Source organism: Diorhabda carinulata, chromosome 1 (genome assembly GCF_026250575.1).
Source record: "Diorhabda carinulata isolate Delta chromosome 1, icDioCari1.1, whole genome shotgun sequence".
Classification (NCBI taxonomy): Eukaryota; Metazoa; Arthropoda; class Insecta; order Coleoptera; family Chrysomelidae; genus Diorhabda; species Diorhabda carinulata.
In genome coordinates this window covers 6,715,511-6,859,689 of record NC_079460.1, presented here as the reverse complement: position 1 = coordinate 6,859,689, position 144,179 = coordinate 6,715,511, and the positions used below count along the sequence as shown (strand labels likewise).

General features: G+C 30.6%; 5 protein-coding genes across 8 annotated transcripts; 3 read left to right on the top strand and 2 right to left on the bottom strand.

Moving 5' to 3' along the window:
• The first annotated feature begins 64,124 nt into the window (after window positions 1-64,124).
• Window positions 64,125-102,233, top strand: LOC130899734 (uncharacterized). The gene is made up of 31 exons (XM_057809902.1): window positions 64,125-64,311; window positions 64,379-64,499; window positions 64,718-64,920; window positions 66,981-67,189; window positions 67,256-67,388; window positions 67,450-67,609; window positions 68,807-68,910; window positions 69,776-69,977; window positions 70,112-70,272; window positions 72,986-73,066; window positions 74,375-74,579; window positions 74,928-75,130; window positions 77,570-77,744; window positions 78,128-78,349; window positions 79,009-79,274; window positions 79,361-79,596; window positions 82,095-82,219; window positions 82,276-82,437; window positions 83,929-84,110; window positions 84,793-84,976; window positions 86,586-86,899; window positions 88,691-88,807; window positions 88,868-89,062; window positions 89,873-90,095; window positions 91,599-91,807; window positions 93,136-93,316; window positions 95,332-95,641; window positions 96,060-96,294; window positions 98,163-98,330; window positions 99,687-99,891; window positions 101,745-102,233. Exons 1-31 carry the CDS (start codon window positions 64,243-64,245, stop codon window positions 101,963-101,965), a joined length of 5,781 nt encoding a protein of 1,926 aa, XP_057665885.1. The 5' UTR covers window positions 64,125-64,242; the 3' UTR covers window positions 101,966-102,233.
• On the bottom strand, window positions 95,789-131,484 carry LOC130899748 (nuclear receptor subfamily 2 group C member 1-like). Of its 3 annotated transcripts, XM_057809931.1 has the most exons (6): window positions 130,962-131,449; window positions 130,541-130,753; window positions 130,042-130,432; window positions 128,770-129,162; window positions 127,427-127,662; window positions 95,789-95,799 (listed from the first exon to the last, which is right to left on the bottom strand). In XM_057809931.1, exons 1-5 carry the CDS (start codon window positions 131,254-131,256, stop codon window positions 127,464-127,466), a joined length of 1,491 nt encoding a protein of 496 aa, XP_057665914.1. In that variant the 5' UTR covers window positions 131,257-131,449; the 3' UTR covers window positions 95,789-95,799; window positions 127,427-127,463. The 3 variants fall into 3 exon arrangements, with proteins under 3 accessions (XP_057665914.1, XP_057665921.1, XP_057665929.1); XM_057809938.1 differs by lacking the exon at window positions 95,789-95,799 and having other exon boundaries at window positions 122,715-127,662; window positions 130,962-131,484; XM_057809946.1 differs by lacking the exon at window positions 95,789-95,799 and having other exon boundaries at window positions 122,715-127,662; window positions 130,541-130,732; window positions 130,962-131,484.
• On the top strand, window positions 106,317-120,093 carry LOC130899737 (membrane-associated tyrosine- and threonine-specific cdc2-inhibitory kinase). Of its 2 annotated transcripts, XR_009060067.1 has the most exons (8): window positions 106,341-106,526; window positions 106,623-106,743; window positions 108,157-108,647; window positions 109,051-109,258; window positions 109,375-109,520; window positions 110,406-110,524; window positions 110,694-117,971; window positions 118,197-120,093. XR_009060067.1 is itself a non-coding variant. In XM_057809916.1 (7 exons), the coding sequence occupies exons 1-7, from the start codon at window positions 106,452-106,454 to the stop codon at window positions 111,022-111,024; spliced, it is 1,491 nt and encodes a 496-aa protein (XP_057665899.1). In that variant the 5' UTR covers window positions 106,317-106,451; the 3' UTR covers window positions 111,025-120,093. The 2 variants fall into 2 exon arrangements, 1 of the variants encoding a protein (XP_057665899.1); XM_057809916.1 differs by having other exon boundaries at window positions 106,317-106,526; window positions 110,694-120,093.
• Window positions 131,485-131,954: 470 nt separating the features above from the next.
• On the top strand, window positions 131,955-135,496 carry LOC130899727 (V-type proton ATPase 21 kDa proteolipid subunit c''-like). Its single transcript, XM_057809887.1, has 6 exons — window positions 131,955-132,825; window positions 132,900-132,948; window positions 133,419-133,502; window positions 133,575-133,722; window positions 133,982-134,233; window positions 134,973-135,496. Exons 1-6 carry the CDS (start codon window positions 132,765-132,767, stop codon window positions 134,994-134,996), a joined length of 618 nt encoding a protein of 205 aa, XP_057665870.1. The 5' UTR covers window positions 131,955-132,764; the 3' UTR covers window positions 134,997-135,496.
• Window positions 135,497-135,770: 274 nt separating this feature from the next.
• Window positions 135,771-143,307, bottom strand: LOC130899722 (host cell factor 1-like). Its single transcript, XM_057809876.1, has 7 exons — window positions 143,120-143,307; window positions 142,335-142,482; window positions 141,382-142,179; window positions 139,721-139,869; window positions 138,792-139,439; window positions 138,610-138,735; window positions 135,771-136,806 (listed from the first exon to the last, which is right to left on the bottom strand). The coding sequence occupies exons 3-7, from the start codon at window positions 141,557-141,559 to the stop codon at window positions 136,195-136,197; spliced, it is 1,713 nt and encodes a 570-aa protein (XP_057665859.1). The 5' UTR covers window positions 141,560-142,179; window positions 142,335-142,482; window positions 143,120-143,307; the 3' UTR covers window positions 135,771-136,194.
• Between the last annotated feature and the right edge of the window lie 872 nt (window positions 143,308-144,179).

The window sequence follows — 144,179 nt, the reverse complement described above, 5'->3', positions numbered from 1 at the left end:
GGCTGCGGCATTTACAAACATTTCTCGGTAAAAAATGGAATAAGCGAGAATCATATCACCAAGTATATACTGGAATAACATCGATTCTAAGTAAAGAAAAAGTATATTGAAAAATTGAATATGAATCAGAAAATACGTTTTAAATGAACATATATGAATTTCTGAATGCAAATCACGTGATCAGTATTCTTTCCGGTTTAGCATCGATTTTCTATAATAGGCTCCAGAAAAATTTATAGTTTATGCTTATAACAAACAATTTCATAATCATGACGTGACTAGTTTAATATTGGATCAAACGATTGCTAGATTTGTTATACCAAAATATATAAAAAATTATCATTCGGAAATTCCTCTAAAATACGCGTTTGTTTCTTCTAGCATCCCTTCATTCATTTTAAATCACTTTCCTGTCAGCCATTGGTCAAATTTAGGAGCAGAATATAATCGGAAGGAATTAGATCAGGTGAATATGGCGGAGGAAACAATAAATCGTAACTCAGTGAGCAATTTCTCTTCAACGATAGCGGACGAATTGGCACACTTATTGTCGTGATAGAACAATACTCTTTTCTTCAAAAGATAATTTTCTCTAAGTTCGGCATCAAATATATCAGCAATTCAACATGATATAGGCCAGTTATCGTTTTCTCTTTTCCCAAATGATTAATAATGGTTACAGCTTTGGAATACACAAACCCTGTGGCTAGAAATTATTGTATGATGTACCCAAGCTCTATCAACTTTGATGTATGTACAAAAAAGTTCACTGAATTACGTTTGAGGATTTCCGTACAGTTCGAATTTTAACTGTGAGCTATCTTTTGATGAGCATCAATCAATAGCGGCACCCAACTTCTTATGTAATATTGTTCCTATTTAAATTGTCATTAAAAATATTTTATACGCATTTGGTTGGAATATTTACATTGTTAAGTATCTCACGTACTTTTATTGGGCGACGCTAATTATAAGGACATGGATTTTATAAACCATCTCTGGTGTAGTTGATACAGTAAATAACTGTCCCGGACGTTGAAAATCATTCGTGTTCATATGACCAGTTTTAAATAAAGATAATATTTAAGTTTCTTTTTCTTGGCTCCTTAAATTATTTTTCCATGTCAAAAATAATGTTTAATCAAGAATCGACATTTTTATCTCCATATTCACTCAGTATCGGAAGCAGTTTTTTTATATGTATATAGATGACATAATAAACTAACATATAGTGTTGTTAACCCATGAAAAGTATTAATAAGATAAAAAGTCTCTATATAATTGACAGACTGTATTTTCATATTCACGAAGTGACTAATACATTGTCGTATCAAGTAATAAAGAAAAATAAGGCAAAAATAAAAATCCTTCCAAGAACGTGAAATTATGAATTATTCTGCATTCATAATTATCAGGTATATATCCCTATTATTTTGTACGTTCACTCAGCTTTTTTAATTTCCCTGGGGCTTTAAAAAGGATTGAATGAGAAAAAAACTTGTAATGGGATACAGTTCCCTTTCGTTCAAAACTTCATGATTCTTTCCCATATGTCAATCCTAAAAACATTGTCAACATACTGTGCTGTTATCATGTCTTCTTACGTATACCCAAGAATTTAATTTAATTTTATAAAAATCGGGTTGAGAATTATGTGATAAAGAGAAATATCTTAATCAAAAATAGTTTCTCTTGATGTATTTCCCATTCTTTAGAATATACGAGTATTTTATGGAAAATCAGTAACATCTTGCATATAATGAATCTTTGAAAGAAAAATTATATTATTTTGTCAATTCATTCATGGAAATTTATTTTTCAAAATTCACGACATATGTAGTACCTGGTAAAACGGAGAAATGAATATTGCTGTTATTGTAGGGAAACTTTCTTAAAAGATTATAAAATAGACTATTAGCTCCGATGTCAAGTTTGTTATTCTTTGGTATTCCTGGTAATCATATTATTTTTAATATTAACAAGCTATTTTAGCATCCGTTAAGATTTTGATTTATTCCTTTATTCAGAAATTGGTCAAAAGTTTTTAGCATTTTTAATGCTTGCTTCTTGCCGTTATTAGCATCTATTCAATGATTTGAATCATTTCTTTTGAAAATGTGAAATATAAAAGATTCGACGTATAATTTTTCAGATAAATAAAATATCAACGGCATGAAGCAATTATTGCATCAAGTACGATTTCAGCTTTGTATATTCGTGGAAAGCATCATTTGAAATAAGTTCCCCTCAGTTTCTCTCGTTTTTTACCGCATTATTCCGTTTTATAAGAGAATGAGGATCTTTTATTATTCTCCTCAACATATACATCAGAGAAAGGGGTTACGTATATAACCCATATACCCAGTGACATAGAATGCCATTGCATTAAGCGGTGTGGTGTGCATAGGTAACCATGACGACGCAATTAAATGCGTATGCATCCCTACAGCTTAGCACTCTCAACCGTAGCATATTAATGTACAGTCTGTAATAATGTCTGATTTATGGTCATAGATGAGTATGAACACAACAACCAAATGCTTTTCAATAAGTTAATCTACGTTATGTGGAATCAAATGTAAAATGAAATATCTTTCAAAGACCGAGCTTGCAAACATTAAGGAAATCACAAAAAATGACTATACAAACGTTCATCATATTTGTAAAACTTTGGAATTGGTGTTACGTGCTCAATGAAACAATTTTAACATCTGCTATGTTAATTCACCCGTCGATTACACACTAAAATTTGTAACTTTTTTTATTTATACAGTTTCTCATTTCACATAAGTAACAGAAAAAGTCGTCGCTCTCTCGGTCCTACAGACTATAGCGCATTTTTTACCGTTGTTCAATCATTAAATATTAACAGAAATGTTAATTCGTAAAACGAAATTTTCGAATGAAAAATAAATAAAAATATCAAAAATTTCATCATTTATAAATTTTGTCCTCATTCATAAATAAAAGTTTGTAAGCAGTTAATTTTGCAAAGACATCATTAATTGTTACATTTGATTTTATTGTGGCTTCTCTTGAAGATACTGAATTGATGTTATATGTCGCTTTCAAAAAATTTTCAAATTTGGTAGTTATTGGAAATCAATATTGATCAAAATCTCCACAAAATATGTATGACATCATCGTTTTGATCTATAGCAAGTTCAAATGAATCCATATTTGTTGGTGGATGTTTGTGAATATTTAATATATTCACATTCTTATTCTTACAAAAAGTTATTCTATTTGGTGACTACCAAACATCAAGGTCGATGAGTACTAGTATTGAATATGAAGATTATCTTCATTTTTAGCATAGATTATTGTTCCTTGTATTTTTGGTCAATCAGAATAGAGGTTTTGTATGTGAAAAATCACATTTCACATTTCTCTCGTTTCGGCACATCTGAAGCTATACAGGAGCTCTTTACATAAAGAGAGATCGTTGCTACAGACGGATGGACGAACAAAATGCTAGTATGGTGAGATTTCATTTTTCACAATTTTTCCAATGATTCCTCTGGATTTGAAAAGATGGTATGCTGATGCCGCTAATGGGTTGAAGAAAAAAACTATTTTATTGTTAAAAAAAATAACTCTAACGTTTATTTAACTGTAATAATATTGCTACTGTGCATATAAATATTATACAAAAATAAAGTGATTTACATCCAACTTGACCTCAACAATATTAATCCAGTAGGAAAGCCACAAATGAAATACAAACGTTTAGTGAATTTTGAAATATATTAGTGATATATGTAAAAAAATGAAGATCTGGTTCTAACCATAAAGTCTAATTTTTCATTTATTATCGAACATAGAGAATATATTTAGTAATCAATGCTCTACTTTTTTAGATCAACTGAGATTTTTGATTCTGATGTGACATCTTAAATCAGTATTTATTCACTTTCTAATGAAATAAGGTATATGGCCGTAGGTTTGATAAATTACACAGTAATTAAAAAAAAACTGAAGAATATAAATTGGAAATATTTTATGATAAAATGTTTTGGTTTATTCAAACGAAAGGCTTATAAACTATTGAGTTGTAAAAATATGTCATCTAATAAAATTCTTTTTCATCTATATTAGGATAGTTTTTCAGTCATTAAATCATCGAGAATTATATTTATTAACGATAATTTTTATCCGTTGATACGGCCATGCATCATTATTTTTTTGTAGATATTTAGAGATGGGTCTATGTGGGAAATAAGAGGCTGAATAGCCATTGAAAAATGTTTATCACATGAAAAGTTAATTAGGCAGAAATTTTGAGCCCCTTATAATCCCTACACGTTTGATATGTCACACAATACAGTTGAAATATTGATCAACTTCCTTGTCCACTCAAATACTTATAATGTATTTCATCAAACCATTATAAAATAGACATAATATAATTCATTTGTTATGTAATTTTATATTTTGATATGCAGTTGTAAAGTTTCACTGGTTAGCAGATTAACTTCATTGAATAAATATTTGGTATTGACCCTTTTTGACTCAAGGGTCATTGTCGATTTTTCATCTTTTGTATAAATACCGGTTGTATGCGAAAATCTTATTATAAAGCTACTGTAAGACTGCCTAACACTTAATATAAGTAATGGACATCATTTTTATTCCTACTTGTCAACATGTTGCAAAGCCGAGTCCAAGGCCCGTGACGATCATGACAATGCGGGTAAAATTGATTAATGCTCTCACACTATTACAGTTGATGTGTTATTTAATTTCAAAAGACCAGTGTCCAGGTATAACTAGTTTTTATTACAATTTGATACCATCACAACAATCATAAATTCTGAATAACAATAACCACAGTCCTTACGCCTATAAAATTGATTAATTTTTGTCCATGTGTATTTTCTAATTGTAGTTGATCCAGCCGTCAAAATAAGTACCTATTTTAACAACTTTCTTTCAAGCGTTATTATTTTTTATGTTTGTTTTACGTAATTTGTTTTACGTATGTATACAAATGCATATAAATGTTCTTGATTTTAGGTCTCTTCTGTTTCAAAATTAATTTTTTTTTGATAGTTTTCAAAAGAAAGATAAATTTTGACATTTCGACTTTTCTTTAAATCTTTATATGATATTGACACTGACAATTTGCTTATTTATATTGATCTATAGATCACCTTTATCATGAATATCAAAATAAGGATAGAATCAACTTAGAACTCAAATATATAGCAGTAATCAATTAAATCGTATTGATGACCTCTTAGTGTATTTTCTAAATACTGAGATGTTTGCCCTATGTAGACAGTGTCACAATTATTACAAGGTACTTGATATATAATATTATTTTTTTTGTTTTTGGGTGTTTTAGATTTTAGTTTAGTGAAATATTCAGATAATGTATTATGTCCTTTATGACTTATACCATTATATTTAACCGAAATCATAACGAGCTCTCTTTCTATCGTACAACCATGGCTTCTTCTTACCTTTTCAAAATCAGATTCTTGAAATTGTCAACGAGTAGTGCGAGCAAAAATTTTTCCAATGTACTTATGATCATGACTGTCTGTGATGATGCATTTGGGCCTTGCTCTAAGCCTATATTGATGTGGTCTGGTATCATTTTTATGTTCTTCTTTACTCTCTATAATTCACCTAAAGTTTTTTCACACTTCGTACCTTAGCTAGGTCAGTAAATAAGATTTAGTTGTGTCCTTAGATGTTACATAGTAGATATCAATACAATCGAAACAATTTTCCATGATTCTAGTGAATATATCATTTGTTATCATCCGTATTATTATCTTTTTATGTATATTATGTTCTAATTATAAGAAATATAATTTAATATAATATTGGTAATTAAAAAGTTAATTTAGCATTGATGAATTCGAAAATGGTTGAAATAACATGATGATATAATATATAGGTACCTTAATTTGTATTACTAGCGTAATAACACCAATTTGAATATAGCGTTGATTACTTCTGTCAGGCCTGACCGAATACGAGTGAGACCCACCTTAGAAATATGATAATCGATCTCATAGGTTCGTGAGAGAAAAGTTTCAAAATATTTTCAATTAATGGTGTGCGTGTGTATACGTAGGGAAAAATTACTCGAAATAACCACATCAGTAAAAACTTTCCATCAGGGAAATAATCACGAAATATCTTAATAAACAATGTATTATAATAACGCTAACTATTTAACTTATGTTTAGATATTTGAATCTATTTTTTCAAATACACGACAATAAAACTATATATAAAGTTAGTTTCCAGATATTTCGTCTTAATCTAGACGGGGGCATATACCTATAAAAATCCCCGAATAGCAAGTTGTAATGCCTAATAACTGATAGAGGTAAAAAATATTTTACTAAAACTTGTTTTTAACCGAAACAAAAGGAAGTAATATGAATACAAGTAAATTTGTAGAAGAAATTATCAAAGATTATTAGAAAAGAAAAATATACATGGTAAAACCAGAACGATAGTAATAAAAAACATAAATTATCAGCAAAATAATACCCAATGTGGTCTTACAAGTACAGTGTAATGTGTTCAGAATGAACGAAACAGTTCAGCCATGACCATATTATGTATATAATAGGACAAATTTAAAGAGCAAATTTCACATTAACTAGCTCTTATACGTTCTCAGATTTTTTTAAAAACGCGTTGAGGTTTTCGTAGCACATGCTATAGTTCATTGAAGAATTTATTAAGAGGACTAATTCAGAAGGGTTAGAAATACTGTCTAATGATAATCGTCAGGAAAAAGTTTCTGATTGTTGTAAACCAATATAATATAAAGGGTTTTCGGAAACAGTGAAATCCATTATGATCTGAGTGTTCGTAAAGTAACCAAGGTAGTCGAAATGAAAATACCTTATTGATAAAAAACATTGAATGTTCGTGAGTCAACTTTTAATAGCATATCATGCTGAATACTTTGAAATTTGGAATTAAAATATTCGCTTCCAAATAAACTGAAAAACAGTTGTTATAATCATGGACAAAGCATGTTTTCATAATCAACGAGAAAGATTAAAGCAAATAATAGACAGTAGGTATATTGAAGAATATTAGAAAAATTTCTTGTGACGAAAATTACACCAAGCCATACAGAACAGAGAGTGACATATACATTACATATATACTTAGCCCAAATGAACCCATATGGCGTTCGTAGTTAATATCGAGAATGAGATCTGAAAATATGTGTAGAGTGGGTTAGAAATACTACAGTTGAAATATTTTAACTGAGAGCCGAAAAAGTCAATTAAGGCATTATTTGAAACTCAAGTTTTATACCTAGAAGTATATGCAAATTGCTGTCAACCCCTTGGTTGTCAAGAGTACCACTGATATAATTATAAAATTGACGTCGATAAATATTTTTGAAAATAATACAATTAATTATATTATAATTTTTTTGTTATGTCTGATTTTAAAATTGTATATGTGAGTTTTCAAAATCTTGACTGTTTGATGTAATAAACGAGGATGGTCCCAGAAATACTTGAGCTGACCTAGAGATGGTGGTAGTATTAGAAAATACACAATCTATGAAGAATGAATTTGTAAACACGGTGAAAGTTAGTCATCGTTATGTGATACAATACTTTTATTTGAAAGGTCTTAGCCCAACCAATATAAAATCTAAGCTAGATTTTACTCTGGGTGAGACTGCTCCTTCGTTATCAACAGTAAAATATTAGGTAGCAGAATTTGAGCGAGGCCGCACGACCTGCGAAGACCAGCATCGCAATGGTCGACCAAGAAATGTTGACATGATCGTCGACTGAAAGTTGAGTATTATGCGAACTTATTGCAACGTTTGAGCGATGAAATCAAGCAAAAACGTCCGCATTTGGTTAATAAGAAAGTGTTTCATCAAGACAATGAAGTAGTTCACACATCCGTTGTTGCAATGGCCAAAATGAATGAATTAAAGTTTGAATTGCTACTTCATGCACTCTATTCGCCAGATTTAGCCCCCTCGGATTATTTTATCTCCACTCGCCTGAAAAAATGGCTCGGTGATTTTCCAATAATGAAGAGGTGATGTCGGCAGTTAATAGCTATTTTGAGGAGCTTAACGATTCTTATTATAAAAAGGATTTCGAACTTATTGAGCATCGCTGAAATAAGTGTGTGGAGCTACAAGGAGATTACGTTGAAAAATAAATATATTTTTCTCCAAAATTTTTGTGTTTTCTTTGTTGGGCTAGGTACTTCTGGGATTATCCTCGTATCTATAGGAGTTAGCCATGGGGAACTTCTACATCTACAATATGTAGAGTCCCTCAGGAAGGATATCACATATCATTAATTTACAGGGTGATTTGTAAAATTGACAATAAATTTCAATTAGCTATAGTGCTTAAACAGTTCAATTGATTTTTTAAATTTTCGACTGATATTGGCTCAACTTAGAAATTCCAGACGAACAGCTTTGGAAAAATCAATTTAGGGATTCGTATTGAATATTGCACCCTATGTAATATTTTTGTATTTGAGTATTTCGACTAAAATAATAAACTGTATCGAATTACAATAACAACAAACACCAAACAACTAAAAATAGTAACTAACAATGAAACCTAGCAACCTCTACACATTTTTGTTGCCGGTTTGTTAATTGTATTGAATTATGAATACTCTGGAGAACGTTTTTAATAATATTTCATCCTCTGTGTAAACTAGTCGCTTCAATCGTCCCTAAATTTAGTAATCAACAAACTTGAAATCAGGGTATCATGAAGGCCATGAAAAAGAGACATTCATGTCCGATCTACCTATTGTCGTAAACATTAGTTCGATTTTGTCTCACTGCCAGTGATGGGATGAACCATTTGATTATGATATGGATATAGATTATTTTATTATAAGACTCCACATACTTTTGAATGAGTAACTTCTTCCTGTGCTCCATTTACATGTCGTTCTGTTCTCCCACTAGGAAAAGTGCCATTTTCTCGCAAATAATTAAAAACTGAGATAAATATTGGATTACTGGGAGTTCGACGATCAGGAAATCTCCTGTGATATTCTCTAGCATCAATCATTACCATTACAGAACGCATTAACAAAAACTATATCATTATATCAAATTTTGAACTGAAGTAATAAAAGTTTTATTAACGCTAACACAATAGTAAGTAACATAGATACACACAGAAGAAATATGTATCCTTATACACATAAATAACGGATGATAATGACACTAATGACAATGGGTATAAAACATCAAGAAACGTCAAGTGGTCAACCCCAATCTTGATTTCAAATCTTTCTAGATCTGCTTGTTATTTTTATTTGGTAGGTACAGTTGATACCATGTATTTCAATTTATACATACATAATAGATTATGTAGGTACTGATTTCAGTTAAAATACTCGAAATTTATGAAATTTGTTCAAGTAAATTTGAGGATATATTGAAAAATTCTTAGCTTACTATAGAACCAAACAAAATTTCAATATCAAAATAATTTATTACTCAACATATTCTCCCCTTAATAGGATTCATTTATTACAGCGAACCTGCAACGTCTCTAAACCTTTCAAAAAAAATGTTTCTTCTTGCTCTGCAAACCAGACCTCCACAGTTTTTATTACCTCCTCGTTGGAAGAAAATTTACAACCTTTTAAACTTTTTTTCCGTAGACTGGTCAGTAATGTAGAATAGTAATCTGCAGTTATTGTTCTACCCTTATCCAAAAAATCAATCATGATTACTCCATGACAATCCCAAAAAACCGAAGCAAGTTTTCCAGCAGATTTTTGAACACGATACTTCTCATGTCCTGGAGAACCAGAGTATTGCCATTCCATCGATTGTTGCTTTGTTTCTGGATCGTAGAAAGGTACCCAAGTCTCATCAATAGTAACAATTCGGTTTAAGAAGTCTACATCGTTTTCAAATCGAGCACAGATCGAACGTGACGCTTCTACCCTTGCACGCTTTTGATCAACATTGAAACATTTGGAGATCCATTTTGCAGCAATTTTTCTCATGTCCAAATTGACTTGAACTATATGATGAACGCGTTCGTATGAAATATTCAATGCTTCAGATATCCGTTTTAGCCCAATTCGACGGTCTGAAAAAATCATGTCATGAACTGCATCGATATTTTCGGGGACTGACACAGAAACTGGCCTTCCCGATCGGTCATCATCTTCAATGGAAAATTTACCTCTTTTGAAGCTTGCAGTCCAATTTTTCACGTCGCATACAAAGGACATTGATCACCAAGGGTATTAAGTATATTTTCGTAAATCTGTTTATCTTTTAACCCTTTTAAATACAGGTACTTGATGATGGCTCGACAGTCCAATTTTTCGATTTTCAAAATTTCAGTGGACATCTTTTTTATTTTAATTTATTGCGTAACTCTGGTTTACTTTTTTGACGTCAAACTTTACACTGACACTTATACGGCATTATACGGCATTATGGTTGTTCTATGTTCGATAAATTTGATCATTTACTAAAAATTCAATAAAAATTTGCGATTTACATCTATCAGAGATTAATATGCAGGTAGTACCTAGATCAAGACGAAATATGTAGTAACAAACTATATCTATCATCGTGCCATTATATCCATTATGTACGTATATATACATTTATAAATGTGTCATTCAATTTGAAAGAATTCTTTCTCCTAGCTGATTTGAAGCTACACTGTATATTTATATACACTCTTCTTTCAGATATCGTGAAATAAATGAATATTGCCAATAATTGTATAGTTTATAGTGAGCTTTGTACCGACAGACAAAGAAAATTCGAATTTCAATTGTTATAGTATTTTTATTCATGAGTTTAGAATATTGAAATAAAAATATAATAAAAGTTTTTGTTTCCAATGAAAAATGGAGGGTGATGACCGTGTGAATGACCGGAATGGATATTTAATTTTAGGCCAATGGGATACACTTGATCGGTCCTAAATCTCTTTTATGGTATAGTAAGCAAGTCGTTCAAAAATGAAATGTTGAATTACAGAGCTTGACAAAACACGATCATAAAACTATACTTACTGTTTCGGATATCGTCGTTTTGTATGTATCATATAAACCACTGAACTAATAAAATTCAACATTTATCTTCCCAAATGACGCAGACGACTTTTTATATTTCAGTATATTCACTAATACCTACTGCTCTATTTCGTAGTCTGAATTTTATTACACCCCTCAATGCACATTTTTATGAAATCTATTTTCAAAAAGATTTGTTCGATGTTCAAAATTAACAATTGCTATGAATTAGCTGATAGTGTTGTTGATCATTCCTTGATACTCACAATTTCTTCGCACATATTTTAAACCAAATACGTTTGCTTTTTGTTTAAAGTTTAAAGTTTGGTTTGCTAAATATACATGTTCTATGGGAATTCTAAGGAGCCTTTTATCATCAACAATAAGAGACATTGTGTGCATTGGATTACAATATTTTGACAAGTACCACATATTATGTGAATTGAAATGTTCGGAATGCTTCCGGATAAGTGAAGGAGTTTGAAGTGGAACAAAAAAAGTAAAACCTGATTGAACAATCAAATTTTCAGTTATAACTTTCAAATAACAGCCTTTTACTTAATACAATTAGATTCTGTTGTTTGGAGATTGCGGTGGGAAATTATCATTTAACTAAACACTAACAGTTCTAAGTTATTGTTTTATGTGTTAACGCAAATCCTAGCAATGTTTCACATTTATTTTAGTTTGGCAATTCTGTGTGAGGTGCGATTGGAAATACTGCATAATATTTTATTAACAACAAAGTAAAAAAGTTGAACATAAAATTTGAACGAACCTCCTTCAAAGTACTGCCTTTAGAAAATGATACGGTTATCTTTGAACGTTAAATTGATGACTAGAAGCATTTATCGAAGGCTTCCGTAAATGCTTCCGTCAAAACTTATTTTTTCTACTTGTTTGGAAGAGCCGGAAGTGATAAATAATTCCATATTATGGCGAATGTGGATAGACATTGTGTCTTTTAGAGGACAAAACCATTGTTTTGTGAATCTTTTCCTTCGCATATCGTTTCGCAAACGATATCCAATTTACAGTGGAACGATTTCTAATTACACCATGCTTTTCAATCGAATAAAACAATGACGATGATGTTGATATTTTTTGAAGAAGTGAATCACCGATTTCTCATCGAGGATTAAAAATTTTCCAATTTGATGCAATTTTTCTGTTTATTAGCTTTGCAGAAGACCATACAAAATTTAAAATTATCTACCAAGTTCTCGAATAAGCCAATTTCTCCTCCCTATATTACTTTTAAATCTCTCATACCACTTGTAATAACTACTCGTGTCTCACTAAAACTGTTACAATAACAGAGTGATACGGCGGAAGAGTTTCAAACTTGTCACAGCTTTTCTTAACACATGAGGGTATGAAATATACTCCTTTAAAATGGTCATGCAATAACTGGTACAAACAAATCAGAGCCTGGAGCATGAATACTACCACTCCAGATCTACCAACTAAATATCTATTCAAATTTCCTCATTGATAGCCACCTGGAACCCCTAGTGAAGTATTACTTTATGTGGCATCTGTTTCTTGCCTCGTTTTTAATTTTTCTCTTTCTCTGGTTTTTTATTGAGTTTTGTTTCGTCACATTTTCTTGGAACATCTCTAATCTTCTTCCAATTCCCTACTGATTTTCTTGTTTTTAAGTACGTTCAACTCGATACCCCCACATGTGTGAGATTTCCTCGAGACTACGTCACCAAAATAAACTTAGCAATTGTCACTATACAAATTCCTTAATCATATTTTTCATGACACCGTACTTAAAAATATTCATTCTTCATTCAATATCAAATACTAATTAACGGTGATTTTAAACCTAGATTATATGAACTACTGTTTACGTATAATTCAATACAGATAATTTATTATTAGTAACTAAATTAGAACGATTTTATTATCCTAGATAAATGTGCATGTATGCGGGAAGGTAAGAGCCGGAAACATGTGTGATTAATGATCATCTGTGGCCACTGTTAACACAATTCATATAAATTAATGTTTTACCAAGGATCACTCTGTGTAAATGCATTTATCATTTTCAATACCATTTGTACATTGTATATTGTATGAAGGCTTTAACAGAAAAGTTGATATGATACACCCCGGTCAAAATTGTCATTCTCTGAATTCGCTTTAGACTGATAAATCATTGATGGAATAATTGTTTTTGGGTTTTATGTACAATTAATCACATCGTTTGAGGTATTCATCATAAATTGGGAAAATCTATGAAATACGAAATAAAATTGGTATAATAAGTGAATGCTATTAAATTTTATGTAGGTACTTGGGTAAGAGTATAGGCTCTACAAATGTAATCATACCACTGTTGCAGATAATCAAACATATAGTCAAAATCTGCTAGATAAGAAAATGTAGGGGAAAACACACACACACACACACACACATATATATATATATATATATATATATATATATATATATATATATATATATATATATATATATATATATATATATATATATAATATGTAAATGCATCTAAATGTTCTTGATTTTAGGTCTCTTCTGTTTTAAAATTAATTTTTTTTGATAGTTTTTAAAAGATAGATGAATTTGGACGTTTCGACTTTTCTTTAGTCTTTATCAAAATATGATATTGACAGTGACAATTTGCTTATTTATATTGGTCTATAGATCACCTTCATCATGAATATCAAAATAAGGATAAAATCAACTTAGAACTTTGTTCCAATAAGAAAAATTAATTTTTTCTTGGTTTCCACATCTCAAATATATTAAATTTATTGGAATTTACAAAACAGAGCTATAAATTTTATTTTTTTATTACTTAGATCTTTTTTATCATTTATAGTTTTTTCGTTATTATGAATGTGAACCATTTCTAAAAATTCTCTTTTTCATGTATTAGATTCCGTTTCAAGAATTTTTGAATTTTTAATATTGAATTTATGTTTTTTTATGGTTATGGTTCGTTCATATTTTCTTTCATATTGATGATTTTTGTCCTTCATGACTTATACTTATATCACATTTATTGAAATAATTCGATAGCTGTTGAAAAAAGAGGAAGTTTGTGTATTGTACATTTTGTCTACGAAAAATTTTTCCAGGATGTGTTCCGTTATAGAAATTGATATTTTCCACGATAGTATCTCGAACCCTTATATCAATAAATTATCTGTGCGTCAGTATAACCATTGGTGCAATATTTTCTATATTTAACTGCCATGTCATGATGATAAAAGAACGAACTTCATTTTACCTTTTGTGATTTTATTGCGCAGATATTAGTATGAATATTTTCGTCGTATTTCCGTATTGCCCTAATTCAAAGTGCTTTTGTTTCTGGACGATAGCATATGGAATAATATATCAAGATATATATCAGTCAGGACGAAATTTCATACACACTAGGGAAGATTTTATCTATATGTCAATCAAATTATTTCAGTTGCTACGAAATTAACCGTTTTATTTCTATCCCAAATAAATTGTTAATATAAAAATTGATTAGCTGCTCGCTCTCTAAGCTTGTGCAGGAAATATGATGTAACGATGTCCGAAAGAAACTTAAGTAAACTTAAATTTTTCATATATAAATATGTTTCTAAACAAAACAATATATCATAACCAATAAAAATAACATAATAGAATAAGCACAAGTTAAAGGTTATTTTTCACATCCATAGAATATCGAACGCTTAAAATGATAAGTGCATGTAAATCTATGGAAAAAAGACTTGTTAATTTCTTCTCTGAGCATTCTAAGTGAGTTTTTCCGACACGCTTTCCAATACTATGTGAAGAGGTGAAAGAATAAGAATATGTTATTGTACATATTGTACATATGCAAGTTAGTCTTTTTCCCTTCGAGATATTATTTATCGTGGTGTTTAGACTATTTCTACCCAAAACCACTGCTCTATACCTTATGATTGTTATCTGTACATCCACATTAGGATCTGGGCTAAAGCCCCAATTCCTCCCTGCAAAATTTCAATTGAACGATAGACGAAAACAAATTTGTTGTGATAATCAGATCACTAGAAGTTAAATCGACTGTGTAGCTATGTAAGATGATCATTTTCTTGAATAAAGTCAACTTTTTGCATTTCTATATACTAATCCTGGAACGTGACGATATATTATATTTCAGGGAAGTAACATAAAATTGTTGAATTACTAGTGAAAACGTTCAATACTATTTTGAAAACACACTATTACTGTTACTATTAATATCATTTGAAAATCAAATGAAATAATTTTCATATGTGGTTAATCAACAGTTATGGCTGTTTTCTTGTTTACCGAAATGGAGAAATGTATAGATACAGAGAGAATGCAATAATTACCCTCACCCAAATGCATTTATAAGCTTTATAGTAATATTCACGTAAAGCACCCTGTGGTGTAGTACAATAATGTCTCTATTATTACACTGTCAGTTGATTGTAGAATAGAGGAAGTGCTGAAAATCATTATAAAACATCGGATTGTGATAGTCTATTGCTGATAGATTGTAAAGCTTTCTGTCAATTTATTATTATGGTTACGTTAATTCATATATCTATTAACTTCAGGCTGTTTATTGTAAGGAGATATTTGATAATTTCCAAATGTACGATAATTGCGTTTTTAAATGATTTTCTCTCTTCACGGTAATTATAGATAACATTGGAAGAAGTAGACAACTAGAGCCACTTGATTAAATTTAAAATCTATGCTTAGAAGAGAAATTACTATAAATTAATAAAACGAATTATTTTTTTAACACGATCTATGAATAATTGAAAATTTATCAATCAATGCACACTTTTACAAACAAATTGATCTGTAACAGTGTTTTCTACTTATTAACGTATAATTATAAAAGAAAGTGTTCTACAACAATGTAATGCAAAACACTGATTGGCAATAGACTTTTTTAATAATTCCAGTCCACTAGATCTACGTAAAGAATGAAAAATTATTGGTACATGTTCGTGTAGAACAAGTAGCTCTTTAGAAGATATTTAATGACTTAACCTAACTATTCTCCAGCAACAATGGTCCTCTTGATGCTGTCGTGGTAAAACATCCTTTAATTTGGAGATATCTACTAATTCCGCAATCTCGAAGGTGATTTCACCAGTGAATTGAAAAAAAAAGATAAACAACTCTTAGTTAGGTATCTTTAAATAGAGGGAGAGTTTACAAAATCTTCATGTTATCAAGAGAGATTACTGTAGATCAACTACGAAGCTATCCACCAACTATTATTAAAATTTGGAAGCTATAAAGTTTGTTAGTCGATATCCTAAAGAATACAGACTCGATAATTGAGTCGCCTGCATAATTACACATTGTCACTGCTGGTCTCGAGCTCTATTTGATAATTTTCCTCGATAAATATGGTGCGTTCCTGTCTGTAGCCAAGGCATTTGGTGAAGGCTAGTATCACTGGCTCGAACATAAGCTTCCAACTTCCACCTGAACAATACAGCTTATTGCTCACATCCTACATTGGTGAAAGAATGTTTCTTATTGGTTGTGAAGATGTAGAAATAAAAATAATATAGGCTGATGTGCGACAAGGAGGTGTTTTGGGTCTACTGCAGTATCTCCTATACACCTTTGATCAGTAACAAAACAAATTACAGTAGCCCTATTTGCAGGTGACATATGTGTACTGGTAGTTAGTAAAACTGCTCATGAAGTGGTGGATTATATCAATGCTTGGACGAAAAGCTGGCGCATGAAAATGAATCAGTTCATTCAAATTTTACACATAAACTTAAGGTTCAGATGCCTATATTCATTTATAGCCATATTATTCCGTATGCAAATACCTCTATGTAGATATGAGCTTGAATACGAAGATGGATGGAAAGAACATGTCAACAAGAGAAGGGAAATACTAAAGCTCAAATACAGAAAACTAAACAGGCTATTAGGGAGAAACTCTTAACTATCACTTTTAAATAAGTTGATATACAAAAAATATATTAAAATCTGTGTAGACAAACAGCATACAACTTTGGAACTGTATCAGTTCAAGCGATCATATAATCATATTCCAAAGCAATGTAGGGTATGTTAGGGCTATTGTTGGTATGTAAGTAAAGGTGACCTCCACAGGAACCTAGGAGTGGAAATACTAGCAAACAAGGCATGATATTTTACAAGGAAGCATGAAAAATTGTTTCACAATAACAACAAAGTCGAAGTGGAAATGAAGAAGAATACATAGATTATTCAAATATACAAACTCTATTGATATAATGTTCAAAGTATTGCTAACAAAATTTCATTGTTTCAGCTTTTTATAAACTATCTTCTACTAGCAAGTGAAATACTTTTGAGTGTAGTGTACCACCCACGTCCAAGAAAGATTACTCCACACATGAATATTACAGAATAGTTTTTACTAAGATGTATACATATAATCCAAAATGGAAGATTACAATTTACTTGACACTCAGTGAATTGTGATAATATTAAATCTAACCCATTAACTAAACTAAAGATATGAAAGCAAAATAAAAGAATGAATCCGTCAGATTTTCACCCAAAAATAATTTACTAGGTTGATAGTACTATATGAGTTCACTCTATAGTTCGTCAAACAATTCCTTCCTTACTTATATTGGAATTAATTGTTTCACATATTTTCGTAAAATATATCAAACGGATAAAGTGATGAGGGAAAATAGGATTATTTGAATGATTACTGTGACTCTGATAGACATGGAACAAACAGTATTCCGTCGTTTACCGATTACTGTACATTATGCTAAACAGCGCGTTGCATCTCAGCTTATGTGACGTTTGCTAATCAATGGCATTGGTGTAAATCACGTTTCCCATCGGACTAGACACGTCTAAAGCTTCGACAATACATGCATCAAACTGCTAGTAATTGCCTTTAGGTTGACCGGATATACATCATATTTTAGTAATACCTATGCCACCGTCTCTGATTAAGATAAACTCGGTCAGAGGTAGCAATCAAAGCTAGTGACAAACGCTTATGGGAAATTTGAATTGGGAGTCAACGGTTTGCTTGGGGAAATGACAGATCACGAGTTTATTACTGTCTATAGGCTTTCTATACATTTCAACAGTGACAGTGACATTCCTTATCTAATGAGTTTAATTTAAATATCATTACAAATTTATTTATCTGTTGATTATTCTCTCGATACAAGTTATACGTCAAAAGCTTTTTTTTCTTGTAGTCATAGTTGATTTGGCCAATATTTAAAACAAAACAAAATTACTTTCACTAGGCTATGTCGGTAATGAGCATGGCGCCAAGATATAATTCTCTTATTAATTCTTTTTTTTTCTGTAAAAGTGGTTATGAGTAATCGTTTACCTTATAGCTTGACTTATGGAGGATATAAGGTGAAATTTTTGACTTTTGGACTTTCTAGCGAAACTCACTACTGAAGTTTTAATGAAGAAAGCAATTAGCAAATACCATATTCGACAGATCTTGAGCATCACTTATGTAACGATCCTTTGTGATAAAAAAAATAGAATATAATGTGCTAACCAATAAAATCAGAAACTTTTACTTAGTTAAAATTAACGAGGAAAGTGAATTTTCTTCTTACAAACAAATTTTTGTATTTTTTATTGGCAATATTTATGATATCAAACACTGCCACTGCTCTAGTCAAACTTTTCTTCGAGCTCGATCGTAATCATAAATCAAAGTGGACTCCCGTCAAAGCTAAAGGGGTAAATGATTACTCACAATAACCGAGAAAAGAGAACAAGCACTAGCTTTCCACTGTTGGATATTTTACGGTTGCTGGACCCCGACACCACTTCCGCAGTATTTGCATTTTGAATGATGGTCCTAATTATCCCTTAGAAATGAGAAAAATATCCCTCATACATTTTAGTCTTTTACGGTCGCATTCAATAACAATATATTTTAATGTACGCATTCTCCACAAAAAATTCAATGTGAAATATAATACGCGAAAGCGAAATGTTCAATGGTGAGAAGCTTTTTTGAAATATAATAGCCATCTAATGGACCTACAGGTCAGTATGGACATACTACATTGTGTCGAAGTACCTACATTATTTTATATTAATTATGTATTATATACATGAACCATGGAATAATTTCAGTATTGATTCCACATACATTATTCTAACTTTCAATAATACCTTTTAAATTTTAGAATCTGGTATTTATTACTCCAAAGTGAAAATCAAGCCTGGGTAAACGCGAATCAGCTGAAGAAGATTATTAACTTATAATGAGGGAGAGAGAGAGAGAGAGAGAGAAACTGGAGGCCTATTTTCTGTAGTAGATAAAGTAGAGGAAGGAAGAGGGAATAAACACTTGAATAGAAATTGTTCAAAAATATTAAAAAAAATTGCTGGTTAACGACTTTCTCCATGACCTTGGCAATCGCTAAAAAAATCGGACGGTAGCTGTTGGGTTGGTGAGGGTTGTACCTGAGGAAGTTTCCAGTCTGCAGAGAAGAGCCATGTTTTATGTGATGGATAAAAGAGTTTGTATAGTGGATTTGTTAGTTCAGCTGTGGTGGTATTCCATCGAGTCCAGTGGCTTTATTGATGTCAAAGCTTTTGAGAAGTTTTGCCACTTCTCGGTGTCGAAAGTCAAGAGTTGAATTTGAAACAAGTCCACCTTCTCTTTTTCGGTCACTGTGATTGACCCATCTTCTCCAGTCAACAGTAGATCAGAAAAACCTTGATCCATTTGGGCAATTCAGAAGTATTTCATTTTCTCATTATATCGTTCCTTGCAAGCATCAATGGTCAACTTGCAGGTATTTTTCAAGGCAACAAAGTTCATACGATTTTCGGCAATAGGATTTGAGCGCCATTTGCGGAAAGCAGCATTTTTCTTGTTGAATGCTCTAGTGCAAATGCCACAGTTTAACAACAAAAATCACGAAACAGACAATAAACAATTCTTGCTATGAAAGCAATAAATAAATATCGTCAAATTCATTAGGCGATTGGTAAGGTGAGATGCCCCTAAGATTATTTTATATCTACTTTTAATTTTAATTCAAATAATGACATTCTGTGGAAGTCATCTTCATTTAACTTTATCTTAACTTATCTCAACTTTGTTACTCAGTATACATAAAACGAATAACATATGGTATAAAGTATGAAGGAACTTCACAATTATTAATAACTTTGTGGTAAATCGTAGTATCTTATTACAATGCACATCCGCTATTTTTCCTATTTATTAGATTAGGCCAATTAATTAGTGGGAGAAACATACATAAAAGTTTAAAATAAAACTAAGTGGAAGAGAATAAATAAACAGTTATGCGCACAAAGGAAATGTTGATAATAACGATTAAAATTTCATAATTAGATATAATGCTGCAATACATATCCGAAGAGTTCAGCTTATGACAGTGACATTGGTTCATTTTCTATATAAAGGTGAAAACTTGAGTACGTTAATTCTAGCAATGACAATAATGACAAAAAGAATGAGACCGGCTGGCATCTCGAGAAGTATGTATTCTTAAAAGACAATTCTGAATAGTCAAGGAATAATCAAGAAAAACTAATTCGATAGTCAAAAGATAGCTGAAATGTTGAAGATATAGAACTACCAGAAAAAATAGTTTAGTATATATCAGAAGTTCCTATGAATTTTAATGAACTAATATTGAAATAACCTATAGTTGGGTAAGAATGTTTTATCTTCCTGACTACGTGAACCTCAATATGATTGAGCTGGTGATGACGGTAAGATTATAAAAATAAAATATCACGTCAAATCATCGCACAATAATTCATCGTACGACAGGTTATCATGGTATAAATAAGAGCTAATATTATTGATATTATTTTCAATTTACTATCTTTTTATGCTGTCTGTATATACCTATTGTATACAGTAATTGGCACATCCCTAATTTTGTATATTTTGGTGAAACTGTTTCAAATTAAACGTTTCTAGCAATTTGTTACGTATTTCCATCATAAATCGATTTGTCTAAAACAGAATTCGATAATCAAGTTTGTGATTTACTTGATTTATTGTGAAAATCTGAGAAAATCAACAATAAAGGAAAGGAATTACACTGTCATTAGAAAACAAATTTCGGGTTGTCTGACTGAATTAACTGAACAAAATTAAGAAAGTATTATTATACAATAAAAATTTAATTATGAACTGTATTAACAGTTTTCCACAACATTATCGCACTGTGGATAAAAAAACAACTACCCCTACACAAAATCCTAGGCATTATCAATTCTCAATTAAATTGAGAATGTGAATAACCATAACTTCTTTTCTCTGAAGCAGATTTAAAAAGATATTACCGTAACATCGAATTGTATTGTCTCTATTATGGCTTTCTTCACTCCAACAACGATAAAGCATATAAGCAAGATACCTATAATATAAAATCACCATACCAAGTCGTAAATCACTTTTTCGGATTTCCGTTGCCCACAGCATCAAGTTTACGAAAACAAGGGGTGTGCTCAATATTCTGGATGGAACTACATCTAGGCCAGGACGTGAAGATATTCAACGACTGAATTATTTTAGAGTATCAAGAATATTCAGGAAATAAATAACGAGTAAATCTGAATCTAGTAAATCTGTCTCTAATCATTCAACATTTGAGATCAAATTTGGGAATTTTAAAAATTTTATACAATATAATTAATTAAAACATAAGTATCAAAGACGCCTGCATGCCCTATCATTGGATTGAGAAGGGCATGTTGCCAGTTCCAAGCCCGGATAAGAGAAGGCTCTTGGGTTAGGTAGCTCCCTGCCTAAGGTAAAAACAGACATTGCTCAAAGCACTGATACTTTGCCTCGGATCAGGACGAATTCAAGACAACGACCCAAGCTATGGAGAGGATAAGAACTTGGAACAACAAATATTTGATGCGCCTTGCTACCTGAAACATACATTCGTTTAACAACAAGGACCAAGAAACATTAAAAGAATTAAAGGACAACAATATAGGCATATGTGCTCTACAAGTAACAAAGAAGAAGGGAAAAGGGCAGAAACAATTTAGCGATTACCTGGTAATATACAGCTGAGTAAATAAACATGAAAGAGCAAAGGGGGGCGCGGCTATAGCAACAAAAGAAAGATACTTAAAAAATATAGAGGAATGCCAATACATATCCTCACGGATACTGATAGTAAAATTAAGTACAGGAAAGCAGAAAGTGAACATACCATCCATATATGCACCGGAAGCCAAAACAAGACCGAGGGGACTTCGACTTTTACGACCAAATCTAGGACACCATTGAATCACTGGAGCACAATAAACCAACAATAATCCTAAGTGACTTTAATGCCCGCATTGGCAATGAAATAATCCCAGGTGTACAAATTTATTAAGGCTGCGACCATACAGAACTTCACAAAACCACATTTCAAAATACCAGGGTCTTTAAATCAACAATCGACTATTTTGTAACAACTAGAATTACACCCGACGCAAAAACATAAGAACTTTGGATTCGGCCAAGGTGAGCAGTAAACATAGTCTGCTACTGGGAAAAATAAGAATGAAAATAAACAAACTTAAAGAAGGGAAAGTAGAACAAAAAGTAGAAAAAACCAATATTGAACTGATATGGGAACCTTCCACCAGGATACTCTACCAAGAAAGATTAACAGATAAAAACATTAACCCAATCAAGACAGAAGAAAGCGTGAACACCAGTTGAAAAAAGGTAGAAACAAACATCAAACAAGCGGCATCGGAGGCACTTGGATCCAGGACAGTAAACTAGACATATAAAAAATGAACTAAAACACCAGGGTTCTGTAAGGAAGTGAGAGCTAAATGTCAAGAGAAGAAAGAAATACAGAACGTCAAAAACCCTGAATTCGTACGAATATTAAATACATAAATACAAAAGAGTACGTAATGAATCAACAACATTAGTAAGAGAAATCAAGCAGATGGAGAATGATTTTTATGGCCTCCAGAAACAGATATGGCGAATGATAAAGGGGAAAGAAAAGAAGTCAATGAGCTCTTCGAGATAAATCAAATAAAACAGGAAACATGGGTCCAGTACCTCCAAGAACTGTACGTGAATGACACAGCTCAAAAGCAGAAAAAGCCCAGGTCAAGATGGCATAACTGAAGAACTACTCAAATAAGGGGGAGAAAGCCTTGCCAAGCAACTTAACAAGATCGTCACATCAAAAAATCCCAGACGATTGGAAAACGAGTACTACGATTCTCATGTTCTAAAAAGGAGATAACAAAATACCATCTAATTATAGAGGAATTAATTTGCTGGGTAGCACTCTGAAACTTACAACAAAAGTCAACAGGGATTTAGATCGGGAAGGTCGTGCACAGATGCGATCTTCGTCATCAAACAGATCACAGAAAAATCGATTGACAAAAAGAGACCAGCATTTATGTGCTTTATAGATCTACAAAAAGCTTTGATCGAGTACAACTAAAAGAGTGAACGGAGTGCTAACGGAACAAATAGGAGTACACATAGGGATTCGCCAGGGAGACTCCTTAAGCCCCTTGCTTTTCAATATCATTATGGACGAAATAATCAAGAAAGTAAGAAAGCTAAGGGGCTACCAGATGGGAGACCGAAATATTACAATATTATGTTACGCTGATGATGCTGTTCTAGTTGCAAAAAATAAGGATGATCTTTAACGGATTTCACATGTGTTTAACTGCACAGCTAAATCTTTTAATATGATAATATCTGCGTCCAAAACAAAGTTTATGACCACATCCAAAACTCCGATAAGATGTAAGCTAGTCGTAGACGACCAGATACTTTACCAAGTAATGAAATTCAAATACATAGGAATATAGATTTCAGGATTTGGAGACGTAGAGAGCAAACAACTGAAGCCTTAAAAATAGCAGCATGTTTGAACGAAGCCATATGGCGAAATAAACATATCGGAATAGACGCCAAATCGAGAATATACAAGGCCACGGTAAGACCCATAATGACTTACACCGCAGAGATACGGCCAGACACGGCGAAAACCAAAGGAATGATGGAAACAGCAGAGATGAAAGTGCTACGCAGGATAGTCGGAAGGATAGCCAGAAGATTGTGCAAAATAGATGATAGATGGGTTCAAGAAAGAAATAATGGAATGAGTACATAAGCCGTATGGATAACAAGAGACTGGTCAAGATAACGCGCGATAAATCCCCATTGGGCCGTCCCAGAAAAAGTTGGAGCGAAAACCTTTAAGCAGGATAGGAGGCAAGGATGTCGAAGATAAAACAGGGAATAAGTCTAATACACGAAAGAAGAAGATAATTATAAATAATTATAGTAATCGTATAATATCTCTTTGATAATCAACACAAAAATATTTATTAGTTTAACAAATATTGGGAAATATTACAAGAGGATGGTATTTATTTATCATTATTAATAATCCCTTTTCCATCTCAAAATTCATATGTCATATTATATACTTTCCTTGACTTTTCCTGCAATAAAAAAAGAAACAGCTTCAGCAGCTTCTCTAATTTCTGGTGGTGTTGAAGAAAAGTCACTTCCATTCTCTATCCTCATTTTTAGTTGGTTTTTAACATAACTAATATACTTCTCACGCGCGTCAAAGCCCCAAAACCCGCCAATAGGTCCCCTATAATTACAAGGTCCAGGCGACTAGTTCCCCAGTTAGCTCAAGGCCAGCAGAGAGTGTGTTGGTATCAACCTTATTCTTGATGGTGAGCATATTATTCTTATTTTATATTTTAATCATTTCATATTTTTGTTTCAGCTTTTCATTTCCTCTGTGAAATTGTGAAATTATAAGAAGTAGGCAGATTGAAGCCTAGGAATAAACCAACAGAAAAGGTATATATATATATATATATATATATATATATATATATATATATATATATATATGTATATATATATATATATATATATATATATATATATATATATATATATATATATATATATATGGTGTGGAAACCAAGGAAAAATTAATTTTATCTTTTTTTATCCTTATTTTGATATTCATGATGAAGGTGATCTATAGAGCTTGAGCCAACCAGCAGTTATAAATCATTTTTTAATGCCTAGATAACATGAACTGGCCTAGATCTCAGCTGAAGTTCAAATATCGTCCAGTATATTTTGGGAAGTGATCAAGTGTCCGAATATCCAGAATCCCCCAGGACTCAGAACCGGTGGCTGTTAATAAAAACATCATTTTATTGATCATAAAATTTATTATCTGCTTATACGCTTTCGGGACACCAAGCTTTTTTAAGATCGAATTGCTCTTACTCATACGTAAATTATTCAATTTTTTTGATTCTTCATAATATTATTTTACGACATCATTACCATATTTAGTTGATATTAATAGCATAAGAGAATGGAAAAATTCAAATGATAACGGGAAATAGATGTCACGGAGATTGAACATAAAAATTGATCAATTTACTAAACTTAATCACCTGGATTACACACTTTATATACTATAATCAAAATTGAAGTAAGATATTGAAATATATTTTATTACTCGTATTCAAAACCTCAGCTGAAGTTTTATATTTTTATCAATATTCTACTTCCAAACCAACTTTTGTCGATGTCTGTAAAGTCAGTGTTTCGAGTTCACAGAAAAATAATTCCCATCACTATGCTGTAGTGTTTTAACTTTAGAAAGAAGTGCTCTGTACTAGACAAAATGGGAAATAGAAAATCACATTTTATGGTGAGGATGCGAAGATGATAGTTTTAATGACTGTGACGGATAGAATTCAATCTAAAATGGAGTGCTCTCATGATTTAGAATATAGTTCTATTTTTTAGGAAGATTGGGGTTACAGAGGTAGAAGGACAAAGATCGAGGACCTAGGTATCGACGACTGCGTTATCAATTCTGGTATATCTTAGAGTGTTGCCAAAATGCAATTTAATGAACGACAATCGACTCTCAGACCTCGTGAACTCAACATTCAAGTATATTCCTCGACTTAGGGCTGGGTTAGGTTAGCTAAAGTCATATTAGGTTAGGTTAGGTTGGGCGATGACTTTTTCGCGTGGATCTGGTGGCATTCTAGAGCACCCTGGCAGCACTCGAAATCATACAAGACTGATCTTTCGGCACGTCAATGCTTAGGTCCTCAGCATTTGCTTTCTGCCTCTGTAACCCTAATTCTCTCATATATAAATAGTACTCTATTCTATTTTAAGGTCAAAACATTACAGAACAGTGATGAAATTTTTTTCTGTAATTCCGGGGGCTATTAATAAAAATTGTTTATATTCATCAACATTTGAGTAATAATGTACCATCTACTTTTAGCCTTGATAAAGATCAAATAAAATATCGAAACGTTGGCATTTTATTTGACGTTTTTGAACGTTTTATTTTGGCCCGCAATACCATTTGAAATTACTCAGAAGGACAATAATATTAAGAAACTAAGATTAAAACTTAATCGATTGTAGTGCGGGGCAGATGTGATGTATATTAACTAAAAATTACGTATATTGAACTGAGTTCTATTCTATATACGTATACATATTATGTGTATGTATTTATAATAAAAGAGTAAATAATAGTAGATATTTGTGAACGGCTATGTAAGTTGCCTTGCCTCATCGTAGCCGACGGTGCTATCAGCACTGAGAATGTCCGTTATTGTATAGTTATTGACAAGCATACCGAGATGTGCATAGAGATATATTTACCTAAGCGCTTCGTGAGAAACTCAATAGTGTGAATATGTATGTATATATTGTGATGATAGACAGGTATTTGTTAATAAAATGATGAATCATTACAAATTTCGATAATTTCATTGGGAAATAATAATAGAATATTAAACTAAATATTCACCTGTTTCACATATAATATTTGAGAATTTCCAAGCCCATTGGATATTCGTCAATTCTTATCTGCGACATTGAGCGATATGAAATATCTGAAACAATTAGAAGCAATATCGCCGAAATAATTGTCGCAATTTATTGAAATTGCTCCATATTGCTCCACTAAGTGCTCCAGATCGGTCCATTCGTGTCGCGGAGCAATTATTGCCCTTAAGACAAGCAATGTCAAGTTTAAAGCTGTTCCAGTTTGTCAGTCTGCTACTATAGTTATTCTAGTTGCATTTAACGTGAACCATTGGTTGTGAAACATAGATTTGAAACAGTGCTTTGAGTTTGTTCGTAAATTGAAATAAAAACGCCAAACAAGCTAAATAAATGTTAAAATATGTCTATGGTGATCATAGGTATATTTATTTTAAATATTTACAAATGGTATAACTGATTGATAATTAAAAAATTATTCAGTTTAGGACGATCAGTAATCCGGAAGTTTTTTCGACCCCCAAACAGATGAAAATTGCAGAAAATTGACAAATTTGTTCGTTCCAAAAGGCAATTATTAGAACTACTAGAGCCTGGTAGGAATCCATCTACAATGCAACTTCTAGGTTATGTATTATATCAGCATACTCATTGAAACTGAATATAAACAAATTTTTTTTAATAGTCCGTACGTTTTTTATAATTATGTGTTAACTGTTCTGTAGCTGAATAATTTGGAAATTTAACTGGCGACGACATAATCCCTACAAATAAATCTACAAGTTATGCATATTACATAGGAAGTGAAAGGGGTAAAACTATATCATCTTACGACGAAAAGTTAGGTAAAGTTTGAATCAGGGTGTGTATCGAAGCAGAATGCGTCTTGTTTCACTACAAGTATCATCCAAATAGCCAGAGGGTTAAACTTATTTTGATTTAACTGATACGGAAACGTCTACACTATAAGTAATTTATGTTTTGTCTTTTAAATGGTAACTGTTAACTATCTCAATAGCGTCTTTTGTAAATACGCTTTTATGAATAATTTCAATTGATTTACTTCAATCTATCATAATCAAGTATTGAAACTGCAGCCTATTCAAAGACATTCTCATCATTAATTAAGTTTACTAATTTTGATCTATGACTAACTCTAATTGTAAATGCCAACCTAAAGGTTTGAATTACTAGTTGTGATAAAAAATACTGAGAATGTTTATGTACCTATTTCAACTTTTATGTTTCATTTCCTAACATGTTGAAACTAGTAGGGAAGAGTTTGAAACCATTCCTACTTATCTGCCCACTATCTGTGCTATTATAACCACTTTTGTGATATCGTGTTTGCTGTGTATATCGTGAAACATGGATCTTTAGCACCGTTGTCATATAAAATTAAAAGAAGCTAACAAAATGTTGGAATCTCTCCATCTTCACAACTCTTCATGACCTAGTAAATTCTACACCATTTACAAGTAGCATGAGCGACGTAAAAGTGGATATGATTGAATGAAGGAACTGTTGAGCGGCCACTGACCATAATTACAGATGAAATTGTGCAAAAATTTAAGAAACCTTTTTTTTTGAATAGGTGATCAACAATTTAAAAGCTTAGTGACAAAGTTTCGAGACTTGACAAATAAAGAAAAAGAAAATCATGTTACAATTTGTGAAAGATCGTCTTAATGCAGATTCCGATTTCATTAGCAAAATTGTTGAGTTTATGGCTAAGACCCAAAAAAACTCCGATTGTTCAATGGAAAACTAATGAGTGACATCGCCTTAAAAGAGCAATCAAAGAGGAACATTGTAGTAATGTCATTGCTTTCTGTATTTATTACGGCATAGGGTAAACGGAGCTCGTTCGAAGTGGAAAAACTTTAATCTCCAAATTTTACAAGGGGGCCTAAACCTTCTGTGAAGAGATTGTGCGAGGAAGAAAGTCGAAAAAGTTGACGTATTTTTTATATTGGTTTATGTTATATCATTGACGATAATTGACAACAATGAAAAAAAATTTTTTATAATCATTGATGAATGTTGATTAAAAAATTTTTCTACAGAATTTTCTCTATAATTATTAATAATTTTACCAGCTAATTGATAGTTCACAAATTTCTAAAGTACTTTAGTCGAATATTTGAATTATAAAAAATTATATTCATAGTACAATCAGAAGTTAATTTGTCAACAAATATAGTGAATGATGCAGTTGCTCCAAACTAAATTTTTGTAGATATTATTTACCCTAAGTTTAAATAATATATTCGTTCGTTCTGTTAGCTAATTACGATATAATGATTAATTTATATACTTCGTTATAGGCTATTGTTATTTTAATTTACCACTAAAACGTAATGTTAGTTGAAGAGGTGTGTAATACAACACATATACGTCTCTATCAAAGTAAATTTACATACCCATTACCCACCTATAGAACGCATGGTTGATGGGGTGGCTGTAAATATTAAAGCTGAATTAAGGAGAGTGACATACTGTTAATTTAGCTATTGTTCACAAGATTGAAGGAGACACATTTCCGTAAATTGGTAAAAACAATTTCATTCTTATGTAAATTATTTATAAGCAACTGCGTTGGTAATCATACGATTTACATATTTGCGGTTTCCAGAGTGACGAATATAAATTAACATTTATTTGAGATATTCAAAATTTCGAATAGACCGAGATAGAAATTTGATCTTACATAACTCCAAGCAATGCCATATATTTTTAGTTTGATCATCCGGCGAGACAATAAATTGAGACGATTATTTGTCGACTCTTCAGCACGTACGCACGAAAAACACGGTAATTCAATATACTAACAATGTGTTAGTAATAAAAAATAAATTTTGGAGTGAATCTTAGTACAATTGGTCTTTAAGGATGATTCATATTTTCATTCATTCATTGATTCACACAGTCCAAGTATCAATAAATACATGGAAAAACATACACAAGAATTAAACTTCGATAGTTGATCCAAATAAACAGTAATACATTCAGTTGACGATTATTCCATAATATCTCTGCCGAATAAGAATAATGAGAAAATTACAAAACGGCCAAATTCTTGTTTTTCATATTAGATGGAGTGCTGAAAAAGATATTGAAAGTGTTATAGACATTGATTTAATCTAAATAAAGTGAACATATGAGTACAATAGTTCTAGCAACTGAAAAATAAAATAGAAAGTGAGAACGAGTGTAATTCTGACTAAAATGTATTCTTAGGAGATCCTAGGCATTCAATTTGATTATCAAAGAACACATACGTCTAGTCGTTAGATCATTGCGGTTATAGCTGCGTGTTTTGAGATGTTTCTCGAGGTGGATAATTATTGTCAGATTTGAACCACTTGTATTTAACATTTTTGTGAATATTATTTATTTTACTGATACGAGTTTGGTAGCTAGAGAGTCCCATATAAGAGAGGCATAGTCTAGTTTTAGAAGAATGAATGCATTAAGATCATAATCATCATCAACACTCTAAGGCATGAGAAATCGAATTCCACAACTTTTTTTAGTAGGACCGAACTTTGAAATACCCCTTAAAGGTCATTGAACCCGAATTAGAAAAACTGCTTTTTTGTTAAAATAAATAGCTGTTTATATTTAAGTTTTTAACTTAAAACTCTGATTTTTAGTACACTTGCACTTACAATAAGAGAGCATCTAATGGCAATTCAGAAGTTCAGTAAAAAACTGTTAGTTTTTGCCGAAAAAAATTAGGAATATAGAATTATCAGTATCGTGCGTCCAAAACTTCACCGTGTGAAGAGCTATGTAAAATATTGAAAATTTTGATGCATATATATAGAATAGAATGTGGTCCATACATTCAAAAAGTTGTCCAAAAAAAATCAAGTCTTCAACATCATGATGAGAACAACAGCGTATGCACAAGCACTGCGTAGAAGATTTCTTATCGGAAAGGTGTTTTACTCTTGACGTTTTGTGCGTTTGTCAACAGTGGTGTTCAACTGAATGTAATTTGTGTCTTTGACAATTTTGCAAATTTGAGGGATTTATTGTCTTATGATAACTTCGGTTCCGTTGTGCCTTTCACAATGAGAAAGTGTTTTCCACTTTTAATGAACTTGCGAGTATTTTTCAAAAGCAAATTCTTTCACAATGTCGAAACTACGGAGCACTGAGGATGTCTGTGGTAGATATGATGAAACGGTGAAATCTTTGGAACAATGCTGGAGATTATCAGAATATAGACGATCTGTATTGAAATTTGTAAGCCGCTATCTTCTCGAGCATTCAGCTGATGAATTATGAATAGGAGAAACTCTAATTATCGCTAGGAGGTTTTGAAAATCTGAAGTTATTTTTTTCTGTTAACAGGAATAGTGTAAATGAATTGAAAGACTTAAAATCAAATCATGATGAGATAATTTATGTTTTATATGAGTATCAGGTACATCACCAAAACAAAGTTTTAGTGAAATCTGTGGATACAGATGAACTCATATTACTTATTCACTATTATTCTGATGCGATACAATAAAGGTAATCTTTAAGATTGGCAAAAAACAACATATTACGTACTTTTTAAAAACCTTGATACTTCCAAGAATTACCCAGCTATGATAAAAAATGTAATTCAAATAATTGTGAACTAAGCTATCGAATTTAAGAGGACAGTAGAGGCGGCAAAAGATGAATAGCCCACAGACGCCCAATCTGTAAATCCGCCTCTGAGTCGTTGTTAACTTACAAAAATATAGTCGAAATGGATCTAAGCCTTTATAATTTCTGATTTTGGAAGTAAACATTTCCGCTCTATAAATTCGCTGTAATGAACCATGCTTTTATAATTATTAGGTAAAAATATTTGCTACTAAGGCTAAATATGTTAATGACTTTCTATATTTTATACATGTAATATTCTGCTTTATAGATCTTCCTATTTCTCCAGTGTTTCTCATAAACATATTCACTAAATATTCCCGGAAATTATTTTTACATCCATTTTATAGTCATCGCTTTCGACTTTATAGGTTGAAGATGGTACAAGTAGTATAATGGGCGTATCTACTATTCACGTCATGGTCAATTTGTTTCCAAATGTATTGCTATACATCAAGCTTTGGTTGTCGTTAAGTCTCTCGGACGGTATTAGCTGGAAACTGTCACGTCTACCAATCTGTTTGTACCATTAGGATATTTCGCCGAAATTACATTTGTCAGGTGGAATTTAATACCTATATCCTCATCTAACGGAATTTCTACCCATACCGTAATATCCCCTATCCAGAGTCAAGTGCGTAAGCTTCATTTATTTTGACAATCATTAGTCGCTAATTCTGATTAGATTCACCATATACACAATACAGTAGGACCGTTATTTGATTAGATCTTGTGGGTCACATTGTTTACTTCGATACGTTTCCAGCATACTCTTATTAAAAGAGAATCCATGAATTTTATTCTATCAAGATTCGTGTGTATAAAACTACCCAAATATTAATAAAAATAATAAGAAATGTTATATGATTCGTCTGATGAAATGATGATGAATCAATTCGAACGCAGAATATAAAATTGCTAAAACCTCCTGAATATAATGAAAATTATTCTATTAGTTTTCAATAGTTTCAACAAATGAAAGAAAGTCATCTCTAGTAACTATAATTCCATTAGATTTTTCTATCCTTCCCTCTCTAGTTAGCAGCTACGACACCTATATTCCTATGTAGAATCATCAGATATTTATTCATCATATTTTTTATTCAATACGAGCACTGATTCACCTCATAGCTTCACTATTTCAAATCTATCTAATCTATATTTTGATAAAAAAACGAATAGGTCGAAACGTCAAATTTTTCTTCATTTTTTAATATACTTATAAACCTGGTTTTAAAATTTTCTACTTGGTTTTATTCAAATTTGGTGAACTTCATTGATCGGGAACTAAAGCCAAATGTTTAGGTTAGAAATATCTAAAAGGCGCCTATTCTAATATTTTTTGTGACAGCTACTTTTTATTTTCGAATACCCCGTCTTTTTAGGAACAAACCAATATAGCTGCATTCTTCTACCCTATCCATATTTACACGAATCCAGGCGAGAAGTTTGGAATCGAAGAGAAATTCATTTTGTCAATGTTACTTTTCTTTTCCAGAGTTTCGACTCGCACGGCGTGGTTTAATCTTTCGTTGTAAATATTTTTGTGTATACTGTTTTGTTATTATATGTATAAAAAGTTTAAGTTATCAGCTTTGTTTATTGTGCTACCGCTACACTATTCTCGTCACCAAGACTAGCGCCCATAAATTAAATAACCTCAAATAAATTTTAGTTAATTTATGGTAATGATATTCTATATACTCGCTGATAAGTTTCTCCAATGTCTTCTTAACTTTCCTTTTATATATAGTGCTTACGAAATTTAATATTATTCAGAACTGATAGAACAGAACCGATTTCCTATCTTGTTTTATTTGAAATGTATAAATTTAGTTTCTGCATGTTGGAGCATAAGCTTCTTCTCATCTAGACCTATTGTACCTACTTGTTTCCTTTTTAGCATTTCCCCACCGTATTCCCATTTCCTTGGTCATTTTATTTTATTCTTCATTTCTCGTCATTACGTAGTCAAGGCAAATTTTGATGCTTTCCAAATAAATATATTAGAGCTGAAATTATTCCATAGTCCCATGTTATATATACTTTAACTGAGGCCTAATACCACTCCCTAAGAAAGGGTCTCCAACCGGAGACTATAAGGTTACGGACAGTTAAATTTCAAGATGCATGCAAAATAATTATATAGCAACTAATGTGTTGTACTGTACGTTATTCAAGATTTTGTTCAAGCTGTTAATTTAATCAGGAATTATGACTGAGATATTTTCGATGCTGTCTATACACCACCAGAAATTACATTGCAAACAGCAATGGATTCTTTTACAAAAGCGCAATCAAAAGTGCGCTAGGAATAAGTATATGATATATGATATTTATGGAAAAATATACCTTAATAATAAGCAAATAAAAATCAGTATTTATAAATTTTGGTGTGAAAAACAATTTTCCATACACTCAACACTTTTGACTCTAATTACATAAGATTTTGTGATAATTCATTTATTAATATCTATACATTGATAGAATTTATTGTTGCGAGGGAAAGAATAGAATAGAAAGAATACAGTTTCTTACATTTTCATTAATTTTATTATATATACATAACAACTTTTGATATGTTTATGTTTCTAAATGTTCTAGATTTTAGGGATCTTCTGTTTCAAAATTTTTTTTGATAGTTTTTGACGTTTCGACTTTTTTTAAGACTTTATCAAAATATTATATTGACACTGACAATTTGCGTAGGGCAGACATCTCAGTATTTAGAAAATAGATTAAGAGGTCATCAATACGATAAAAAAATAGAACTTCATTAACGAATCATGAAATATCAAAAAAACATAAATTCAATTATAAAGATTCAAAAATTCTTGAAACGGAATCTAATACACGAAAAAGATAATTTTTAGAAATGGTTCACATTCATACGAACGAAAAAGCTATAAATGATAAAAAAGACCTAAAATCAAGAACATTTCGAAACAAATATAACAATAGTTATACATTATAATCTTACGTAGGGAGTTTTGTGCAACAAGAGTATTCTTAAGTTGTACGTAGACTTCGTATCAATTGAAAAGTTTTGTACTGTGCCACTGTAGTATTTACATTGATCTGTGGTGTGGTTGAATTTTAAACAATTGCTACACAATTTTTCAATTTCCACCCGTTTTAATCTTTCTGTTACCCCTAATTGCACAAATTCATTAGACTGATAACTGCTGTGTGATTTTTTACAAAACATGCAATTATCTTTTGTGAATAAATTTGTGGAAAATCTATTATGATTATTGCTGTTGTTGTTAAAGTTATTAGTTATTTTGAGTTGATTGGAAATTTTATTTGAAACTTTGAAATTAGCGGGTTTTGAATTATGAGGAATATTTTTGATCGATGTAATTGACGCTAATATTTGATAACACTTTCTAAAAAATCATTGAACGAATTAAATGAAGGTAACTCCTTTTGCAGAGTAGCAAAATAGTCATTCCTTTTTTGTAGCACAGTCGAGTTTTTCGGTAATAATAGGTATTAATAATGCATCCCATGAATCTACCAAGTTAGAAGAGAGTAACCCTACATAACTATTCCACACAACCTTCGATGACTTAATAGGCATCGATAATCTCAAACTCCTTAAAGCCAAACTCAATTTCTTCGATGCTGAATCCATCACAGAAAATTCCATCCTACGTATTCAATATTACGAATTCAATACAATTTTACTCTATCCAACGATAACCACGAACTATTACCAGTGCGAGTACCCGTTGTAAAAACCCAAGGAACCATCATACTTCACAAACAACAGATACAAGGAGTCATTCTTAGAGAAAGCTTAACTACAGCGACTAATGGTTTAGCATGGACAGAACTTTGTCAATTATACAACTGAGCCGATACCAATAGCACTAACAAATCCAGTTAAAAGCTCATAATTCCATTTACCCGACTACCCGACTACCCGACTACCCGACTACTTAAGGCCGAAATTATTCCTCAAGAATACCAGGAGACAGATATCGAACACCTCCTCAGAGTCGATCACCTTAACCCAGAAAAAGAAGTGCACATAAAACAACTGTGTAGCAGGTTTTCAGATGTCTTCCACTATCCAGAGTAAGCCTAGACTTCTACCAACCAAAACAAACAACAGGTGAAGTTCCGACTGACATCAAATCATACCGGTTTCCACACATTCACAAAGAAGAGGTTCAGAAAAATAGCATCTATATTAGAGCAAGCAATTATTAAACTTAGTCAATCGCCACGGAATAGCTGCTTCAAGAAAACTTTGACTGTATGAACGAAAGACTCATGCTTACCAACGAAGAAGCCCCTTTGCAAACATCTACCCATCTCAATGAAATCCACATTCATATAAGCTACGAAAATTTCCACACAATGCGCTCCAAAAATTATGGTGCTTCAAGGAACATACCTCATTGAAATTCCACCAAGATGTAGTAGATACGAGAAAGGTTTAACCCTACCTAGGATCAAAACCATCTCACACATACTAAGATCAAACCTCTAACGAGATTCGTTTGGATTAATTCCACCTCCTCACTACCGAGGAAGAACGACTTCAATCAATACCCATCAGTTTACAAAAGGCAGATCCTTCACACTTATGGATGAGCCCAATTTATATAACTATAATCATCTTTACAATAATAGGAATGTTCAAACCCAGAAGACTTCTACAAAAGACTCCGAAAGAGCCAGAAATCCAACATTACAACTAGTTTTGTTCGTCCCGTACAAAACTTATCCGAGGCATGTTACAGTTCACTGACCCATGGTTCATAAATGGTATTGAACTTTGAGCCGTCATAACAAACATAGTTCCTGATCCACAATTTAACGAATATTTTATTGAGCTGATGAATTACATATTTTTAGTTTATAGTTGCACTTATTTTTTGGTATATAATACCAATCTTTTTAAAAAGTGACCTTTAATTAGCATCATCCGTGTTCATATGGGCACTTTTAAAAGCATAGAACGACCTACAAATAATCACACGAAACGTGGCATTTCAGGAATAATATTTACATAACATTTATTCGGTTTCTTTTGTTTTGTAAGTGAAAAGAAATGTTTTTATTTACCAAATATTTTTTTTACATTTGCTTAACAAGAATAAAATTATCTTCGCGCTAAAACTGATCTATCTGTGACAATTATGTGAAATTGTGACAGAGGACATCAAAAAAACGACGGAAACTAACAATGTAACAGCCATAGATAAACTGTTGTCAACCAACCAAGTGTGGCAATCGTAAAATTAGTAATTTTTTGATAAAATATGTCTATTTTTTGTTTAGAAATATAAACATTCTGTTCCATTAGGAATATTATTCTACTCTGTTATTTCTCTTTCATATTTATCAGTCATTGATAGCATTATAGAACATTTATAAGAGTATAGTGAAAATAAGTCGGAATCATTACGGTGATGGAGTAGTTTTCCCCTTATATCGTCACGTGTATAAGAGGTTCGCCATCTGTGTGGCAAACCGAAGATGTTGATGTGTCAATCGTTTGGACCTTTCAGACTAAAAGGCCACGTGTATTAAACTAAATCAAACAAACGACCCATTGTTTTACTACCGTATGTCTGGGGGGAGGGAAATTGATCAATTATTCAGCGGTTAGGATGATTGTTGATTTAAATGAACTTGCCTGTCAATTTGTGGAAGTACTTGAAAGATATTAGGGAAATCCAATTATAGCTTTTAATATAACTGTATTATTTACCTGTACTTTACCAACTCAATTGTTATAGGTACACATTATTAAAATGGGGTAACCAAATAACACACATGTTTCAACATATTTTGAATTATCTTATTAAATCTATTGTATTTAAATTGTTGCGGTACAACTTACGAACAATATTCGAATTGAATACTTCCAATTAAAACTACTTCTTTCTGGTAAGTATACTTCATTTCGGAGAAATTTCATTCAAAAAAATACGCTGATCTACGACTTTTAATGTTGAACCTAAGCACAAATTCAATTTTCTCAACAAAACCTTAAGAAAATGAAGTGAAAGCTTCACAATACCTCTAAAAATCATAAAGAACAAAATGAATTCCTATACAGGTAAAAATGAATAGAGTATTCCAATAACATACAAATAAAAATAATTAGATATGACACTTTAACCCATTTAATTCCCAAATTTATAAGTTATATGAAATCTTGAGAAAAACTGCAAAACCACGTCACACAAGAAAAATCTGAGGGTATTAATAAGAAACAAAAGAAATTTGATTGTGAATTTAAAGAAAAAAAAATATAATAAAAAAAATCAAAATTTAAAGTCACATAGTAAGAACATCTGTTTTTATCAATTTGTTCAATCAATTGGTTTTTATGATACAAGTGTTTGTTAGTATCAGTCTTATACTTAGCATCATACCAATTTTATGATGATGGCTCCTTCAAACGAAAAAGAAATGATATAAGAATATATGATAGGTTACGGAGATTCACATTGAAGTCATGATGAATCATCTGATTTATTTAACGAAGTACATATTGGAAGATCTCCAATTGCTGGAAGCACAGTAAGCAGAACTGTTGCAAAAATTAATGAAACGAAAAGCATGATCGACGCTTCGGAATCTGGAAGACCAACAAAACTAGAAATTGTCTTGCAACAAAATGTTATTCACTCGTTCGTATTGAAACTTTTGAAGAAAGAAAAACCACACCCATATAAAGTTCTACTTGTTCACTAACTCTTAGGAGATGATCCGAACAGACGTTTGGATTTACGCAACATCTTCATGAGCCATCCAAAATTTCTTAATAGTGTAGTGTTTTCACCAGTTGAGCGACATATGGAATAGCTTCGTATGGCAGTGCTTTCCGTCCTAATTTCCGTATCCAAATAAAAAGAAAAATCTGGTTACCGTATTCGATTCCAAAAGATAGTGCACCACTACATTATGGTCCTAATGTTTGCAGAAAGGTGGATTGAAAGATGTTTATCAATGGGGTGGCCACCTTGGTCATCAGATCTTATCCCCCTTTATTTTTTTGCAGGGACATTTGAAAAGTCTACGTCAACTGACCAGACAATTAAGAAGACTTAATTTAACGAATTAGATAAGAAATGACTCACAGTTTGCGCAATTTCTATAAAAAACAGCTTTGCTTCAATAGTTCAGTTAATTCGCTGAAACTAAATTTATTTCAATTTTTATTGATTTTCTCGTTTTTTTTATAAGACCCCCACTTAAAATATAATCTTCTATAATGCATAAAAACAGGCTTCAACAAATAATGTAAAAATTTGACGTTTTATTTTTTTTTACTCATGATGTGAAGTAAAAAAAAAGTTTAACGGGTTTTTACATTTTGTGCATTATTTATACTAATTAACATAATCAATACAACAAACCAAAACCGCTCAAAAATAGTTTCACGGTATAATTATACATTGCTCATTATCCCTGTATATTGTATAATGATGGTATATGTTATAAAATACTCCAAAGTAATCGAATATATTGCAGAATATGACGATATATCGGCATAGATATCGGAACTATCCACATATGTACCACACATTTAGCGCATTATGGAATATTATCAAATCTAGTGCTCTAATGAGATTACATGGAATTAATGCTTGTCCTGAAACCATCTAAGGTAAACTGTTTAAGACAAAGGGTATAGGATTACTTAATATGCTGGTAAATTTAAGACAATGTTGTACTAATTGTAACTAAAATAAGATTGTTTTCAGATCTAATTATGATTAACACTTTTAATGATGAATACTTTCAAAATTATGATCGCAGCATAATTAATGCAGATCTTTTTAGCATGGTATATCATTCTAAAAATAGAGAGGATATAAATTATATTTCTCCTCAAGCCTTCACTGATAGATATAGATTAAAAACGATTAATTACTAATTTCACATAGTTAGTTCATATTTATGTGAGTATACCCGTAACGATGTTGTGTAATCGTTATGGATTCAAATGTGAATATTTCCATGGTAAGATTTCTTTGGTAAAAAAAGTAATAGTCAAGAAATGGAAAATTAACACCAGAAATATCTTAAAAACACTGAAGTATATTTGGAAACAATTTAAGTAATTTATGAACATCGAAATTAGAAACTTTGTGCTGAAATTTCGAAAGAAAAACTTGCAAAGATTGAACGTTCAGTATGTAGACAGGTTAGAATAGAATAGAATATAAAGAAAATACAGTGAAAGACATTTGAGATATTTCTGCTAAATTGTAGTGAATGAGTTTTATGAAAATTACAACGAAATTCATTTAGAGATGGAGCTTTTGAAAAGGCACAAGAAAAGCCTGAGCAGCTGATACACTGGTCTGCCAAAAAATATTTACCTGTGTATTTACCTATTTTGTGTGGGGAGATGGGCATAGTGTACAAATTACATGCTCTTTTGCTTGGCTGACTTTTTTAAAAGGAGAGGAAGATACGGTCAAAATATGGTGCTCGCAATAGAAACACTAGGAGGTAAAAACACACTACATAGTCTAAATTGGTGGCACTCAGTAAGAATTTTTACTTTTCTTGTAAAAAATATTGAGCAAAAGATCTCCAGTATTGCCGTTTCGTTTCAACGCTTTAATTGATCGATAGAACAGGCAAATAATACAAAAATTGGCCTATAGATAGGTGTAAATCAATAAAGTGAATGAAGCTGTAAGTATTTTAATACAGAAAGGCAAGAAATTAATAAATCAAAACGCATCTCAACGTCTGCGTGGACTCTCATCCTCCGTATATCGACATTTTTTTTTCAATTCACTCATCATTCAACATTAACGTAGATAATGGTGCATTCATTTTGATAACTTTACAAAGGGCAATTTATCAATGAGTAATTGTTTTTGTTACATGCTTGTTGTCTCTCAATTTTTCTTCTATTTCACTTATAGTACTTTGGGTTATTAAATGACAAATCAGCTCTTTTTCTATATACTTTTATCTTTGTTTTACTATAAATATATATTTCAAAAAAATACTATTTTATCTATTGAATGTATTCCAAGATGTAGACTCAAGATGTAAATAATCAAGAATGTCTTGTGTTTTCATTCTTATAAAATAACTTCAAATCACACAATTATGATATGAGTCATCATTGGAATTGGTGTAGCTTCTCGAGCTCGTATATATAATCGTAGCTTCCATTATGTCGGCCATTACTATATTTTATAGATTTGTCAGAATCATTAATATGCTACGAGCTTTTTATAACAATAAGAGAAATCTGCTATTCGACTATTCTGGTTTATCGTATATTGGAGATTCGGGGGGGTTCACATAGAGTAAAAGTTTATCTAGAAAAAACACTTGGAATTATGGAGATACATCAATTGTGATTGTTGGGGTGACTGAAATTTTGATTTTACCTAATGCTTTCTGTGTAGATTCTTACGTATTACCGTTCGCCGATTCAATATTCATTTAATTTATACAATTTGGTGACACACACCGTAAAGCAAAAAAACAATACAACTTATATAGTTTAAGCATTATATTGAGTTAGTCTTTCCATTAATAGAACTACTGGAAGGAAGTCTTTTGAATGGCCATTAGGTTCGTATTAAGAAAGAGGCCGAAATGATACCTAAAATAATAATAAACATTATACCTAATGTTAGGGGACCAATAATAGAAAATATAAAAAAGGAAGTCTAAAGAGAGATAATGTGGTAAACACAATCAAAAAAGCAAGAATAATATGGTTGGGACATATATGGAGAGATGGACCGGAAGCTGGGATAAAAATGATGGTTGATTGGACACAAAGTCATGAAGAAAGGAGAATATCGAGGTGAGAAACTGGAAACAAATAGCGATACATAGGCAGAAATGGAGAGGGCTGATAAAGATACTAAAGGAGTAAGAAGGCAGGGACTAAACTTCAGCATTAATCGAAAGAGATGCCAACTTCCACATAAGGGACATCGCATATTATAATCATATAAATATTATTCACTAGAGTAGTGAAATATTATCATATAAAATAACATAAAAAAGAGAAGATCGTATCATCCTAATCATTAACATTCATAAAGCTCTTTATACATAAAATAGTTTTAGTTAATAGCCCTTTCAATGAATTTGGCTCATAGGTATGACATCAAACGTAGCGGAAGTTATGGTCCCTTAAAGCATATTTACACTACCGGGTATATTAATATTAAGTAATCCAAAGAATAAGGCATCGCTATGTCACCCAGCAAAGCCCTTTACAAAAATAGAAGGGTCGGATATTCTAAACAGTAGCGCAGTAGTGAGGAAAAAATTGTAATTATATCACTGTAATTTGGCAACCTCGATTTTCATATTTCTAGTTGAAAACATTAATATCTAATTTATTTAATGTTTCAAGTTTTTAAGCAAGAGCGATCCCAATCATACTACACATACGATACAATTTGTTCGTAAAAGGTTACATTTATTCGACCGTTAACACATACGAAATTCTATTTGTAAAAATAATTTCAATAGATAATTTTTTCGGTCCTTTTTGAAAAATTATATATAAACTGACAAAAACAATTTCCTAATTGATCATTTGTTGTCACTTAATTCTATTATTACAACTGAGCTATAATCTATGTTTATGATATTCATTATTTGGTTTATTTTGTCTTCAACAATCAGAGTAATTCTGCGCAATAAAAAGCCGCCAAAATTTTAAATAATAAGAGGAAACCATTATTTGCCTATGAATTTGAACCGTATGTAGCTTTTCGAACGATATTCGCTACTTTCTTTTTACCGTTTAACTAATTTTGAGAAAGCGTTGAATTCAAAAAATATTAAATTGAGCGACACCATTTAAAAAATTGGAAATAGTTATAAAAATACATAATTGAACCCAATACTCCCTTTCGAGCTACATCCCTGATTATAAAGGGAGGAAGAAAGACAGCTCGCGGTAAATGATAACAATTAGAGCCCTTAGCTTGAGGCTGTTCACAGAGCGTATCTTGGATTAAGATGGCTTTGTCATCAAGGTAATGGAAGCTGAGGGCATCTCACGATTGTCTCATTAATGTATTCTCAAATCAAAGATGGAATAGATAATTTGAACGATTGTTTGCCATTTGCTTTTCGACGTCGCCGACGTCTCACATCTCCACTCTGTTACGAATTTTCGTGAAACATTAAAAGCCCTTCTTTAGAGCCTCTGGCTGTGTCTAACATCATTAGCAGACATTGCTTAAATAATAAGGTATAGCTTGCGGCTGACTTTTTATCAAAATGATATACATAAATTGTTATTTCATTGTTATATTAGATACATCATTATATAACTATAAAACAAGTTTTAAACAGAAATATTTCTATAATGATTATTATAATCGACATAGAAGTTTTAATAACAATGACAATGTTAAAAAAATGATGACACGCGTAGATTTTTGTTCTAAGAGGAAAATATTTTTACAAAACAGATATCTGTCATTTGTAAACCCCACACTTCCCTAGTCCTTTGTTTAATAATACTCTATATGTGGCACATAATTAGAAAAAACATTAAGGATGGAGTATTCCGACAGAATGACATCTTCTCATCAGCTGTAATACGTACAAGTGAAGCGGATTAAAATAATTGACACAGTAGATGTTTTCCTTGCATACATCCCGTTTTCAAGAAGTATCGAAAATAATCTTAACTCGTTCGCCAATAGAATATACAATTTTGGAAGTATTCAAAAAATAATAATTCAAAACAAACTGAACACACTGTTTACAGTACCATTATATCAACACTCACAATTACACTGTCTGTCGTGCGTTTCGATACTAAATTATCATCTTCAGACAGTGATGATAAACTATTTACCTCCATGCACCAGCGGTATTCCAGATCGTCCGTGATACCTATAGCGTGAAGATGACGTCTTAATTGACCGTGTCTGGACTCACTGGTGGTTTTGCTGATCCTTGATTAAATGCCTATATATGATAAGTCTGAAAGCAATTCGATTCCTACGTGTACTTGTGACCGGTTCAAAATGCGCTTACTATTAACAAATTTTACTGTCTTTTCTACTTAAAAAACAAAGCAATAGCAATATACCTAACTCGTTTTTATTCATCATGTCAATATAAACAAAACTTCACTCAACATTCATAATCTCCACTAAGTTATGACATCATGCATATTTATGAAAATAACAAATATCGATCAAATAGTTTCTCCTTTTTTGACTATATCTCAGAAATTATATTGAATGAAATAAATGGAAAATGTCAGGATTAAAGTTTAAAATGTATATTATTTTGGAACATCTTCTATTACTACCATTAAAATGAACAATTTTAGTTCTATTGGATCATCTGAGTAGAAGCCAACCCTAGATTGGAAATTGGAATATGCTAAAACCTTTTAACAAGAAAATCTCATCAACTGAACACCCAATATATTAGGTACACAGCACACATACGCGATGATCATATAGCAAGGGTAGTAATAATTTATGAGCACGGCTAGCCGCGACCTTCTCTGTTTAATACTCTAACTTAATTATGCCAAAATCTAGCATTTAATAGCACATTTAGCGTGGACCGACCAATGCATTATTACAATACTCGTGATGTATTGCCGTTTTACATATTAACTATGGTATTATACTAATTGTTTTACGGTGAAATAGCTGTTCAAACAGAAATTCACATCGATAGTGAATTTGAATTTGATAAACGTGATGATTTCGAATTTTCAGTATCTGTATGTTCTAAATTTCACATAACACTGTTGATGAGTATTTAAGTACACCAATTAATTAATTATTTCGGAAATCAATCTTACATTACAAGGAGAAAACATTAAACTTGAATGACCAAAAAAAAACATATAAGGCTTATGAATTATTTTATATTATTTTCACTATTGTTCCTTATTAGTTATGGTCCCTAACATTTTTGTTCACTTCCTTTCCATTCTTTATTCTTTGATGATATTCTATGCATGTGTATATCCAATATGTTATGAATGTACCATCTTAATGTTCAAGCTCATGGAGATAACCAGCTTTATACCAGATGAAAAGAAAAATAACTGTTACTTGCCGCAATGACATTCCATTGTTCTTTGATCTGGAATTATATCTTATTATATAAATTATATTAGATATTGTTATTTACTTTAATCTGGTATAGAAACAGTTTTGAAGGGGTGCTAAAATTGTGATACTTTACCTTTTACTAGGATATTAACCCAATTACTTTTCTAATAATGTGCTCGAAAGATTTGCTCACTTAAAGATATTGGTGTTACATAAATTAAACTTTGCTCAACAAAATATTATTATCTTTGGTTAGGTCTGTATAATCCCTGGATTTGTTCTGAGAAACTGTATGCAGCTTACCGAATTTGAAGCGCATCTTTTTTTCTATGCATTCGTTCTCCTTAAACTAGGATATCTCTTACATAGAACCCCATCTTCAAACTCATACAAACAGAATATAAACATTTATCCACCCCATGGAACACCTCAATACATGTTGCTGTAACGTTTTAATCTTTACTACTAACCCGATTTAGTCACTAGATGTATGTTCTCTTTCTTAATATTTTTTCACAAAATTTTAACGAATAAGTGCTAAATCTACTAAGAATATACACTCCTCGTGCTGCGATCTGGATCCTTACTAGAACTAATGTATTTGAGTTTTCACCCTTACATAGAATGAACCTATATCACTACCAGGTGCTATAATATTCTGTTTGTATTGTTTGCAGCACCTACTTTTAGTATTTTGTAATTCTCATTTTACGAACTAGAATAGAGTTTTATTTGAATTACTTATTTCAATTACTTTCCAACTTTTGTGTTATTTTTCTACTTACCCCTTATTCATGGTATATGGGAGAAAAGTTTAAAAAGTGTGGCATGACTGTAGCAATTCTAGATGAATTAGAGTTAAAAAATTTAATATCATTTTTTATCTGATCAAACAGTTCATTTTGGAAATTTCAACGACTTGTAGAAAATATAATCTAAAGGAAATTTACTCTAATGCTAATGTGGCACCACCTTTATTCAGTATATTCAGATGGACACTGTCTTATATGTCCATATCTCTATCATCGATTGGTGTGAAGTAGTATAAATGAATTTTCTTTATTTGTTATCACTTCTTCTTTATATTCCTGTGCTGCTTGTATCCAAATTTAAAGATTTTTTTGGTATATTCTATCATTCAACATCTTTGCTTGGAACTAGTCATAATTTTTTTACTAACTACACTGACAACACCATTTACTTGGTATTATTCCGGATAATAAAGATATTTTGCTTGGCAATCTCTTTTTCCGGTAGCTTACTATTTACTACCTTCTTCAGCACTAAAGAGTGATTAGAGAAGACTATAGATAAAAAATCTATCTACTTCTGTACCAAAAATTTATCTTATACGTTTATTTCTGAAATTATTATTTGGGGTGTCAGTAATTTTTTGTCAAAATGACAATATTTTTTTGGAATTAGCACATTGTGTATTCAAGTTTTATCAATTTTGTGTTAGTTTGTAAATAAACTTGAATATTTATGTACTTTTTTCCCTATATTAAACTTTCCTTTATTCAATATATCTTTGTTATTTAAAATACTTGAAAATTCAATCCAATGATAAAACCAATACAATCCATATTCAAACTATTGAGCTTCTCTTCACCAATAAACAAAATATTGTGATAACCTAAAATATGAAAACAATTTCTAAATGGCTCTACTCACTTGCGTATTGAGATTCAAATACACAAAACAGCGAGACATATTGACCGAGGTATTCATTTATACGTGACAATATAAGAAATATGCTTCCAGACATAAAGAAATGGATATATGAAAAGTGCTGACTTGATATATATATAACAGCCCCAAAAACTTTTGGCATCAATATAATACTAACACAGGCAATATTTTCGCACCACGATGGCACAGAAATAAAACGACACACTTAGTCAAAATAAAACGGTACGAGTAAGGAAGCTTCCATAAATATCTGAATGGAAATATTCGCAGAATAAATGAAAAGCATGCCGCATTAGGGAACGTTCACTGTATTCTATAAATATATTAGAATATGAACCTGAATGTTTTTATTATATTTTCACTTTACAGCATAATATCCAGCTTTAATCTCTATAGGAAAATAACGTACGTCTAAATAGATAATCATATCTCATGGTAAAATACAGTTTCAATTAAATGCTTTTCAGTCGATGTTGTATTATTATTTTATTTTTATAACCAATGAAATTCGGAATAGTAGCACCAAGGGAAATGATGAAAAACATAACCAAAAAAAAGGAAAAAATAAAATGAAAAAACTAAAATATATAAATAATAAGCAATCACCCATATAAGCAGAAGTGTTTGTACAAAAAATTCAATAAAGACGAAATTAACAAGTAGGGGTAAAATAATAATTTTTTTTTAAAACGCATTCATTAATATTACAATCTGATCACATAATCCGATAAATTTTTGAGTAATCTAAATTAATATAAATGAGATTTGAATTACCAAACTTTACTCACTAGTATTCACAGTACCGATCACTGTAGACAGCTTTATTCTTTCACTTACACTAACTCAAGGAGATTCTTTCTTTTGAGTCTTCTTAATAAATCGTTATTGTCTAGAAACTGGATGGTATCAGCATTCACTTGTTGATGAAGTCTTTGTACACGACTTTTTGCCAATAGTCTGCTCAACAGTGTACAGTTCTAAGTCCCAATGGATGTCACTATTTCTGCACTACTTAGGAACATTATCTTGATGCCTTCGTATTATAAGTAAGTTACTTTGACTGGCACATCTCCAAAGATAAATACCATATATCCACGTCCACATCGATCTTAACATTTGCTACATAACAGTATTTCGTTCTATATTGACAAGGTAGAATTTCTCCTAAACAGCCAATACATTTTTCTAAACTTGATATCCAAATATTTTGCAGAGTTTGTACACGAAATCATAGTATTATTAGTACTAACTGATTGCTTTTGTTAGTATAATCAAAGTACCCATCTATTTCCATTTAATTCGCTAACGATTCAGTTCCAAATCTTTATTCGGTTTAATAATGATTGCAGTTTTTTTGCAGCCTCTTCATGGGTTTTTCCTATAGCCATGTAGCCATGATAGCAGTGTTGTTTGTGAAAGTGGCAATTGTATCTTGCTCTAACTAGGAATATCACTAGTATATAATAGATATAGGACAAGCCCTAATACATTTCCTTGAGGTGCACCTGTCTCAATTTCTTCAATTTTTGTTTAATTCTAAAACATCTCATTGAAAATAATATAATAAAAAAAATAAGCGATAATATAAACAATGACCATAATTATAAATGGTTTGAATATGGAAAAACCCTAGGTTCATGTGGATTAAAATTATTTTAGTAAGGAAAATATACAGTTGATATGATTCACTCACTACTTTCTGTAAAAAATAACATAAAACTGGAAATATTATTGTTGACTTTGAAAAGGCTTTCGAAGTTAGCGACAACTATACACCACACACCACCATTAAGTATAGCAGTGAAAATATGTCACTATAAGAATTACAAGAAGGAACTATAAGACAAAAAGGAATAGAAAAAGGAATTGTTCTATGTTCATTATCAAATCGTAAGATTATTTGGACTAGTTAGATCTGAGTAGATTTTGTAGACCCTCCGGTATCACTAAGAAATAGCATTGATAATCAGAGCCCAAAAATTGATACTAGAGTGAGAAGTGAGGCACTTGAATTTCTCAAAATAATTCTTAAGTACCGTAAATAGTAATGAAACTCGAGACCTCTTGATTGAAAATCCAGTTCTTCATTTATTGAGTCATCCAACTCCCAATTACAGAATTTAATGAAATTAATAGCCTTGCAAAAAATAATGCTACCAGTTAACAAAATTACCGATAAAGTCATATATCTAATTTGAATCACACCCTATACATTATTATCATTGTATATCAAAATCGACATTAAAAATACTAATTGACGATTCCAAGCATTCAAAGAACTTCTAAATTACAGACTCTCTCTATATTAACAATGACTGTTTAGCAGCTTAAGAACAATTACGACATTGATGAAGCAGCAGAGGAACATGATACATTATAGGTCAAAGAAGATGAGGAAGCTGTGGTAATTCACTGAATTTCAATCTATATTAAACTTGCTCAATCAAATACATTGGAGCAAAATATATTTTAATACCATTTCCTTCAAGAATATTCAATCTAATTTCCAAACCTTGTCTCCTGAGACAATTTACGAAACATCAAAAAATTTAAAGTGATAAAGTCGAACTATATATCAAATTTTGGGGGTGATTTCTCAACAAGAATATGTGCTTTGTTATTGTAATTCCCCTTTTCGACGGAGCTAAGCAAGCCAAAGCATTTCCCATTTCTCGCAACCCTAACTTTGTCACTACAAAATTGAAATATATGAATAGAAATTGAAAAATAACCCGAATATATTGCACGTTATCTGGAGCGAGCCATCGGTTTTACATAAAAAAGCAGGAGACTCTATACAGGATGTACAAATTACGCAAATAATTTTTGCCACACATTGAATTGCGATCAGATAACATATTGTGTAGTACAGTTTATATGTGACAAAGTGACACAGATCCCATTTGTTTTTATCGCACTGCAAACGTCTGTAAGTATTTGTTTCCGAGATTCGGTATCTATTAACTAAAGCCAAAATGTTTGTTTTGTTTAGAATTTTTTTTCTCTGTTATTGTGAGTTTACAGAATACTAAATTAATGAGAAGAGCTCATTTTCCTACACTTCGTAGTGTTGTACCGCGTTTTTAACGTGAATATAAAATCAGTCATGCATTATGCGCATTATGAGCCGTTGTCAACTATTCGAATGCATACTTAACTGTAAGTAAGTCCAGCAATTTATAAAAACGTTGAAGAAAAGTGCTCTACAAAATTGAGCGCTTACACAGATCAATGAATATAAGCGTATTTTATATATTATTATTTTGAAATTACCCACATGTGTGAAGGTGAATTAATTGCAAACTCTAGTAGAACAAAAAATTGGCTTGTAACTATTTGAATGAAATATAGATTGGATATTGGAAATTGGTAATTTAAGATTGAGTGAATGTCTATAATATACTCTACATTGAAAAATATTTAACCGATTTCAATAAACACTGTCTATAATATTGAAACTACCTGTAATTCAATATGTTTGGCAGTTCAAAGACAGTAGAACATAACAAACTTAATACCATATTTAGGTGTTAATGTTAATTAAATTTCCAATTAAAGATATTATTTTGTAAACAGAATATACATGTTCTGCTAGCTCAACATTAACAATGGTCAACATTATATGAATAATTGCATGTAATTGCATCCGTTGGAATTGCTCAATTGGGTTATTACTATTTAACATTTCTCAAAAAGATACTGATATGCCACTGCTATGCAATTGATGAAACTTGACGTTAATAAAAATTCAAATTTATCTTTAGCCAACTGCATCTCGTAACTGACGAATGCTAATCTTTTTGTAATAATTTTTTAGCAATGTCAATGAGCTTCTTTAATTTCTTATTTCGTAGACCTTACAGTTATAATGTTTATTTCCTTTCCATTATCTAGGTCTTATACCAGTTGGTATCAAATTATTTCTAGTTTTTCTTTTTTAAATCTTTATGCATTGATTGACGTAAGTAGCTCAGAACGTTTTTATTTTCATTAATTAGTAATTTCTTAAGCTTGATTTCCAGTTTTACAGGACCTTTCTATTTCCTAGCTATTTTCCTTTGATGGAAATATTCTCCTTCAATTACATTCTTACTATTCTCACTCTATGTTTTTCATTATTTCTACTAAGATGTTTTCTCAAAAAAATTAGAATATCAGCTTTTATTTTAAGGTGTGGTGTAAATTTATGTATATGTTAACCTATTCAAAATTTGACTTTCCATATTCTTTCAGTTCTTTTAATGAGGTCTCTATATTTCAGAGTTTCCTCGGTTTCTTTACATCAGAATCATCCATTGGTAGACATCTATCAAAATATATTTTCGGTTTGTCGTCTAATATTGTGTTCTGTATGGCTACGTCGACGAGAAGGACTTTTTTTATTACAAGTTTTTATTAACAATCAGAAGAATATTTTTTACATTCTATAGGTTAATTTGCTCGCGAGTGTTAGATAATCTAGCATCTATAATGTCTTGGTGAGGCTTACATCCAGTGATGCAGCCTCTTATACCTCATATTAGGTCTATTGGCCAACTTTTTTTTAGTCTTTTCGCGTTTCGTGGCGTTAATAACTCCTCTAGTAGTGGATTTGGGTGGGTTTCTATAGTTTGGTGATATTTGATGATCCTCTCTTGGATAACTTCTTGTACAGTGGTCACTCCCAGGTTCACGTGAATAGTGTGATTTGTTACATACCATGGAGCATCTACTAGTTGGCGGAGTATTTTAGATTGGGATCTCTGAATAATATTTGTATTAGATTTGGAAACGCAATCCCACAGCTCTATTCCATAAGTCCATATAGGTTTGATGACAGATTTGTAGATAAGGACTTCAAGTGAGACTTTGGATTCTGTCCCTATCAACCAATGTAATTCTCTTGCTTCTATATCAAATTGTTTTCTGTTTTTTGTGATGCGTTGTTTCCAGTTAAGTTTTTTTGTCTAGGTGGATTCGTAAGTGTTTGGCACTATCTGCTTGAGGTATTTCTGTATTGTTCAACTTCATTGGCGGACCCTTACGTAGCGTGAAAGTTACATTTATTGATTTGGTGTCATTAACTTTAATCTTCCATTTTTGTAGCCACTTCTGCAATTGGTCAAAATGAGCCTGGACATTTTTTGATGCTGTTTGTGGTTCTTGATCAGTATAGAGGATAACTGTGTCGTCAGCAAAAGTTCATGTTGTTGTATACTGGGTCTCTGGTATATCTGATGTATACAGTATGTAAAATAATGGGCCTAGTACGCTACCCTGTGGTACCTCTGCTGCTATAGTAAAATTTTCGAATTTTTCCTCATTTACTTTTGTTTTGAAGATTCTGTTGGTTGAGTAAGATTTCAGAAGTGGGTAGTAGTTTGGGGGAAGGGTTCTTTTAATTTTGTATAGCAGCCCTTGATGCCACGCTTTGTCAAAAGCCTGTCCGATATCAAGGAAAACACCAGTGCAATATTCTTTGTTTTCTAGGGCTTTATTTATTTTCTGCGTGAATCGGTGGACTTGTTGCACTGTCGAATGTGTTTGTCGGAATTCAAATTGATGACAGGGGATCCAATTCTGTGGAGGTAAGTCTTCAGTTATTTTACGTAGCAGTAATTTTTCGAGAAGTTTGGACATTGTAGGTAGAAGGCTTATTGGCTGGTATGATGATACGTTGGTTGGGTCTTTGCCTGGTTTACCAATCAATATATGATTATATGATTATATGATTTTGGCCAGTATCCGAGTCTTAAAATTGCATTGTAGATATATGTTAGCATGACTACCCCTTTTTATGGCAATTATTTCATAATTTTGGCAGTTATTAGGTCAGAGCCCAGTACTTTTTTTGGGTTTAGTAATTTTTTTCATTGTGTACAGGTGGGGCTGTTACCTTGGGTTTTTTTAAATTTTTTATTGGCTTCCAAATGGAATGATCTGGTCTTTTATTCCTTTGAGCTTTTTCTTCAATTTATGATTAAGTCGATTGACGTTATTTTTGTCTGCAGGAATGTGACTCCTTTGTCATCTTGCCCGAGCCTGTCTCTTTTCTGCTATTAGTCTCTTTATTTCGAGTAGGACATCTTAGTTTCCTTTTTTCTGTTTCGTGTTTGGCGTAGCAGTTTGGGCTGCTAGCTGAAGTTGTGAGTTAAATAGATCTGTTGCTATTTCGAACAGTTTGACTTCTTCTTTATGCTGTTCTAAGCCATTGGCATTCCGTTGTGCTATTCTAAGAAACATTGTGAAATAAATTTATTGAGTATTGTTGTAAGCATGTTTAAAACCATGCTATTTGCTTGATTGGTTGGTTGAGCATGGCTTTGAATTCGTTGAGAAACTATGTCAATGTATTATTCTTCAAGACGAGAAGGACTGAATGAACTCTTCTAACAACTATCACGACGTTAGCTCTGTTATTCGTAACCTGTCTAGAACGATATATAAGTATTGAGATCAAACTTATTGGTCAGCTTCTGGTGGATGATTTTGCACACTTGATCATGCCGGTGCAGATAGTCAGTCTTACCTAACACACTACAAGCAGATGTTATATGTTGAATGGTCTTTTATGTTTATCGAATTGAATGTTCGGACCCTCAATAACATTTGTTTAGCTGCTAGCGTTGATAACTTGATCCTGAATAGCCACATGAAGCCTTCAGTCTCTGAAAAGAGAGTTCTCCTAGTAATCCGTTTATTTGAGGCTATTTTATCAATACGGGACTGGTTAAAATCGTGATGAAATCTACCTTGTAATGCCTTTTGCAAACTTTGTTCCAGATACTCGGTTTAAGTATAAGTTGACAAGGCCAATCAAGCCTCTTTCCCTCTCTTTTCAGAGAAATGTTGTTCTAATAATGGATGACTTCGGATGGTGGTTGTTGTTCTTCATCATCATTGTTCGTGTCAACCTCTGAATATCCTCTAGCTCTGTTTTTGTCCATTTCAAGATTGAATTTTTTATTTATGTTTTCAATTTGATTCTATGGTACGGCAGTAATGCAATTATCTAAATATCGGAGAAAGAATGGAATATTTATATCAAGTTTGCTAAGGACTGTTTCCTAAAGATCTTTCATTGCCAATTATGCAATAACAATTGAAATGGAAGCCCCCATAGCACTTTCATAAGAACGAAAAAGCCATAAATGATAAAAAAACCTAAATAATTTGAGTAAAATTTATAGCTCTATTTTGTAAATTCTTATAAAACTACGAATAATTTAATTGATTACTGCTATATATTTGAGATATAGGGAGCAAGGAAGAATTAATTTTTCTTATTAGAACAAAGTTCTAGTTTGATTTTATTCTTATTTTATATTCATGATAAAGGTGATCTATTGATCAATATAAATACGCAAATTATCATATTTTGAAAAAGAGTGTAAGAAAAGTCAAAACGTCAATTTTTATCTTTGTTTTAAAAAATTATCAGAAGAAACTAATTTTTAAACAGAAAAAACCTAAAATCAAGAATATTTAGAAACATAAACTTTTTTATTAATGATTTTATGAAAAAAAGTTATTATTGATAAAAAGTTCTGTATGGTCCAAAAGCTAAAATGCAATCATCAAATATCAATTTTTTAAAGCAGTATACGAGGTTTGTCAAAAAATTTGGATTCTATGCAAGAGTAAAGTATCTTTATTTTTCACAATTCAGAAAATGTTATAAAGTGAAGTTGTTTATGCAATGACAGCCATTTATTATAAAAATTCAGATTTTGTGATTATTTACTAATCATTACGTATTAATTATTCTGGCTGGATACAATTTATCTCTCTTACCTGTTAAAAATATGATAACCTTTCCATTTATTACTGTTTTTGAGCAACCTTGCAATTTACATACGTAATGAATGCATTATAATTATTTATTGTAGAAATTGAATTATCCACACAAATAATATTTATTAAACCGAAGCAAACATAATTAAATTTTAAATGCCCTAAAGCTTCGACATATCCACCTTCTCTTTGTAAACATTTAATTGTTCTTTTGTCAAACTCTTGTGTTACTTTTCGTACCATATTTGGAGTAATTTTCTGGCATTCTTCAGATGTAATAATCCTCTCCAAATGATCTACATCTTCAAATGGTCCTCGCTGATAAACCTGCTGTTTTAAGTAACCCTATAAAAAAAGTCAAGGGGAGTCAAATCAACACACCTAGGAGGCCAAAAAATATCTGACAACCTGTGAATCACCTTCCCAATCCTAACGTTTTATGTGCTATGGATGGAAGCCCCGTCTTGTTAGAATCAAATTGTCATACGTTCTTGTAATGGAAAGTCGTGCAAAAAATCAGTTCTTGTAAAAATATATGTAAAGAAGTCTTTGCCAGCTATATTATGAGCGGTTTTTTATTGGGAAGGTGGCAAGGATACACCAAAGTGGACTAACTTTTCCGAGCTTTCGAATACTTATGTATTCATCATCTGGGACTGAAATTATGGTCAAATACAATATAAGTAATATGTATAAATTTATAACAATAATATAATTTTACTTACAATAATTAATTAAGATTGCCGGTAATTTTTGATATTATTAAAGCTTGTAAAAATTTTTAAACTCATAGAATTCATAATTTAATATTCAAATTGACGTTGATAGAAATATTGATTAATTGAAATATTGATTATGGTTACTATTGGAATTTTCATTAATTTTTAATTGGTTAGATTTTGAATGACATTGAATTTTTATAGGTCTATCAGTAGGAGAGCTCATAATAGTATCTATGCAATCATTTTAGTTTGGAGCTATGTAATAATATCTATATTGTCTCATTCTTTTGATCACATTGAACCAAAATTCGACCAATACTCATGTGCCATCTGAAAAATATTGAATAATTGTCATTTTCAAGTGCATGCAACTCAAATTTTTTCTTATGAAAAACAAAAAGTTTATTTAGGTATTTTCGAAATTTCTGACACGCAGTGCTTGAAGTACTTCTCCAATCTTCTCGCCACTATTTTTCAATAAATATGAATATGATAAAAATATACATATCAAGCGCAAAATATTTTGGAAAACTGTGCAAATCAATCAATAAATCTGGTAATAAAAATAGACTTTTTGGTAGCAATACATATTCCATTTTCAAATTTCAATTAAACAACTGTATCTATGAAAAAACGAGGTAAAATGTAATAGGAAGCTAAATACCGTACATACACAGCAAAGCTTGATAAATGGCTGCCCATTGAATGTTGCGGGTCATTTAATAGATATTAATGAATACGTATTTTGCTACATATTAGGATGATTGCTAGTCATTTATACCGGCATTTTCCACGCGAAAGAATAGCATGAAATATATCGGAACAATTTGAGTGACAGCCTAATCTTTCAGTGACAGAAACCGACTTCGTATATAAATGACCAACGATCACCACATGCAAATATATGTAAATGTACTCTAATGTGAAAAGAGTCTGCCCAGTTGACAATTGGAGGGTAATTCCGAATCCAAAGCGTCGCACTGGACTTAGCATCGAAAATGGCGTTCTTGAAAGCTCTCACTTTATACATTTACATATTCATATCAAAAATGAACAAACGTAAAATATAAAGTGTCAAGTATATTAATTGCTATTGGAAATTTGATTTTACAATAGATCCAAGACTACGCGTGAAAAATTCGATAAGCTCCATTGTAACGAATAAATACGATAAAAAATAGTCAACGCGCAAGTTGATAAGCACTGTATTTCAATATCAGCCAGATTGATTTGAATTTCTACAATAGACTATTATCGAACAGGGCATTAAGCCTTAAGCATAAATGCCCTTGGTACTCAAGTTTTGGAGGTTAGCTGACACTTCCAAAATAAACAAGCACATGTCTTTGAAACCTGAACAGTATGAAAATAAAAAAGTTACCTGATTTAAAATTCAATTTGGATGCTTCCATTGAAAAAGTTTATAAAAAATGATTCAATTATGTTAGATCAGTTTATTATATCATAACATCTCTATTTTGTATTCCTACATATGCTCGTTAGATGTATTTCATAACTTAAATCATTGGTAATAAAGAATTTCCAAATCAAATACATAGTTATAAAAAATTATGGCAATAAATCATCCTCAATATTCGTAAATTAAACATATACACCAGTAGGTTATTACATGTCATATAAGCACAATCAGATTCCTTGTATGTGTTGTTCATTCCCATGTCGTTTGAAATAGTTTGTAATTATTACATTGCAACAAAGTAACATTTTATAGATTTAACCAATAACTGTTAATATTGATTTATTAAGCACTATTATTTCTTTCTTTTAAACAACAATAAATCATTTCAAGTGTTAAGGTAATAAAAGGAAAATCACCACTAAGAAATTTTTAAATAACTTTGAATAACAACCATTTCGACATAGTTTTATATATTTTTAAAGATCTATAAAAGCAGATATATTATTTTGTAAGAATATAATCCAATTGGAGACCGTTCATTTCACTGGAAAATGTTACGAAATAATGTAACAAAATAAATGATTTACGAGTCGATATACCAATATAATCAGAGAATATTTTTATAGTAAGATAACGCAGATAGCAGAAAGATTATAAAATTATAGATATTCTTATTTATATCCCATATCAATTTAGATAAATGGAAAATAAATGAAAAAAATAATAATTATGAGGAACACATTCCTATCAAGCTTTCACATAATTTATTTCTATATATTTCCAGAGTCATTTGATTATTTTTATTTTTCCAGCTCTCGTACTTGTTCATTCTGTGTCATATCCAGTATTACTTTTCTTCTTTTACTATATCTATTTTTTTAATCTACCTGCTCACATTCTCAACAGGTATTTGAACCATTTTTCAAATCTTCTTTACATTTTCGTTTTATTCTTGTTGCACATAATATTTCATATAACCTATACTCATTTATGATCGGTATCTTGTATTTTCACCACACTTTATTACCGTAAGATATTTAACTCACTCTCCTGGTTTGTTTTTTTCACTTGTCTATTTAAATGAAACTTTTAAACAACCAATCGATTTGAAATTTATACGGTCATTGGCCAAATGAGATTTCAAATGTAAAATATCTGCTATAGCTCAATAATTCGTGAACATAACCCTAAATAGGAAAGTCAAGTTTTCTGAAAACAAACTTTTACTCTGAAACTATTTCTATTCAAGGAGAATTTTTTCAAACCACCCTTACAATGCACTAAAAAATTAAAGATTCATTTTTCATACAATCGCTAAGGCTCCAAATAATAATGGATGCTAATTATGACAAAGTTGGTCATATAGGATCAATTACATTCTAATAATCAACTGGAAAATCCACTATTGAATAAAGTTAAAATTTATTGTCTTGAAATATTTGTACAGTTTTCACTTGAAGTTTTTGTATTTTTATCTTCATTCTCAGTTCTATAGTTTATTTGAAAATGCATGATGACAGGTTCCATAGCAAAGCCCTATGGGAGCTCAGAAGACAATATGCTATAAATGCCTGACGAGCTTTTGTGATCAGATAATTTTGACAAAATTTGTCCTTCTTCTTTTGATTTTCCAGCCTCCCTTAAATATTGCCTTCTTCCATAAATCATTTTATTATAATTTTTCTTCCAAACTAAACCTAATTCATATGAAATGATTTACAATTTATTGTTATGAAATTTTGTTAAGCTGTTTTGTAGTAACGGTAGTCCCTGTATACTTCTACTCACTCTTGAATATAGCTTGAATTATTTGAAAATTCAGCATTTTCTTCTGATTCTAACAGATATTGAAATATTAGCAAGTTTGGTTATATATATATATATATATATATATATATATATATATATATATATATACTCTGTGGTTTTCCTATAATCTGGTGAACCTGTTCACCAGCCAAATAGCCGACGACAGGAAACAATACAGCATCAGTTTTACCCGTACTTACTACAAAAATATTCTATGCAATCTAGGCTGCCAAAAGCACAACGAAACGATACCACACCATAAGAAACCCTTCCCAAAATTCCAGAAATTATGTAACTCTCCTACTTTTCAAATAAAAACAGCACAACGAGACTCTTCGCTTCCTTTACAGCCCATCAAAAAGTTTTTTGAGGAATAAATACGTAATCTATTAGTGGTGACTCTTGAGACAAATAATTCATGATTAATCAGAATTAGTAGCAATATATGATTAGATTTAAGATGTACGAGAAATATTATTTATTTTTAATTAGTTCAGTGAACTTTTTTGCTAATAACTTTATTAATTCCTGTGATTAAGTCGAATTGTTCGGTTAAAACGAGTTATTTGATGTGCAGAAAATTTACCAATTTTTAAATAAAGTTTGATTGCCACGATTCTATGGAGGATATTAAAACGTGAAATGATCAGAATTGCTATAAAGATACATTATATGACGTGGACTTTTACAATAGCGAATATATACCAATTTTGAGATAAAATTAGTCATATTGGAAATATAAAATAGCCAATGGGGTTGTAGCATACTGAAATAGGTATACAAATTTTACTGCAAAAATAGTAACAAAGTAGCAAATGTTTTATGTTTTCTAGTAATAACCAATTTGTAGAAACTAATAAAAGTGGAAATTTCGTTTTTAATTGCTGCGACACACAGCAATCTGTCGAAACAGCTTTTGTATAATGAGGTTGTGAATATATAGATTTAAGTACGAAAATATAACAGTTCATGTTTATCACGATTCATAAGTCTTCTGCAATTATTTTTCATACTGCTACTTAGTATATGATTATACATTATTAAGTCGATTAAATGTATATAAAATATCACAACGCCATTATGAACAAGCAAATGACAAATATTTTCACATTCTTTAGTAATAATGTTGATAGACGTAACTAGGAATAAGTTATACAATATTGAGGAAGCGTAGTAGAATTAAATTAAAATGAATTTGATGAATCCACAATTGGGGCATCGTTTGTTGCAAAAAAAGATGCAATAATAATAATAATAACTAAATTGAATTTAGTTATCTACGAGTCAAAGTTAGAATTCGATTCAGTCTAAAAAATTTAATCAACCTTTGTATCTAGCCCTGATAGTTTACTTTATTTATTATTTCAATATTACTGATTGCCACTTACTTAAATTTGATTTAGTAGAAAAGATTTGCAGCATTCAAATTATCATTTGACAGTGAAAGTAAATTCGAATTTTACAAAAATACTGATAATATCTTTGGTGAGGCCTTTTAAAATGTCAAATTGAGTCTGAGAGATTCTATGCAATTTACTGTACAAAACCTCATCTTCATTTTTCATTGCATTCGTTCTTCCAATACTCTAGTAATTATCTCTAAGCTATCAAACGCAAATCAACAAAGTTAAAGAATTTATGTGAGCAAAATCTGATAATAATTCTTGACATCAAGGGATTCACATCAAAACACGATGTTAAAACGCTTTAAAATCAGTGGATCCTAATATTTTTTCTCATAGTCCATTATTTCACTGGTTTCGATGGGCCCCCACTTCTACATGTCCACTTTCTTCCTCAATTTCGTAAAAAATGTGAAGATTATATCTAACGATGGAAATTAATGTAAACCTGTTGAGTACCTCGTGGATCCCTGGTAGTCTATATAAGACATGTATCCCTAAAGTCCACGTCTGGTAGTGGTTTTCGCATTAAAAAATACAACGAATAATAGCAGTTATAAAAAAAAATTATAAGAAAACATCAAGTTGCTCGCAGCTCTCAGCTGTGGCCTAGGGTTCATCCAGCAGTAATGCTCGAGCTGTTCGAAAGAACAAATATATAGAACAAATCTGGTCGAAAGCAGCTTATGCTTTGATACATACAAAAACTGAATTTATATTTTTGAAACAATAATCAGTTGACATTGGATTTTATCAATCATTACTCCAAAATTTCATTAAAATATAATCAACTGTCCTAAATTTAAAAACCCCCAAACAAAGACCTTTGTAATAACGGCAAAACTACGTAACGCGGAATAGACAACCGTGCCACAAATGCTTAATTTCCAGAATTAAAAGTCCAATTAAATTGTTCCTATAATGGGAACGAATACACGTGTGATGGACCATGCCTGAAAGTTAAAACATCCAAAATCGTAAAGTTCTAAGCATGATGTCCTTATTTTTTACCCTCCGGGCTTTTTAGGAAATTCGGATGTAATAGAAGTGATTTTGTGTCCTCGGTAATAAAAGTTATCTTCACATTACATTTCAGTTAAAATAAATTGGAAATCCTACATTAAACTTGAGTAAAAAGTAGTAAAGTATGGATAAGAGTGGCAATAAAAAAATAGCACTTCTGTTTTAGGCTCTAGTAAATTGTAAATTTAACTTAGTCGATTTATAGTCAAATAAAAACTAAGTAGAAAGTTTATTCCTATCATTTAATAAATTGGAACCTTCCACATTGATCTAGAAATAAACCATAAATAATAAGAACTGCCCCGACTTTGACGATGCGATGGTCCTAATAGTCTAATAATATTTACGAGGGGTGGCTTAAATACGAGGCTACAAAATATTTTATTCTGAAATCATATATTTGTACTAATTATTGCCATCAATTTATGTCCCTACTCTATTAAAAAATGTTGTTAGCTTCTTAAGAATAGAAAAAACTTTATCGTGAAACTATCGATAACCAACAAAAAAAACAATCTAATAATACCCTCGGGAATTTTACACTTTTGCGATAGTTCTATTTATATTGAATTGGTCTGTGTCTCTTGATTCGATTGTCACCCTTGGCCTCCTCAACTTTTCGAGAAATTTTTGCTAGAATTTGTTTTTATTATATAAACCATTTCTTTCAGCATGAAAAAATTGGATTTGGAAGTATTGTAAAGAACTAGTAAGTCGTCACGAACTCCTTGGTTTTCGCCATTACCGATTGAACATATAAGCTTGTCAACGGCATGTCTGTATTTTTCAGTTTGTAGGTTTTTGTTACTGTGAAAAATTATGGAAAAATTGAATCAAGAAATTTGCTATACCTTTGGAAAAACTAGTTAGATTATTATTGGTGATGAATCAGATACGATCGAGAAGCAAAGAGATGGTCTTCATAGTGGAAGCATTCTCAATCGCCAAGACCAAAAAAGCACGTCGTAGGAAAGACAATATTGACTGTTTTTCTTTATTATGAAGATGTTGTACTCGTATATGACGTATATGTCCCGAGAAGTTACACAAACAATAAATAATACTACTGGAACTATTGAAAAAATTACATGAGTCCGATGGAGAAGGCCACAGCGTTGAATAATATTATAACTGTAATAAATATGTTTCCGAGTAGTTGACAATATTGAAATTTTCTCATAATTGTCAGTAAATCACGACCCTGTTGAAGATATGTAAACAAAGTAAACTTTTATAAAATTGTTGATTTACACTCCTCACTCTCTCATTTCTCTAATATAATACAAATGCCGATATAAAGATCGTCAAACTTACGAATTAATTCATTTTACTTATTTCTTATTTGTTCCGATGGGGAATAAAGATCTCCCTTTTTAATCAAAGAAGCAACCCAACCTAATAAACATCGATTTAAAGACGCGACTCTTTGAAATTTTACCAATTCCTTTTCACTAATCGACAATAAACTTTCCCGAAAATTGGAACTGAAAATTTAGATCTTTTCTTTGTAGTGTCTCGACATCGTCTCGCGGTTCAGTTATAATGACTTTTATCTAATAAATATACTGGAATATCTTGCCAAATGAGCTTTCAATTTTAACAGATAGTAAAGTTCTACAACGTTATCGAATAAATCAGTGGTGCTCAGACAGATTCAAATTATATTGGACAATAGTCACATTGATATCGACATAACTGATGTGTATTGAAAATTTTATGATTATTCTGAATAAATGAGCAGTATATATAAGTATAAGGGAATATGGAAAGGTAAAACAAATATTACCAAGTCCAAGATGTAATCCATTACCTAATCTGCTAATATAGGGAATATTGAAGATTCCATTGGTGTTCCAAAAATTTTTTGCCAATTTTTATTATTATTCATCGTCTGAGAAATATTTAATTAAGATTTGCGATGGCTTTAAATTGTATTAATTCTTGTAAAAACTTGACCCTCATGGAATTCAAAATTGGTAAATTGAGATCACGCTATTATATCACTTCATTTTGAGGAAATATCTCTGGAGTAAATGTGTCATCCTCATGTCCACTTTCACTGGTTATCTGTACTGATTTATGTGAATTTGGGGGAGGGGATTTTCATCATGTAAAACAGGCTGTAAGTGTGGATATATCCACGCCTGATTTCGATTAAAACTTCAACATCTACTACGCAAAACTCATATCATCAACATGTATATTAGGCTCCATCCAAATCACAGAAATAGAAAATTCTAATCTAGGACATTCTCTTTTTTTTAAAACAGTGAAGCCTCAACACAGAACTTGAAAACTGTACGAGGAACCTATAATTTATCTAGTTTGTTCAGTATACAAATCGAAGACTCTTTCTCATAAGTATAATTGTCACAATGAGGTTTTGTATTTCTATAAACCAGAGATCATTAACTGGATTATTTTCATATAGAAAAGAATTTAATTCGTCCAAGGTGTAATATAGCTTCAAGTCATTATAATAGTAAACTATTAAATTTAATAAACATTTATAAATAAGCAAATGACTAAAATCTTTTATTCTAGCTCCCTCAATATAATTGAAAGAGAAACAATCACTATTATGAAGATAAAGATGTAACGACGGAAACGCTGGTAAATGTATTCGAATTACGAAAATGGGGTTCAGGTAGGGTACGTTAAACGAACTCGGTGTCCAGTCAATAGATTAGAAAACGTCATGAACCTGGCAATTCGTATAAATTGTACTCTAATCATAAAGTGAAATGCTCGAATAGAATGAGCGTTGTTATCTTGGTGCACATAACAATTTGAAAGTTTAATTGCTCAGTTAACCACGGGTATCTCCGTTACTGTCATTTAATGATGAGATGTACGTTGGATAGATGTCCGTTTGCCAAGCATAAAAAATAATGGTTTACTGACAACCGGCTTCAATAAACAGGTAGTCTCGCCAATTGTCTCTTATCTCCCAGGTCAATACCTAAATGTTTATTACTTCGGCTATAACTGTTTCCGAACCAGCAGGATTAGAAACACGTATCGCTGCTGCTGTAGATTATTAGTGGTTTTGATTTATCAGTCAAACAGTATACAAATTGAAAATTGAAGATTTATAAGATTTTCTTGATATTAAAACTGAAGACATTCGGAAAAAACTAATATCTGTGGTTACTTATAATGTGTGTGAGATGCATCTGTTTAGGCGTAAGAGAAAAATCGGATCTTTTCTATCCCTTTTGGAAAGAGAGAATCTAAAAATTTTAAATTGGGGCAAACAGTATTAATCTCTTAAAACTCAATTCATTTTAATTTATTTGAGATTCAGTTTTGTCTTTACACCATTTTATGTGAACAGTTGAGCATAAAAAAACTTCTTCTAAATGAATGCCTATTTGCTCGTAATGAAACAGAAACAACGAGTTGATGATTCAAGGACATTTTTGGAGTTTTTTCTCCATATTTAAATCCATGACAATTGGCTGTATAAAAAAATTTTAAGCAACATAAAAACCATTACTACAGCAGAAGAATTATTCTATAAAAATGGGATAGTAACGTTGGAACGCATCGCAATGATTAAACGAAACTATCTTGATGAATAGAACGAATACGCTCTAAATAATGTCATAAATTGATAGTGAGACAAACTGTATAGTAGTGATTAGAGGTATAACTAAAACGAATGCTGGTCGCCATCTATTACATGCCAAAGAAAACTCGAGTAGTATCGATTTATACGCACGGCTATAGAAACCATTATAAAACTAAAACATTCCGTCTTTTTTTTGGATTAAGTTTTTTGAAAAAAAAAGCATTGTAAACTACTATGTATTACAGTGCAGTTAAAGTATTAATTGTCACTAAAATGGTCATATATTTCTTATACTTCCTTTTTGTAAGTTTACGTAAAAATTATGTTCAGATATATTTTCAATATATATTTTCTTCTGCCTTAATTTTAGATTGCATCCATTTGTAGTGTTGATCAAATATTATGTGTAAATTTAAACGAATATCTTGATCAACAGTCGAAATTTTTGGAAGAGCAACTTTTGCAAACAAGACGGACTTTCAATAAAAGAGGTAATTTTATAAGATAAACTTCCAACTCTTTTAAATAACTAATTATTACTTTTTGGATTTTAAGAGTAAGTCTGAGCGAGCTGAAAATTTTGTTCTCCACATATAACCATCATAGTCAATATTTTATTAAAAAAAAAACTCGTTAAACATATTAAATTTTCTATTATATTGTATAATAAATGGTATTTGCAAAATTTTATTTTTGCTTCGTGTTTTAGATTCTAGTAATATAGCTATAGAAAACTTTGAGGAAAATATTACTGGAATACATGACTATATAAGAATGTTTTCATACTTGAATTCAACCTATGTGCTTACCAAGCAAGATTTATATGAAATATCTAGTAAAAAATTGTTATTGGTACCACAGAATCAAACTTTCGATAAAATCCGGGACAGTGAAAAAATAACATTCATGAAAGTAAGATATTTTAGTTTACTAACGTATAAAACTGTTGATATTAGATAACACTGACTTAATTTTTGAGACACGCATTGATAACTATAACAACCAAAATCTTATAATAATAACGTCTGGAATTCATCATTTAGAAACCCAGTAAATGATCAGTAAAAGAAAACGTTCCAAAGTGTATCTTGATTCTCCTCCTTAGCTGTTTACATTTTGGAGTTGCCGTAATAGTTTGACGAGAAGTCAACAAAATTGATACCTTTATAGAAAACTGAAAATATCCAGTTAAATTGATTAATGGGAAATTATATACGAAAAAGCAGCATAATACGAAGCTCAGTTTCATCACATCAAAAACCAAAGCTCAATTTTTCTCTAAATCTAAATAAAATGAAATTTCTAACTGACAATGAACAGAAAAACCTCATAAATAGCATTTAATGAAATGTCCCCTCAGTTCAATTGACGTCAAAAAGTGGAGAGCTAATGTGTGTTTACTAAAAATATTAAGCTGAAATATGGTTGTTAGCATTTGACCACATGACGATATATATAATTTTCTGCAAAGATATTTCAAATCAACTCAAAATTTCTGAAAACAAAGCTCCTACAAGTTTTTAGATGCACTTCATTGGATCCAAAGCCTTCACTATGAAAAGCTAAGTTCTTATACTTCACTCGTAGCCAATTTCAGTAACTCCGTCAACCAAAATTCATTCTGGAGCCTTTCAAAATAATATTTAGAATAGTGAAAGCTACGTCCATTTCCAAACAACCCTAACAGTTGTAGTAATGCATAATTTTTTCCAAAAATGAACTCCAATAATTAATATCATCAATCTAATTAAATCCAGCCATTGACATCTAATGAAAGCGTTATTACAACAAGGTGACTAATGTAACAGAGGAGAGTGTGGCAGATATATACTCTGAATAGCAGTCCTCAATCCCAGTAAATATTTCTACGAATATTTTGTTTAATTTGTTTTTACATTTCATTATAGATAGATTTACAATAGAGCACGTTTACAAATCGTTTTTTTTTATAAAATATGTATATAAAATTTAAATATGAAATAATTCTGTTTGTTAAGCTTATTCTTCGTTCATTTTATGGCGTACATAATCGTATTTCAAAGTAGCGGATTCTAATAATGAATCGTTTTGTGAATCCCATAAAACGCCGAATAGTCTGCACTGAAGAAGCTGTAGTCGCTGTACAGAAAACCATTGAAGAACATTCAAATAAATCAATTCATGGTCATCAGCAACTGAGGTTGTATTCTTCAGCATTATAGAAGATTTTATTGAAGGATCTTGGCTTAAAAGTTTTCGAGATTCAACATAAAGCCAACCGACAATCGTATATGCCACCAATTCGGATAATTGGCTAAAAAGCAAATTGATAATGAATTTCCATTCTACAATGGAGCCCATTTTTAATGGACTGATACGTAAATGAATAGAATTGTAGCATTTTGTCGAAACACAGTAAATTACCATTTGGTGCGTTTTATAGGTTGCCGAAGTCATTGGTCCATATGTCTTCCAAAACAATTATAGTCAGGATGTTTCTGTCAATAGTCAATGAAATGATTAGCTAGTATTAATCTTGCTGAATTGTGGTGCCAACAGGCCACATGCCATACAGCACGCGCTTGATTTACTTTTGAAAGGAGAATAATTAAACGTAATAGTCCAATTAATTGACCACCAAGATCATGTGATTTAACCCTATTAGATTATTTTCTTTCACTTATCTACGTCGACAAATCAGTAAAAATTGATCACCTGGAAGTGAAAATTCGAAGATTCATAGGAGAAATACGACTGCATGTGCTGCGAAAAGTTTGTGAAGATTGGTGTTGCAGATTACGCAGTTGCGGCAAAACGTCCGATATCATATTCAATCATTAATGTCTTAAAATTATTGCAATACTAATACCAAGCCTGCTTCATTGATATTTTATTATTAGTTAAGCTTGTGTATATGTTGAAAAACACCCCTTACTTTGTATAATTTCAAATTAAAACAAAACTACGGTGTTTACAAAGTTCTTATTTTTTAGGATATAATGTTTGATAACTTCAGTTTTATAATAATTAAATCTGAAATAATGGGAGAAGCGTATGTGTATATATCTAACAAAACTACTAAATTCAGTCTGATACAAAATCTCTTCATTCCTGATGCCACTGATGCACATTTTTTCATTAATAATCGAAATTTGTTCTTAATTGTGGCTAATAACAAAGGAGATAACCTGGCAGTCACATCGTGAGAATATTTTTGCATATCTGAATTGTAAACTGTGATATACTAAATGTTTTTATTATTTTTCAGGATATATAAGTGGCTGGGGTTTCATTTTGATGAAATCCAAACAGTTTTTACGACTGGAGCGATAAAACTTGGATCTTTTACTACTCGTACTGCTGAAATTATTATAATTCTACAAGATTTATCTGACAGAACAGTAAGTAATCGCATTAATATTTCATGTGTTGAATATCAAATTTACCGTCCGGAAATTTTAGGTGCCTTCATTCGTATACCAATTTATTAATGAGAAAATTACCAAATTACAACATCTAAGAACCATCAATCCAATACAGTTGGATATTTATGGTAATACAAATGAAAGTTACGTCATCATTTATAGCAAATCTAAAATCAATACAGTTTATCGCTGGAATGGTAAATATACATTTTTATAATTAATTCAGTAATTAAATTGAATTCATTGTACTAATAAGTATATGCCTGGCACAAGTGATGAAGTATATCATATATGTTGCACTAAAAACACTGGCTTGAGAATATAATCGAACCATTCTTGGACTTCTTCTTTCTATTTTTTTTTTTTTTTTTGTTTTCATTATTTTCTAAAAATGATAGTTGATGTATTAAGTATAAACTATCAACAAGCATCATACCTCTATATATTCCAAATGTCTTAAGAAATTACTGAAAGAATGAAAAATTATTATGACATAGGGCACGATAATATTATTACATTTGAAATGTCGTCATTTCCATCTTTTTTGGTTGAACAATATTTCCTTAAATGCACAATATACAATATCATACAAAACGTACTATAAACTTGTTTCACATCACACAAACAAATGTTATTTAATATAAGTGTGATAAACAAATGTGATGGATTATTTTCAAACAAAGTAAAAAAGAAATAATCCCCTTCATAGTACTACCCAATACATTTGTACCACCTTTGAATCCATGATTTCTGGATAACCACCAACTGCTTTGTCAAAACCTTGTCACTTCCCAGAATGGTCTTTTAGGCACACTTTCTATTTTCGGGATGAGTCAAGAAAAGCTTGGTAGTATATCTAATAAGACGAACGTAGACAGACAGAAATACTAATAGCATTTGGAAATATGCCAATAAAAGTGACTTCTGAAACAGCGAATTATTATGCTGATAACAGAAACAAACAAGTTTATCTATTTATATACAGTTTCTTCTGTCTGTGAGGTCGAGGGAAGTCTTGATTGTACTTCGCTCTCAACTAGTTCTTTCCCATTTCTAAATCTCTCATACCAGTTATCAACAGTCTCCAGTCACGAAAAATCACTACATCATCATCCCTAGACCTATATCAACATATCGTAAGCTTTTTATCGACTTGAATATCAATGCGTTGCCCAAGATCCATGTTTCATTATGATGATCTCACAGGCTAAAGTGTGAAAGGATTCAAACTTGCCACCGTTTGTCTCAACACATGAGGGCATGAACATATTAGTAGTAACAGATGCAGTGTCAGTAATAGATACTATAAAACTTGAATCATTGAATTTTTTCATCACATCTCAACTAATTTTTTCAATTTTTAGCGTAATATTTATAAACTTTATTTGTTTCAGATTTGGAGTACACGCCAGTTTCTAGATTTAAAACAGAAAATGACGTTCAAATGTCCAAAGTAGTCAAAGTTAACAAAACTTATTTAATAATAATACCGACTAAAGTGAGTTTCATTATTTGTTTTATGTCTCTAAAACGTTAAAGGACAATTTTAGTATTGTGTTAATTTTAAGGTTTAAACAGAAAAGAGAATAATTTACAACTTTTTTCTATTGTGATGTTTTTCTCATTTATTTAAACTATTTCAACGGTTTAATTTATACACAATGTCTCTTTCTTACTTGATTTATTTATTCACCGGTTAATATTTACTATTTCGTTTACTATGATAATCAATTGTATACTGACTCCTCGCTGCTAAATAGTCACGTATTTATACCCAAAAGAAGTTCTCGAGTAGTTCTAGATAGTAAGTGAACAAACAATCTAAACAAATCGCCGCTGTATATGTACGTCTTCATGGTCCATGTCGTGGTAGAGCTCATAACACTATGTTTCGAAGATAGAGACCGAAATATAAAAATTATTGAAAAATATATTTGACGAAAAAAGTACGGATTTAATAATTCTATAAACTACTAAAGTAGCTATTTCAGAAGATTGTGGGAAACAATCAATTCCCAGTAAAGATTTTTTCCACATTTTAACAAATATATATAGTACATTCATAACGACCTAACCTATTGAAATTTAATGTTATCCATAAATTTACCAATCAATCAATCAATATTAAACATCATTCACTAAAACTTATCTTTTTCTAACCTAAAAAAATTGAACGTCATTCAAAATCAAACCAATCAAAAATTAGTGAAAATTCCTATTATTTCGAATACATAAGTATTCAAAAGCTCGGAAAATATATTGAAGTTAGTTCATATATATATATATATATATATATATATATATATATATATATATATATATATATATATATATCAATGTTCTTACAGTATATTTATTTATAGGAAAATATACAAATATACAGTTTGAATTTCGGTGAAATTAAACTGGAAGTCCAACGTCCATATCCTTCGAACTTCTCCGAAATTCTGGACATTCACAAAGGAATGTCAAAAAGTATTTACGTAGTAGGACTAAATAACGATTTAGAAATTAAAATAGATAGTTTTTATATATTTCCAATAAACTCCGAATCTCAAAAAACTGGTGAGTATACTGTATTAAGTCCAAATAGTGAGATTTCAACACCACTCCAAGGAATATTTGATCTCATATCTATTATCCAACTGTTCAACCGTTTAATGCTGCTATGCTTCCTAAAACTTACTCTTCATTTGTAGATATTTCCAAATCAGAAGAACATATAAGAGAGTGCTTTAAAAATTTTGAACTTATGGTAGTTACTAAAAACGATAATTTGAAAGAGAATTCAGAACACGTTTTACTAGAAAACTTGTATAAAAACGGTACTATTCAAGCTGAAAGTTTAAGCAAGAATGAGGTAAATAAAATTTATATAGGGTGTCCCAATACTCCTCGATCAAACTCAAACTATGTATACCAGATGTGATTTTATATTTATGTATCCTAATTTACTTTCTTCAAGAAGTTCCTCTTTAGAGAGAAAGTACACTTCGAAGATGATTCATTTAAGTCAGTTTTTGAGCATATCTCAGAGAAAAAAACTTTATTCACTGTGTAAGTCTGCAGAAACAATTTGTTTACTATATATTGTTCTCAATTAACGGGTTTTGTGAGAATTGAACACCTTGGATATACCTAAACACATATTTCTTTTCGACTGAAATGTTTCATAGTAAAAAGATTAACATGTTTAGCGAAGATAATGTTTTTGTATTGTAAATAAACATTAGAGTAAGAAATTTGAGGCTGCTTTGCTTTTGAATTTGATATTTCGATAATCATTATGTCAGTTTCCAATGTTCACTTTGTTTATGAAATAAGTAATCATACAACAAAAAAAACTTAATATTCTAAATAAAGTCCATCGTATTCTGTGGTTTTAACCATACGTTCAGCAAGCTCTCTTTGACCTTGGAAAAACCTTTGGATTCGAAATTTTTCACACGTAATAATTTCACCATAGATCGGAATAATAAGTAATCCGACGGTGCAAGATCCGAACTAAATGCTGGATATGGTAGGAGCTTAATACCATCAAGTTCTCCGCGTAACTTTCGCAGTATATGGTTTAACATTGTCTTATTGTAAGAGAGCCCGCTTTCAGTTAAATAAACCTGCATATTCCTCTGATAAAACCTAATACAATCGCATCAGCTGTCCACTATATACCGCAGAATTGATAGTTCAATCAATTAGAATTATTTTGAAGTGTATTGAACCATCATAATTCCACCAGACAGATAACAAGACTTTCCGCTCGACACGAGCTCTCTTTGCGACGGTATCCGGTAATTCTTACCACTGATTTTCTATGTTCGAGTTGTTTAGATAAATTGATTTTCAATCATCTTTCGGCAAGGCAAGAAGCTATTTACACACCTCTACTCAATGTTTCGCTTGAATCTCGCTTAATTCGTGTAGCACTATTCGACAACTTTTATAGATTTCTACTAATGATTTTGAGTAGTGATGTATAATATCCACTTCACCTCTATAATCAACTGTGAAAGCAAAACACCATACAAAAAATTAACAGAAATGGTATACGTATGGATATAAAACAGCAGATGGTACTGGAATAGGAGTATAAGTGTCCAGAACCAAACACTCTGGAAGTCTGGGCAGCGCACCAAGCATTTTTCAAGCAGAAATGTATGCAATTGAAAAATGTGTTCGGTTCAATCTAGAAAGAAAATATCACAAACGGGAGATCATAATTCTGTCCGATAGTCAAGCTCCAATATCATAAAATCCAATTTCGTTAGGGATTGCCTCGAAAAATTTAACGAGCTAGGCAAGAAAAATAAAATTACCCTACAATGGATTCTGGGACACACCGGATTTAAGGGAAATGAAATAGCTGATAAGCTCACTAAAGCGGGGGCAGACCAGTCCCATGGAGGAACCCGAACCCTTCTGTGGTATCAGCTACAGAAGAATGGAAAAAGCACTGGAATAGAAGGTAGAAAGGAGCAAAACCAATTATTGGGCAACCAAGGGCTGAGATAAGTAAAGACTCTTCTGAGAAACTATAACCAGAGTAGATCAGCTGAATATATCAACCTAAGTAAGAACAATCTACTAATCAGAAGTTCTATCGGGGCGCTGTCGTCTCAACAAACACCTGAGGACGCTAGATCTAGCAAATAATGCGGCGAGTTTTTGTTGCATAGAGGACGAAACCTCTATCCACATTCTCTTGAAGTGTGAAAAACTAAAGAGCTCCGGAGCAATATACCTGGGAGCGTATCGAAGACCTCTTGCAATCCTTTGGGTCGCAGTGTATACGAGATCCCAAATCCATCCATACATACATCTTTAAATAATCGGCGAGTGCTGATAAACTAAGTAGTTTTTCTATTTTTTCCCTTGCAACCTCAATATCCCAGGCAGGTGAACGAACTGAGTGCGAACTATCTTCAAGAATCAGATCTCAACTATTAAAAGTATTAAACCAACGCTTTACCGTTTGCTCATCGACTGTGTCTTTCCTTTCAATTTCACATATTTTCCTTGTTGCCATGGCTGCTTTCAACTTCTGCCTCCAATAATATCTTAACAATGCACGAATTTCATATTTATGGCACTCCATACTGTTTATCATGAAAACGTCGTCAATAAATAAACAAGTTGCGACATGTTTGAATTGAGGCGTAAGAATTTTTCATATAAACACATAAAAACCGGCATTTTCCATTAAACACTATTTAGACTAATTCCATTTTGTCTTTGATGTTTTTGTGAGGATTTTAATACAAGATACTACAAATTTTTAATATTGTTTCTTTTGTAGTTGTTCTAAAACCGAAACTTTCTTTTTCTCATTGCTAACTACTTGTTGTGGATAACGTTTTTTATCAATTCATTGTTTCTGAAAATTTTATCAATAATTCAGTTATTACTGGATGAGCATCATTGAGCCGTCTAACTGTGACTTTTTGTAGATTTATATCCTAGTATCTAATATAAACCCACAACGAGATCTCTTTTTAAATCATTTTCACGGTAAATTTATTCCCATATTGAAAATATACTTTGTTGTTGCCTTTTACTACGATTTTCCGTTTCAGGTGCAGAACTTAGATACTGCTATAAAACAACTTAAAGTAAAATTAAGTCATCTCAAACTGCTGGCAGACCCTGAGAATCTGGTGAGTATGAAGAAATTGTGAAGAATAGATTGAATATGGACCTACTTTAAGATAATAATGGTATAGATATAATGGTGAAATCTGTGAGAATAGGCGCAATTAGAGGATGTATTTTACACATTACGAGTTTTCTAAACAAAAACTGGTTTATAATATGTATATACATATTAAGGATAAGCAAATTCATCTGCAATTATTCACTCAACTTTCGATGATGAAAAATTCTCAAGTAAATTTTATTATTGAGATAAGGATTATCAGATTATAGAAATTCATTAAAAAAAAATCTAGTTTGAAATTTTGCAAACTCATTAGATCAACGTATTCTGTAGAGCTGGTAGTATGTAAATTAATGAGCTTTAATTAAAAACGTTTAGAAGAATGCAATTTTCAAGATTTTCGTTAGAAAAACTTTAATAACCAAAATAGGTAATATTAGGCCAGTACATGATTATCCGTCATTTGATTATGGAAAAACTTGCAAATTTAATGTGAATATAGTTTATCTCCTATTCTGGAGAAAATCAATCATCAATTTCAATCAATGAAAACAAGTGATCCAAACCATCATTGTATCAACTCGCTTCAGATTTTATAACGAGACATTGATTAGGTAGCAATGAGAACCTTCACCATCAAATATGGTGAGTACAAGAGCAAATTCATTCCCTTTTTGTTGATAGATACGACACGATTGTAAACATGCATTATTGTGGTAGAAGATGCTCCTTGTCTCATTACTCTATGTATATGCTCGAATTGAGCCAAACAGACGTCGTTGTTTAGTCAATAGTGGTCTTCTACAATTAGAAACTGTTTTTTCAAATGATTTGTTAGTGATTTACCCTATCTTTGCCCCATCAAATACTCCTCCCTTTTTTTTGTTCTTCGGATGATGCCCTTTTTTTGAAGAATAACTATATCATATCATAGGGTATGATAAGACTCCTCAGGAAATTAATTGTTGCTCATTTCCATACAAATTAGTCAAGAAATTTAAACACGCCAGACGTTTTGTTGATAAAGAGCTTATAAAGAAACTATATAGCCAAATATACCATTCTGAACTTGAATCTCGACTTTTAAATATTTGAAGAAACAATTGTGTTGAATAGGATAAATTGGTTATGGAAAAATTTTCGTGAATGTTCTTTCCATAGAGTACACCAATGTATTATCTGCATCTAACAGAACCACTGAAATTCCACTTTTCTCCATAGTAAACAAACAAATTGAAGCGGTGGACAAACCCAGTCGTCGACATCAGCGTTGTGTAGATGGCTACTTCATATTTAATTTGAATTATAGGTAATTGATGAAGACACTACAATCAAAGGTCAAGTATATGCTAAAAATCTAAAGGCAAGAAATATCATCTTGAATTTGGTAAATAAAGAAAAATGGGCTCCTGGTCAATGGCTTAAATACGATGAACCACAGGTTATAACTGGAAAAGCTAAATTCAAAACACTCATTACAGATCACTTAGATACCAATGATGAGACATTTAAAGGTATATACAATTGAGTATTTAATAGTTTGTTATGAATTCATGACAATATGAGGTAACTCTAAGATTTCTTAATTTCATATAATCATTAACAGAACTGTCCATCAAACGACAATTACTAAAAATATCAATAACACCCTATAATTTCAGACTGAATGATTCATAAGTTGAACTACTATAATCATATTTTTCCAGTGCATAAAAATGCAGTGTAATATTTTCAAACCATCTATTTTCTAATGAAGCTCCATCTAGTCAAAAAGTAAAAATTAAGTTCAAATTATATTCATATCTATTCATTCTTGTTTATTCTGTCAAATGATTTTATAAGTTACTGATATTTTATTTTAGATTTATTACTTAAAAATGGGAGTCAAGTATTCACTGAAGCGCTAAAAATAAAAAATCTTACAGCCTACGCAATGTTTGCTGCTAATATCAATAATGTTACAATGGAAGATGTATACTTGAAAAGCAGCCCTGTTAAAATTAGGGGTGTCAAACTATTTAAGACATTAAATGTTGAGGAGGCAAGAGTGGCTTCCCTAAACGAGGTGAGCTATTGTAGTTGTTATAGCAGTTAAAAGAGACACTTTCTCTAATATTATATATTATAGAATATGTTATCTTGTATCTCTAAACATTTCTGTCGAATTATAATTTAGGTGGTGACATTTCATAACTACCGATTATAAACAACACACTAATCTTTAGTAGATTAAGTTAACAAAAAGAGTGTCAAAGAATTTTTCGCAACAATCTAAGACTTTCAAGTCAATTCTATAACTCCTTAAATGGTGTAATTTAAAATTATAGTGCAGAAAAAATGTATATCGAATTATATTTTCGATGGCCGAAAATATGGTTTTAAAAATTTATTTAACTCAAAATTACAATTAACTTCACAAGCGAATTAACTGTAATTTATTGAATGAACTATATATTCAAGAGCGATACATATATATATATATATATATATATATATATATATATATATACATATATATATATATATATATATATATATATATATGTATCATCATATATATATCATATATCGGCCGACATCATTTTCCTTGTTCAAGCTCTGATTATTTTTTCCACTAATTTGGTAGTGCTGATCACGAAATTATACCTCATTTTATCGTATCACATCAGGTCTTAAAAAAAGTTAAGACATTGGCTATTTTAATTTTCTTGATTAAAATAAATTAAATTTTAGATTTTGGCGCTCTTTTCTCGAATCGTGCGACCTCTCGTGAGAAAATATATTAGTTGCAACAACGACACACCCATTCGAAACAGGTTACATGCAAATAAACCTCTACAGTTACTTTGTTTATAAACTTTTTATTGAAATTAGTGTGTTTATTTAAAAAAATTTCTTACGTTTTACTTTTAGTGTTCAATAAATTTTATGTATGATCTGTTGTTGAAAAACTGTTAAAACAACAGAATGTCTTCAAGAAAGTGTCATAATAATGCGGATACATTTTGTTATATTTGTGGAAACTTTATGACTTTAAAGCAAAAACAAAATCTCAAAGTAGGAACAAAAAACGTTATACGAAAAAATTTAATTAGTCCTGAAAAAATTTTACAACCTCCGCTTTATATCAAACTCGGTATGATGAAACAGTTCGTTAAAGCATTGGATAAAAACAATGCTAGTTTTGAATACCTGTGTAAAAAATGTCGAAGAATATCTGAAGCAAAAATTTAAGGAGTGTTCGATGGACCGCAAATCAGATATTTGATGGCTGATGAAAAATTTGATACCACAATGAATAACACTGAATCAGATGCTTGGCTGGCGTTCAAAGATGTTGTCAACAATTTTCTAGGAAATAATAAACATCCCGACTATAAAAATAAGGTTGCAAACTTATTGGATAAATATCAAAAATTGGGGTGTAATATAAGCATAAAACTCCACTTTCTAGATTCACATGTGGACTTTTTTCCTGATAATCTTGGTGATTACAGTGAAGAGCAGGGAGAAAGGTTTCATCAGGACATAAAAACTATGGAGACAAGGTACCAAGGTCGATGGAATGTGAATATGATGGCTGATTACTGCTCGTCACTGACACGTGATATTACTGAAGTTACTCACAAAAAAACTACACCCAGACGTAATTTTGTCTCGAAACGTAAAAGATGTCACTCTAAATAGTCCTGTAGCATTGTTTAGACTCAATGTTTTCTTTGTAAATGTTCATATATATGTTTTTGTAATATGATTATTAATTTTTTCTCTAAATTTTGAAAAAAATTCTTTTTCCTTCTTTTAAAAAAATCTGATGTGATAGGGCAAATATGTAGGTGTTTAAAATAGTATAAATTGGTGATATTTGTGGCTCAAATACAAACAACTTTCAAAAAATCTTCATTTGTCGGCCGGTATTCAATAAAAAGTTGTTTACAATAATTCGTATTTATGATAAATTAATTGCTGACAAAGTGTTTATGATATTTAATCCTATTGCGTTTTATTTAAATAATCTTCTGGAATTTTCTCCATGTAACTATCGTGATAAACTTAATATCAACCCAAGCTCAATTTTCGAGTTTTCCCGTTAATTGTTCATTTCCAACGAGTTAAAACCCCAGAAAAGATATAACAATTATAGCCATAAACAATACAAAGCTAGATATCATACAAAAGTATCGTCAAAACAGCATCGATCATCAATCCCTTATATTTCCAAATAGGGGTAACTGAAGTCACCTCCACGTGATCAATATTATTATTAGGTCAAAATGGCTGCCCTCGAGTACTTTTAACATGACGAAGATTATACAGTGTCTGATAACAACGGAGAAACGTGCAAGCTAAATAATGAACTAACGATTTCTCTCAAAAAAACAAATTTTGAACGATACGAAACAAAATAAAATATTTAGAATTGAGCTCTAACATATTTTTCATTTATTAGAGCTCAGCTGATGCACAAGACATTAAAAAATATTTTGTTTCAATTTTTTCACAGGAAGCCCCTGATGTGATATTATCCACTATAGTAAAGTCAACTGAGACTTCTTCAATGGATTTCAATGCAAATAACATTGAAATAAATCACTTAATCGTTGATACCATTAACAATGTATCTTGGAATGAATTCAAAAATTCCGTATTCAGAATTAATCAGACAACTGAAATTACAGGTAAGGTGCTGATAATTTTGTAGAAATTTATCACGTTTATATTGATCATTCGACAGAATATCTATGAAAATATCTATAATTCAAAAAACTTTTTAAACGTGGCATTGCATTAAATCTGTTTTAATTTACAAATATATGATCATGACATTTATTAAAAATACATTTCATGCATATACTTTTGAATTGCCCCTACAATGGAATAAGTGTTACGCTTTTCGTATTATACAGAAAAGCGTTGTTTGAACTTTCCAACCAACTTTCGGATCGCCCATTGTCGACACAATTAAAGAATAAGTCTGGTATATTCTGAATACATGACGTTCATCGTTCACAATGATTTTTTTTTTTTAACTTCTGGTAAAGGAATTCTGTTATGATTTTAGGCTATTTAAACTTCACCACTTTGAGAACAGCGAAGCTCAGGACCAATAAATTGAAAAATATTGATGTTAATAAAATTTTCACGACATCTACAGATCAAAATATCACAGCACATGTGGAGATACACAAGATATTAGTGGAAAATATCACAGCTGATCGTATAAATAATATAAAGTTTGATGAAAACAATTTATTACTAATAAACAAGTCAGATCTTAACACAGGTATTAATTTCAAATTGATGCATTGAAAAAAGGCAAAACTTAAATTATTAAATCATAATATTATCCCTTGTATACTAAAACAACTATAATTACCTACTATAGTATCACTAAATTCAAAAAAGATACGATAGAAATTGTTATCTTGCTTCTTTCCAGTAAACTACTGAACGTACCTTATATTGGTTATTCCCTTTGTTAATTACTCGCCATTCTACTCCCTCATTCATGAAATCATCCAGTTACCCTCTTTTTCTCGATCGACCTATTGCTTTCTGTTTGATGATCGCATTGGTTTGTATATGCAATTTTAGCCTACTTATTATGACTAAAAACGACCTTAAAAGTGGATTAACTTGCTAAAGCTGTTTTTACTCGAGATCTTACTCATCTATTTTGCTTCTTGTTTTTCTTGATGTCTTCACTGATAGTTTTGAGTCTAGTATACTCTTCTCTGATTTATTTCGTCACCTCTTTTATCTAATTGTTGGAGTGGCTCCTCAGCTTTGTGAATTTTCTGCATTGATATTCATCTTCCCCATTGTTCACTAATTGTCCAACATTTTTTAATCGTGCTATAGATGAACATATAACTGAAGGAAGACAAAGTTTATACAATGTATCTCCTATATATTATTTTATAAACAATATTTTTGTTTAAGGATCAGTAACATTTAATAGAGTGGTCGTTAGACATGACTTGAATGTCACAGGTCAGTTAAATAATTCTTTGTTCATGAAAAATGGCGATCATGTATTTGGTACAAAAGAATCTGATTTATCACAAACATATATCGGCAAAGTAGTAATTAACAATGATTTATATTTAGAAGAGTTGAATGTTTTGCATACAACGAAACTTATTGTATCTGACACCGAAGTTAACCCCAATTTAACAAAGGTGTACTGGAGTAAAAGTAGAGAACAGGTATTATAATTTATTCGTCTGAAGTGTTTAACATAATAACTTATTGTAACCGCAAATTTGATTAATTTCTAATTTAATGTTTCAAGGAGATTCCAGTCCCAGTGAATTTCGTGAATGGACTTTCCATACCTCATTTAACAGTAGAAACTTTAAATGATATCAGAATCGATAACTTCCTTTTAAACGATAACAAAACTAAAAAGAAAACTGACTTTGCTTTTGAAAGCGTTACAGTTTTAGGTAACGTTACACTACAAAATGATACGCAACATACGGCTAATTTGAAGAAAATTTCAGAAGAATATTTTAAAAAGATAGGAAGGTAAACGTAGTTTGTTAATAAATAGATAAATTCCTTACTAAACAATAATCTCTATGGGAATCATCATATTAGAAATACTTTACTTATAATATATAACTGAATGATTTTTGAAAAATTATCATTATTCTTTTGGTCGCTAAGTTAACAAAGCAGCTCTTCAGTTTAACAGTCATCCGTCACTCGAACCACTATTTTTTACCCATTAAATCATATTTTCAAATTTTGAAAATGTTTAAATAGGTATTTTCTTTAATAAATTAATATTTTTCGCGATATCTTCTTCAAATTTTGAAAAGTTTTCAAATAATAATTATTGACTTCGAATACAAGACATTTTTTTTTCATAATTAATTTTAATTTCGAACATAGTCATCTTCTTTGTCTAAAAACTTCATGCTCTGGCTTTTTTAACTACTCCAAATAGTTGTTGCCGTTTTGCGTAAGCAATAACGTCATAGTCTACTAAAAATGTCTCTCTTACTTCAAGGTTAGGAAACAGGAAAATATCACTGAGAGTCAGATCTGGTAAATACGGTGGAAGGTTAACTAATTCGAAGTTCCATCAATGAATTTCACTCACGACGATAAACCAAGTGTGAGTAAGTGCATGGAAAAGTACTTCCTTTTTCTTCACACAAAGTCGCTTTTTAGAATTTCTCCCTTTATCTTTTGAAGTTATGATGCATATCATTTGACCTTTTTGAAGATATTTGATAAACAAAATCTCATGTCTACCTCAAAAAATAGTCGCCATCACTTTTCCGGCCGATGAAACCGTCTTTGCTTTTTTGAAACAGGTTGGCCCTATGTGACCCATTTTCTTGACTATTTTTTCATTTCAGGAGTGAAGCAATGAATACAGATCATCTATCCTCACGAATCAAAGTAAAAATTCAGACTCGTGTTGGTTAAGCCGCATCAATAGGGCTTTTCATTCGAATTCACTTTTGATCCAATGTGAGCAAACGTAACACCCAACGTGCAGATAGCTTAAACTTGCATAATCTTTCAGTCAATGTATGGCAAATGCATTCTTTTCATGTGACTATAGTCTCTTCTATTTCTCTAACCTTAATCCGTCGTCTCGTACCAATTAGTAAACTCTTTCGATGATTTCGCTGGTTGCCGCAGTTTGTGGCGGTCCCAAACGCTCGTCGTAAATCAAAGCGATACAGTCACATTTGAATTCTGGTGACAAAAATTTTACGATCATAAAATTTCTCAACGAGAATATATTTCCCAACTTACATTGATACATGCTGACATCTTTAGGTTGAGGTCTAAAACTTTTCAGGCAACGCTTATACTCCTTAAAACGCCGTTTCGCTGTTTCATTTCGTACAAGTGGTTAAATAATTTAAATAAATTGAAATAATATATTTCTCTCACTTTTTTGAATAGATGTAGTTTATTGAACATCCGTTCAATTTAATTATTATTTCACAGATCTTTTAATATGTTTGTTCATATGGCTGATAGTAACGTTTGAGAAAAAAATGTCTTATGAGAAGACCTATAGCCTTAAACCATACAGTTACTACTCTTATTCTCACCAGTAAAAGGAGAGTGACAAAACGAATTAAACAACAGATGCTTACAACAAGGCAAACAACAGAAAAAAGATGAAGATAGGAAAAGAAAAGAAAGGTCTTTTTAAATGTTTATCGGTCACAGTAGCAGTCCGTGTAACTGTATGGTCTAAGTGTATAGCTCATAAAGAATTGGATTCATGGATACCTCCATCAACATAAATTATCTGTTTTCTAAAACTACCTTACAAGTGTAACAAGTAAATAATGAAGTATAACTTTTTTCATTAAAATGAATACGCTGAATTTGCTAATGAATTTATGCTAGGGTGTATTTTATTCAGGCAAATCAATATTATCTGCATCAGTATCCGTTGCTTTTGTAAACACCCGTGTAAGCAACATCCCTGGTCAAAACCGTGTAAAATAAACTTCCACTAGACATCCTTCCTTCAATTACCTTACTCCGACTTGAAGAATATTTGATGAAGAATATATGATTATTAGATTCTTTGATTAATTTGATTAATAACTGTAACTACATATTTAATAATTTGTTATAAACAACTTACTATATAACTATAAATAAGTCATGTTTCCAAATATAAATACTGGACGGATGTCAATAGGTATGACAATAAATAGTTAAATTGTATTTAAGTTATAGTTTAAAAAGGACCACATCGTCACGTTAGCATGTAAACATTATATCGAGAAGTTGTTAAGATTTAGTAATGTAATCTAAAAGAGAATGAATTTTATTAAGTAGATATACTCGTATAATCTGGTATCTAGATATTAGAGTGACCAGTAGGTAATCAACGTTGTCTTAATATCAAAAACAAATATATCACGTGGTAATCTTTCGTATATCACGTGAGGTTTTGTTAACTATAAGATTGTTCTTTGTTCCAGAGATATAGTATTAACGAGCTTTTTTCTCACTATTCACACAAATATTATTTTCAGCTTAAGAATTCAAGGAAAAAAAGTGTTCGTCGGTACACTTAAGATTGATAATCTAGAAGTATCGCAGCTAGAAGGGATAAATGTATCCCAAACTTTAAACAGTAAACAGCCAAAAAATATTACTGGTAAATTTTTTGAAGTATTATTCAATATTCAATATAATATTTGACAATTTTTTAAGCAACAAAAATATTTGAGCATTTGATTGTGGAGAACAGTGCTAAATCAGATTTCGAAAATGTCAACACTATAAACGCAGTCCCTTTACAGACAATTGGTGAAAAATTTATTTTTATTGACGAGCCAAATAATATTAACATGTTGAACTTCGAGCATATCAAAGGTACGACTATCTCAATTTCTCAATAAATATTTGAAAGATGAGCAAATATTTTTATTAAAAGTATTTTCCACTAACTGAATATATAAGATTTTTCCTAATATCACATAAGAAAAGAATTTCACAGGATTTTCATCCTCAAAAAACACATACTTCTTATGCACGTATAGGAAAAAACGTAAGCCAAGAAAAATGATAGATATTCAAAATTTTTTGAATATTTCTAGATATCTCTTTATACCAATGCCTAAAAGATATTCTAAATCCATTTAGATTGATAGTGGCTAAGAAGCCAATGGCTGTCAGCCCTGTTGACGTCATAGAAAATATAGATTTAAATATTTTTGAATCAATTTTACAACCAAATTTTGATTTTGATGATTCTTTTTTGTTTGGTAGATCATTCATCAAAAGTAGTTGCATACAAGCTTTATCAAAATTGACTTACGCTTTTTGAGAAAATAAATAACCAGCAACATGTATGCTTAGATAAGTGCATATATTGTTTGACACTAACCAGGTTAGAGATCGATACAAGCTATTCATATCTACAACGAACTCTTAGAAGCGTTGCAAGCTCTCAAAACTTTCTACAATAAATAACTAGTCCTCCTTTGTTTGATACAAGTGGCAATTATTATATGACTTCACCATATCAACGTCTTCTGTAATCAAAGTAACTTGTCACTTCCATCAATCTTGATAAAAACGGTTTTGTAACTTCTTCATTACAATAAACAGCATGGTATAGAAACAGTTCTTTCGTCAACTTGAGGTACAGTCGCGAATGTCAATTTGGCCCACAAAGGCTGGAGGGAAATTTTTCGTTCTTTCATAATCCTTTCACAGCGAGAATATGTTTTGATATTATTCAGAGAAACCAAATCTTCGGATAATAATGCAGTGTATATTGCAGTATGTAAATCACAAAGTTGGGGTTGAAATAACCCTTCATTATAAACGGCAAAGAGAACGTTTGCAAAAATAGCTTGTTCATTAACAGAAGATATATCCATGTTGTTTCGACTAGCTTGTGGCATAGCATCTGAACTAAATTCTGTATATTCATTCGATTTGCTTTCGTGTTACAAGCCAAGACCATGGGAATCTTGCTTCTCGATCTCATTTGATAAAAGTTATTGAATTAAACCAAGTCAGTGAAAGCGTTGCACTTCTATTTCAATCAATAAACATTCGTGAATCAAACTGAGTTGTTTGTGAATATCCTCATCTGATAAAGTCTTCAGGTATCCAGTTCAAGCTGAATCTATTGAACTGGTTGTTAATTTCAATAAGTAGGGATCTGAAGAAAAGTCGTTTCGCTTTATTCCGGGTAAATTAAAAGACTAGTATGTACAAAAATAACTGCAATTTATTAGTTTTCGTAGGAAAAATAACGTTTACAACTATATAAAAAATAACTTTCGTACAATCGGATAGTAGCCATTCACAACACTACCACTCATTTGTCATTTTAATATCAAACTATTTTAGTTAACAATTTATACGTGATAAATATTAATGGTCGACCACTACAAGACTATTACTCTCTTAACAAAGCTATAGATAATACCTCTGTACTACAAAACTTAACAATAGAAGGTAATATTAGTATTGGACATCTTCTAAATATGTCTTCACTGCAAAATATTCCGTGTGATGAATTATCTAAAAATGTAAGTATAATTTTCGATTTTCGTCTTATGCCCAACTATTTAAACATAACTGGTAATAGTCTAAGATCCCACCGCTTGATCTTGGAGGTATCTGTTTTTTTGATGAATAAAATTTTAAGAATCTTGAGGATATATGGAATGGTTAAGGATAGGTTGCCTAGTAGAAATTACGCAGATACCTGTAATGGGTGCACCTTCTCTCTTGCGCTTCCACTTACCTGGAGCGAGATTCGTTCACAAAAATCATGGCAACCTCTGTTTGCGGCCATTGTACAAGTGGCAACCATGGATTTTCATGTAAAATGTATATAAAACTTCAATTTTGCATAAAAATTTTAAAAAAACGGTGTATGGAGTTAATTAACAATAATATACCTGTTTACACCTGGCAACCCTAACGCTACGGCCGACTGATAACTGGCAACCATTTTTATTTTTATTTGTGACATAATTTTCTTTCAAATGCTGTAAGATTGACTGAAAAAACATATAGCTGCAAGTCATATTATTATATAAATGACATTAAAATTAATTACAGATAATTGCGGCTAATTTTTGAAAGGCAACCTATCCTTAATCCATTCCATACATCCTCAAGATTAATTTCATCAAAAAAAAACAGATACCTGCAAGTTCAAGCGGTGGGATTTTAGACTATAAGTGTTATCTTATTATTTTTAAGGCATTGCATAAGGGAGAGTACGGGATCAAAGGCGACGTAAAATTTACACGCAACATTATGGTTAACAATTTGGTTACTTCTTTTGTCAACGATATTAACCTGAAAACTCTTATTACAAGAATCTTAATAAGAAATACTAATCAAAATATTACCGCAACTTATAATTTTACAAACATTAAAACAGGCAAGTTCAACCAACTTTTACAGGAATGTTATTATTAGAAATAATTATCACACTAAAAAAATAACGAATAAATACACACGAAGTAAGTAGATAATTATGTATGATTCAGAACATACAGAAGTTATTATTTCCATTCCGATATTTCTTATAATTCGCTCATTACTCATTAATAATGCTTCTCGGCCATGTGAACTTAGTGGCCTTCTCTTTATCCTAACGGGTGCATTAAAGTCATCTTACTTTCCTTGCGTAACGTTTATCCTAATTTATGGAAGTTTAAGTGCTGATTAAAACTACGGTGCAAAAGTGCAAAGAAAATAATAAGCTGGGATTACAGGAAATTATTACGGACTCTCACTACATCTTGTTCGAAAAAAATTCAAATTTCTTACTATACTGAAGGTCTTTCTTGCCATTTGATTTATGTAAGGTTGAATTTCAGACCTAATATGTAATTTCCAATAGCACTGGATAGGCTGATTCGTGATATCATCTGTCAAAATTTTATATAAATACAGATTGATTAGTTTTAATACAGAAAAAGAAACAGAAAACTGTTGGGTAAATAAGGAGGAAAAATAATTTCGAGTATTAATTGAACGATGAAATTATATTATACGAAGAAGCCAGTATCGGAAAAATGAATGTTTCTTCAAAGCCATAAAGAAAAATACTTAAAATTTCCAAATGATAATAAAAACCTATCCCCGATACTATTCATAGGTTAAGGAAAAATTCATTTCATTATAGTTATTCTTATGAATATGAACAGTATTAGTTCTTTCAGAGTAAATGAAACGTGGGGGGTACTATTATACCCCAGGAACAAAAATACATTCGAAAGGATGGACTTTATTTGACGAACTTGGCCCAAGAAATCTAAAATCATTTTGTTGAACAATAATGTCACGACCATAGTATATTTAAGAAAAAACGAATAAATTTGTTGAAGAAAAAATATGCTTGTCATTTGTCTGCTATTGTTACAAAGAAAATAGCCAAAGTGCAATAAACTACCTCATCAGCCATATCCATTTGATATGACTTTCTGTTTCCAAATTTGAAGCTTGGCGGAAAGCGATTCCAGAGGTGATGACAGAGACCAATACTTATTCTGTGTGTGGTTAAAATTAGAGTACCTATATGAAATATAAAATATTTTTTAATAGTAAAAAGAGTGAAGTAGCTTTTTAATTAAAAAAGCTCTCGTTAAATATGATGGCATTAAAGTATTCAATACCTTTGGTGTTTGTTCTTGCATTTATGAATTTTTCAAATAATTTTAAACTCATATGGTTTATTGACAAGTTTAAAAGCCCCATCTTAGAAATGCATTGAAAGAAGTGTCGAATATGTTGAAATTTGATAGCTTCATTGAAATAACAATAGAGTCCGTGGTTATGTGTTATGCGTTAATATTGGTGACGAAGCTGAAGATAACACAGACGACTGTTTTCAATTGTTCATATTTGATAGAAATACATATTTTTTTGATAACCAATCAATTTTAAAATGCTGAAGATAATTTTTAATGACTATGATTTAGTCGTAGTATACCACGTGAAATTAATTTCAATGCATTATCAATATATACATATATACCTTTCAGAAAATTTGGTGACACCAAAAATAAACAACGCTGATGTTGAAAACTTGATAGACATTTATACTACCTCTCCACAGAAGATTATACTGCCGAATGGTTCGTTATTTTCAGATGTAGTATTTAAATCTATTAAAGCGTCAAAAATCTCACCTTGCAGTATAGAAGCAATAAAAAATGAATTGACTGATCCACAGACTAAAGAATGGGCTGAAATTGAAATTAAAGGAGATGTTACTTTACTCGATGGAGAGAGTTTATTGTATAAAATATTTGAAAAGTCAGTCAGAATAAGTACTCGAAACGTTATACATGCTCCGGTTAGTATACATATTATATCAAATAAATTTTTTCTATAGTTTATTTCAGAAATGTATAGAGTATTAAAATCTTATTAGGTATGCAAAGGGACCACAGAGTGACCCAACAGAGTAAATTTCTATCTTGTTATCAAGTGCAGGTAGTACCACCTGGGTTGGGGTCAATTTATGAGTGTAGCCTATTGTTATCCATTCACTAAAACTGAAAATAGTTATTTTAACAGAATAAAAATTAGGCATTATGTACATAGTATTAGGTACACTCATTATCTATTGAACATTATACATAAATACATTATACAGGAATTAAATTATAAAAAATCAATATTCTTCATCATCTGAGGAATTGTCATTTCCTCTTGACGTTATAATTAACGGATCGACGGTCAGATCGATCAAGTAGTCAAGTTCCCACATTTTCTCCTTTTCTTTAATGACATGCTGGACTGCTTTTCGCCAGTTCTCTGGTGTCACCTCGTTAATGGCTTGATGAAACAGTAACTTAACGTCTTTCATTTTGAATGTCGTGTTGTGTCTTGCTACAAATCCTTTCACTTGCGCCCATATAAGTTCTATAGGATTTAGATCGCAATGATATGGCGGTGTGCGCAGCACAGTTACACTATGTTTTTCTGCTATATCTTCCACGGCGTATTTCATAAAACGATGCTAGTTATAGTTCTTTTTTTATCAAATTATCATCAAATTCAATACTTTTGGTGTTTAACCATTCAATAGTTTCTTGTTTTCTCCAAGATGAAGTTGGAGTCTTCTCTATGCGTCGAGAATGATAACTTGGGTTATCCATAACTACTACTGAATCAGCCGGAAGATATTTTATCATTCCATCAAAAAAGTCTTCAAAAACATCCGAATCCATGTGTCCTCGTGGTAATCTCCCGTATGGCACGACTGAAAGGTTAGCAAACCTTCTTTTAAAAATCCTTCTTCGCTTTCAATATGGACGATTATTATTCTTTTCCCTTTACCTGAAGGCACCTTAATACCCGTTGACAGGCCTTTTATGAAAACTTGGCGAGCACTGGTTATATTTTTGTCTTGTCACATTTTCGGTACTGTATAACCTTCATTAATCCACGTCTCATCAAGGTAAAAGATTTTCTCCTGCTCGGTTCTGTATTGCTTAATACTTCTTAAGTATTTTCGTCGCCAGCAAACAAATTCATCGCTTTCCAGTAAAAGTGCTTTAAAGGACTATGTCAAAATGATGCAGCTCGTTTCCAATGCTTTTATGATTCGAAAACAATTGTCAAACTGAAGTAGGCTTTACCGATTGGTAAAGCCGCTCAGCTTTGGATGGTTTCAACCGAATGCCACAATACTTCAATACTGAAATGACGAACAGTACCATCAAAATTAATGTCAGCTGCTACTGGTTAGACTGTAATCGCTAATGAAAGAGGAAAAATAAGAGATTTTGGGTTTGAATAAGTCGATCCCGTTGTAGTGAAACAGACTTATTAACGATCTGATCCTTGACGATAGAGCTAATTTGAATTTAAGATACCTGTGCAACGATGGTTTCCACTACTTTTTTAGAATGTCAAGCAGTGTCAGTCGGACGCATCTTGAGAAGTAATAATCGTAGGAATTATCGATATGGCAGTATCTATATAGCGTTTTAATTTGGCGGGGATTGAACAGATAAATGGACATTCGTCAATATAATTTATTGTAGTATTACATTAACTTAAAAATTATAATGAGTAATTTTTCAAATGTTTATTCGTAAAAACATACATTTATAACTTCAGAAGATAATTGTTTCAGGTAAACTTTACTTCTAATGTAATGGTGAAGAATCTTAACTCAGTTAAGCTTATAAACGGTATTAATATAGCGGAATTATTAGAAGATGCTGTTCTCTCAGAATCGGACAAACCGCAGGTAATACTAAAAATTAAATTCTGATTGCAAAATTCAATTTGTGTAATATTTCTCTTGCAGATAATCAATGGCATAAAATGGTTTCTGACTTTACATACAAAAAACGCTTTCATTTTAGACAATTTAGAAACCACTTACTTGAATGATGAAAAAATTGCTGAGATCAATGAAATTATTGTCGATAAAGATAGCAAAAACAAAACTATTCGAGGATTGAAAACATTTTTTGGTGGTGTACAAACTAATAAATTTAATGTAAGTTTTTTGAAATGGAATAGGTAGTTGATCTAACTTCCAAATCTAACCAATCACCAGAAGGCATCACCTGCGACTAAGGTCTTGGCTGTCAAAATTTATTATCGCGCGTGGAGAAACTGAATTTTAATATACATATTGCATTTCTAGTAACGTTACATTACAATTGAAACTTTCGAGACGAATGCTACAGTATTGTGCTGTACCATTCCAAAAAGAAGTTTCGAAAGATAAAACATTCTATGATTCGGAGAGACAACTATAACTTTTCAAAATACTCGCGTGTTTTTAAAAAACATTTCAACCTTGATGCTATACGATAAAGCAAGCAAACATTGACAATTAATATGCCAGATTGAAAACTTCACTATACAACAGCACCTCTAGTAACAAAGGATTATTATAAATCTTCACCAACTTTGTTTTTTCAGTTCTTACTGATATTTCTGTTCTCATGTAGTGGTTCTATTCAATAATCTCTTGGGAGGCGCACTATAAGTTATCTCCCTTCTTTAATTTCTTAGATCTTACGTATATCTTCATGGAAATTCTTCTTGTATCTCAATTCTTTGTGATTTGCGGTTATCAGCGTTATATTCTTTAGTTGATTGTATTTTGTATGTTATGGTCTTTAAGCTCCTTGTATTAGTATACAAGAAGAGTATTTTGATCGTTTTTATTCGTAAGTTTAACATATTTCGTCTTGTTTTTTCCATTCTTTATCAATATTTTTCTTCATATAAATATATCTATAAATTGCTTTTAGTAATATTTTTTTAACTTTTTATATCAATCTCAAAAATGTTTCAGAGTGATCATATATCCAAAATTAGTACTGAAAGTTTAGTGAATTTAGACAACCTGAAACCAATACCTGAAGCCATATGTGAAAGACTTGAAGTTAATAATAATTTGAATATCACTTTTTATGGCAATATAAATTTCACTGACGTTATGATTAATAGACTAAGGACCGATGGTGAAGAACAAATAGCCAATGGAATTTACTATTTTCAGAATTTAGAAGTACAAAGTAAGTGAAAACTGTTCATAATTCATCTACAAAATCAATATTCTGTGGTATTTGGGTAAAAGTTTAAAATAAAAATAAAAAGCCATGTGGTTTGCGTTTGAATAATAATAATAATAATAAAATTTATTCATTTGAAAATATACGTATAATAGACAATTTACGGAATATTTGCAAAATTTTCAATTTAATTTGAATAGAAATAAAACTAATATGATATGATGAAGAATGACCACAAAGGTAATCCTGTATATGCAAATTCAACTTATTGTTCCTCTACATGCCTTTACGTTTCATTTTTGTTTTATCCTAAAATCAAGAACAAAATGAATTATTCATTCTTTTGAATAACTATCTATCTATTTTGTAAAAAATTGAAATATATACTACATATTGTGTTCGTTCTATTAGATAAATACCTTAAAAACATATTTCACTTTTCTAAACTCAAATATGCATTTGTAGTAATTGACATGAAATATAATTTTTGACTTTGTATCTGTAATGGAAACTCTTTGTGAGTCGTAGAAAATCTGGTGATATAGCATGCAAGATAATATGCATTCTTCGTATGCGTTTTACGTTTTCATAGTGTCAATTTCGATCTATGATTCATTTATGCAACACTTTTCAAAAAAATTTCTATTGAATCTTATTCTTCGAATCTCAAAATAAAATAAAAAAATAAAATAAATAAATAAATACTAAAATACAATAAGATTGATAGTTGTGACCACTAAACGGGGAAAGGTAATACTTCCATGGTTGAGAGAAATATTCAGTTTTACTACTGCTGTATGTCAAATCGTCATCATTCTTGAATGTTACATGATGTACCTTTCATTCGAACGGATCTTTGTGTACATACCCGCTACAACTCTATAAAAAGACTGAGATTGTCTGTAACCTTTCGGAAATGTTTTATAATGTTTTACAATGATATGGAATAATCCAAAACATTCCAAAGAGTAAATTTTACAACTCTTTTACTTTCAAAACTACAACCTTTGCGTAAAAACGAGAACCGACTTCATAGACAGAATGTGGGGCAATACTCTAGACTCTAAAATTTAAAAAGCAAAACTTTTTTTACTTATATCTCCAAAAATACACCCTTTAGATAAAAACCCCTTTTTTCCTGGTTGATTCCAAGGCCTCAATCTGCCTACTCCTTGGAATTTTACCGAAAAAACGAAAAGTATCAAGAACACTGATGACACTAACACATTCACTGCTGTCACTTTCAATATTGAATTTTTAATCCTATGAATTTCACAAAAATTAATACAATTCAACACCACCGAAAATCTTAATTAATTATTGTAAGTAAAATTTTATTATTGGTATACATTTATACATATTTTTTATATTGTATTTGACCATAATTTCAGTCCCAGATGATGAATACATAAGTATTCGAAAGCTCTGAAAATATATTAAAGTTAGTCAACTTTGGTGTTTCATTGCCACATTTCCAATATAAAACCGCTCTTCGTTTTGTTACAGATCTGTCAACACCCTCTATCAACGACATAAACATTGGTGAAGTTGTTTTTGATGAGGGCACTCAAGATATTTTTGGAACTAAACATTTCTTTCAACCTGTTGAAATTATGGGAAATGCTTCTATCGATTTAATTAATGGGGTAAATCTAACAGACCGTTTTGATAAAACAATATCAAATGAGGTACCAGTTAACATCACTGGTAGTGTTGTAAGTAGTACATAGCATTATTATTTTGTTATCTTTAACATTCATTCCATAACTCAAAGTTAAACTAATTATCCAAAATGGTGAATTCTTAGACATGTCATTAATCATTTATAAAATAGTTCTGATATTAATAGAGAATTATTTGCAATATAATAATAAAACCATAATTATTATAAATAATTTCTTCAAAAAACAAAAACAAAATTGTCTACATATTTTAGTTGTGAATATGTATAGTGTGAATAATCGCAGACTTTATGAAATTTGTTACCTCTTATATTATTAAGACGATAAGATGATTATACTGGAAACAAAAGTAACATTGTCAAACTGGGCAAAATATTCGTAAGTCGTACCGTTAAAAAGGGTATCAAATATTAACGAGGACTAAGACAAATTAAATAAAAAAAACTACATATAGATATAAGGATGGAATTACAGTTAATAAACAATAGATAAAATATGTAAAAAAAATTAAGAAAATCCAAAAAGGTCAAGCAAATGTTAATAAAACAGTAAAATATGGAGGATATGCAGAAAAAAGTGGAAAAATAAGGGAAGGGGATCCTCAAAGTGCATGTAGAATAATCTAAAAGGAACGAAACAGAATAAGATACATATATGAAAATAGTTACAACAAACTACAACATTTTCCAAAAAAACTAGGTGTAAGATCATAGGACATTAAACCGTATACTTCCACTCAAAGTATTCCTGACGGATCTGTTCAAACAACAATAATGTAGAAGTTGAAAAACATATCAGAAAAAAATATATACATTCATGATGATCTCACTAATAGAAAACCGGAACAACGGAAAATTATCAAAATAAGAATTATCAAAGATAGAAAAAATGAGAGACGAGAAATGCAGATGGAACAACAGTTACTGCTGACTTGAGGTAACAAAATACTAGATAAGAAAAATATTCATAAATTTCCAGACGACTCCAGAGAACGACAATGAAAACACAAGGAAAGAAGGTAAAAAAATGGCACCATTGCATATAAAACAAATAGAGAAATGACCTGGTCATCTATAGAAGGAGTTTCACTTTAAAGTTTGTTGATAACAGCAAGTCTTTCAATTTGTTATTCACAGTAGAAATTTTATATGCATTTTTGTCAATACCACAGCTGACATTTAATGTTTTTTTAGAAATCTATATACGTACATAACCATGTGTAAATTATTAACTAATTAAAGCTATTAAGTAAATCTGTAACAACCAACAATAGAAACACGTAAAGTTCATTATTATTTATTATAAAATTTGTAGATTTACATTTTCATATAATACGTTATGTTTGTTGTATTTTTATGTAGACTATTCTTAAGCCGACAAGAGGATATGGTACAATCAAGACAGAATCAATCAATGGTCACTCTGTATCTGAAATTAAAAATGTATTAGCTTCAAATGATAAGCACATTGAAACTGACGAAATTTTCAAGATTAAAACAGTCTTAATCGAAAAAATTAAAAACTCACTTCGTATGGTAGAAAGTAAGTAAACATCAAGAAGAATACAGAGTTAATCACTGTCTCTTGCATCTTTTCTTATCATTGGAACGATTATATATAAACTTATGAAATTTGTAAACAAAATATTTTTCATCTTAATATACTGTAACAGTGTAGACATGTAGTGGGATTGGAATGACAGGTACGAAAAAGGTGTTTCAATAGGAAATTTAACTCAGAAATTGAATGCAGCAAATTTGATCTGTAGATCTTTTTTTTAATTCGTAAGTTAGGTTTCACTGATCTACTCCATTAGTGTGAAAGGAATGTTGACAATAAATTTCAATGAAATTACTTCCAATTCCTCCGTTATTGTGATTAAAAATTATATGGTTTATTTGTATCGACGCTACATGTAGACTTTTATGTTGAACCATGAAGTAGTCGCTATAGTTGTATTGCTGCATACTGTTTCAGATCGGAATCTGTATTGTTAACATATATTCTACTTTAACGTATTTAAAGATTAACCACAATTCCTCGCCAAGTGCCAAGAATCTTCTAGAAAATTGAAATGGTTTTTAGCTGAATAGCCCGAGTTTGCTTCTCAATCGCTTACTAATTTCAATCAATTGAAAGTCATTTTCATACCAAATAAACTAAGTCAAAGGTTCTCAACCTTTTCAAAGCTGCGATCCCCCTTTTTAGGTTGAGCGTTTTGGCGACTCCCTACTATTAACATCATAAAGTAGGCTTTCTTATACAAAAAGAAAGCAATAATTAATTGTTATAAATTATGTTAAAATAGTAAACAAACCAGTATTAAAAACAAGACGTTGGTCAGCACTAATTTACTAATTAATTAATAAACGAAATTCAAAATGAAAATGTTCAACTCGCCCAATAATTCAAAGAGTACATCTCAAGCATTAGTGACACATCCATTGACACTTCATTTCTCTTATTACACAAATCATCACATCCTAAAGCCTTGATAAAGCAATTGAATGTTGATATTCCTGTTAAAGATACTAGTGGATCCATATGGATAAGAAAACCTTTTTCTGAAAATCTTTTCAAAAAGCTAAACTAAATGCTAACCTCCAATATCAACTGATAGGTAGATATATCAAGATTAGTTAATGGAACTTACTTTTGATTATGTTTATCCCGACAAGTTTTGGATAAGTATGAAGAAACACTCAAAATTGAACAAAGTAGTATTGAAGCCTTTGTCGCCTTTCTTTATTTCTTACAATTGGAAAAAAGGATTTTTCACATTAGTGTATTTTATTATTTAAGAATAACATTATTTTGTGTTTGACAAACATCTACCTAAGCATTCAACAATTAGTTGGTGCCAAGCCAGCTTAAGTTCCTCATTAAATCATTCTGCGGACTTTGTATAGTATGTAAACTTTTGTCTTAATTGAAAGTGAGGCGCCTCCAATGCGTGGAGACGTAATAAAATCATATATTTGAAATCACTGGTATATTGTCTATGTCTATACATATTACTCAGTCTTATATATACAAAAAATGATGTACCTTGACATTACCTAATAGAATGTTATATTTACAAGGTTTGTTATGAATTAACGTCACGTTTCTAACGGGACGTGTCTTTTAATCGACTCAAATTACACGTTTTTGATTAATGGTGTCTTACAATTAACTATATTAATTTTTAATAACCTTCTGGTTCAACGACCGTCACACTTTTGTCTTACAACAATAAGGTCTACGTTACTTATTCCTTTCTATTAATCTTAGTTGAGTTTTAAAGTATTGCATTGGTTACAATTGATACTAAACTATCGACCTCAACTCAGGATTTAAATAAATACCTAGTCGCTTCATTCATTATCCGCTCGTGTGGTGTCTGTAGCCTAAATGCTCTTTATTTTTATTTGTTACCTTCCCTTGCGACCTCGCGACCCACCGATTGAGAACCTCAAGACATTCGCGGTATTCCTTAATGGCGATTGCAATTGTGAATTATTACTTCTACTTTCAGGTTAATTTCTAAATCCAAAATGTATTAACGTCTATTTTAGGACTACCTGAGGAATTAATGTATTTAGAAATATCCAAGATTTTACAAATAACAGTACCAAATGTAGTCGGAGCATCCTCTGTAACCACTAACGAAAATGTATTAATTCATGTGAATGGATATGAGACTGGGATATATTGTGGATTGCCCAACACTTGTACATGTCCTTCACAGTATTCCATTGAAATATCGTCACAGTTCTCAGTCAACATATTTCCAAATAAAGGTTTCCAAAGAATTTTCACATATGATGATGAAAAAAGCGTAGTTAATATTTTGACTAACAGTATCAGTACAAGCTCCATTTGTAGGTAAGTAATAAATTTCACGATGTTTATTATGTATTAAAATTTATGAAAATATATTTTGAATTGTTTCAATATCGTTAAAGCAACAGATCTTCAACAGAATATTCTATGCCCAAAGGTCCGTAAACTTGGTTGACTAATAACCAGGCAGTGGTTATCCAAAAGTAAATTACATAAATTCAGCCACCCAGACTTAAAAGTCTTATTCCAAGAATACGAAGATGTTTTTATTAGGTTGTCGGTGTTTGCTTCACTTGTGCCCAGATTTCCCAGGCAGATACATATTAAATAATTTTCTCTCAAAATAGTCGCTTACGAAACGTCAAGTTTACAACTCATATTGATTCTAATTCACTGCCGAAGTTTCTCATGTTGTTAATCACCAAAACGTTGTTCTATTAAAATTTTTCTATTATTTCAGAAGTAATAAGTCAAAATTAATGAACGAGGTGTCAATGGTAACATGGACTAAAAAAACCGAAAGAAACATTCCAGGAGTTTTCTATCAATATGATAAATTTTTAAGTGGATACATAAGCAAGGTGAACTTTTTCAGTTTAAACGGAAAAAGTTACGCCGTCATTGGACGATATTACGATCCAGTTGTTGATAGTTATAATCTAGATTGCACTGTTATGAGATTTGATGAAAATAGAGTACGTATCACACATTTTTTAGTACTTAAGAATATAATTGAAATAGATTGATTCCAACTGAGTTAAAAACTGTTAAGCAACAATTATGACATGTGTGCGCAGTGCTTGAAATGAATCATCGGAAAATCCTAATGGTATTTCATATCTTTTGAGACCATTTACAAACAGTTCCAACGCATACATTTGAATGCATGGTTTAGAACAGAAACTGTATGTGTGATAAGCGGGTATCATAAATTTTCACCTAAAATAATTTTTTTTTTGTGGTATTTAATTAAAAATACTAGATATACCTATTATTATACGGTTTGGAATAAATTCGTTAATAAATAAATGAGGTCATATTGGAAAAACCCCCTATTTACCTATTGATTTGTTTTGGATTCTTCAGAAAATCTATACAATGTCTTATGCCTATCTTTAACTAAAAATTAACATTGATAAAGGAAAATTTTCTTTCACAAATTCGGTTTTTTACAGTCAATACTTATTTCCCATTTAGCCCTTGATATTGAGAAAGTAAGCAAAAACCAGTAGTGATCACTGTACGTAATAATATCAGAAAAATGGGTCATTTAACATTCTACACATTGGTTATGGAGATAATACATAGATCTAAATAGAGCAGTTTCGCGAGCTTGATCTTATAAGACAGATAAAAAAATAGTTGCCAATGCAGTAACTGATGATTCGAAATTGGATATAATGTTTGAATTTGAAGAAAACCCACATAATTCGAGAAACTGTTCAATGTTAGCAACTCATCAATATTTCTGATATTGAAGGAAAATAATATGCGTCCCTATAAAATGATACCAACTCATGAAACCATGGAAGACGATGGAAGAACGTATTTTTGTGAACAAATAATGACAATGTTAAAAAACAATTGGATGATATTTCGTTTTTTGATGAGAGCACCTTTACATCTCACGCTCATGTTATTCGTCAAAAGAGCCAATTTTGGCCTAATGAGAACACTCACTGGATGATAGAAGAAATACGCAATATCCTAAAAATGTTATTGTTTGGGCAAGAATGTAGATAAATATATAGAACTGTGCCAACTTTGACAAACTTATATCCTTATCCAGCGAACCCACAATATAATATGGTTTCAGCCAAATGGAGCCCCCTCCCATTACCAAATCAATGTTCAGCAGTACCTGACCCCAATTTTTTCAATGGTGGATACTATAGACTTATTTTTGTGTGTATAAGGTAAAAGTATTGTATACAAAATGACTTAGAAAGACGAATCACGCTTGTGACTAGATCAGTCACGCCTGGGATTTGAGTAACGTTCCAAGACTATACTAGATTAGCATGTAGCCAAGACGTTCGCAGAAAGCATTTAGCATCTACATTGACCTTAATGCTCTTTCGTTTTTTTACATTATTAAGAAATAATCAGTATTATTAATAGGTTTTCAGTGTAATGCAGCGAATTTGTGAATTAAAATAATTCTGTTTTAATGGAAATTTTTGTATTATGTCTAGAATTTTCTGAAGAATTCAAATAAATAAATAATATACAGGGGTCCACTGTCACTCTGTATAATATTTTTTTAAATGTAAATATAAAAATACAAATCAACGTGTCAACATTTATTTATTAACGAGTTTATTTCATTTGGCTGTTCCACACCATATTGAAAATTCCATGAAAAAATCATGGACATTCAAATTAAGTATAAATCCTTCAGTATACAAAACGTCATTATCAATTTAAAATTGCTTTCTAATCCGAGTTTGTATATCTGCAACAGCGCTCAACCTTTGGTCAAATTAAATTAAATACTAACTCACATTCAGTTTGAATCAAAAAACCATTCAATAATGTAATAAAAATATTCTATAAACTTTAGCTAACAGCCACAGATATACAAAGGATACCAACGAAAGGGGTTCAAGAATTATATGTATTTCATACAGCACAAGGGGTGCTACTTGTAATTGGAAATCGAATACCAACTGATATATATCACGAGTATGATGACACTAAAATTTATAGGTTCAATACAGGCACAGAGCAGGTATGTTTAAAAGAAGTTTAAAAGATAAATCGGCTTGATTTTTGTTATAATTTTAATGTATTTTTTCAAAAGAATTACTTTGTAATTGTAAATTGTCCACGTCTTTATTTTTTCTATGTATGGGAACCATTTCTAACAATGCTTTTTTATTTGACTTTGAATTTAAGCAAATGTTTTTTAGAGCTAATTATGAAACAATCAATGTATGTCTATATACAACTGATTGAAAATTAACTTGTCTGTTATATTTATTGACAATCGTCTTTCTGTTATAGTTTGATGTAATACATCTGATTTTCACGATTCCTATCAATCTTAATAATTGTTTTATAAAACAAAATCTCAATAAGCAATGATAATTTTGATTGTCATTACCTAAGTTTGCTGGCACTTAACCAAACTCCCATAGCTTTGTTTTTCCACTTAATCTGATGATATACTCGAACACTCAGTGAAGACTATTTCAAAAATTCATCAGGTACATGTTCATTATATAAGAATTTGAGCGCTATTAGATGAGCGATTAGATAAGATGAACATTTTAATTCAATTATTTTTTGTTATAAGTCCAGACGAAGCCTAAAACAAGTGACCTTACAACAAAGAATCAAGATCGTCGCCTCAAGGTATAAACTTTAAGACATAGTTTATCATCGACAAGGGCAATAGCTAATCAGTGGTATACAGAATATAGAAAGGTACTTGGAATATAAATTGTATATAGAACCATAGTAAGGTTTGGACTTTTTTTATACCGACCTCAGTTGGTCGATTTCAGTTCTGCTAAGATCAAGTATTGCTAATAGCTCAAGGTTACCTTCAATATTTATCAGGAACAATATGAATGCACATAGAGACATTAAAGACTCAGGACAGTTCTTCTAGATCCAACTTTCCAGAAAAATCTCGCTTTCTCAAATATCCATACAAACCTTGAACTACTTCTACCAGGTTCAAATTCATCTCTTATCTTGCCCCTTTCCCAAGGTCTCCGGATTTGTTGCTATCTGAACATGTGTAGGACATAATCGGTAGAAGTTTAGGAGACGTCTTCCTCAAACTGTTATAGATCTTCGACATGAATTAGAGGTGGCATGTAGGAAATTCTTATGAAATTTCGTGATGGTTGGTGATAATTTAAAGATATCGCCAAACTGTAATGATAGATACCTAATAATGTGGTTCATTTTAAATGGCACTGAGCTTCAATTACAAATAAACTGGTAAAGAAATTTCTATTCGTTGTAACCAACCTTGATTTAATGTTTTGAGTCTGTCCCTGAACTAGGTTTGCTTTTAAACAATAATATTTGAAATATTAATATCGAGTAATTGGTTATTAAACGTTCTTTCTAGTTTACAGAATTACGAACGATACCTTCATTTGGATGTTCGATGGTAACAGGAATAGTTGCAGGCGCCGACAGCTTGATAGCTCTAGCTCATAATGAAGCTCCAGTACAAGTTTTGAAGTACTATCCTGAGTTCGATAATTATTATTTTTATCAAAGCTTCCCGCTGGAGGATCAAGTCATAGCAGTATCCTCATTTTATACCGGAGGTAATGATATTATAAGCATTCAATTATCAGCATTAAACTCAGAGACTGGAAGAATATGCTATGTGGTGCAAAATGCTCCACTTTAATATATTGGGTCTATTCCTTAAAAACGTCAATATTTGAAATTAAACTTTCCAATCATATATTTTCAAAAAAAGAAGATGTTGCAGGATTTGAATTACTGAGCCAACTTTTCGTTGTTCCATCTGTGAAACAAAATTATTACTGTTTTGTTTTTATTTATTTTATAAATTCTTCTTAGACCCAAATGTTTATATTAGATTTTTCAAAATATTCTTCAGCAATTTCTCAAGATTTGTTGGCTTTTATTATTTTACGGAATGGCAATGGGAAAATGATTCAATAAAACTATTTAACTATTGTAAAATATTATTTACAACCATATATGCAATGCTGTCATTACTAACGTCATTGATGGTTAGAAAGTGTCTCTACTTACCGCCCTCATTTCCCACCCTCTATAATATATATCGTTAAAATTTTTCTCATCTATTCTAGACGAATAGTTTTTATATTTAACAATATAACACAATTTAATTGTTAAATTTGAATTATTATAAGCGCTGGCGTCTCCAACAGTTATGTCTTTGGTCGACAAATTACTTTGCTGTTGAATTACTAAAGTTTGTGAACTACTTGCATCAGTTTCAGAAGACATGGTACAATGGTACAGTATATTGGCAGTTTTGATTTTATTCTCCATTGATCTATCCACATAACCTTATTTCACAGTATTAGATTTCCATCCTTCCAGCCTTTTTAAATAGAGTTGGCAAGTAACGTAGCGGCGGTTTTTCTAAGAGCGTGACCTGTAAAGCCTTTCGAATCCTCTTAAATAGAAAAAGTAGCAATTTTTTGTGAAAAATTAGCTATTTTAATGTGCCCAATTGGTTGATTTCTTACTATTCCTCCTCTAAGCTGAACAAAGAATCTATCGATTTCTATTTTTGTTCTCAAAATCATGTAGTCTCGAATGATATTCACCCATACTTTTCATTTTCACTAATTCGGCCGTCCAACAAGCTACAGATACGCCTAAGAAAAATTTAATATCATAATAACTGTGCACTTGTATAAGCTCAAACACGATTTTTTTAAAGACTTTGTTTAAAAAATCTTGGAAAATAAATTCGATTTCTTGTGCCTGAAGCTCACATTTTGTCGTTTTAGGAAGGCCAACAGTTCGAATTATATTGTACATTGCCTACAAAGTGGACGGCTTCTTTTGTTTGCTCTGTTCTCCAAAATATGCTAAAAGTACACTGGTATTCGTCACCTTTTTTCTTCGTGCCACTTCCTATATAATTGGATAGCTTTTAGATAGCGATGCCTACTTTTTTCTGGCACCAACCCATGTGCTGGTGCGTCAGCCGCCTGTCGTATTTCTGGAGCGGTATAATCCATCAATTCTTCATCAATATCCATCCGACTTTATCTAACATTTATATATATTGGTGACAGTTGTTAACCACATAGCAACAGTAACAAAATAGGTACCTGCTTGATTATTCCGAGAAAGATGCCTCGTATTTTTTTGATAAAAGTAATATATTAGGTATGTTCAGAACGAAACAAAGATTTATTAATTTTGTTCGAAATACGACGGTTGTACATAAAATAATATACACACCTCGTTTAGAAGTTTCATTCCTGTCTCGAGATCATAGCTACGCGTCTTGGTTAACTATATCTAATGCCTAGACAGTAATGAAATTCTTCCCTTTATTGCTTTTCTTCATGCTTCATGCTGACTTCATAGTAAGATCCAAACGTGTTGAGATTTGGAATCTCTCAAAAAATCTATCGCTATTTGAAACCTTTTTATATTTTAGGTTTTGGTATCAGCGACGCCTATCTATGCATAGTCACTTCGAATGAGCAGTACTACATCTATTCTTACCAATTTATAGAAGGCTTCAAATTGAAATTGAATGGACAACTAGAAGGTTTGAAAAACCTTATTCCTATTCAAATCAAAACACAAATGTACCTGTTTGCACCTTCAGCTAAAAATAGTTCTTTACTTACTGTTGTCAAAAATGGATCAAACTAGTGTTAATTAAGTTATGTGTATAAATATTTTAAATGATTTATTGTGTTCGTGAAATTTAGAAAGGACATGCATATACATAATCAATAGCAAAAGAAAAAATTTTAGAAATTGATCTACATAAAAGCATGAATAAAATAAATATATGTTACTTTTCAAAGCTTCTATTAATAGGAGTATACGTAAATATTATCTAAATATAACCTTTAAAATGTTAATATTCCAAAGAAAATGATATTAAAATTTTCGTTGAGACTGTTTTTACAAGATCATTTCACCTGTTCGCGTCCATCGCCCATTTCGCGTCCATTTTACAGATCTCTCTCTGAAAACTCTTGAAATTGTGTAGACTAACATACCAATAAGTCGAAAAGTCATTACCACCATGTACCTCAATGTAAAGAGGCACGCATAGACACATAGACAAAAGTTCCATCCACGCGCATAACCAATTTTGTGTAGAAAAAATAGTAAGTGATGGCGGTTCAACAAAAGAGCGCAGACGCGCGGGATTATGAGGCAAAAATAGTGGGCAGTGGTGGGTTTGAACTTAAGTCAGCAATGGACGCAAAGTATATCTACAGTAAATAATAAAAAAGTGACTCGCGTCCATTTCTTTTGAATACAAAATGTACATTTTTCATAATGACTACAAGTTGAATACCTCTTCTCCTTTGAATAAAATGAGTAATTTCCTTAATTCCTATTTTTTAACATTTAAGATGAGTTCTTCGGAGATAAAAAAGAAGAAGTAAAAGAGAAAATACACAGAAGATCGATGAAATTCGAGATAAGAAGAAATTGGTAACAAAAATATGGAAAGATTATACTACTCCCAAGACCACAATATTGGTCAAAATCAGTGGGCGCAGACCAGATGGAGTAAAGAAACCGGGCCCAAAACCTGCGCTAGGAGTAGATGTTAAAAAAAATGTAGTTGAATATGGCTTCTTCACATTTCCAAATGTGGATTTCTAGTGAAAAAACAGGAGTTGTTGGATACTGTTCAAAATGTAATGCAGGGGGTTTAAAAATAAATTTAAAGATGATCTCCCAGGGCAAAAGTGCTTTGAAAAAATTTTAATCAGAAATAAAGAAATCTCACTATAAAGTGCGGAGAGCATTAATAAAGCTTGAGCCCAAATCACAGAAGAGTCAATCAAAATGTGGTTTAACGAATTAGATGAGTAGGATTTGCCGAGATTTCCATCGAAACTGAATCTGAGGATTCGCATGATATGAATTTTTATAATAGAAAAAAATAGTACTATTATTAGTCGTATTGATTGTGAATTGGATGTAACTGAAGAAATCTCCAACTCTCCATTAAACGAATTAACCGGCAAAGGAAATGATCAAGCTAACTCAGATCCTACTGTACAGTTCCAAACAGTATTAGCTCTATACATTCACCACGAAAACCATTAGCCAAGATTTACACATCAAAAATAACTACCAGCAATAGAATCTAGCATCTGCTCAACTTGATGTTCAGAAAATTCAACTCTCGATACTAACAAAAACAATTCGTTTTCTGACTTGTACCTTTCGTTACATCTTTCTGGCAGTTATCTAGACGTCGGCTCTGTCGTCTCCTTAGACGACGTTCTAATCCTACCCTTTGAAGATATTGCATCATCGTCCACTATGTCTAGAAGAAACTCTTACTACGGAACAAACGCCAGAACCGCCTTTGATTTCTTCTGCTGTATGGAGAAAGTATTATGAACATAAAGAGCAGATCAAGAATGTAAAGCATGAAGCAATACGAAAACATTCTCAAACGCTTCATAAAGCTGCTTCGAATCGAAGAAAGAAAATGCATCCTCTTCAACAAGTCGCAAAGAAAACGGTAGATGTAGAAATTGAGAGAGACAATTTGCCAGTCGTAGAACGTGTGAAATGTCCTGAATGTGACGATACACTAATTTCAGATATAGAAGACGACGATAAGAAAAACATTGGTTGTAACAAGTGTATCAGATGGTATCATCTGAAATGCACGCGATCAGTAGGATTAAGTTATTCAGGGCCCAAAGATAAGTCTTTCGAATGTGACTTGTGTCATTAATTAGAATTCCAAGGCTATCATAATCATAGGACTTGTTTCATAATTATTAAGGTCTAAAATTTCTTTTAGTAGTAGAATTAGAATAAATTATTATATTGTTTTGATGCTGCAATATAGCCAAAATTTATTATTCATCAAGGCTGATCTTTAGCTTACTACATTCGTTCTGAATTTAGGGTAAAATTGACAGATTATTTTTTGAATTTGGAAAGTAGAATTATTACTCACTTACTACATAGGTAAGTACCTAATTTGTTTTTAAATTTAAAGTTCTCTTAATGTTCAGAAGAATAATGTTAATGTGTTGATTTTCTAATAACTATTATTGTATAATAAATAAATTATTAAAATACAATCTCACTTTACATTATCATAAAAATAGCATCCCTTAATTTTCTTTTTCTAACCAAGTGGTCCAGCGGGTGGACGCGAAATGGGTAAATCGCCTAATTCTAAAGTTTGTGCTGGAATATTTCTATTTTCTTCTTGTCAACTGCACTAAATGGACGCAAAGAGACGAAATTACCCTACATTAACAAAAAAGTACCTTTATAATTTATGTAAGACATAAAACTCCAAAAAGTTTATCGTTATCTTTAACCATACACTAGAGTTCAAAATTTATTGAACATTCTTGTATTAAAAATTTTTAATAAACGCCTTCCAAATAGATTATTTTAACATGAATTCCATTCCATTTTGGAATGGATAGAGTCGTTTTCCAGTGTTGAAAGATTCAATACTAATTTAACCATAATATTCGAGATTTCAAGTAATCAGAGAAGTCTTGGAATTGAGGGAATTGAAAAGAAAACTTGCTTATCACTTTTTCGACATAATCACAAAGCCTATTTAGACATTTATCATAACCAACCTCGAAAACAAAAAATAGTCGTAGGTGCCGTCATAACATTCCTGGGATCTGGCATTAACATGCAAGAGGATGTCACCTTTACTTATTGTACTCGGCCTTTTACGTCGGATGCTTGCGCGTAACGTTATCAAAGTTGCAAAATAACGATCTAAGTTTATGCTCTGATCACATTCCAGATAATGAATCAGAATAGTACAACAAGAATCCTAGAATAAGGTAGCCATAACAGCAGGTGCTACTTTAAATTTCTGAATCGTTTTAAATCTAGGGTGTTTCCACTCCATAGCTGCTAGTTTGCTTGAATATACAAAATTAAAAAAACAAGTTTCATTCTCTGTAACGATATAATAGATAAAGAATTGACCAACAAAATGATAACACTGAAAAACTAAACATTCGTATCATTCGTGTAACTTAATGTTCATAGAATAACGTGTAATAAGTTTTGCATAACTCGGAACATAATTTGGAATTTATTGCATTAATTTGTTAATATTTATAAAATATTGATAGGTTAGCGTTGAACAAATTGGCCGTTGAAACTAAACTAGACTATTATCAGGAACTTCGGCATCATTTTTTATCTATAATTGATTAATGGCATTGGAACTATTTATAACAAATTGTTTTACGAAAGTTTTTTCAAAGCGTTAGATAGGTATATAGATAGGTGAAATATCAAGAAGTGTGGGTGAGAAAATGAAATAATAGAATAAGGGACTTCTACTAAGTAAAATTATTAGATGCACATAACTGTCCAAATATAGAATACTACATGTTTATAAGACATACGTTAAAGTTTGTGGCGAGTTAAGCGAAAGGCTGGTTGCATAGATATTATAATATAGCAAAAAAGTAACTAAATCAAGGAATATGATCCATAGTACGCATTGTTGACAGACTTCATATAGTCTAGAACAATTCTGATTAACCAATAGTTATATTTCAATGTAAAAGAATATATGCTAGTTATCTCAAACACATCTAAAGCCATAAAATATGGAAACACTTTTTTTGGCATCCGTTATTACAGAACCAGAATATTTACTACAAATTAACAGTTATTAATTGCACAAGTAACGGTACATGACGGTAATTATTCTTAACTCTATGTATATCCCTTTGTTTATATTCCAAAATTAATCCTGAGAAGTACTTGTAACTACAGTTTTTTTAAAATCTTTTTCTATTGGGGATGTTGATTCATTTTTTCATAAGAACTTAATGTAATAATATGTACACCGTAATATCTACAGAATCTTACTTATTTAATAAATATGGAAACGAAATACTCGTTTGTAGTTATGAATGTATATATAAGGGAGAAACACATTATTCGAATATGCAATTATTTATTTTTACCCCTTTATAACTAATCATTTTCAACTTCTACCGAAATGACATAAACCATTACTCCTTTGTTGAGTTGACAACACCGCAGAAAACAAAAATGGTGGTTTATGCAAGCGTCATGTAAAAAAGAGTAAATTTCTATTTGGTTTGTTTTGTTGTGATTTACTTATAGGACACTTTATGTTACAAAGATGGCAAATCGTAAGCGAGGAACATTTGCATTACCAGATGAATTGAAAACCGACGAGAAATTGTCAACTAAAAAGGTAATTTCACATGTTCCGACTTGTAGCCTCTGTTTTAAATTACTCAGCAATTTTCTTTTGGAATAACAGTACACTGTAATAACTTTATTTTATTAGGAGTTAGCTCAACGTAAAATACCTCCATGCCCACCGGTGCCTAATAAAATCTTTAGAAAAAGTATTCTTGCTTCCAATGGAGCTTTTGATAAACCTAAGGCTATATACTTTAACAACACAGGTAATGTTTTATTAATCATAGTTTAGAGTTTAATATAATTTTAGTAATATTTTGTACCATCAGACAAATCTAACAGTTGAATGTAAATTATTTTGTTTAAATGGTTCATTCTTTTTCAGAAAGGTAGTTCTTATTAATTTACATTAGTTCAAATACTTCAAACTGGAACTATATGCTACTTTTATGACGTATTTAATGAGAATAGATATGATGAATGTTTTTTGTTTGAAAATACTAGACAAATAAACATTACAACATATAAATACTGAATATTGAAAGAAAATTTGTTCTCTAAAGTGAACCATGTAAAGTAATTCTTAATTCAGTTTTTCAGTAACTACAATATTTTATTTTCTCGGGTATTTCAAAGCATGGTGTCAAACTAATAAAATATATATTATACCATGCCTAAGTTGATTTGTAATTTGATTCAGCAGAGAGGTTTATATTAATCAATTAAATAAAAAAACAGTATCAGTAATGATATCTAAATCAAATACAAGTGACAAAAATGAACTATTATTTTATTCCACATGATACCTAAAGCTAAATTAAACAAATTAAAGGTTATCTTTGGTATTTATTTTTATTTTCTTTGTTGGTCTAATAAAAACTAAGTGGATTTGTATAAATTATTAATTAACAAAATACTTGCTTGAAACTCCCATAGATATTCGTCAATGTAAATTAAAATATTTAAGTGTTGAAATAAGTAAATAGGTGAATATAAGTGAATATTTGATCTCACTTGACTTTTAACTAAGATACTTTAAAGATTATCAATAAGTGTGACTGTTCATTGTATTAGAAGAGTTCACTGAAAAATGTTAAATGTATTGGGATCATTTAAATTATATATATGTTTCACCAAAGCACTATCTAACTGTAAAGATAAAAACAACAGCCAATAGGTTGTGTATAGTGTCTTGGATTTATAATTTAGAAAAGCTATGGTGTTTAAGCAATAAATTTAGTTTCTAATTAGAGCCACCCCAAAGTTAGTTCATATGCTGTGTAAAATTCAACATAAATTAAGAAACTAGATACTAAATATGAAACAAATCTGTATTATTAAAAGCAAATTTGTATGCTTTGATGCAATGTGATTATGGTTACTTGAATACATGGTAAAATTGTGAATTTATATCAGAATCAATAATAATGTTTTTTATGTAAATACAAATGTTATTATATCATCAATTAGTTAATAGTTTTGTTATTTCTCTTGATCGCTTCTGCATATCATTGTTTCGGTAGTTCTCTTGTAATTTGCACGAACAGAATATTATATACTTCATCATACCTAATTTATATTGAACAAAAATAAAAAATTGGACTTTCTAGTTCAATTGAATTAAAAATACCAAAAAAATTATTGTAATCAATTCCATTAAAAACTGTTGATTTTTTTAGTTGAATTAAGTCCAAACTACAATCCAAACCTAGATGCGACATACTTTGAACAAATATACCCTTGTCACTCTCTAATTGGAGAAGGCAGTTTTGGTAAAGTTTATAGAGCAGAAGGGGCCTATGATAAACAACAATATGCTATAAAAAGACTGAAACCCATGATTAGTTTTCATGACAGATATGCTGAAATTAAAAATAACGAAAAAGTTGGTGTTCACCCAAACTGTGTTCAATTTTATATGGCATGGGAGGAAGGTTGTGAAGTGTTTATGTTGTTAGAAGCTTGTCAACTTAGTCTATCTGACTATGCAGCAAGGAATAGTGATATTCAGGAAGATTTATTATGGGACGTGCTTTATGATATGTGCCAAGCATTAAAATATTTACATGGAAAAGATTTGTTGCACTTAGATGTTAAACCAGGGAATATTATGATGAAAAATGGGCATTACAAACTTGCCGATTTTGGAATACTGGTTGATTTGAATTTGGTAAGTAGATAATTTGTTATAAACTCTTTCCTATGTATTTAGTACTGAATAGATACAATATATATTCTTTTTGAGCATGAAATACTAACATTGGAGCTCAAAGAGATAATTTTAAACAATTGTGAGGGTACCTATACTCGACTGATGTCATCAACATCTGATTAAAATATTTTAAACCATTAAAAAAATCATAACAGAAACCAAAGGCTTTCAATTCTTCTTTTGGTGAAATGTGGCAATCTATAGGTGCAAATATCTGAAGTGATTACATATTTTTTATCTAATATTTAGAAAAAGCCCACATTAAAAACTATACAGTATAGTATGTAAGGTAATTTGTGGAAATAGTACATGAAACTGTTAATTTAGGGAATGCATGTATATTTATTTAAGATTATTGCAGGCACCTAAAGGCATTAAATCTACATTGTCAGATGGTGATTCGAAATATTTAGCATTAGAAGTTCTTGAAGGTATATACACGCCTGCCTGTGATATTTTTGGACTAGGATTAAGTCTTATGGAATTATCAGCTGACTTAGAACTACCCAGTTATGGTCCTTTGTGGCAACAGCTTCGCCATGAAATCTTACCTCAGTCATTTTATGACAGTAAGTTGTTGATAAAATTAAAAATTATAGGATGTTTCAAATGTTACCATCAACTATTTCTTTTAGTTTACAAACAACTCTTGTAAATCATACCAACTGAAAAGCTTTATTTTTAGGGGTCTCTCTTGGATTTAAAGTGATTATTGAGCGCATGTTGAAACCTGAATATGAGAAAAGGCCATCAGCTGAAAAAATACTGAAATTCAATACCATGAAGACAATTCAGAAACGGGACAAAAAGAAACCTCGTAATAATTATGTGGTAAGTAAAAGAGAAAAATTCGATGAATCTCTTATCTCCAAACTTATTTAGTAGATTTGCATCACAAATAAATAGTCATTGTAATGTATTGTCAGCATAATTCAAAAAGGAATGCATTTATTCATTTAGTTTAGTCATCTGTTGCATCTATATTTGATAGATCCCAAAAATGTTTATCAAGACCTGTATTGAATTGATATAAAAATGGAATTTAAGTGAAGTAGTTGCTGGTTTAGTTTTATTAAGTATTTAGTTCATCCTTTGTTTTTGGAGGAAAATAAAAAAAGTAGTTCTTATCATTCCATATTTTGTTACATTTCATAGATCCAGTTGAAAATTATATGTATAGTAGCTAAAATTTGATACAAAAATAGCATGGGCAAATAAGCATAAAGATTGAGTCCAGTGAAAATTTTTTTATTTAGAGAAATAAAGAAGTTTCAGATTTTAAATTAAATAGATAACTTAAAAACTTCCTGCACACCCTTTATGGGATCCAACATATTATCTAATAAAAAAATAAAACCTCAGATATTTCTAGCACATGTAATATTTTATTCCAGCTTCTAACCAGCTTGTCCCTAAACTGCAAATCTAATCTTTATAAATATTATTTTAGTCTAAAAATAAAACTACTATTTTCTAGTGTGTTGTTAAATTGATTCTTATATTTATTATATATACTCATAAACATGAACTTCACAATTATTTAGTACATTGGAAGAAAGGCTTTATTTACCTTTTATTTGATTTATAACAAATCAGTGGGGTGCGTTTTATATTGAATTGTAAACATTAAATGATCAATAATCAGATTCAGAGTGATTTTGGTGGTTTCCTAATTTGAATAAAATGTTTCGACTTATTAAATTTGTTGTCTTTTAGACTGACTTTGTGAATCAAGATGGTGAAGCTGACTTACTTGGAACAGATAATGAGAATAATAATTTGGAAACACCTCGATGTCAGTATCATGTAATGAATTATGAACCCTATGGACTTAGGTAAGTTATTCAAATGGTTTTCAAAGTCATTTGCATGGAACTCAAATTCTTAATGCAATATTATTTCAAACACAATGTAAAGTGTTATGAATTCCAAATATATAATGAAAATTATGAATTCCAAAATTATATTCATGAAATTGAATTTGTATTATTGGATATTTTATAGATTATCATCTGAAGGTCCCCCCCGTTTCAACCTTAGTCCTAAGATTTTATTCTCTGATGAAAATCTTTGTGGAAAAACCAATTCTCCACTTTCCGCAGAAGAATTTTTCTCTTCTGCAAGAGAATCCAGCTTAAATTCTTCTGAAAACAGCATGTTAGCTGTTACACTAAACCAAACAGATGCTGTTCCTATGGAAACAGATGGTGATGCTGAAGCTGAAAAGAATTTGGTTGATTCAGAACTAATGTTTTCAGGTGACGAAGAGGAAATAATAACTTCGACTCCTATAACCCGTAGTAGACTCAGCCGAAAGATACTAACTTTTGATTAATATTTTTTTTAACTAGTATTTTCTTGTGCCTAAGCTTGACACTGATATAGGTGGAAACCGTCAATATTAAAAATGACATTAAATAGGAACCAACTAATTTTAAAAGTGGTAATATTTACTTTTATACATAACTTCAACTTTTAAATTAATAATTACAGATATGGAGAATAATATGTGCTCAATGGTTTCTGATATTTAATGAATTAAATAATTCTCAGATCCTTTCACACAATTTTCTTGGTAATAAATACCAAAACTAAAAGTATAACAATATAAAAAAAGTAAAGTAATAAAATCAAAGGAGATCTTAATTAGAAATAAATCATGAAGTTATACTATACTTATATAAACTTTTCTTCAAAAGAAACACAAATTTTTCAGTTAAATTATTAATTTAACTAGACTTACTGGGTACACGCATTTTTTAAAAATTATTAATTTTTTGTTTATTTTATAAGCTCTTGATATGAAATAATGTCAGAAAGTAAAATTTTTAATAAAAAGTGAAAAATTAATATCTAAGTATTTAATTGAAAATTGCAAAAATTTCAAATTTTTAACTACGTAAGAAAACGATTCTCATTGGTTTTCAATTGTGGCGTCATATCTTCAATAAAAACATTGAGCAGTTGTCTGCTTGATAATCACGAGGTTATCGTTACCGGCAACGTAGCGTGTGCTGTTATAAAACAGTTTCTATTTACAGTTACGTATAAATAAAACATTTTTTTATGTATAAGAATAAAGTGAATAAATCTTTTATAGGTTGAATTCTTACATTATTACATAATGACGTTAAAAATTAAAAGCATAATAAACTTTATTACTATATAAGATTAAAATAAGTTAAATTTGAATGTTACTCAAATTAAAATGATCTTGTCAGAAAAATAGTTACATCTCGCATGATCGTCAAAACGACCAACATTTTGAAACCATTTTTGTTGTAGTATATTTGAATTTCTTGGCATCACAAAAAAACTTTATCAGGTGTTTTGTCGTGATATTTTTACATCCTAGCACAAAAGTCGAATTATATACAATTTTTCAGATTAATTAAGTTAACGCTTATTTTAGAATGAGCAAGAGAATTTACTTTATATCATATGTTCAATGTTTATTTTATACCTATGACGTCACGCAAAATGGCAACCTTACTGAAATATTTAAACTACCTTTAAAATTTTTGAATTTTCAATAATTTTTCACTCTATAAATATTGATAAAAGAATAAAAAAAATAATAAATGTTGTATATAAACTATCGAAAATTATTTTTTTCTCAAACCATGCAAGTACCCTGTTTATTTTACACATAGTACAGCTACTAAAAATTTTCTTCTAGAAAGATATCAATAGAAATTGTACCAAACAGCAGTTAAAATCAGACACCTTTTGTTTTCCAATTCATATAAAAATTAATATTTGTTATCAAATTAGTTGGTCTACCAATGTTTAGAATAAATATAGCTAGTCGTGGAGATATAGTCATTTTTTTTAAATATTTTGATATTAACTTTTTAAAAGTACAAATAGAACATTTTAAAAGTTGATATCCTAACAAACCACCTATCAAATGTTAATAAGCACAAGTTTATTCAGTCTTTTTTTTTGATCTCGGACTTCACTGTACAATTGTTTTGTATCAGTTGGTCACTTATATTTGCAGGAAAGACTGTTTTTGTTTTGTTTTTCTATTAATTTATTTTCTTGAGATCTAATATTTGTTGAGAGATATAATCAATATTAGAAATTTGTTGACGTTTGAGACAAGTTATTTTTTTTTTCTGTATTTTTAATAGTTAGTAGGATCGGTTATGTTCCATTGGCTAACAGTTGAATATTTGTGTTGAAAACAAAATAAGTATTAATACTAAACAAGGTATTAATTTAAATTTTCCGCATTAAAACGAAAGTAACACATTTAAAATTTTAAACCTATAAGACAGCTCTTTGCAGAATGGGAATATATTAATGATACAATTACTTTGTATAAAAAATTCAAAATTATAGTAAATGCAAATTCAACAGTATTATTTGTAAATTCCTAAATATTTCAATTGTTGTTTTTTTTTTTCAAATGAACATATAATTGAAATCACTAGATTTTGCTACATCCAGTCTTAAGCTGAAAATTTTCCATTTATGTATGCAGTTGTAAATTTTTGATACTACTATTATATCACATTTTGTTCACCACTATTATTGTCATTTTACTATTTTTCTTAATAGATCCCTTAAGTAAACATAATATGTCCCTTTTTTCTCCGTTACGAAGAAATTAAGGTATTTTGCAATCAAATTATGATAATCCTACATTTCCACAGTTCATCTTCCGAATGTCCCACTGTTTTCATGCTAGAATTAATTCTTCATGTTAGTATAGTCCTTATCAATTCTCGTTTATTTCCTAATATTGTTTATTAGATAGACTAATGCATTTATGGATAATTGAGACCATAATTTTACCACTTCCAAGTTTATGCTCCTATATTTCGATCTCTCAAAAATCAAAAAAAATTAATTTTTGAAGACAATATGATAATAGAAATAAGTTTTACCATGGTTTCTTGATATACGCCAATGGAACGTGAGTTTACTTGCGGAAAATTTTACTATTTGGTTTGTGATTGGAAATTCACAGTTACCAAAGAACTATTGTCACTAAGAAAGTTTTGTTAACTTAGTAAAATTCACTTTGTTTGCAAGTTGCTTCCAATATGTCTTCCAAAGTAAAATAAATTCCTTGAGAATATCGAAATAACAATGTTTGTCACACCTTTAATATTGTTTCATAATCTATTATATTGAATAAGCTTAAGACAATGTATTTTTGTTAAGATTGTTAATTTGAATATATGTGCGTTTGTTTGAAATAAATAGAAAATGTTATGTTGTTTAGCTTTAGTATTACACATCTGTTCACGGGAATTATCGTCAGTTATTTTGCAGAATTTACATACATTTTTTCTGTATATTTAAAAAAGTTCATTGTTTATTATTTTTTGGAGGTAATTTATTCATCTACCTGCACGCGATTTTTTTGCTTAACAGTTTTAAATATAAGTTTCCAAATAGATGTATGTACAATCTAAAATCAAGAAGCACATAGGAATGTCAAGAATCTTCCACTCTTTCATTTGAAAAACTAGAATATGTCTGCAGTAATAGAAGAAAAGTAAAATATCAAAGTTGCCTCCTCAAATAAGAAGAGGACATTCCAATGTTAAGGTGTTAGATTCCTGACCGGATATTACCTCATTAGGTAAGAGGTTTATCAAAAGACAACTTTCATTTCTGAGATTGTGGCTGAAGTAGTCCAAGATTACCATTCAAAAGAAGTTCTTTGATACTAGCATATTTTCTAAAAATACATAAGGATATTTTACCTGGCCCAGAAAACTAAGTACTGAACACATTACTACGTTTGAAAAACCAAATTATCATCTTCAATTTACCTTCGATGTTTGAAGAAAATAGTTTGGTTATCTAAACATGTGTCAATCAGATATTGAATATCACGTAAGTTTGAAGAAATTCTCAGTTATCAACAAGTAAAGATTTAAGACCACCAGATTAACGCCTCTTCAACGATGCTTCTGAAGTATAATAGGCCACTACTTTGTTAAGCATTTGATTGTGACCAAAAATCGATCAAAACACATTTCTTTTTTGGGTGTATATTATCCAATAAACACTCAGTTTTTTTTTCTAAAAACAAGTAATATTTTTCTCCAAATCTTGATAAACACTTTTAAGTGTCTTTTGATTACATTTCAAAACTAGCACAAATGTATGTATATATCTGCAAGACGTGTTTGGTTTTCGACGGTTTTTCAACCTGTTTTATGCACAAATTCATTTTTGTTAGAAAATTTATTGAATGTTTTTTTGAAAAAAAAACTGTATTATACTTATGATTGAAAGTTTGTTAATTATATGATTCATGTCACTATGAACACAGCTAGATCAACAAAGTGCTTCCATTTATTTTAGTCCTTAGTAATATAGTTGAAATCAATTGTTCGTAAATTATGCAAAATAGTTCCAAGATATTTTAAATTGTGATACTTACATTTCTAATGTCAGCTCGTTGAAATCATCATTCACCTTTCCATTAGGGTTTTTAGATAGGTATGTACCATTTAAAAATACTCAAGTTTAGCTGTAAGAAATTAGCAAAACATAATGAAGTTAATTTTCTACTGTAAGTTGCTTCTCTCCTACATAAAAAATTTTTTCCAAGCTTCATGAAATTATATGTGCAATAATAACGGATTTCAAATTATACAGCCTAAAAATGAATTGTAAATTTATTATTTATCCTGTGTTCATAGTAAAGTGAAAGCCAATGTGTGCATAGATTATTATTCATACGTATCACACTATTGAGAAAAAGATAGTTTTTAATAATTTAATGATCACTCATAAGTTGTCTTCATGAAATTGATATAGCAAGACAATAAATATCGCTCATACAAATGTTAAGTAAGATAGTTTTAACTAAGCAAAATTTTATTAAAACATAGCCATATGGTTACAACCATTTTCATACATTGTACATTTTTAAAAACAAGCGGATTTCTCATTTACCCTCATTGCAATCTCAAAAAATTTATGTTGAAACTTTGAAACAATTTTGTACAAGCGTATCCACTGAACTAAAATTCTATATATCAATGTTCAAATGAATTTCATTTGAACATTATAGTTGGTTCCACATATTGTTCTCATATCTACTAAGTTTCTTCATACACATTGGCCTAACCAGTCGATTGGTTTTATTTCATTCAACCAATAAATGAGAATTTGCTATCCAATTCATAAAGTCAAACTATGACATGTATCAATTTATGATTGAATCATAAAATGCTATTATTATCTGGAAATAATCAATTTGGTAAACAGTTAAATTGAAAAGCTTTATTGTTGTTTCCATTTTGTTTCACACTAACGTTAGGAAAAAATTTCAATATCCCAAGTATAAACAAAAATACAAATCATTTAGTTATTCTATTCTTTTAGATAGTAATTATAGTTATTTTAATTAACCCTTCCTCAGTTACTTGAAAGCCCCAATTATTAGTTTATTTTTTGGAATACGTCAGGGCAAAACTCTTCTATCACCTATTGGAAAATTTGTGGAGAGCTTGTGTCCGTTTTCAGAAATTTAGTTTTGTCGAAATAAACAAAATTCTAGATTGTGCATTACTGATCAAATTTAAAATATAATTTTTCGAATCACCTGAAAATATTTACAGTCTCATTTAAGGTGAGATAATTTGAAATATTCTCTTCTTCTGTCTGTTATTTATTGTTGGATTCTAGTTTTATTTTGTTTCTGTGTAAATATGGAACCAGTAGTAGTTTGTTTACTATTTGGTATTGTAAAAACTCCACTTTATATATTGCTGCTTAAAATATACTAAACATAATGATAAAATAAATGGTCCAAGTTCGTTGATATTTGATTATTTCCATTGTATGTATCACATGAAATGCCAGCTTACATTAAATTTATGAATGAATGTACAGTTTTGATGCTTCAATCAAATTGGTACACCCTTTATATTTTTTATAATATTCCCAACGCATTCTTTGTTAATTATTGAGTAGAAAATTTTGTTGGCAATTTTAATCATGTTTATTTGTTGATTTCAGAAATTTGCTTTTGCGGGTAATTTTTAGTGAGATTTATTTCTTATTCAAAATAAAAAAATAATTTTGAAATAGTTATAAGGAGAAATCTTATTGGTTATTAATTCTAGTGTTATCATTATGTGTTAAATATTAAAAATATTTTGTTAAATTGATAAAACTGAAATCTCAATTATTGACACTGTAAAATAATATATTGATAGATTTCTCTATTTAAAAATCTAATAAAATCTAATCACCTTTTATAGAGTGGCAAGTCATTCTTTTGGAATAATAGTAAGCTTTCAAAATATAGTTCAGTACTTATGCCTGGGTAAAATATTTTTTGAAACATAGAAATATTGATGTAAAAATTCAATCTATCAGTGTAAATTTCAGTTATTATTCCATAAAGTTGCCCAGCTCACCAGATTTATCCTCTAACGATTCTTTCATAAATAACAAAATATCATTAAAATTTCTTTAAGAGAATCACAAATGTTGATGAAAGCTTAGCTCAATTATAATTGAGGAATTATTAAATTTCATGTTTATATTTTTAGAATTAATTTATTTCAAAACATCATGGCACACAACTATAATTCAAATTACTTGTGACATATTTTATCAAAAATAAACTTTAATAAATTATCGTTTTAAAATATCTTTTCTGTGGATTCAATCTACACCTCAGCTCTAGTTTTAATATAACTAAATATATATATATAAATATATAATATTCAATGCTAACAAAATCACAGCAAAGTAGGGTACTCAGAGTGGAGTGAAAATCTAGTAAAACAGTCGAGTTTATGGTATTATTAAAATTTAGATTGGTAGATTTGATTGTACAAAAATAACCTAGTGCCCCCTCTGTTTTTTAATAAATTTAAAAAAATAGAACACTCAAAATTTCATATTATTGTATAATGTCAATAATTGAAAATAAAACTATTAATCGTTAATGTATTGATTTAGTGTATTTAATATTTTAGCAAGTTACATATACTCAAATATAATACCAAGTTGCACGGTCCAATTACAGCAATGATAACCAAAATGGAACTATTGTTAGTAACTGAAAATGAAGAATTCTTTTTATCCAATAAAAAAGATATGTAAATAGATTATCAAAAATAAGACCAAGTTGAAAAATATTTGCAGCAGTTGGTTTCTTGTAGTCAAGCTCATTTATATATGCTATTCGATAATTTTCTATTTTTATGGAAAAAGGTTGTTTGACTTTGGTCACCTCTACCCAGATGGATGTTAATCACCAGATCCGAAGTTTCATCATTTTCATTCCAAAAGGTATATATAATTTCTTACTGGTTTTCTATCAACGTTATGTATAAAATTGTTCCCAATTATATCATAACAAAGAAATTTGTTTAATTAATAAATTATCTTGATAAAAAATTACCAAACATATGCATATAGACTTAAAGTTTAGTCTACTGGAGAAAATTTTTTGGCTAAGAAAAATAAAATAACAACTTCGTTTCAATTTATCTTTAATTGAGTATACCATTCCAGATAACGTTGAGAACATTAAAATAGAACAGTAGCAGTAGCAATTAATTGCTAGAAATGTCAACATATGGCATATGATGAATCTTCCACATTATTGGAACATTATGCAATTATCTTACCATTGCATCTTGACTGCCACTAACTAACCAAAACTAACCATTGTATCATCCATGAGGTTGATAACGCTCCAAAATTAACGTGACAAATATCTAAACAAATAAATAAGAAAATTCTACAACACTCCACCTTTGTAAGATAAAGACATGTACATACAGGATGTTCAGAAACTCCTTTGTCGTAAGCAAATGACAAATGTTATTTTATGTCCATCTAACCGAATTTACCTTTATCCATTTAAAGACGAAGCTAGCAATTCAGTTTTTTTCATAAATCCCAAAAAAGCAGCTACCTACAAATTTCAAGCTTGGTGTATAGTAAACAAATTTTCACTGCAGGCTTATACAATTTACCAACTTTGTAGGTAGATATACGTGAAAAACTGACTTGACAGCGTAATTTTCGACGGGCGCTAGCTCACTTCGGACGAACTTAGAAAAATGTAAATTAGGTTAGATGGACATAAAATCATATAGTTTACATTCAGCAGGAAATAATTGGGAATATTATCAAGAGAAGATATAACTAATCATATTAAAGTTGCATTGCTTAATAATAAAATTATTATACTGTCGTCAAAACTTCTGCATGTTAATATTGATGATCTATGGATTCAAAATATACTATAAAAGTTGTGGGAGCAGCATTACTTTTTTATAATCTAAAAAATTTACGAAAACAGACCCAAGTATCATGAGAACCCATGTCTGCATTGGGGTCTGTGGATTTTGTCTGTAGCAACTGCAATATCCGGTGCTTGTATGTTCCTTTACATTGTGATATGTATTCTATATGAATGTTACATAGTAACGTTTTGAATGGGTGATCTGGGCTTAGTCTTACTTAATGTGTAATGCAGTATAGGGTGATCCTGTAATGCAATCCCAATATATTATTTTCATCTACCAAATCATATTACAACTTGTTAGTATATCAATATTTTTTTAATATTTTAAATAACTTTACCATAACTGAATAACTATTTTTAGGTTCTTCCATTAATATTTAGTACTGATAACATAATTTAATAGAAAAAATATTGGGTTACAAATTCATTGCTAAACATCCAATAAATTTAGGATTTTGTTACAGAATATGGCCAATTACTGTATTAGCTACTAATGATTTGTGCACATTTTGAATTTTATGACAAAGTTAAAATACAATTCACGCAAAGAAGAATTTTTATGTTTAATTATATAAATGAATCATATTTAATACTTTCATATATCTCGAATTATTTTCTTGTTTTAGATGTGAAAAAGTGTCAGATAAATTCAAAATATGTTCTTATTTTAGCTGCTGATATAATTCACCCTTTTGTAATATTTTAATTCAATAACCACCAAAATACATACAGTGATCCAGAATTATGTATCCTAATCACTCCTAAAATATGGAAGCTATTTTATCAAATATTTTAAATTCATGTCATAAAGAAGTATTCTCAATTTAGAAATTATTGTACATAATTCTGGACCAACTTATAGATATTATACACTGCCAATATAACAATTTCTGCAGCTGTACACTAACGATATAACTATGTTTTCATGAAATGTCTATTACCAGTATTCATTATTAGAAAGCAGCATAATTTACCTCTTTTGTCAAATGAATAAGACAGTATTGGCACTCATTTAAGAAATACCTGTTTATTTTCTTAGATCACGGTGGTTCATGTGATTTTAGTCTAATAGTAGTTTTAGTTTTAACGCCTATTTATGAAAGAATATTTTATACTTTTATTTTAATCATTTTTGTTAATAAATTGTTTCTTTACTTTAACCCTTGTTTTATTTATCAAAGTACTCTGACCTTGTATTATGTCGTAATTATTTTTGGATTTGACCAACAACAATCACCAAGACACATTTTGTACTTTCAATAATTTTGGAACAAAATATTTGTGCAAAAAGCTTTTATTCGAATAGTATCTAACTTATAATTAATGATAATAATATTTCAAGTACCAGAATACAGAAATGTAATTATCAGGAACAAAAACATGAGAGCTGACGTACATGCACCAATAAATTGTAAATTTATATCCTTCTTGGACTTTTTCCAGATTTTTATATCATGACGGTTATTTTAATAGAATTTATTCAAACTATTGAAAATGAGTGTAAATTTGTATGAATAAGACTAAGTAAAAAATTATGGAAAATGTAGTAAAATTTATATGGTAAATTTTGAAGCTTTGAGAATTATTTAAATAAAAGGTGCTGATGATGACAAATTATATTGTGAACATATATGTACAGAAACATAAAAATAGTTTGTCAAACAGGAACTATTACTTCCTGATAATTAACTGAAAAATATGCTATTGAGTAAAGTTGAAATTATCATAGATAATGTACTCTTGCCTAAAATTATTTGAATATAGTTAAGGAGTAAATGAATATAGTAATATCACAAAGTGTGTGCACTTGATGTATACAGTGAGTTCGAAAGCAGTGGGATAAAATTATATTCATCTACTTTTCAACTATTTTCTCATACATTACATCTAAGTTGGAATTTCTGGAACCATTGATGATATTAATACTGAACACACTGTTTACACTACCACTACACCAACACTCACAAATACGTTGTCTGACGCGCGTCTCTCTTCAGTATGAAGACGATAATTTGGTTATCGAAACGCGCATCAGACAGTGTTGGTATAGTGTAACAGTGTATTCATTACATCAAATGTGTTCACAAACCATTAGCTATCAAAGCTATTTTCAACACGCTTTTATTAGCCTCACTTGAATGTGGGTTTGTGAGCTTGTTTGTTTGTTTGTTTGTAACTCTCCTTTGTGGCTTATTACTGTTAGTATATCCTACCACTTTAATTCCGTTCGTTATCCAAGCGGACTAAGGCATTTGGCGGTCATGAATTCAAATCCCGTTCACGCTGTAAAAAAATTTTTTGTAGAAATTGTCTCTGCAAATTTTCTCTTTACAAACAAATTTTACAACTGCATGCCCCTCTGTTAGAGATTTACTATACTACCTGCATCAGTATTTTACTTTATAATATATAATATAAAATATTATTTTAAAATTTAACACCTTAAATTTTATTATGTTGGTCGAGAAGAATTTTACATCCGTCTTTCCTTTGTTAGATATTTATAATAGTAATGGCCAGAACTTGAAATATTTTATTTTTAAAATAAGCTTAAAATGATAATGAATGAAAAATTCTAATATTATTTTGCAAAAAGCGTATGGCTCTTTTCCATATTTTTCGTGCCCGACTCTTTTCTCATTAATACTATTTTCATTCATTATTGTTTTAAAAATTATTTCTAATTTTTTAGTTTGATGTGCTTTAAAAGCGCGTTTTTTAAGTTTTTTAAACCATATTTATATATTTGAAACCTCATTTGGCTAAAGGCTCATATAAATGATTAATTAAAAATAATATTATAGAACGACAAAAATGTGAAATTTTATTTCATATGAAAATGAATTTAATTATATTATAAAATATTACATATAAACTGTTACTAACATTTCTACACGTCAGTAATCGTCGTTTTGTTGGATCTGTAGAAAATGTGCAGGCGGGGTGGTGCGTATTTTAGAATGTAGGTGTCACCACAAAAATGAATCCTCTGGTGATCTGTCCAGCCAATCAATTGGACTCTATTTAAATCCACAGCCCCGAAAAATATTGGTTTACGCGCTTATAATAATATGGGGGTTTGAGAATTATAATCCTCTAATTGATATTCATTACTTTCTAAGGTGGGATTAATTATTGGATTAATAATGTCTTCTAACATTTTTAAATAAGAAATTCCATTGATATTTCTGTCAATAAATAAGTCCAATAATAAAAATCTGACGAATAGGATCATCCTCGTTTAATTCATGCACTAACCTTATTTTATAAGGATAAAATATATGGGATACAACACTAGATATCAATACATCAGATCCTCGAAGTAGTTGTCTCAAACTGCCGATTTTTAATTTAGAAATGATTCGATACAACCACATCAACAGCTTCATTTTGCACTGGACGTTATACTTCGTCACTTGTAGCTTTCAACTTATCTACTTATTGCATAATATAATCAAAAGTGAAATTATGTGTTATTCCTGTATTCAACAAATAAATTAATCAATACAAAACACCTTCCTATTGACATTAAAAGATTGATGGGGGGTTCCAGGGAGTTGCATTTTAGTTATGAATTTTGTATGAAAATTTGCCTCCATCATAATAAAATTTGACATTTTTTTTAATTTCGATAAAAATCTTGGTTTTTGGGGGGTCAAGTATTGTTGGAGCATATACTTTAAATAAGATCATTGTCAACCTCATAATTCATTGCTTCAGATTTGTTTCATACTTAATATGCATTGAAGTTTGGTATTGGTACAAATAAATATAAATTTATAAGTAAAAAATATGTATTGCAATTCCAAAATACATTTACACTGTTGTCAGAGTATATACAATATTGTCTAAATATATTAAATCCAAAGGCACGTCACCTTTTGCGATTATCACATAGTGAAAATGTGCATTGCACTAAAATATACCATTATTATTTAACCAACGTTGCAACATTATGTAAATAATTACAAACATGGTATTCAGTAATTGTTCGAAAAAAACGGCTTATCATATATTAGCTTGTCTTTAGAAAAAGTCAAAGGAACTACTAGTACTACTGCAATGTCGGACAATAGAATTTCTAGAGACTTATTGTATAGGCTAGAGGTTTTATTGAAATACTATTTATTGTCTGTTATAGAACAAACACATTAGATGGTATATTTAGTGAAGAAAAGTATTTCAAGGAAAATAACTGTATTTTATATAAATCATATCCCAGAAAATCTTACAGGTGTGCAGAGTTACTTTAGATATAGGGTACGTTTACAAATTACGTAAGGCTCGTTGCGGGGTGGGTGGAGTTGAATATTCCTTGACACCTGAGGGTGAGTGAGGGGGGAGGAGAAGATTCACTTGTCCTTATGCGAGGTTTGTTCCAAAGATGTCTCTAAATTTGTCAATTGATTATCAACCTTAAAGATGATGCCATATGATTATTACTGTTCATCAGTAAGAGATCAATTGAAGAACAGAGTTTGTACTACTTGTGGAATGTATTTTGTATCGAAGAAAGGAGCAATTGCGCACATGTTGGGCCATATAACCAAAGCATAAAAAAATTGCATCCAATGCTATCTTAAAATCAAGAACAAATGATAAAATGTATGTTATTGAGAATTCAGATAATGAAAAAGATATTGATTGTGAATGGATCGATAGCGTAGATGTGGAAGTAATTTTTATAAGGTGTTCTTTAGATTAAAGATAATGAAATAATTTATAATAACTATGTTGTATGCATGTATAATTAATTATTTCATTTCCAAGTAGTGTCATTATATAAGAATTTTTTACTGTGATTTGAACTCTTAAATATATAAATATTTTCAGCCATATTTCTTACGAAAGATAGGGGGGTGGATATCTTCAAACCTGACATTTCCTTACATGGGAGTAGGGCACATCCAATATTCCAAAAAAATACCTTACATAATTTGTAAGCGTTCCCATATCACCTTGGTTTGCATGCAGATGACATCCAATTACTTAATGTGATTGACCATGTTTGTTCGATTGATTTCATTTTGACAAGGTGCCGAAACAAATCAATTTCACAAGTTGCATTGCTGGAGGACTTAATGCCTAATTCGTAAAACAATTAGTGAACAAAAAAATTCCGAAATACACTTAATCTTTAACATACATATTTTAAATATAATTACTAATGTTTGTGCCAACATTAAAAATATCTACTAAAAAATCAAACACAATATTCCTCAAGACAACTTCAGAGTACATGATTTACACAGAAATTTGAAATAGTCATTTTTAAAAATACACAAGTGAATATAATTTAATTCTTTTGGGGACATTATATATAGTAATCGAATAACTGAAAGAAAATTTTAAGTATTATTATGAGATTAGAAAATTATTACATGTAATGACTATAAATCGTTTGTAATAGCACGAAGATAATAAGCAACTCAAAAGGGATTCTTGAGAACTGAATGTCTCTGTTTTTTTTTCCAAACACGCAAAAATTTACATTCTATGAGTAATATATTGCAGCTCAATATGCTGCAATTGCACTTCTTTCTCCAGCTACTAGATTATTCTTCTAAGATGGAGCTCCGCTGCGCCTTTAAGTTCTAAGAGTTGATGGAGGTTACGCTGAAGTAAATTTGGACAAATCTAATGAAACATTTTTGAGAAAACGAATCCAAGATGTAATTCACGCTATCCTAACACATGATTAGTAATCTTGAATACTATTAAAGACACTTGGTTGGAAAAATATTATAGACATATAAACAAGCATAAATTAAAGTTTTACAAGGCATTAAAGACTTATCGACTTAAATACAATAGGTGTCCAAAATGAATTGCTCACTTTTATACAATATTGGTCGCTGTTTCATTGTGTTTGACTAAAGTGTTTTATAATACTAATACCCCGAACTGAATATGTCAATCATAAACTAACTTGTTTATGCAATAAGATAATTTTTAATAATTTTTATCCATCAACTTGCTGGATTTTCAAACATTAGTCACTTTACTTACTCAGCCGCATTAAATCTTAGTAAAAATTTGGCATTAAATAAATATCTTAGAAAATATATTAAAAATTCTAGGAAGAAATTGAACTAAATAATATTTCATTCCAATATTTTAACTACAACTACAAAAACCAAAAGGGAAAAGATTCACATAGAGAAGCTAGTCGAAATTTAGCACAAGCTACAGCAACAAAAAGATATTAAAATAGACTAGACATTATTTTAATTTACATCATTGGATATTTTAATCAAGCTTATTAATTCTATAGCGTTACTATAAAAAATGTGAACACTATATTATTATTGTCAGTAGATCAACTCTGCTTTATGATATATTCAAGACCGTTCTTAAATACTTTCAGAAACATCACCAAGTTACATATTGGCAGCTTATGATGATATATTTATAAAAATGGGCATAACTTAATAATTTATATTAAATGTTCTTAAGCCAGTGACCTATACATTTATGTGAATTTAACTTTAAAAATTAGTTTTAGTTGAACACTTTTTCACTCTCTTTTCAGAATTTCGCTTCCATAAATGAACTTTCACGAGTTGTACCGTGCTGGAAATTTGTCTAGACTAAATTACAAATCACCCTCTTTGATTGAATCCAATAAACGAATAACTACCTAACCCCATCTCTCTCTTGATAATGGCTTCAAAGTCGGAGCCGAAACGTCGAGAATTTTCAAAATTCACTCGCGGTTCAACCCGTAAACCTAGTTCTTTTATAATTCTGCCCGCGGAAACCTTTTCGAACATGATTCTTTGCGAAGAAGGCAGACTTGGAATGGGATCATTTCCCAGTATAACGAGCAAATAATCAACCTAACTCTTCCCCGATTCTGTTGATTATGGCTTGAGTTGAATGTTGAAACCCAACTCCCAGTGCGATTCAACTCTCGTTCATTTCTACATATATACAATAAAAATATTACACAATAAATTTGACAATTACTCTTCTGATATTTTCAACATCCCATTAAGATCAATAAATGGATAAAAAATATGTAATTCTTTGGCAAAAGTTTTAAACCTACATTACTTTTGATAATTAGATATAAAATTGAAGAAATTTGCTATATCAACCAATATTTATTGATAATATATACGTATAGGTGTTGTACTCATTCATTACTTGGAAATATCAATAAAGGCATGTTCTCATGGTCCAAATTTTGTTGAATCAATATAAGTTTATTCATTCCGAGAAGTCAGACAAATTTAAAAATAGCACGTGAAAACACACTTTACTATCAGCCTGTCATTAATATATAATTAATAACATACACTTATATAAATACTTAATATTTCACACGGATTTCTGGTATTTTCTTCCTATCGGTTCATGTGAGTTTTGCTCGTACTCACCGTGAGCACCACATAAAAAAATTGTTGGAAAAAGCAGCTAAATGTTTTATTTAACGTGAGAAAAAGTATAAGACGCCAGTATTCTGAATAAGCATATTTATTTTGAGGAGAAATCCATTTGCAATCTAGAAATAAAAGGATGAAGAGGAATACGATGGATTCTTTAGAAAAACAGAGTTGTTTAGTCGTGAAAACACTTACTCTGAATAAATTTTATTTTATGTTCTTAGTCTAAATTTCAATGTTCTTGTAATTTTTTGTTTAATTATTAACTTTATACTTTACTCACTTACTTTATAGCGGCATCAATTATTACTTCATTATTTTGAAATAAAAAAATTTCGAAAATAGTGCATAGTATCGTTTTTAGCAAAAATACTTCTTTGGTATCGAATTGAATGATCTTCAAGTTCACTTGAAAATTTGATTAATAAATCTAACGTTAAAAAAGTGATATTTAATAAATGTACGAGTATAGATGGTACGAGCCATCTATCTAGCGCTCTCTACGAGTAAGATATAAAAAAATTCATGGGAAGTATCAGCTTTAAAAATATTTTCGTAGAAAATTTCATTTGTTGCCATGGCATTACGAAAATGTTTTACTAAGCAAACCCCAATTATTTTTCAGTTTTCTACCTACTCTAGAGACCGAGTAATACCAATTTTCTCATTCTGAATATAAAACCTTGTATTTTATTCAATTAGCAAACTTGAATGCTACATGATATAAATTTACCATGATTTAATATATAACAAAATTTATTCAATTTTTAAAAAGTTCAAATATTTCTTCATTTATCTTTTATGTCACAAGTCTACCTGTTGATATCAAAAGATTATAAAAACATACTTGTCAAAATAATATAAGTACAAAAACACATATAAGTAGAAGTTAAATCACCATATCTCCAATGAAAATTTAATTTACATTTGTTAAAGAGTTCTTCCCAAATAAATATTATTAAAATTGAACAATGACGTAGATATAGCGGAATAAAAAGGGAAATTACCCTGCAGACACAAAATAAAATCATACAGTTAAAATATGCCTATATCCCTCATTACACATTATCGACGCCAATGCATTTAGTTAAAGGAAATAAGACTACTTAGAATTCCATCAACAGATTAAATTTGCACTTATTTACAAAAAAAATCATCTAGATGATGCTCCATTTTTACTTGTCTATTATTACTTGAGGAAGATGTAGTGTTTCCCATTTTCAAAATATATGGTACAACATTATCAATTTGAACCTGTCCGATTAAGCCAGCAAAAAATAATTCTTCCAAGATACTTGATTCAATTGCTCTTAAGGGTGGTAAACATAGTAGTAACCTACAAAAAAATAAAACATATACAAAGCTTGCTCAGTATTGATTTTTTATAAATCAATAATGTTTTTGCAACTATTTGTAAAATCTTAATTCTAACATGGGGATGAAAACCTATTTTTTTTTAAATAATTTGAAACAAAACCATAATGAAAACTGGACCATTTACATCCACCCTGACAGCAGTTGGCTGAAGTAAAAGTTTAGCCAAGAGGTTTCGGATAAGTTTACTGTACTTAATCCAATAAAATGCTTTTTCAAAATATAAACGTTTTTATTTCCAACTTTCCTGAGAACCAGCACAGAAAGTAGTTCTATTTTTCCTCTATGCACACAGTTTACTACAACTATATGTATTCTTTTTGGAAACCACTATACCCATACTGACAATTACGCTGTTAGATGTGGCTTCGATAACTAAGTTATCATATTCAGAAGCAGAAAGTAAACTGTTTATCTCTAATTTCTGTAGAAAACAACTTTGTTATTAAAAGCGAGTCAGACAGTAAAATTGTGGTAGTAAACTACATATTTGGTATGAATATGAACGGTTCCAGAAACTTAATATTTCTCCTCTCCAGAAATGTTAAATAGAGAATTAAATGAAATAGTAAAACATGATATAAATTACATTTTATCTATTATTTAACCACCCTGTATCCAAAGAGAGAGACAACTTCAACTAAGACAGTAACTTATTGCATGATTGTAATAGTAACCAAACTTATTGATGTAGTTTTAATGTAGTTAATAGAATTTGGGTGGGTATTATAAAAAAAACCCAGTACATAGCATCTATTCAACAGCCCTTAAGTAGATTTTCATAAAGAGATCCATCAATTTATTATTATTATGTGAAAGACTTCGCTACTCAGCTAAGAGCTGGTATCATTTACCTATCCTGGATTCAAAGTATCAAAAATATTTTTATTATTCTCGTTATAAAAGGATAAATAATAAACATAGACTTAAAAATAATTTGAAAATTAACATTAACTCAAAATAAATAGTATTTGATTAGATAAATTCATGCATTTTTTTATTTTTTCCAACATGCATGTTTTCAATCGTGTGTTAAAGAATCTAGTATTTTTCAATTTTCATAGCTTACCGTGGAAATCTGTCATTATCATCAGGAAAATTGATAGTTAAATAAGTTCTTAATCCCTGGAATGATTTTTCTTGCAACTTTTCAATAGGTTTCCTTAATAATATATCTGGCTGGTCGGCAGAAAATAAAGTTATAGCTTTTAAATAGGCATATTCCTGCTCATTTACATGAAGCCTATTCATTGTAGTAACAAAATCTTGAAGTTTCACTATATGATCTGTGACCTGTTTCACTTTTGTAGCAGTCATTTTATCCTGAGCTATGGATGCATGTAAGTGGCTTATTAGAGCTGAGAGAATTGTTGATAATGATAGTGATTGTGAACATTGAGCCAATCCTAGAGTGAACAGTTCTGACCAGCAATTTTTTAGAAGACAAATCTGTGTTTCGGAACTAAAACCAACAATTATTTTTGACATAAATAGAAAATCATTAAAAAGAAAAAAAAAACTACTGAAGGTACTTTAAAAATATATGAATAATAGTTGTCCAAAATAGCAATCGTTGAATGAGTTTATTAGATACCTCATACAAACTAAACAAATGTCTAAGAATGAAGAGAGTGATATAAAATATCCAAACATGAGAAATTTTAAAAACAATACAAGATCTAATGAAGGAAATGATGACAAAGGATCAGACAGGGGTGGATTTATCTTGGATCTACCTAAAAAATTCGAGAAGTCGATTGGTTCAAATTTACACGAGTACAAACGTAAAAACAAGGTCAATTCAATTAACAAATTACAATTAACTATTAGATAAATAACATTTCTAAAATAGTTAGAATTCTCCAGTTCTAAATATACTTAACCCAACATCAAAACATAAAGAGCTTTTTATGATGCCTTGTTATAAAATGGTTCAGTACTTAATACAACTTTTAGGTGAGACTACTCATGAAGGACATTTAGTTTTAGTTATAAAGTAGCTATTATATATTAAGCTATCATGTTTGGTTTTCTTTATGCATATAGTACTACTGAAAACACCAGTTCAGAGTGTATGGAATTTATACATCAGCAAATCCGTTTTCCCAGATGGCTTATCCATCTTTGAAAACAGAAAAACCACCATCATATACATAAATAGTTTCAAGCATTAATCAATACCATAGAAACCAAAAAAATATTAGAAGTCATATAAAAAACTGACATTATATAAGTGATTTTATGACAAATATGCTTGTATATCAATCAAATAATTTGTTGTGCACTAAATTTATTAAATATATAGATAGTGAAAACTAACAAACATCGTAATATATATTACCTTAAATGCTGAAATGCTGAAATATTTTTAGCCCAATATACTGATAAAAATAATAATCTAGAACCACTTTCACAAATATAGTGGATATTTAAATAAGGTGGCACAGGTCCTGGTATCAACAAATTGAAAGACATATTTTGCTCTTGGAGAATAGGTCCATCATAATCAAAACACTTCTCTTCACTTGTTAATGCATTTAAATCTGTCCCATTCAAGCACTGTACTCTAGCCATAGTATCTAAAGCTTTTGAAATAAGTTGTTTGTCTCTTGCACTAGATAGGGCATCACTAAGTTCAGTACTAGCATTAATACTATCCATTGAAACATCATCCTCAACACTAGCTTGACTTGGAGACAGGTGAAAAGATTCTGAAGCTGTAGTACTATTAGCTAAAAATATGTATTTAATGATAATTTATATACAACACCCAAGTAATGGAATGAGAGTACAAAGGTTAAATATGTATATATATTTTTGGAAATAGATATATAGCTTACCAATTCTTTTATTTAAAAATTGCAATCCCAAATCACTAGGACAGAACGGAGGAAGAAGGCCATACTCAGAGTTCAAATCTTTTCTAATAAAAATTTTATTTACAGCATTTACAGCATTTTGGTTAAACTTAATCTCAGAATTATTTAAGAATTCTTTTTTATCAATAATAGGTTTTCTTTCATGTTGTACAGCTGAAAAAGTATTAAGAAAATCTGAAAAACGATTCATACAGCTACAATGTTGAAGATATAAAATACATGTATCATAAAAATCTCATAACTTTTTTCAGAAAAGTTATGAAATTATAATACATATGTTACTACAAAATACATAATCTATCTCTCCCGCTCTCACAAATTAATTGCCAAGTTATATTTATACTGCTAGAGAAACAAGTAACTTTTATAATAAATAACTTACAATCACTTCTCATTCCACAAGCGAGACATTTTTGAAGCCTACAATATTGACATCTATTCCTATGATGTTTGGTAACCTCACAGTTTTGACTGCCTCTGCACTGATATCCTAATTGCTTACGGATTGACCTCTTGAAGAAGCCTTTGCATCCCTCGCAAGAAATAGCCCCATAATGCCTACCAGAAGCTCGGTCTCCACAAACAACACAAAGTTCAACAGTTAAACACATGTTATTAGAACTATTTCTGTTTTTGTCCACCAACATTTCTGTTTTGATGGTTTGCTCCATATCCATATTATTCTAGGAACTACATAAACATTTAAATTATAAACTATCAAAATTTCATGGTTTGTTTTGATTTTCAGTTGTTGCACTTAATATGAGCAAAATTACTTTGTTTTGCTAATAGCTAATAAATTGCTGTTCGACCTTTCATTGAACATAAGAATAGAATGAGTACATTGAATAAGGTTCATGACCTTACACCTGCCACTCTCTATAGGTAAAAAAATGATGCAGACTAACCATTTGACCTATTCTTTCGCGGGAAATTTAAAAAAAATATACCACCCACATACTTTTCGAATAACTACATAGTTGAATTGGTCTGTTTAATAAAATGCATTGATTTTATGATTTATTGATGATTCTTTTTTATAATATTACCAATGTAATAATGAGTTAGAACAAATCGAAAACAATGAAAAATTCAATCTGTACACACGCTTATTGTAGAGAAACATGTACAAAATAAAAGTTTCTATTTTATTTTCAAGGTTTCTAACAAGAATGTTGAAAACAAGTGATGGTTTCTAACTAAAATTCTTAATTTTGGATTAAAATGGTCAATTATTTATATTATCTACATTTACGATCATAGGCGCCGACATTTAAAAACAGTCATACAAGAATAGAGATGGGCTTATTGTATAATTAGCACGCCACTGAAACTGAATTAAACATACCTTAATATTTTTGCTGCTACTTTAGCTACTTAGGTGTTTTTCTTTACCGAATTCAATTTCATTCGGGATTACTCATCTGACTATTTCCAATATTGCATTGTAATCGGTTTATTGATTAGTAATCATTTTTAGTCGCTACTTATAGACCGTAAAGTAGTCGTTTCTCGTCTATTTTATATACAAAAAAAGTAATTTTTTTGATTAAAATTGTTTGGTAAGTTGGGCATAACTTTATTTTACAAACTAGAAAAACTTTTATAAAGGATATCTTCTGGGCTATTTCAATTGGGTGTCTTTCCAAGTTTTATTGTTGGAAGTTTGGTTCCCTTTATTGTTAAACACCCAATGTTTTCCAATTCGTTACTGAATCGTGATACTACATCTCTGTCAATTTATTCCATATATTCCTATTTGTTACGCCTTTGACGGCTTCTGTCATTTCGTCTAAATTTATTTTCAATATATATTTTTTTAAAGGCCTCTTTAGCGTGGTAATGTGCATTTTCATCTTCGATTTTGATTGAACAGTAATACAGTATCTTAATTATATGTAGCCTGGGTATACAAAGAATGGAAAATACGAACAAACATAAAATTTAAATAGCTAACAAATATTAATGTTCCATTAAATTAGACAGCACCAGAATCAAAAATAACAGTTACGGATCTGTTAAATTAGCAAATCTTGGATCTGATAATCCCCTCCTAATAACATGACACATGACATTCCTGACAGTGCTTCCACAACGTTTGACATTCGTACAATGTATTAATAGAATCCAAAATTTTTAAAATTGTTAATTTTTGTTTACGTATTGAAAGTTAAGATTTACGAAAATGCGATACGTTTTGAGTTACATTTTTAGTGTTCTAGTTACATCGGCATTAATAATTTTTGGTAAGTCGAATTACAGCATAATACAAGTAGGTGTGTAAAAAAAGCATGTGACCTAACCAGAAGTTATGTTCCAGGGCTCTATTACTTACTTACTGGAAAAGGGGAGCAAATAAGTATAGCATGGTAAGTAATTTTATACATGCATTAAATCTTAATTTTAAACGTCTCAACATATACAAAATATTTCAATAGATTGTTTGTTTAAATACCTACTTATCTTGTCACATGATGAGTAACTCCCAATCAACAAGTCTGTGTAAAAGTGAATTAAGAATTTCTATTTTTGTATAGACCTGTATTTGAACCTATAAAATGCCATATTTCCAATTTCTGAAAATGTATGATTGAAATAAATTTAATTATATGTGACAATTTTCCCTTAATGTGCCCATTATCCTTAACCAACCAGATTTTTTTAAAAGAATATATGATATATATTTTAAATTAATTTCATTAAAATGTGCAGAAGTTATCAATAAATCAGACCTTTTCATAATTATAAATTACTGCGTAATTTAATAAGACTTCAAAACTACCATAAGATTAACAAATTGGTTTACTAAATATGATTTATAAGCAGATTGTACATGTAGGTTCCTATTGAATGTATCTCCCCATATGTGGGCTTCTCTTGGAATTGGTTTGGCAGTATCTTTATCAGTTGTAGGAGCAGCAGCGTAAGTTTTTCAACTTAATAAATTGTATGGTAATTTTGACATTCAATTTTTTAAATTTGAGTATAATTTTAGAGGAATTCACACCACTGGAGTCAGTATAGTGGGTGCTGGAGTAAAAGCACCTAGGATTAAAACCAAAAATTTAATTTCCATTATTTTTTGTGAAGCTGTAGCTATTTATGGCTTGATAATGGCTATTGTATTGTGTGGTAGTTGGAAGGTACAATATTGTTTTATTTTGTTGCATTAATCTTTTCAACAATATATGAAAAAACTACATTACATTTTTTAGCCCAAATTATAAATGAGATATAGAACATTTATATTTTGATTTATTCTCTCAAATATCATAATCATAAAATATATCTATATCTTGTTCAATGATAATAAATGAACTAGAATAAGTCTGTTAACTAGTGTAATGTATGTTTGCTTGAATCCACAAACCTTTGAACTTATCTCATTAATAACAATTTTAGAACTTCGATGTTACTGAATTCTTCAGCAATGCACAAGTATTTTCCCAGAATCATTATGGATCCCATGTTATTTTTGGATCAGGTTTAACTGTTGGATTTGTAAATCTAGTCTGTGGATTTTGTGTGGGGCAAGTAGGATCTGGAGCAGCAATTTCAGATGCAGCCAATTCGTCATTATTTGTTAAAATCCTGATTATTGAAATTTTTGGAAGTGCTATTGGGTTGTTTGGCCTAATTGTTGGGGTGTATTTGGTAAGCATATTCTTTTAATATTATATTTTTCACCAAATCTTAATGTTATAACTTTTTGATTTTTCTTATTGGTAAAACTAAATGAATTTGTATATTCATCTTAATTGTACTGGGATATACAAATGACAACATAGATTATCATACCTGCCTGGACATTTGCTGGTCAAAATTCGGTTCAAAGCAATCATGTTTTTTTATTTTTGATAGGATTGTACTTTTACTAGGTCAAATTGATAATCAACTCATTTTATTTTGTTTGATATGTGTCTTATACTGTGTCACATCTATTTTCTAAAAATCTGAAAGTTTAGTGATGTTCATACTGATCACACTGTTTATATTACCACTACACGATCACTTGGTTTTCGAAACGCGCATTAGACAGTGTAATTGTGATTGTTGGTGAGTGGTAGTGTAAACAGTGTATTCAGTAGAAGTACTTTAAGAATTTTTCAATGTCAAAAGATAAACAATATATTTTCTTCAATTTTTGCACACATTTGAATAAGCTACAATGTTTGAAATATGAAAAAATTATAAGTTTCTTGGACTCCTACAGTAGTCAACCAAAAACCAACTAGTTGAGAAGAATTTAAATATTGTTGTATTGAGCAATTTATATTTAATAGATTTAATGCAATTTTTCAAGTTGTAATTCAGTATTAAATTAAGATGATGTAAATAACCAATTGTATTTGTTTTTCAGCTGTAAATATTTGAAAATGAATTTTTTTTTCAGACCTCCAGAGGCTCAATGGTTTAGTTTTAAAAGAAACACATAATTTGTGAATATTGTGATCCATCAACATATTTAAGTAACGGTATATTCCAACAAAAAGCGTGTTTAGAAGATGCAATCTGTCAAGCCCCCTGTTGTCATTGTAATATTTAAAAATATATATATGTATATACAGTTATCTCATTAGGTGAAACCTCTACCTTTATATTTCATTTCAGTTATCACATTCCTGTTAAGTTTTTCTGTTAATGTGTTTAATCATTTTACTTTTTGATCAAAGTGAAAAAATGTAATTCCAATATGGTAGTATTATTAAAAAAAAGGATCAAACTATAAAATTATTTCTTTGGTGTTGAATACTGCAAAATATAGATGAAATCTTTCAACTCTATTGAATATATTTACAGAATCCTCCATGCACAATGTATAAAATTATTGGTGAGTTGGTGGATTTTTATGTCCGTTTGTAAAATAGTACCTAATACAGTAGAATCAATAAAATTTATCTAGTTGATTATTAGAAATACTTTTGTTTTCTTCTCATTTCTCCTAGAATGCTACATGGCTCACACAAATAGAAATAATCACATATCGTCGCTGAAGATCTAACACCGTGTAGGTCAAAAATAATTCCTTGAATTTAGTGTTGTGTTAGATGTGTACAAGAGTGTATTGGGTTACCTGTTCACAAAACATTTTTTTTATAAGTAAATTATAAAATTCTTTACAAATTTCATTTCTAATATTGATCTATAGTTAGTTCGTTTGTATGCCAGGGTGGTTAAATAAAAATCTCTATTAATCTTCAATTATTAATCTTTAATTTCCAAAAATCACAGAAATTGATACTTCTTTTCTAAATTTAACCGAACAGGAGGTACTGCACCCCAGAAATATTTTGTTTTTGGATTTATATAAAATATATGTCTATATGAGTTTTAATGACTATAAGTATTTTTGCTATTAAGCAAATGAGATTATACTAAATAGGTTTGACTAATGGATTTCACTATATTATAGTTTTACTTATATTATAAATTGTCATGATAAATATTCCTTGAAAATAGATGACAATTTCTAGAAATTATGTCGGCAGAACCTTAACTCTGAACAAACTTTTATAATATAACAAAAATGGAAAAAATATATCATAAATATGAAACTATACACAGTAATAAAAAGATTTTGAACAAGTACATGACTATATTTACACATGGTCATGTTATTTTTCTGAATTTATCACTTTTTTCTTTGTTTTAACTTTTTTAATTGATTTTACATTAGGTGTTGAACTGTCAAGTACCGCTTTACTCTTAGGCATAGGACGTTTCCCAATTAAGGAAGAAACTTTTATCTTTATTTTTGATTTTGCTGAGGAAAGTTTTAGTTTCGATAATATACCTTTATCTTTTAGAGAATTTGATTTTTTTCTCTGTTTTTTTCTTATAGCCTCATTGCGCGCTACCATCATAATAAACTTATAGTTTGGATGTGGTGCAAACAGATATTCGGGTTCTGATGTATCTGATTCGGCTTTATATGTTGATGACGCTCGTGATGATTCTGGTATATATGCTCGTGATGATTCTGGTCTATATGCTCGTGATGATTCTGGTATATCTGCTCGTGATGATTCTGGTATATCTGCTCGTGATGATTCGAGTGTAGATGCTCGTGATGATTCTGGTCTATATGCTCGTGATGATTCTGGTATATCTGCTCGTGTTGATTCGGGTGTAGATGCTTGTGATGATTCTGGTGTAGATCCTAGTGAAGATGCTGGTGACATCGTTGGAGAATAGGGCGGAGGCGATGGCAAGCTAACTTTTTCAATCTAAAGACAAAAATATTTATTTAATCAAATTTTCATACAACATTTCATTTTATCCATAAAAAAGTGATTGAACAATTTAAAAAAAATACAGTCCCAGGATAATTTCTATTTTCTAAGAAGTTTGAATCAATGAAAGGACCTATTTTGATAACGTATATTTCCTCTTGTATCAATTACAACTTCCAATCTCAGTTGTGATTTTATTTTAGTGAATAAGTTTTCTCAGAGATAGACCAATGTAAATGGTGAAGCAGATTTAATGCATCAAGTAAGTGTTGACTCCAATATTATTACCACCCCATATTATTACTAATCCACACCTATATCTTATGGACTAATCTGAGAACATTACATTGTACCACTGGTATAACTGTAGTTATGCTCTTTGATGTGCTTGGGTAAATGGAGGTCCGGTTACAGGCCTTAAAATCGAACTTTTTATGAGGAGATAGAACCAAACAAAATTTCAATGTCAAAATATCTTATTACTCAACATATTCTCCACTTAATTGGATCCATTTATTACAGCGAACCTGCAACCTTTCACAAAAAAAATGTTTCTTCTTGCTCTGCAAACCAGACCTCCACAGCTTTTATTACTTCATCGTTTCATTCAAATTCAAACCCTAAATCACGAATTTTTTGCATGGCAACATGAGATTTGTGTGCAGGGGCGCTGTACTGCAAAAACAAAACACTTTTGTATAGCTTTCCGCGTCTTTTCTCTTTATTTTTTTCCCGTAGAGTGGTCAGTAATGTTGATTAGTAATATCCAGTTATTGTTCTATCCTTATCTAAAAAATAAAATCATGATTACTCTATGGCAATCCCAAAAAACTGAAGCAACAACTTTTCCAGCAGATTTTTGGATACGAAACTTCTTAGGTCTTAGAGAACCAGAGTGTCGCTATTCAATCGATTGTTGCTTTGTTTCTGGATCGTAGAAATGTAACCAAGTCTCAACCATAGTAACAATTTGGTTTAAGAAGTCTATATCGTTTTCAAATCGAGCACAGATCGAACGCGATGCTTCTACCGTTGCACGCTTTTGTTCAACATTCAAACACTTGGGGAACCATTTGGCAGCAATTTTTCTCACGTTCAAATTGACGTTTTAGCCCAATTCGACGGTCTGATAAACTGAATCGATATTTTCGGGGACTGACACAGAAACTAGCCTTCCCGATCGTTCATCATCTTCAATGGAAAACTTACCTCTTTTGAAGCTTGCAATCCAATTTTTCACGGTCGCATAAGAAGGACATTGATCAACAAGGATATTAAGCATATTTTCGTAAATCTGCTTATCTCTTAACCCTTCTAAATACAGGTACTTGATGATGGCTCGATACTCCAATTTGTCGATTTTCACAATTTCGGTGGACACCTTTTTTCTTTTAATTTACTCCGTAACTCTTAGTTTTTGACGTCAAACTTTACACTGACACTTCTAATAAGTTATTGTTCGTTGCTATGGTAATGCAATATTTTATTGATAACTAGATATCAATACATCCTCGTACCATTACTTATTTCTTGTTATAATCACCAAAAAATCTTGAAGCAAAATAGATGGAAATATTCCTTTATTTCAGATAGAAGTATTTAGTCCAATAACAGATATTACATTAATTTTTCTGGAGGGTATATAAAAACAATTTTGGTGTACTACTAATTCAATCAATTATCTAAGAATGCTTATAGGAGGACAATGCTAATACAAAAAATATTTCTCATGTTTCCAGAAACATACAGTAATTATTTGAAGTGCTATCAAAATAATGGAAATAGAAATCGAATTACCTCAAGCATGTTATAATCAACAAATAAGGGATTCTTCCATGTAAATATGAAATTTTTAACCCATCTTAATCCAGTTGGTGGTGGAGGTTTATCTACGTCAACAAACCATAAATCTTGGAGACATTTCTAAACAAGAAACATATTGAAATGAGTGAAAAAGCTTGTTAAGTAGTTCTCCATACCTTTTGGTCCATGTCTTGTCCTGACCAAATGTAGATCCTAGTTTCAATCCCAACTGCACAATGACCTGATCTAGCACACGGTAGATTAGCCTTTGGGTCAACTTGAATGACTAGATTATCCCAATTCATTGTTTCCAAATTCAAACATATTAAATTATTTGTGCATTCTGATGCTTGATCGTCAGTACCAACTGAAACTCTACCTCCAAAAACAAACATTCTGTTTCTAATTACAATAGATGAGTGGAAATATCTTGGAAGAGGAGCTATCCCGGATGTTTTTGGCTCTATCCAAGACATGGTTTCTATATTTAGAACCCATAAGTCTCCTAATATTAAACCGTTCTTTCCACCATAAATAACTAAGAATGAATGACCTTTTTGGTCAATGTAAGCCACCCCAGTATGAAATTCTCTAGGAGGAGGTGATGACCCTTTTGTCTGAGGGATAACCCATTCCAAAGGGCTATTGCGAATATTTAAAGTGTAAAGATCATTCAAGAATTTCGGAACACCGATATTAGCCAAACCACCGAATAGGTATACTTCTGATTTTACTAATGTAAAACTGTGTCCGAATCGTGGATAAGGAAGAGGTCCGGATTTTGGTGGCTTTGGTGCCAATTTTGTCCATTCCCATTTTTGTGCCTAGAATTACATATTAATAAGATAATAAAAACCATTTGGACTTATAGTAATCCTATTCTTTATACAATGGTATCATGCTATTAAATCAAATAATTTATATTAGGCTATGAGACGTATGGTAAAACCATTTTATATTAGTATCAATGAATTATAAGATATAATTAATGTTTCATGAAATATAAATTTGTGGTCTATTTTTAACGGAGAACCAAAAGAATTATTCTATAGAATGCATTGCTATGCATTAAAAATAGTTGACAAATCTATAACATATATTATACCTTCAATTCATACAGATCATTACTAAATTGATTATTTTCTAACAATCCTCCAAACACTAACAGCCTAGTTCCATCTACTACCAAACCATGTGCAGTACATTCTGGGGGTACATTCCCTGTAATCTTGGGACAAAGCCATATATTTTTTTCTAAAAAAAAGAAAAGAAATTATACAGGCTACAGGTGTGAGAATTTATTTTCGAATAAATTGCGAGACAAAAGTATACAGACATCAGTGATAAGGTACATAATTGATTTCCAAACAGAAAAAAAAAGTGAAATTGAACTCTGAAAAACATTAATTAAAAATTTTATAAGTTTTTTAAGCATGAGAAACCTATTTTCAATATGGTATATTATTATTTTAATATAAAAGGATTAATATAAATTGGTGAAAAATGTGTTTACTGATGTATTAAATAATTGTAACAAATCGCCTATTTTTTGGTTTATGTAGAAGACACATAATCGAGGCCTCTACCGTTAACCTCTTTTTGGTATGTTATTCCAGAAAATACGCAATAATTAAATTAAGAATATTATGAAAAACTATGTATGCAAGCTTAAACTTTATGTAAAGCCCACAGTGTTTATCTACACTTAATGGTTTAAAACCAATTTATCACAAGTGGGCATAGACTAGGATTCCGACTCCAAAGAACAAATGTTTGTTCTATAGCACACGAAACGTCAAAGATTAAAAATAATACTTGCTCCTTTTAAAAGCTGAACCCTCTCTATTTTGATATCTCAAAGTAGGTATCTTTCCGTTACTCTATGTTAGGGTCCACAATAAAACATGAGAAAAATGCCTCATAAGTTTCTTTTATGGAAATATATGAATACATACACTTTAACCTGCTAGAGCAGTGCCGTCTGCTAGCTCTTTTTAGTTATTAGAAATATCTTCAGTTTCATCCTATTCTTCTGTTTTAAATCAGTTTACGGATCGATCGCATGCACACTGTCAAAATTGTGATTCGTGGGTCGAACGTCAATTTTAAAAGTGCGCATGCGAACAAAGTTTATATTGTTCGTGCGTTATCAATTTGTTAATCATAAAAATAAACATTGCATTCCCAGATCAGACCGATTCCGGCCTTGAGTAATTTCAAATCAGATTCGGCGAATTTTGGATATTTGTTTTGTATCGGATACCACTGTGATAATGTATGTTAAAAATATCTATCAATAAATATCAGGGACGTACGATCATACCAAAAGGAGATTATAATCTTTAATTTGACAAAAATAAAGATATTATTCTCTACTTTTTCACTATTATTATAGGATATAAAATATAAATCAATTAGATGAGATTTAAAAAAAAATTTGAAATATTCTTGGGTTTTTAAGGGTTAATAAAATTGTCAAGATTTTGTAAGTTTCAAATTAGTTGTTAAGGTTTAGACGCCTAGATGGCATCATTTTGGCAAAAAACAAATTGAGAACAATCTGAATATAGGTTTTCTGTGAAGTTTCTATTCAAGTGATGTTTATGCTGTCAACATAAATGTTTTATTTAGATGTATTCGAATATATTCATGTTTGCCAAAGTGATTATAATTGAATCAATGTTTTAAAAGCAACAATTACACAAAAATAATAATACAACACTAGCCTTATTTAATCTGAGAAATCCTGAAACTTTATCATATTACCTATGTAGTATACCATGAGATCGTTAAACAGGCGTTTTTCGCCGCCACCGAAGACGAATATCAAGTCTTTAATTGCAATTGCTCGATGTCCATGTCTTGGAAAGGGTAGAAATCCAGTAGGATTAGGTACGTATTTCCACAGTACCAAGTTATTCAAGGGATCACATTTTGATTTCATGTCCAAGTCCAATTTCTCATTTTTTCTTGTTTCAATCTGTTTAAGTGGTACATTTTCAGCACCTTCTATCAAATCATTTTTTGTTGGTGTTGTTCGCCCATCTGTAGTCGCTATACTCTTTGTAATTGCTTTAACCCATTTAACACAATGTGATGCAGGAGGTTTAATAATTTCACAAAACCACAAATCTTGGAAACATTCCTAAACAAGAAACACATTGAATGTAATAGAATCTTGTTACTTTGATTTCCATACCCCATGAAACGTATCCTCTCCTGACCAAATATATATCTTATTTCCAATACCAATTGCACAATGACTTGATCTGGCACATGATAAACTAGCTTTTGGGCTAACTAGAATATCTACCTCATCCCAATTCATTCTTACCAAATTTGAACATTCCAAACTATTGGTACACATTGATTCTTGATTATTAGTACTAACTAGAACTCTATCTCCAAAAACGTACATTCTATGCCCAACCACAGAAGATGAACGCAAACATCTTAAAAGGCGAATTATCCCGGATGTTTTCACCTCCATCTCAATCATCGTTGCTGTGTCTAGAACCCATAAGTGTTCCAATATTCTGTCTCTTCTGTTACCTCCAGAAATAACTAAAAATGTCTGATTATCATTTGATCAATATGGACCACTCCAATTTGATATTGTTTAGAAGGGGATGGTGGTCCAATTGTCAAAGGGTAATTCCATTCCAAAGAGTTATTGCAACTATCTAACTTATAAAAATTATTCAAAAATACAATATTACTTTTGGAGTTTCCATTGATATTGGCGACACCAGTAAATAGATACACCTTTGAACCTATTAATTGAAAACTTTGTCCCATACGTGGACGAGGAAGAGGTTGAAATTCTGGTGGTTTTGGTGTCAACTTTCTCCATTCCCATTTAGAGACCTAGAATCAAAAAATTCTTTTCAATAAAAATGTCTTTTGCATATCAATGGCAAATCAAGGAAATCTCTGCAAATATCATATCATTTTACTATAAAATGTCTACCTAATTGAAGCTTGTTCAAAGTCCTTATTTCTAAGTAGTGTTTATTACTTTACACATTCGCTCATGAAACCTCCTTAATACCTGTAGATGGAAAATTCACAAATGTACTGAATTACAATAACATTGTAGTGGATCAAAAAATGGAAAATCGAAATAAATGATACAAGTGGTAAAATATCACATTCATAGTATGAAAAGATAAATGCCCACCACTAATGTGTATACCAGACAAATACCAGAAATATGAAGTGTCCAATATATTGTTCATAAAGTTAGGTCACATGAAGATAACAAATAGAATAACAAAAGAGAGTTAACAGATTTTTATTTTCATATTCATGTTGTAGGTGATCTATTTATCTATATAATTATGCAAGTTATCAATGTCAAATCATATTTTGATAGGTCAAGAAGTCAAATTTTTTACTTGTTTTAAAAACTGATTTTTAACCAGAGACTCCCAGAGGATTTATCAAAAAATGTAAATATATATTTATATAAATAAATGTGTGGGCATAGTAAGTAAAAATTTACCTGCTCATTCAAATCGTTACAATATTGATTATTTGCTGGGATTCCTCCAAAAACTAAGAGCTCATGTCCATCTACTACCAACCCACGTGAAGCACATTTTGGATATACATTCCGTTTTCTCTCAGGACAATACCGTGTATTTTTTTCTAAAAAAATAACGTTCAACTACTCTGTACTATTTAATAAAATACATAATTAAGTACAATGTTTATCCATTTGATACTTATTACGATGATTGCTACTCAAGTTTTGAGATAAACAAATATTTATAATTGGATATGACTTTATTGTTTTTCAAAATATTCCCCATTAATATCAATACACTTTTGCAAGCGTTTGAACCATTGTCAAATAATTTTTTCCATTCGATTAAGCTACTTCCAATTCTAAAGCTTCAACCGCTTCTTCAGATGTATAAAAACGGTGACCACGCAATTTATTTTTAACCTGCGGAAATAAGAAGTGCATTTCGTGCGCGAACAAATTTTATTGTATTTGGCTTGTCTTGAAAGACTAATACAGTCGATTGTTGCTTTGTTTCGGGTTCATATGCATAGATCCATGATTTGTTACCTGTCAATATCTTATACACGTCGTTTGAAGCATTGTGATACATTTTTTCAGCATTTCTTTGCACCAATCGACTCTAGCTTTTTTTAGCGATTGTCAAATTATGCGGAGTGGAACTAATGCTCAAGTATGCCTCAATCTCACGTTATTCACATGAGAATCTTGTAATATTAGTTTAAGCACAGCGCGGATGTTTTCCGGTACGACAGTTGATTTTGGACGACCCTCACGAAATTTATCCTTTAACGAAGTGCAACCACGATTGATTTCGTGAAACATGGTGGCTCGACATGGTGCTTCATCATCAAAAATAGAAGCGAGTTGATCGGCACACTGCTTTTGATTTAATCCACGCCAAAATTTATAGAAAATGTTCGCGATTCAATTCCATTTTTTTCAAGATGAATGTTTCAAGTATCTTAAACAATTCAAGTAGCACTCATATGATAACACGTTCTAAATACGTTACCATTAAAAATTTCAAACTTTA

What these genes read in the sequence shown, in the direction of transcription:
- LOC130899727 (XM_057809887.1), top strand. Translation starts at nt 132,765, where the DNA reads ATGCGATACGTTTTGAGTTACATTTTTAGTGTTCTAGTTACATCGGCA. An exon ending in TATTGTGTGGTAGTTGGAAG is followed by an intron (nt 133,723 to 133,981) that starts GTACAATATTGT and finishes TAACAATTTTAG; the next exon opens with AACTTCGATGTTACTGAATT. An exon ending in TAATTGTTGGGGTGTATTTG is followed by an intron (nt 134,234 to 134,972) that starts GTAAGCATATTC and finishes TTTTTTTTTCAG; the next exon opens with ACCTCCAGAGGCTCAATGGT.
- LOC130899722 (XM_057809876.1), bottom strand. Translation starts at nt 141,559, where the DNA reads ATGAAATCAAAATGTGATCCCTTGAATAACTTGGTACTGTGGAAATAC. An exon ending in TCTCATGGTATACTACATAG is followed by an intron (nt 139,870 to 141,381) that starts GTAATATGATAA and finishes TCTTTTTTTTAG; the next exon opens with AAAAAAATATATGGCTTTGT. An exon ending in TTGATTATAACATGCTTGAG is followed by an intron (nt 136,807 to 138,609) that starts GTAATTCGATTT and finishes TTTTGTCTTTAG; the next exon opens with ATTGAAAAAGTTAGCTTGCC.
- LOC130899734 (XM_057809902.1), top strand. Translation starts at nt 64,243, where the DNA reads ATGTATTACAGTGCAGTTAAAGTATTAATTGTCACTAAAATGGTCATA. An exon ending in TAATAATAATACCGACTAAA is followed by an intron (nt 68,911 to 69,775) that starts GTGAGTTTCATT and finishes ATTTATTTATAG; the next exon opens with GAAAATATACAAATATACAG. An exon ending in TCAGACAACTGAAATTACAG is followed by an intron (nt 77,745 to 78,127) that starts GTAAGGTGCTGA and finishes TTATGATTTTAG; the next exon opens with GCTATTTAAACTTCACCACT.
- LOC130899737 (XM_057809916.1), top strand. Translation starts at nt 106,452, where the DNA reads ATGGCAAATCGTAAGCGAGGAACATTTGCATTACCAGATGAATTGAAA. An exon ending in ACCTCAGTCATTTTATGACA is followed by an intron (nt 109,259 to 109,374) that starts GTAAGTTGTTGA and finishes CTTTATTTTTAG; the next exon opens with GGGTCTCTCTTGGATTTAAA. An exon ending in AACCTCGTAATAATTATGTG is followed by an intron (nt 109,521 to 110,405) that starts GTAAGTAAAAGA and finishes GTTGTCTTTTAG; the next exon opens with ACTGACTTTGTGAATCAAGA.
- LOC130899748 (XM_057809938.1), bottom strand. Translation starts at nt 131,256, where the DNA reads ATGGATATGGAGCAAACCATCAAAACAGAAATGTTGGTGGACAAAAAC. An exon ending in ATTTTTAAATAAAAGAATTG is followed by an intron (nt 130,433 to 130,540) that starts GTAAGCTATATA and finishes ACATATTTTTAG; the next exon opens with CTAATAGTACTACAGCTTCA. An exon ending in GATAATGACAGATTTCCACG is followed by an intron (nt 127,663 to 128,769) that starts GTAAGCTATGAA and finishes ATTTTTTTGTAG; the next exon opens with GTTACTACTATGTTTACCAC.